The sequence below is a fragment of the Chroicocephalus ridibundus genome, chromosome 22 (genome assembly GCF_963924245.1).
Source record: "Chroicocephalus ridibundus chromosome 22, bChrRid1.1, whole genome shotgun sequence".
NCBI classification, from domain to species: domain Eukaryota; kingdom Metazoa; phylum Chordata; class Aves; order Charadriiformes; family Laridae; genus Chroicocephalus; species Chroicocephalus ridibundus.
Genome location: NC_086305.1, coordinates 874,214 through 1,011,842, shown reverse-complemented (window position 1 = coordinate 1,011,842; position 137,629 = coordinate 874,214).

Below are 137,629 nucleotides of genomic sequence, written 5' to 3'. Positions count from 1 at the left end.
TTTTGCGGTAGGGCCGCGCCTCTGGCGACAGCTCCCACACCCGAAGAGCCAGGAGGGAAAGCCGTGCCTCGTTGGAAAGCTCTTTGGCAGCCGCTCGCGTGGCCCCACAGCTCGTGGGGCTGCGGGCTTTGTGGCGGCCGTCAGCCTCGGTTCCACCGGCACCCACCAGGTGCAGCCGCGCCAGCCTGCGAAGCATTTTCCTGTAGGGCCGCGACTCTGGCGACAGCTCCCACGCCCGAAGAGCCAGGAGGGAAAGCCGTGCCTCGTTGGAAAGCTCTTTGGAAGCCTCTCGCGTGGCGAAACAGCCCGTGGGGCTGCGGGCTTTGCGGCGGCCGTCAGCCTCGGCACCACCAGCACCCACGTGGCACCGCCGCACCAGCCTGCGAAGCGTTTTCCGGTAGGGCCGCGGCTTTGGCGACAGCTCCCACGCCCGAAGAGCCAGGAGGGAAAGCCATGCCTCGTTGGAAAGCTCTTTGGCAGCCGCTCGCGTGGCCCCACAGCCCGTGGGGCTGCGGACCTTGCAGCGGCCGTCAGCCTCGGTGCCACCGGCGCCCACCAGGTGCAGCCGCGCCAGCCTGCGAAGCATTTTTTGGTAGGGCCGCGGCTCTGGCGACAGCTCCCACGCCCGAAGAGCCAGCTGGGAAAGCCGTGCCTCTTTAGAAAGCTCTTTGGCAGCCGCTCGCGTGGCCAAACAGCCCGTGGGGCTGCGGGCTTTGCGGCGGCCGTCAGCCTCGGCGCCACCGGCGCCCACGTGGCGCCGCCGCGCCAGCATGCAGAGCATTTTCCGGTAGGGCCGCGTCTCTGGCGACAGCTCCCACGCCCGAAGAGCCAGGAGGGAAAGCCGTGCCTCGTTGGAAAGCTCTTTGGCAGCCGCTCGCGTGGCCCCACAGCCCGTGGGGCTGCGGGCTTTGCGGCGGCCGTCAGCCTCGGTGCCACCGGCGCCCACCAGGTGCAGCCGCGCCAGCCTTCGAAGCATTTTCCGGTAGGGCCGCGGCTCTGGCGACACCTCCCACGCCCGAAGAGCCACGAGGGAAAGCCGTGCCTCGTTGGAAAGCTCTTTGGCAGCCGCTCGCGTGGCCCCACAGCCCGTGGGGCTGCGGGCTTTGCGGCGGCCGTCAGCCTCGGTGCCACCGGCGCCCACCAGATGCAGCCGCGCCAGCCTGCGAAACATTTTCCGGTAGGGCCGCGGCTCTGGCGACAGCTCCCACGCCCGAAGAGCCAGGAGGGAAAGCCATGCCTCGTTGGAAAGCTCTTTGGCAGCCGCTCGCGTGGCCCCACAGCCCGTGGGGCTGCGGGTTTGCAGCGGGCGTCAGCCTCGGCGCCACTAGCGCCCACGTGGTGCGACAGCGCCAGCATGCAGAGCATTTTCCGGTAGGGCCGCGGCTCTGGCGACAGCTCCCACACCTGAGGACATAAGAGGGAAAGCCGTGCCTCGTTGGAAAGCTCTTTGGCAGCTGCTCGCGTGGCCCCACAGCCCGTGGGGCTGCGAGCTTTGCGGTTTCCGTCAGCCTCGGCGACACCGGCGCCCACGTGGTACCGCCGCACCAGCCTGCGAAGCATTTTCCGGTAGGGCCGCGGCTCTGGCCACAGCTCCCACGCCCGAAGAGCCAGGAGGGAAAGCCGTGCCTCGTTGGAAAGCTCTTTGGCAGCCGCTCGCCTGGCCCCACAGCCCGTGGGGCTGCGGGCTTTCTGGCGGCCATCAGCCTCAGCGCCACCGGCGCCCACGTGTCGCCGCCGCGCCAGCCTGCGAAGCATTTTCCGGTAGGGCTGTGGCTCTGGCGACAGCTCCCACGCCTGAAGAGCCAGGAGGGAAAGCCGTGCCTCGTTGGAAAGCTCTTTGGCAGCCGCTCGCGTGGCCCCACAGCCCGTGGGGCTGCGGGCTTTGTGGCGGCCGTCAGCCTCCCCGCCACCGGCGCCAACAAGGTGCAGCCGCGCCAGCCTGCGAAGCATTTTCCGGTAGGGCCGCGGCTCTGGCGACAGCTCCCACGCCCGAAGAGCCAGGAGGGAAAGCCGTGCCTCGTTGGAAAGCTCTTTGGCAGCTGCTCGCGTGGCCCCACAGCCCGTGGGGCTGCGGGCTTTGCAGCTTCCGTCAGCCTCGGCGCGACCGGCGCCCACGTGGTACCGCTGCACCAGCCTGCGAAGCATTTTCCGGTAGGGCTGCGGCTCTGGCGACAGCTCCCACGCCCGAAGAGCCAGGAGGGAAAGCCATGCCTCGTTGGAAAGCTCTTTGGCAGCCCCTCGCCTGGCCCCACAGCCCGTGGGGCTGCGGGCTTTGTGGCGGCCGTCAGCCTCGGCGCCGCCGGCGCCCCCTTGGCGCCGCCGCACCAGCATGCAGAGCATTTTCCGGTAAGGCCGCGGCTCTGGCGAAAGCTCCCACGCCTGAAGAGCCAGGAGGGAAAGCCGTGCCTCGTTGGAAAGGTCTTTGGCAGCCGCTCGCATGCCCCATAGCACGTGGGGCTGCGGGCTTTGCGGCGGCCGTCAGCCTCGGCGCCACCGGCGACCACTTGGCGCCGCCGCGCCAGCATGCAGAGCATTTTCCGGTAGGGCAGCGACTCTGGCGACAGCTCCCACACCCGAAGAGCCAGGAGGGAAAGCCGTGCCTCGTTGGAAAGCTCTTTGGCAGCCGCTCGCATGGCCCAACAGCCCGTGGGGCTGCGGGCTTTGCGGCGGCCGTCAGCCTCGGCGCCACCGGCGCCCACGTGGCTCCGCCGCGCCAGCCTGCGAAGCATTTTCCGGTAGGGCCGCGGCTCTGGCGACAGCTCCCACGCCCGAAGAGCCAGGAGGGAAAGCCGTGCCTCGTTGGAAAGCTCTTTGGCAGCCGCTCGCGTGGCCCCACAGCCCGTGGGGCTGCGGGCTTTGCGGCGGCCGTCAGCCTCGGTGCCACCGGCGCCCACCAGGTGCAGCCGCGCCAGCCTGCGAAGCATTTTCCGGTAGGGCCGCGGCTCTGGCGACAGCTCCCACGCCCGAAGACCTAGGAGGGAAAGCCGTGCCTCGTTGGAAAGCTCTTTGGCAGCCGCTCGCCTGGCGAAACAGCCCGTGGGGCTGCGGTCTTTGCGGCGGCCGTCAACCGCGGCGCCACCGGCGCCCACATGGCGCCGCCGCACCAGCCCGCGAAGCATTTTCCGGTAGAGCCGCGGCTCTGGCCACAGTTCCCACGCCTGAAGAGCCAGGAGGGAAAGCCGTGCCTCGTTGGAAAGCTCTTTGGTAGCCGCTCGCGTGGCCCCACAGCCCGTGGGGCTGCGGGCTTTGCGGCGGCCGTCAGCCTCGGCGCCACCGGCGCCCACGTGGCGCCACCGCGCCAGCCTGCGAAGCATTTTCCGGTAGGGCCGCGGCTCTGGCCACAGCTCCCACGCCCGAAGAGCCAGGAGGGAAAGCCGTGCCTCGTTGGAAAGCTCTTTGGCAGCCGCTCGCGTGGCCCCACAGCCCGTGGGGCTGCGGGCTTTGCGGCGGCCGTCAGCCTCGGTGCCACCGGCGCCCACCTGGCGTCGCCGTGCCAGCCTGCGAAGCATTTTCCGGTAGGGCTGCGGCGCTGGCCACAGCTCCCACGCCCGAAGAGCCAGGAGGGAAAGCCGTGCCTCGTTGGAAAGCTCTTTGGCAGCCGCTCGCGTGGCCCCACAGCCCGTGGGGCTGCGGGCTTTGCGGCGGCCGTCAGCCTCGGTGCCACCGGCGCCCACCAGGTGCAGCCGCACCAGCCTGCGAAGCATTTTCCGGTAGGGCCGCGGCTCTGGCGACAGCTCCCACGCCCGAAGAGCCAGGAGGGAAAGCCGTGCCTCGTTGGAAAGCTCTTTGGCAGCCGCCGCCTGGCGAAACAGCCCGTGGGGCTGCGGGCTTTGTGGCGGCTGTCAACCTCCCCGCCACCGGCGCCCACCAGGTGCAGCCGCGCCAGCCTGCGAAGCATTTTGCGGTAGGGCCGCGCCTCTGGCGACAGCTCCCACACCCGAAGAGCCAGGAGGGAAAGCCGTGCCTCGTTGGAAAGCTCTTTGGCAGCCGCTCGCGTGGCCCCACAGCCCGTGGGGCTGCGGGCTTTGCGGCGGCCGTCAGCCTCGTCGCCACCGGCGCCTACGTGGTACTGCCGCACCAGCCTGCGAAGCATTTTCTGGTAGGGCCGCGCCTCTGGCGACAGCTCCCACACCCGAAGAGCCAGGAGGGAAAGCCGTGCCTCGTTGGAAAGCTCTTTGGCAGCCGCTCGCGTGGCCCCACAGCCCGTGGGGCTGCGGGCTTTGCGGCGGCCGTCAGCCTCGGTGCCACCGGCGCCCACCAGGTGCAGCCGCGCCAGCCTGCGAAGCATTTTCCGGTAGGGCCGCGGCTCTGGCGACAGCTCCCACGCCCGAAGAGCCAGGAGGGAAAGCCGTGCCTCGTTGGAAAGCTCTTTGGCAGCCCCTCGCGTGGCCCCACAGCCCGTGGGGCTGCGGGCTTTGTGGCGGCCGTCAGCCTCGGTGCCACCGGCGCCCACCAGGTGCAGCCGCGCCAGCCTTCGAAGCATTTTCCGGTAGGGCCACGGCTCTGGCGACAGCTCCCACGCCCGAAGAGCCACGAGGGAAAGCCGTGCCTCGTTGGAAAGCTCTTTGGCAGCCGCTCGCGTGGCCCCACAGCCCGTGGGGCTGCGGGCTTTGCGGCGGCCGTCAGCCTCGGCGCCACCGGCGCCCACGTGGTGCGACAGCGCCAGCATGCAGAGCATTTTCTGGTAGGGCCGCGGCTCTGGCGACAGCTCCCACACCTGAGGACATAAGAGGGAAAGCCGTGCCTCGTTGGAAAGCTCTTTGGCAGCCGCTCGCGTGGCCCCACAGCCCGTGGGGCTGCGGGCTTTGCGGCTGCCGTCAGCCTCGCCGCCACTGGCGCCCACGTGGCGCCGCCGCACCAGCCTGCGAAGCATTTTCCGGTAGGGCTGTGACTATGGCGACAGCTCCCACGCCCGAAGAGCAGGGAGGGAATGCCGTGCCTCGTTGGAAAGCTCTTTGGCAGCTGCTCGCGTGGCCCCACAGCCCGTGGGGCTGCGAGCTTTGCGGCTTCCGTCAGCCTCGGCGACACCGGCGCCCACGTGGTACCGCCGCACCAGCCTGCGAAGCATTTTCCGGTAGGGCCGCGGCTCTGGCCACAGCTCCCACGCCCGAAGAGCCAGGAGGGAAAGCCGTGCCTCGTTGGAAAGCTCTTTGGCAGCCCCTCGCCTGGCCCCACAGCCCGTGGGGCTGCGGGCTTTGTGGCGGCCGTCAGCCTCGGCGCCGCCGGCGCCCCCTTGGCGCTGCCGCACCAGCATGCAGAGCATTTTCCGGTAAGGCCGCGGCTCTGGCGAAAGCTCCCACGCCTGAAGAGCCAGGAGGGAAAGCCATGCCTCGTTGGAAAGGTCTTTGGCAGCCGCTCGCATGCCCCATAGCACGTGGGGCTGCGGGCTTTGCGGCGGCCGTCAGCCTCGGCGCCACCGGCGCCCACGTGGCTCCGCCGCGCCAGCCTGCGAAGCATTTTCCGGTAGGGCCGCGGCTCTGGCGACAGCTCCCACGCCCGAAGAGCCAGGAGGGAAAGCCGTGCCTCGTTGGAAAGCTCTTTGGCAGCCGCTCGCGTGGCCCCACAGCCCGTGGGGCTGCGGGCTTTGCGGCGGCCGTCAGCCTCGGTGCCACCGGCGCCCACCAGGTGCAGCCGCGCCAGCCTGCGAAGCATTTTCCGGTAGGGCCGCGGCTCTGGCGACAGCTCCCACGCCCGAAGACCTAGGAGGGAAAGCCGTGCCTCGTTGGAAAGCTCTTTGGCAGCCGCTCGCCTGGCGAAACAGCCCGTGGGGCTGCGGTCTTTGCGGCGGCCATCAACCGCGGCGGCACCGGCGCCCACATGGCGCCGCCGCACCAGCCTGCGAAGCATTTTCCGGTAGAGCCGCGGCTCTGGCCACAGCTCCCACGCCTGAAGAGCCAGGAGGGAAAGCCGTGCCTTGTTGGAAAGCTCTTTGGCAGCCGCTCGCGTGGCCCCACAGCCCGTGGGGCTGCGGGCTTTGCAGCGGCCGTCAGCCTCGGCGCCACCGGCGCCCACCTGGCGCCGCCGCGTCAGCCCGCGAAGCATTTTCCGGTAGAGCCGCGGCTCTGGCCACAGTTCCCACGCCTGAAGAGCCAGGAGGGAAAGCCGTGCCTTGTTGGAAAGCTCTTTGGCAGCCGCTCGCGTGGCCCCACAGCCCGTGGGGCTGCGGGCTTTGCGGCGGCCGTCAGCCTCGGCGCCACCGGCGCCCACGTGGCGCCACCGCGCCAGCCTGCGAAGCATTTTCCGGTAGGGCCGCGGCTCTGGCCACAGCTCCCACGCCCGAAGAGCCAGGAGGGAAAGCCGTGCCTCGTTGGAAAGCTCTTTGGCAGCCGCTCGCGTGGCCCCACAGCCCGTGGGGCTGCGGGCTTTGCGGCGGCCGTCAGCCTCGGTGCCACCAGCGCCCACCTGGCGTCGCCGTGCCAGCCTGCGAAGCATTTTCCGGTAGGGCTGCGGCGCTGCCCACAGCTCCCACGCCCGAAGAGCCAGGAGGGAAAGCCGTGCCTCGTTGGAAAGCTCTTTGGCAGCCGCTCGCGTGGCCCCACAGCCCGTGGGGCTGCGGGCTTTGCGGCGGCCGTCAGCCTCGGTGCCACCGGCGCCCACCAGGTGCAGCCGCGCCAGCCTGCGAAGCATTTTCCGGTAGGGCCGCGGCTCTGGCGACAGCTCCCACGCCCGAAGAGCCAGGAGGGAAAGCCGTGCCTCGTTGGAAAGCTCTTTGGCAGCCGCTCGCGTGGCCCCACAGCCCGTGGGGCTGCGGGCTTTGTGGCTTCCTTCAGCCTCGGCGCGACCGGCGCCGAGGTGGTACCGCTGCACCAGCCTGCGAAGCATTTTCCGGTAGGGCCGCGGCTCTGGCGACAGCTCCCACGCCCGAAGAGCCAGGAGGGAAAGCCATGCCTCGTTGGAAAGCTCTTTGGCAGCCCCTCGCCTGGCCCCACAGCCCGTGGGTCTGCGGGCTTTGTGGCGGCCGTCAGCCTCGGCGCCGCCGGCGCCCCCTTGGCGCCGCCGCACCAGCATGCAGAGCATTTTCCGGTAAGGCCGCTGCTCTGGCGAAAGCTCCTACGCCTGAAGAGCCAGGAGGGAAAGCCATGCCTCGTTGGAAAGGTCTTTGGCAGCCGCTCGCATGCCCCACAGCAGGTGGGGCTGCGGGCTTTGCGGCGGCCGTCAGCCTCGGCGCCACCGGCGACCACTTGGCGCCGCCGCGCCAGCATGCAGAGCATTTTCCGGTAGGGCCGCGACTCTGGCGACAGCTCCCACACCCGAAGAGCAGGGAGGGAAAGCCGTGACTCGTTGGAAAGCTCTTTGGCAGCCGCTCGCATGGCCCAACAGCCCGTGGGGCTGCGGGCTTTGCGGCGGCCGTCAGCCTCGGCGCCACCGGCGCCCACGTGGCTCCGCCGCGCCAGCCTGCGAAGCATTTTCCGGTAGGGCCGCGGCTCTGGCGACAGCTCCCACGCCCGAAGAGCCAGGAGGGAAAGCCGTGCCTCGTTGGAAAGCTCTTTGGCAACCGCTCGCGTGGCCCCACAGCCCGTGGGGCTGCGGGCTTTGCGGCGGCCGTCAGCCTCGGTGCCACCGGCACCCACCAGGTGCAGCCGCGCCAGCCTGCGAAGCATTTTCCGGTAGGGCCGCGGCTCTGGCGACAGCTCCCACGCCCGAACACCTAGGAGGGAAAGCCGTGCCTCGTTGGAAAGCTCTTTGGCAGCCGCTCGCCTGGCGAAACAGCCCGTGGGGCTGCGGTCTTTGCGGCGGCCGTCAACCGCGGCGCCACCGGCGCCCACATGGCGCCGCCGCACCAGCCTGCGAAGCATTTTCCGGTAGGGCCGCGGCTCTGGCCACAGTTCCCACGCCTGAAGAGCCAGGAGGGAAAGCCGTGCCTTGTTGGAAAGCTCTTTGGCAGCCGCTCGCGTGGCCCCACAGCCCGTGGGGCTGCGGGCTTTGCGGCGGCCGTCAGCCTCGGCGCCACCGGCGCCCACGTGGCGCCACCGCGCCAGCCTGCGAAGCATTTTCCGGTAGGGCCGCGGCTCTGGCCACAGCTCCCACGCCCGAAGAGCCAGGAGGGAAAGCCGTGCCTCGTTGGAAAGCTCTTTGGCAGCCGCTCGCGTGGCCCCACAGCCCGTGGGGCTGCGGGCTTTGCGGCGGCCGTCAGCCTCGGTGCCACCGGCGCCCACCTGGCGTCGCCGTGCCAGCCTGCGAAGCATTTTCCGGTAGGGCTGCGGCGCTGGCGACAGCTCCCACGCCCGAAGAGCCAGGAGGGAAAGCCGTGCCTCGTTGGAAAGCTCTTTGGCAGCCGCTCGCGTGGCCCCACAGCCCGTGGGGCTGCGGGCTTTGCGGCGGCCGTCAGCCTCGGTGCCACCGGCGCCCACCAGGTGCAGCCGCACCAGCCTGCGAAGCATTTTCCGGTAGGGCCGCGGCTCTGGCGACAGCTCCCACGCCCGAAGAGCCAGGAGGGAAAGCCGTGCCTCGTTGGAAAGCTCTTTGGCAGCCGCCGCCTGGCGAAACAGCCCGTGGGGCTGCGGGCTTTGTGGCGGCTGTCAACCTCCCCGCCACCGGCGCCCACCAGGTGCAGCCGCGCCAGCCTGCGAAGCATTTTGCGGTAGGGCCACGCCTCCGGCGACAGCTCCCACACCCGAAGAGCCATGAGGGAAAGCCGTGCCTCGTTGGAAAGCTCTTTGGCAGCCGCTCGCGTGGCCCCACAGCCCGTGGGGCTGCGGGCTTTGCGGCGGCCGTCAGCCTCGGCGCCACCGGCGCCTACGTGGTACTGCCGCACCAGCCTGCGAAGCATTTTCTGGTAGGGCCGCGTCTCTGGCGACAGCTCCCACACCCGAAGAGCCAGGAGGGAAAGCCGTGCCTCGTTGGAAAGCTCTTTGGCAGCCGCTCGCGTGGCCCCACAGCCCGTGGGGCTGCGGGCTTTGCGGCGGCCGTCAGCCTCGGTGCCACCGGCGCCCACCAGGTGCAGCCGCGCCAGCCTTCGAAGCATTTTCCGGTAGGGCCACGGCTCTGGCGACAGCTCCCACGCCCGAAGAGCCACGAGGGAAAGCCGTGCCTCGTTGGAAAGCTCTTTGGCAGCCGCTCGCGTGGCCCCACAGCCCGTGGGGCTGCGGGCTTTGCGGCTGCCGTCAGCCTCGCCGCCACTGGCGCCCACGTGGCGCCGCCGCACCAGCCTGCGAAGCATTTTCCGGTAGGGCTGTGACTATGGCGACAGCTCCCACGCCCGAAGAGCAGGGAGGGAATGCCGTGCCTCGTTGGAAAGCTCTTTGGCAGCTGCTCGCGTGGCCCCACAGCCCGTGGGGCTGCGAGCTTTGCGGCTTCCGTCAGCCTCGGCGACACCGGCGCCCACGTGGTACCGCCGCACCAGCCTGCGAAGCATTTTCCGGTAGGGCCGCGGCTCTGGCCACAGCTCCCACGCCCGAAGAGCCAGGAGGGAAAGCCGTGCCTCGTTGGAAAGCTCTTTGGCAGCCGCTCGCGTGGCCCCACAGCCCGTGGGGCTGCGGGCTTTGCGGCGGCCGTCAGCCTCGGTGCCGCCGGCGCCCACCAGGTGCAGCCGCACCAGCCTGCGAAGCATTTTCCGGTAGGGCCGCGGCTCTGGCGACAGCTCCCACGCCCGAAGAGCCAGGAGGGAAAGCCGTGCCTCGTTGGAAAGCTCTTTGGCAGCCGCCGCCTGGCGAAACAGCCCGTGGGGCTGCGGGCTTTGTGGCGGCTGTCAACCTCCCCGCCACCGGCGCCCACCAGGTGCAGCCGCGCCAGCCTGCGAAGCATTTTGCGGTAGGGCCGCGCCTCCGGCGACAGCTCCCACACCCGAAGAGCCATGAGGGAAAGCCGTGCCTCGTTGGAAAGCTCTTTGGCAGCCGCTCGCGTGGCCCCACAGCCCGTGGGGCTGCGGGCTTTGCGGCGGCCGTCAGCCTCGGCGCCACCGGCGCGTACGTGGTACTGCCGCACCAGCCTGCGAAGCATTTTCTGGTAGGGCCGCGCCTCTGGCGACAGCTCCCACACCCGAAGAGCCAGGAGGGAAAGCCGTGCCTCGTTGGAAAGCTCTTTGGCAGCCGCTCGCGTGGCCCCACAGCCCGTGGGGCTGCGGGCTTTGCGGCGGCTGTCAGCCTCGGTGCCACCGGCGCCCACCAGGTGCAGCCGCGCCAGCCTGCGAAGCATTTTCTGGTAGGGCCGCGGCTCTGGCGACAGCTCCCACGCCCGAAGAGCCAGGAGGGAAAGCCGTGCCTCGTTGGAAAGCTCTTTGGCAGCCCCTCGCGTGGCCCCACAGCCCGTGGGGCTGCGGGCTTTGCGGCGGCCGTCAGCCTCGGTGCCACCGGCGCCCACCAGGTGCAGCTGCGCCAGCCTTCGAAGCATTTTCCGGTAGGGCCACGGCTCTGGCGACACCTCCCACGCCCGAAGAGCCACGAGGGAAAGCCGTGCCTCGTTGGAAAGCTCTTTGGCAGCCGCTCGCGTGGCCCCACAGCCCGTGGGGCTGCGGGCTTTGCGGCGGCCGTCAGCCTCGGCGCCACCGGCGCCCACGTGGTGCGACAGCGCCAGCATGCAGAGCATTTTCTGGTAGGGCCGCGGCTCTGGCGACAGCTCCCACACCTGAGGACATAAGAGGGAAAGCCGTGCCTCGTTGGAAAGCTCTTTGGCAGCCGCTCGCGTGGCCCCACAGCCCGTGGGGCTGCGGGCTTTGCGGCTGCCGTCAGCCTCGCCGCCACTGGCGCCCACGTGGCGCCGCCGCACCAGCCTGCGAAGCATTTTCCGGTAGGGCTGTGACTATGGCGACAGCTCCCACGCCCGAAGAGCAGGGAGGGAATGCCGTGCCTCGTTGGAAAGCTCTTTGGCAGCTGCTCGCGTGGCCCCACAGCCCGTGGGGCTGCGAGCTTTGCGGCTTCCGTCAGCCTCGGCGACACCGGCGCCCACGTGGTACCGCCGCACCAGCCTGCGAAGCATTTTCCGGTAGGGCCGCGGCTCTGGCCACAGCTCCCACGCCCGAAGAGCCAGGAGGGAAAGCCGTGCCTCGTTGGAAAGCTCTTTGGCAGCCGCTCGCCTGGCCCCACAGCCCGTGGGGCTGCGGGCTTTCTGGCGGCCGTCAGCCTCAGCGCCACCGGCGCCCACGTGTCGCCGCCGCGCCAGTCTGCGAAGCATTTTCCGGTAGGGCTGTGGCTCTGGCGACAGCTCCCACGCCCGAAGAGCCAGGAGGGAAAGCCGTGCCTCGTTGGAAAGCTCTTTGGCAGCCGCTCGCGTGGCCCCACAGCCCGTGGGGCTGCGGGCTTTGTGGCGGCTGTCAACCTCCCCGCCACCGGCGCCCACCAGGTGCAGCCGCGCCAGCCTGCGAAGCATTTTGCGGTAGGGCCGCGCCTCTGGCGACAGCTCCCACACCCGAAGAGCCAGGAGGGAAAGCCGTGCCTCGTTGGAAAGCTCTTTGGCAGCCGCTCGCGTGGCCCCACAGCCCGTGGGGCTGCGGGCTTTGCGGCGGCCGTCAGCCTCGTCGCCACCGGCGCCTACGTGGTACTGCCGCACCAGCCTGCGAAGCATTTTCTGGTAGGGCCGCGCCTCTGGCGACAGCTCCCACACCCGAAGAGCCAGGAGGGAAAGCCGTGCCTCGTTGGAAAGCTCTTTGGCAGCCGCTCGCGTGGCCCCACAGCCCGTGGGGCTGCGGGCTTTGCGGCGGCCGTCAGCCTCGGTGCCACCGGCGCCCACCAGGTGCAGCCGCGCCAGCCTGCGAAGCATTTTCCGGTAGGGCCGCGGCTCTGGCGACAGCTCCCACGCCCGAAGAGCCAGGAGGGAAAGCCGTGCCTCGTTGGAAAGCTCTTTGGCAGCCCCTCGCGTGGCCCCACAGCCCGTGGGGCTGCGGGCTTTGTGGCGGCCGTCAGCCTCGGTGCCACCGGCGCCCACCAGGTGCAGCCGCGCCAGCCTTCGAAGCATTTTCCGGTAGGGCCACGGCTCTGGCGACAGCTCCCACGCCCGAAGAGCCAGGAGGGAAAGCCGTGCCTCGTTGGAAAGCTCTTTGGCAGCCGCTCGCGTGGCCCCACAGCCCGTGGGGCTGCGGGCTTTGCGGCGGCCGTCAGCCTCGGCGCCACCGGCGCCCACGTGGTGCGACAGCGCCAGCATGCAGAGCATTTTCTGGTAGGGCCGCGGCTCTGGCGACAGCTCCCACACCTGAGGACATAAGAGGGAAAGCCGTGCCTCGTTGGAAAGCTCTTTGGCAGCCGCTCGCGTGGCCCCACAGCCCGTGGGGCTGCGGGCTTTGCGGCTGCCGTCAGCCTCGCCGCCACTGGCGCCCACGTGGCGCCGCCGCACCAGCCTGCGAAGCATTTTCCGGTAGGGCTGTGACTATGGCGACAGCTCCCACGCCCGAAGAGCAGGGAGGGAATGCCGTGCCTCGTTGGAAAGCTCTTTGGCAGCTGCTCGCGTGGCCCCACAGCCCGTGGGGCTGCGAGCTTTGCGGCTTCCGTCAGCCTCGGCGACACCGGCGCCCACGTGGTACCGCCGCACCAGCCTGCGAAGCATTTTCCGGTAGGGCCGCGGCTCTGGCCACAGCTCCCACGCCCGAAGAGCCAGGAGGGAAAGCCGTGCCTCGTTGGAAAGCTCTTTGGCAGCCCCTCGCCTGGCCCCACAGCCCGTGGGGCTGCGGGCTTTGTGGCGGCCGTCAGCCTCGGCGCCGCCGGCGCCCCCTTGGCGCTGCCGCACCAGCATGCAGAGCATTTTCCGGTAAGGCCGCGGCTCTGGCGAAAGCTCCCACGCCTGAAGAGCCAGGAGGGAAAGCCATGCCTCGTTGGAAAGGTCTTTGGCAGCCGCTCGCATGCCCCATAGCACGTGGGGCTGCGGGCTTTGCGGCGGCCGTCAGCCTCGGCGCCACCGGCGCCCACGTGGCTCCGCCGCGCCAGCCTGCGAAGCATTTTCCGGTAGGGCCGCGGCTCTGGCGACAGCTCCCACGCCCGAAGAGCCAGGAGGGAAAGCCGTGCCTCGTTGGAAAGCTCTTTGGCAGCCGCTCGCGTGGCCCCACAGCCCGTGGGGCTGCGGGCTTTGCGGCGGCCGTCAGCCTCGGTGCCACCGGCGCCCACCAGGTGCAGCCGCGCCAGCCTGCGAAGCATTTTCCGGTAGGGCCGCGGCTCTGGCGACAGCTCCCACGCCCGAAGACCTAGGAGGGAAAGCCGTGCCTCGTTGGAAAGCTCTTTGGCAGCCGCTCGCCTGGCGAAACAGCCCGTGGGGCTGCGGTCTTTGCGGCGGCCATCAACCGCGGCGGCACCGGCGCCCACATGGCGCCGCCGCACCAGCCTGCGAAGCATTTTCCGGTAGAGCCGCGGCTCTGGCCACAGCTCCCACGCCTGAAGAGCCAGGAGGGAAAGCCGTGCCTTGTTGGAAAGCTCTTTGGCAGCCGCTCGCGTGGCCCCACAGCCCGTGGGGCTGCGGGCTTTGCAGCGGCCGTCAGCCTCGGCGCCACCGGCGCCCACCTGGCGCCGCCGCGTCAGCCCGCGAAGCATTTTCCGGTAGAGCCGCGGCTCTGGCCACAGTTCCCACGCCTGAAGAGCCAGGAGGGAAAGCCGTGCCTTGTTGGAAAGCTCTTTGGCAGCCGCTCGCGTGGCCCCACAGCCCGTGGGGCTGCGGGCTTTGCGGCGGCCGTCAGCCTCGGTGCCACCGGCGCCCACCAGGTGCAGCTGCGCCAGCCTTCGAAGCATTTTCCGGTAGGGCCACGGCTCTGGCGACACCTCCCACGCCCGAAGAGCCACGAGGGAAAGCCGTGCCTCGTTGGAAAGCTCTTTGGCAGCCGCTCGCGTGGCCCCACAGCCCGTGGGGCTGCGGGCTTTGCGGCGGCCGTCAGCCTCGGCGCCACCGGCGCCCACGTGGTGCGACAGCGCCAGCATGCAGAGCATTTTCTGGTAGGGCCGCGGCTCTGGCGACAGCTCCCACACCTGAGGACATAAGAGGGAAAGCCGTGCCTCGTTGGAAAGCTCTTTGGCAGCCGCTCGCGTGGCCCCACAGCCCGTGGGGCTGCGGGCTTTGCGGCTGCCGTCAGCCTCGCCGCCACTGGCGCCCACGTGGCGCCGCCGCACCAGCCTGCGAAGCATTTTCCGGTAGGGCTGTGACTATGGCGACAGCTCCCACGCCCGAAGAGCAGGGAGGGAATGCCGTGCCTCGTTGGAAAGCTCTTTGGCAGCTGCTCGCGTGGCCCCACAGCCCGTGGGGCTGCGAGCTTTGCGGCTTCCGTCAGCCTCGGCGACACCGGCGCCCACGTGGTACCGCCGCACCAGCCTGCGAAGCATTTTCCGGTAGGGCCGCGGCTCTGGCCACAGCTCCCACGCCCGAAGAGCCAGGAGGGAAAGCCGTGCCTCGTTGGAAAGCTCTTTGGCAGCCGCTCGCCTGGCCCCACAGCCCGTGGGGCTGCGGGCTTTCTGGCGGCCGTCAGCCTCAGCGCCACCGGCGCCCACGTGTCGCCGCCGCGCCAGTCTGCGAAGCATTTTCCGGTAGGGCTGTGGCTCTGGCGACAGCTCCCACGCCCGAAGAGCCAGGAGGGAAAGCCGTGCCTCGTTGGAAAGCTCTTTGGCAGCCGCTCGCGTGGCCCCACAGCCCGTGGGGCTGCGGGCTTTGTGGCGGCTGTCAACCTCCCCGCCACCGGCGCCCACCAGGTGCAGCCGCGCCAGCCTGCGAAGCATTTTGCGGTAGGGCCGCGCCTCTGGCGACAGCTCCCACACCCGAAGAGCCAGGAGGGAAAGCCGTGCCTCGTTGGAAAGCTCTTTGGCAGCCGCTCGCGTGGCCCCACAGCCCGTGGGGCTGCGGGCTTTGCGGCGGCCGTCAGCCTCGTCGCCACCGGCGCCTACGTGGTACTGCCGCACCAGCCTGCGAAGCATTTTCTGGTAGGGCCGCGCCTCTGGCGACAGCTCCCACACCCGAAGAGCCAGGAGGGAAAGCCGTGCCTCGTTGGAAAGCTCTTTGGCAGCCGCTCGCGTGGCCCCACAGCCCGTGGGGCTGCGGGCTTTGCGGCGGCCGTCAGCCTCGGTGCCACCGGCGCCCACCAGGTGCAGCCGCGCCAGCCTGCGAAGCATTTTCCGGTAGGGCCGCGGCTCTGGCGACAGCTCCCACGCCCGAAGAGCCAGGAGGGAAAGCCGTGCCTCGTTGGAAAGCTCTTTGGCAGCCCCTCGCGTGGCCCCACAGCCCGTGGGGCTGCGGGCTTTGTGGCGGCCGTCAGCCTCGGTGCCACCGGCGCCCACCAGGTGCAGCCGCGCCAGCCTTCGAAGCATTTTCCGGTAGGGCCACGGCTCTGGCGACAGCTCCCACGCCCGAAGAGCCACGAGGGAAAGCCGTGCCTCGTTGGAAAGCTCTTTGGCAGCCGCTCGCGTGGCCCCACAGCCCGTGGGGCTGCGGGCTTTGCGGCGGCCGTCAGCCTCGGCGCCACCGGCGCCCACGTGGTGCGACAGCGCCAGCATGCAGAGCATTTTCTGGTAGGGCCGCGGCTCTGGCGACAGCTCCCACACCTGAGGACATAAGAGGGAAAGCCGTGCCTCGTTGGAAAGCTCTTTGGCAGCCGCTCGCGTGGCCCCACAGCCCGTGGGGCTGCGGGCTTTGCGGCTGCCGTCAGCCTCGCCGCCACTGGCGCCCACGTGGCGCCGCCGCACCAGCCTGCGAAGCATTTTCCGGTAGGGCTGTGACTATGGCGACAGCTCCCACGCCCGAAGAGCAGGGAGGGAATGCCGTGCCTCGTTGGAAAGCTCTTTGGCAGCTGCTCGCGTGGCCCCACAGCCCGTGGGGCTGCGAGCTTTGCGGCTTCCGTCAGCCTCGGCGACACCGGCGCCCACGTGGTACCGCCGCACCAGCCTGCGAAGCATTTTCCGGTAGGGCCGCGGCTCTGGCCACAGCTCCCACGCCCGAAGAGCCAGGAGGGAAAGCCGTGCCTCGTTGGAAAGCTCTTTGGCAGCCCCTCGCCTGGCCCCACAGCCCGTGGGGCTGCGGGCTTTGTGGCGGCCGTCAGCCTCGGCGCCGCCGGCGCCCCCTTGGCGCTGCCGCACCAGCATGCAGAGCATTTTCCGGTAAGGCCGCGGCTCTGGCGAAAGCTCCCACGCCTGAAGAGCCAGGAGGGAAAGCCATGCCTCGTTGGAAAGGTCTTTGGCAGCCGCTCGCATGCCCCATAGCACGTGGGGCTGCGGGCTTTGCGGCGGCCGTCAGCCTCGGCGCCACCGGCGCCCACGTGGCTCCGCCGCGCCAGCCTGCGAAGCATTTTCCGGTAGGGCCGCGGCTCTGGCGACAGCTCCCACGCCCGAAGAGCCAGGAGGGAAAGCCGTGCCTCGTTGGAAAGCTCTTTGGCAGCCGCTCGCGTGGCCCCACAGCCCGTGGGGCTGCGGGCTTTGCGGCGGCCGTCAGCCTCGGTGCCACCGGCGCCCACCAGGTGCAGCCGCGCCAGCCTGCGAAGCATTTTCCGGTAGGGCCGCGGCTCTGGCGACAGCTCCCACGCCCGAAGACCTAGGAGGGAAAGCCGTGCCTCGTTGGAAAGCTCTTTGGCAGCCGCTCGCCTGGCGAAACAGCCCGTGGGGCTGCGGTCTTTGCGGCGGCCATCAACCGCGGCGGCACCGGCGCCCACATGGCGCCGCCGCACCAGCCTGCGAAGCATTTTCCGGTAGAGCCGCGGCTCTGGCCACAGCTCCCACGCCTGAAGAGCCAGGAGGGAAAGCCGTGCCTTGTTGGAAAGCTCTTTGGCAGCCGCTCGCGTGGCCCCACAGCCCGTGGGGCTGCGGGCTTTGCAGCGGCCGTCAGCCTCGGCGCCACCGGCGCCCACCTGGCGCCGCCGCGTCAGCCCGCGAAGCATTTTCCGGTAGAGCCGCGGCTCTGGCCACAGTTCCCACGCCTGAAGAGCCAGGAGGGAAAGCCGTGCCTTGTTGGAAAGCTCTTTGGCAGCCGCTCGCGTGGCCCCACAGCCCGTGGGGCTGCGGGCTTTGCGGCGGCCGTCAGCCTCGGCGCCACCGGCGCCCACGTGGCGCCACCGCGCCAGCCTGCGAAGCATTTTCCGGTAGGGCCGCGGCTCTGGCCACAGCTCCCACGCCCGAAGAGCCAGGAGGGAAAGCCGTGCCTCGTTGGAAAGCTCTTTGGCAGCCGCTCGCGTGGCCCCACAGCCCGTGGGGCTGCGGGCTTTGCGGCGGCCGTCAGCCTCGGTGCCACCAGCGCCCACCTGGCGTCGCCGTGCCAGCCTGCGAAGCATTTTCCGGTAGGGCTGCGGCGCTGCCCACAGCTCCCACGCCCGAAGAGCCAGGAGGGAAAGCCGTGCCTCGTTGGAAAGCTCTTTGGCAGCCGCTCGCGTGGCCCCACAGCCCGTGGGGCTGCGGGCTTTGCGGCGGCCGTCAGCCTCGGTGCCACCGGCGCCCACCGGGTGCAGCCGCGCCAGCCTGCGAAGCATTTTCCGGTAGGGCCGCGGCTCTGGCGACAGCTCCCACGCCCGAAGAGCCAGGAGGGAAAGCCGTGCCTCGTTGGAAAGCTCTTTGGCAGCCGCTCGCGTGGCCCCACAGCCCGTGGGGCTGCGGGCTTTGTGGCTTCCTTCAGCCTCGGCGCGACCGGCGCCGAGGTGGTACCGCTGCACCAGCCTGCGAAGCATTTTCCGGTAGGGCCGCGGCTCTGGCGACAGCTCCCACGCCCGAAGAGCCAGGAGGGAAAGCCATGCCTCGTTGGAAAGCTCTTTGGCAGCCCCTCGCCTGGCCCCACAGCCCGTGGGGCTGCGGGCTTTGTGGCGGCCGTCAGCCTCGGCGCCGCCGGCGCCCCCTTGGCGCCGCCGCACCAGCATGCAGAGCATTTTCCGGTAAGGCCGCTGCTCTGGCGAAAGCTCCTACGCCTGAAGAGCCAGGAGGGAAAGCCATGCCTCGTTGGAAAGGTCTTTGGCAGCCGCTCGCATGCCCCACAGCAGGTGGGGCTGCGGGCTTTGCGGCGGCCGTCAGCCTCGGCGCCACCGGCGACCACTTGGCGCCGCCGCGCCAGCATGCAGAGCATTTTCCGGTAGGGCCGCGACTCTGGCGACAGCTCCCACACCCGAAGAGCAGGGAGGGAAAGCCGTGACTCGTTGGAAAGCTCTTTGGCAGCCGCTCGCATGGCCCAACAGCCCGTGGGGCTGCGGGCTTTGCGGCGGCCGTCAGCCTCGGCGCCACCGGCGCCCACGTGGCTCCGCCGCGCCAGCCTGCGAAGCATTTTCCGGTAGGGCCGCGGCTCTGGCGACAGCTCCCACGCCCGAAGAGCCAGGAGGGAAAGCCGTGCCTCGTTGGAAAGCTCTTTGGCAACCGCTCGCGTGGCCCCACAGCCCGTGGGGCTGCGGGCTTTGCGGCGGCCGTCAGCCTCGGTGCCACCGGCACCCACCAGGTGCAGCCGCGCCAGCCTGCGAAGCATTTTCCGGTAGGGCCGCGGCTCTGGCGACAGCTCCCACGCCCGAACACCTAGGAGGGAAAGCCGTGCCTCGTTGGAAAGCTCTTTGGCAGCCGCTCGCCTGGCGAAACAGCCCGTGGGGCTGCGGTCTTTGCGGCGGCCGTCAACCGCGGCGCCACCGGCGCCCACATGGCGCCGCCGCACCAGCCTGCGAAGCATTTTCCGGTAGGGCCGCGGCTCTGGCCACAGTTCCCACGCCTGAAGAGCCAGGAGGGAAAGCCGTGCCTTGTTGGAAAGCTCTTTGGCAGCCGCTCGCGTGGCCCCACAGCCCGTGGGGCTGCGGGCTTTGCGGCGGCCGTCAGCCTCGGCGCCACCGGCGCCCACGTGGCGCCACCGCGCCAGCCTGCGAAGCATTTTCCGGTAGGGCCGCGGCTCTGGCCACAGCTCCCACGCCCGAAGAGCCAGGAGGGAAAGCCGTGCCTCGTTGGAAAGCTCTTTGGCAGCCGCTCGCGTGGCCCCACAGCCCGTGGGGCTGCGGGCTTTGCGGCGGCCGTCAGCCTCGGTGCCACCGGCGCCCACCTGGCGTCGCCGTGCCAGCCTGCGAAGCATTTTCCGGTAGGGCTGCGGCGCTGGCGACAGCTCCCACGCCCGAAGAGCCAGGAGGGAAAGCCGTGCCTCGTTGGAAAGCTCTTTGGCAGCCGCTCGCGTGGCCCCACAGCCCGTGGGGCTGCGGGCTTTGCGGCGGCCGTCAGCCTCGGTGCCACCGGCGCCCACCAGGTGCAGCCGCACCAGCCTGCGAAGCATTTTCCGGTAGGGCCGCGGCTCTGGCGACAGCTCCCACGCCCGAAGAGCCAGGAGGGAAAGCCGTGCCTCGTTGGAAAGCTCTTTGGCAGCCGCCGCCTGGCGAAACAGCCCGTGGGGCTGCGGGCTTTGTGGCGGCTGTCAACCTCCCCGCCACCGGCGCCCACCAGGTGCAGCCGCGCCAGCCTGCGAAGCATTTTGCGGTAGGGCCACGCCTCCGGCGACAGCTCCCACACCCGAAGAGCCATGAGGGAAAGCCGTGCCTCGTTGGAAAGCTCTTTGGCAGCCGCTCGCGTGGCCCCACAGCCCGTGGGGCTGCGGGCTTTGCGGCGGCCGTCAGCCTCGGCGCCACCGGCGCCTACGTGGTACTGCCGCACCAGCCTGCGAAGCATTTTCTGGTAGGGCCGCGTCTCTGGCGACAGCTCCCACACCCGAAGAGCCAGGAGGGAAAGCCGTGCCTCGTTGGAAAGCTCTTTGGCAGCCGCTCGCGTGGCCCCACAGCCCGTGGGGCTGCGGGCTTTGCGGCGGCCGTCAGCCTCGGTGCCACCGGCGCCCACCAGGTGCAGCCGCGCCAGCCTTCGAAGCATTTTCCGGTAGGGCCACGGCTCTGGCGACAGCTCCCACGCCCGAAGAGCCACGAGGGAAAGCCGTGCCTCGTTGGAAAGCTCTTTGGCAGCCGCTCGCGTGGCCCCACAGCCCGTGGGGCTGCGGGCTTTGCGGCTGCCGTCAGCCTCGCCGCCACTGGCGCCCACGTGGCGCCGCCGCACCAGCCTGCGAAGCATTTTCCGGTAGGGCCGCGGCTCTGGCCACAGCTCCCACGCCCGAAGAGCCAGGAGGGAAAGCCGTGCCTCGTTGGAAAGCTCTTTGGCAGCCGCTCGCGTGGCCCCACAGCCCGTGGGGCTGCGGGCTTTGCGGCGGCCGTCAGCCTCGGTGCCGCCGGCGCCCACCAGGTGCAGCCGCACCAGCCTGCGAAGCATTTTCCGGTAGGGCCGCGGCTCTGGCGACAGCTCCCACGCCCGAAGAGCCAGGAGGGAAAGCCGTGCCTCGTTGGAAAGCTCTTTGGCAGCCGCCGCCTGGCGAAACAGCCCGTGGGGCTGCGGGCTTTGTGGCGGCTGTCAACCTCCCCGCCACCGGCGCCCACCAGGTGCAGCCGCGCCAGCCTGCGAAGCATTTTGCGGTAGGGCCGCGCCTCCGGCGACAGCTCCCACACCCGAAGAGCCATGAGGGAAAGCCGTGCCTCGTTGGAAAGCTCTTTGGCAGCCGCTCGCGTGGCCCCACAGCCCGTGGGGCTGCGGGCTTTGCGGCGGCCGTCAGCCTCGGCGCCACCGGCGCCTACGTGGTACTGCCGCACCAGCCTGCGAAGCATTTTCTGGTAGGGCCGCGCCTCTGGCGACAGCTCCCACACCCGAAGAGCCAGGAGGGAAAGCCGTGCCTCGTTGGAAAGCTCTTTGGCAGCCGCTCGCGTGGCCCCACAGCCCGTGGGGCTGCGGGCTTTGCGGCGGCTGTCAGCCTCGGTGCCACCGGCGCCCACCAGGTGCAGCCGCGCCAGCCTGCGAAGCATTTTCTGGTAGGGCCGCGGCTCTGGCGACAGCTCCCACGCCCGAAGAGCCAGGAGGGAAAGCCGTGCCTCGTTGGAAAGCTCTTTGGCAGCCCCTCGCGTGGCCCCACAGCCCGTGGGGCTGCGGGCTTTGCGGCGGCCGTCAGCCTCGGTGCCACCGGCGCCCACCAGGTGCAGCTGCGCCAGCCTTCGAAGCATTTTCCGGTAGGGCCACGGCTCTGGCGACACCTCCCACGCCCGAAGAGCCACGAGGGAAAGCCGTGCCTCGTTGGAAAGCTCTTTGGCAGCCGCTCGCGTGGCCCCACAGCCCGTGGGGCTGCGGGCTTTGCGGCGGCCGTCAGCCTCGGCGCCACCGGCGCCCACGTGGTGCGACAGCGCCAGCATGCAGAGCATTTTCTGGTAGGGCCGCGGCTCTGGCGACAGCTCCCACACCTGAGGACATAAGAGGGAAAGCCGTGCCTCGTTGGAAAGCTCTTTGGCAGCCGCTCGCGTGGCCCCACAGCCCGTGGGGCTGCGGGCTTTGCGGCTGCCGTCAGCCTCGCCGCCACTGGCGCCCACGTGGCGCCGCCGCACCAGCCTGCGAAGCATTTTCCGGTAGGGCTGTGACTATGGCGACAGCTCCCACGCCCGAAGAGCAGGGAGGGAATGCCGTGCCTCGTTGGAAAGCTCTTTGGCAGCTGCTCGCGTGGCCCCACAGCCCGTGGGGCTGCGAGCTTTGCGGCTTCCGTCAGCCTCGGCGACACCGGCGCCCACGTGGTACCGCCGCACCAGCCTGCGAAGCATTTTCCGGTAGGGCCGCGGCTCTGGCCACAGCTCCCACGCCCGAAGAGCCAGGAGGGAAAGCCGTGCCTCGTTGGAAAGCTCTTTGGCAGCCGCTCGCCTGGCCCCACAGCCCGTGGGGCTGCGGGCTTTCTGGCGGCCGTCAGCCTCAGCGCCACCGGCGCCCACGTGTCGCCGCCGCGCCAGTCTGCGAAGCATTTTCCGGTAGGGCTGTGGCTCTGGCGACAGCTCCCACGCCCGAAGAGCCAGGAGGGAAAGCCGTGCCTCGTTGGAAAGCTCTTTGGCAGCCGCTCGCGTGGCCCCACAGCCCGTGGGGCTGCGGGCTTTGTGGCGGCCGTCAGCCTCCCCGACACCGGCGCCAACAAGGTGCAGCCGCGCCAGCCTGCGAAGCATTTTCCGGTAGCGCCGCGGCTCTGGCCACAGCTCCCACGCCCGAAGAGCCAGGAGGGAAAGCCGTGCCTCGTTGGAAAGCTCTTTGGCAGCTGCTCGCGTGGCCCCACAGCCCGTGGGGCTGCGGGCTTTGCGGCTTCCGTCAGCCTCGGCGCGACCGGCGCCCACGTGGTACCGCTGCACCAGCCTGCGAAGCATTTTCCGGTAGGGCTGCGGCTCTGGCGACAGCTCCCACGCCCGAAGAGCCAGGAGGGAAAGCCATGCCTCGTTGGAAAGCTCTTTGGCAGCCCCTCGCCTGGCCCCACAGCCCGTGGGGCTGCGGGCTTTGTGGCGGCCGTCAGCCTCGGCGCCGCCGGCGCCCCCTTGGCGCTGCCGCACCAGCATGCAGAGCATTTTCCGGTAAGGCCGCGGCTCTGGCGAAAGCTCCCACGCCTGAAGAGCCAGGAGTGAAAGCCATGCCTCGTTGGAAAGGTCTTTGGCAGCCGCTCGCATGCCCCATAGCACGTGGGGCTGCGGGCTTTGCGGCGGCCGTCAGCCTCGGCGCCACTGGTGCCCACGTGGCTCCGCCGCGCCAGCCTGCGAAGCATTTTCCGGTAGGGCCGCGGCTCTGGCGACAGCTCCCACGCCCGAAGAGCCAGGAGGGAAAGCCGTGCCTCGTTGGAAAGCTCTTTGGCAGCCGCTCGCGTGGCCCCACAGCCCGTGGGGCTGCGGGCTTTGTGGCTTCCGTCAGCCTCGGCGCGACCGGCGCCCACGTGGTACCGCTGCACCAGCCTGCGAAGCATTTTCCGGTAGGGCTGCGGCTCTGGCGACAGCTCCCACGCCCGAAGAGCCAGGAGGGAAAGCCATGCCTCGTTGGAAAGCTCTTTGGCAGCCCCTCGCCTGGCCCCACAGCCCGTGGGGCTGCGGGCTTTGTGGCGGCCGTCAGCCTCGGCGCCACCGGCGACCACTTGGCGCCGCCGCGCCAGCATGCAGAGCATTTTCCGGTAGGGCCGCGACTCTGGCGACAGCTCCCACACCCGAAGAGCAGGGAGGGAAAGCCGTGACTCGTTGGAAAGCTCTTTGGCAGCCGCTCGCATGGCCCAACAGCCCGTGGGGCTGCGGGCTTTGCGGCGGCCGTCAGCCTCGGCGCCACCGGCGCCCACGTGGCTCCGCCGCGCCAGCCTGCGAAGCATTTTCCGGTAGGGCCGCGGCTCTGGCGACAGCTCCCACGCCCGAAGAGCCAGGAGGGAAAGCCGTGCCTCGTTGGAAAGCTCTTTGGCAGCCGCTCGCGTGGCCCCACAGCCCGTGGGGCTGCGGGCTTTGTGGCGGCCGTCAGCCTCGGTGCCACCGGCGCCCACCAGGTGCAGCCGCGCCAGCCTGCGAAGCATTTTCCGGTAGGGCCGCGGCTCTGGCGACAGCTCCCACGCCCGAACACCTAGGAGGGAAAGCCGTGCCTCGTTGGAAAGCTCTTTGGCAGCCGCTCGCCTGGCGAAACAGCCCGTGGGGCTGCGGTCTTTGCGGCGGCCGTCAACCGCGGCGCCACCGGCGCCCACATGGCGCCGCCGCACCAGCCTGCGAAGCATTTTCCGGTAGGGCCGCGGCTCTGGCCACAGCTCCCACGCCCGAAGAGCCAGGAGGGAAAGTCGTGCCTCGTTGGAAAGCTCTTTGGCGGCCGCTCGCGTGGTCCCATAGCCCGGGGGGCTGCGGGCTTTGCGGCGGCCGTCAGCCTTGGCGCCACCGGCACCCACGTCGCGCTGCCGCGCCAGCCTTCGAAGTATTTTCCGGTAGAGCCGCGGCTCTGGCCACAGTTCCCACGCCTGAAGAGCCAGGAGGGAAAGCCGTGCCTTGTTGGAAAGCTCTTTGGCAGCCGCTCGCGTGGCCCCACAGCCCGTGGGGCTGCGGGCTTTCCGGCGGCCGTCAGCCTCGGCGCCACCGGCGCCCACCTGGCGCCGCCGCGTCAGCCTTCGAAGCATTTTCCGGTAGGGCCGCGGCTCTGGCCACAGTTCCCACGCCTGAAGAGCCAGGAGGGAAAGCCGTGCCTTGTTGGAAAGCTCTTTGGCAGCCGCTCGCGTGGCCCCACAGCCCGTGGGGCTGGGGGTTTGCGGCGGCCGTCAGCCTCGGCGCCACCGGCGCCCACGTGGCGCCACCGCGCCAGCCTGCGAAGCATTTTCCGGTAGGGCCGCGGCTCTGGCCACAGCTCCCACGCCCGAAGAGCCAGGAGGGAAAGCCGTGCCTCGTTGGAAAGCTCTTTGGCAGCCGCTCGCGTGGCCCCACAGCCCGTGGGGCTGCGGGCTTTGCGGCGGCCGTCAGCCTCGGCGCCACCGGCGCCTACGTGGTACTGCCGCACCAGCCTGCGAAGCATTTTCTGGTAGGGCCGCGCCTCTGGCGACAGCTCCCACACCCGAAGAGCCAGGAGGGAAAGCCGTGCCTCGTTGGAAAGCTCTTTGGCAGCCGCTCGCGTGGCCCCACAGCCCGTGGGGCTGCGGGCTTTGCGGCGGCCGTCAGCCTCGGTGCCACCGGCGCCCACCAGGTGCAGCCGCGCCAGCCTGCGAAGCATTTTCCGGTAGGGCCGCGGCTCTGGCGACAGCTCCCACGCCCGAAGAGCCAGGAGGGAAAGCCGTGCCTCGTTGGAAAGCTCTTTGGCAGCCCCTCGCGTGGCCCCACAGCCCGTGGGGCTGCGGGCTTTGCGGCGGCCGTCAGCCTCGGTGCCACCGGCGCCCACCAGGTGCAGCCGCGCCAGCCTTCGAAGCATTTTCCGGTAGGGCCACGGCTCTGGCGACACCTCCCACGCCCGAAGAGCCACGAGGGAAAGCCGTGCCTCGTTGGAAAGCTCTTTGGCAGCCGCTCGCGTGGCCCCACAGCCCGTGGGGCTGCGGGCTTTGCGGCGGCCGTCAGCCTCGGCGCCACCGGCGCCCACGTGGTGCGACAGCGCCAGCATGCAGAGCATTTTCTGGTAGGGCCGCGGCTCTGGCGACAGCTCCCACACCTGAGGACATAAGAGGGAAAGCCGTGCCTCGTTGGAAAGCTCTTTGGCAGCCGCTCGCGTGGCCCCACAGCCCGTGGGGCTGCGGGCTTTGCGGCTGCCGTCAGCCTCGCCGCCACTGGCGCCCACGTGGCGCCGCCGCACCAGCCTGCGAAGCATTTTCCGGTAGGGCTGTGACTATGGCGACAGCTCCCACGCCCGAAGAGCAGGGAGGGAATGCCGTGCCTCGTTGGAAAGCTCTTTGGCAGCTGCTCGCGTGGCCCCACAGCCCGTGGGGCTGCGAGCTTTGCGGCTTCCGTCAGCCTCGGCGACACCGGCGCCCACGTGGTACCGCCGCACCAGCCTGCGAAGCATTTTCCGGTAGGGCCGCGGCTCTGGCCACAGCTCCCACGCCCGAAGAGCCAGGAGGGAAAGCCGTGCCTCGTTGGAAAGCTCTTTGGCAGCCGCTCGCGTGGCCCCACAGCCCGTGGGGCTGCGGGCTTTGCGGCGGCCGTCAGCCTCGGTGCCGCCGGCGCCCACCAGGTGCAGCCGCACCAGCCTGCGAAGCATTTTCCGGTAGGGCCGCGGCTCTGGCGACAGCTCCCACGCCCGAAGAGCCAGGAGGGAAAGCCGTGCCTCGTTGGAAAGCTCTTTGGCAGCCGCCGCCTGGCGAAACAGCCCGTGGGGCTGCGGGCTTTGTGGCGGCTGTCAACCTCCCCGCCACCGGCGCCCACCAGTTGCAGCCGCGCCAGCCTGCGAAGCATTTTGCGGTAGGGCCGCGCCTCCGGCGACAGCTCCCACACCCGAAGAGCCATGAGGGAAAGCCGTGCCTCGTTGGAAAGCTCTTTGGCAGCCGCTCGCGTGGCCCCACAGCCCGTGGGGCTGCGGGCTTTGCGGCGGCCGTCAGCCTCGGCGCCACCGGCGCCTACGTGGTACTGCCGCACCAGCCTGCGAAGCATTTTCTGGTAGGGCCGCGCCTCTGGCGACAGCTCCCACACCCGAAGAGCCAGGAGGGAAAGCCGTGCCTCGTTGGAAAGCTCTTTGGCAGCCGCTCGCGTGGCCCCACAGCCCGTGGGGCTGCGGGCTTTGCGGCGGCCGTCAGCCTCGGTGCCACCGGCGCCCACCAGGTGCAGCCGCGCCAGCCTGCGAAGCATTTTCCGGTAGGGCCGCGGCTCTGGCGACAGCTCCCACGCCCGAAGAGCCAGGAGGGAAAGCCGTGCCTCGTTGGAAAGCTCTTTGGCAGCCCCTCGCGTGGCCCCACAGCCCGTGGGGCTGCGGGCTTTGCGGCGGCCGTCAGCCTCGGTGCCACCGGCGCCCACCAGGTGCAGCTGCGCCAGCCTTCGAAGCATTTTCCGGTAGGGCCACGGCTCTGGCGACACCTCCCACGCCCGAAGAGCCACGAGGGAAAGCCGTGCCTCGTTGGAAAGCTCTTTGGCAGCCGCTCGCGTGGCCCCACAGCCCGTGGGGCTGCGGGCTTTGCGGCGGCCGTCAGCCTCGGCGCCACCGGCGCCCACGTGGTGCGACAGCGCCAGCATGCAGAGCATTTTCTGGTAGGGCCGCGGCTCTGGCGACAGCTCCCACACCTGAGGACATAAGAGGGAAAGCCGTGCCTCGTTGGAAAGCTCTTTGGCAGCCGCTCGCGTGGCCCCACAGCCCGTGGGGCTGCGGGCTTTGCGGCTGCCGTCAGCCTCGCCGCCACTGGCGCCCACGTGGCGCCGCCGCACCAGCCTGCGAAGCATTTTCCGGTAGGGCTGTGACTATGGCGACAGCTCCCACGCCCGAAGAGCAGGGAGGGAATGCCGTGCCTCGTTGGAAAGCTCTTTGGCAGCTGCTCGCGTGGCCCCACAGCCCGTGGGGCTGCGAGCTTTGCGGCTTCCGTCAGCCTCGGCGACACCGGCGCCCACGTGTCGCCGCCGCGCCAGTCTGCGAAGCATTTTCCGGTAGGGCTGTGGCTCTGGCGACAGCTCCCACGCCCGAAGAGCCAGGAGGGAAAGCCGTGCCTCGTTGGAAAGCTCTTTGGCAGCCGCTCGCGTGGCCCCACAGCCCGTGGGGCTGCGGGCTTTGTGGCGGCCGTCAGCCTCCCCGACACCGGCGCCAACAAGGTGCAGCCGCGCCAGCCTGCGAAGCATTTTCCGGTAGGGCCGCGGCTCTGGCCACAGCTCCCACGCCCGAAGAGCCAGGAGGGAAAGCCGTGCCTCGTTGGAAAGCTCTTTGGCAGCTGCTCGCGTGGCCCCACAGCCCGTGGGGCTGCGGGCTTTGCGGCTTCCGTCAGCCTCGGCGCGACCGGCGCCCACGTGGTACCGCTGCACCAGCCTGCGAAGCATTTTCCGGTAGGGCTGCGGCTCTGGCGACAGCTCCCACGCCCGAAGAGCCAGGAGGGAAAGCCATGCCTCGTTGGAAAGCTCTTTGGCAGCCCCTCGCCTGGCCCCACAGCCCGTGGGGCTGCGGGCTTTGTGGCGGCCGTCAGCCTCGGCGCCGCCGGCGCCCCCTTGGCGCTGCCGCACCAGCATGCAGAGCATTTTCCGGTAAGGCTGCGGCTCTGGCGAAAGCTCCCACGCCTGAAGAGCCAGGAGTGAAAGCCATGCCTCGTTGGAAAGGTCTTTGGCAGCCGCTCGCATGCCCCATAGCACGTGGGGCTGCGGGCTTTGCGGCGGCCGTCAGCCTCGGCGCCACTGGTGCCCACGTGGCTCCGCCGCGCCAGCCTGCGAAGCATTTTCCGGTAGGGCCGCGGCTCTGGCGACAGCTCCCACGCCCGAAGAGCCAGGAGGGAAAGCCGTGCCTCGTTGGAAAGCTCTTTGGCAGCCGCTCGCGTGGCCCCACAGCCCGTGGGGCTGCGGGCTTTGCGGCGGCCGTCAGCCTCGGTGCCACCGGCGCCCACCAGGTGCAGCCGCGCCAGCCTGCGAAGCATTTTCCGGTAGGGCCGCGGCTCTGGCGACAGCTCCCACGCCCGAAGAGCCAGGAGGGAAAGCCGTGCCTCGTTGGAAAGCTCTTTGGCAGCCGCTCGCCTGGCGAAACAGCCCGTGGGGCTGCGGTCTTTGCGGCGGCCATCAACCGCGGCGCCACCGGCGCCCACATGGCGCCGCCGCACCAGCCTGCGAAGCATTTTCCGGTAGAGCCGCGGCTCTGGCCACAGTTCCCACGCCTGAAGAGCCAGGAGGGAAAGCCGTGCCTTGTTGGAAAGCTCTTTGGCAGCCGCTCGCGTGGCCCCACAGCCCGTGGGGCTGCGGGCTTTGCGGCGGCCGTCAGCCTCGGCGCCACCGGCGCCCACGTGGCGCCACCGCGCCAGCCTGCGAAGCATTTTCCGGTAGGGCCGCGGCTCTGGCCACAGCTCCCACGCCCGAAGAGCCAGGAGGGAAAGCCGTGCCTCGTTGGAAAGCTCTTTGGCAGCCGCTCGCGTGGCCCCACAGCCCGTGGGGCTGCGGGCTTTGTGGCGGCCGTCAGCCTCGGTGCCACCAGCGCCCACCTGGCGTCGCTGTGCCAGCCTGCGAAGCATTTTCCGGTAGGGCTGCGGCGCTGCCCACAGCTCCCACGCCCGAAGAGCCAGGAGGGAAAGCCGTGCCTCGTTGGAAAGCTCTTTGGCAGCCGCTCGCGTGGCCCCACAGCCCGTGGGGCTGCGGGCTTTGTGGTAGTCGTCAGCCTTCCCGCCACCGGCGCCCACCAGGTGCAGCCGCGCCAGCCTGCGAAGCATTTTCCGGTAGGGCCGCGGCTCTGGCGACAGCTCCCACGCCCGAAGAGCCAGGAGAGAAAGCCGTGCCTCGTTGGAAAGCTCTTTGGCAGCCGCTCGCCTGGCCCCACAGCCCGTGGGGCTGCGGGCTTTGTGGCGGCCGTCAGCCTCCCTGCCACCGGCGCCCACCAGGTGCAGCCGCGCCAGCCTGCGAAGCATTTTCCGGTAGGGCCGCGCCTCTGGCGACAGCTCCCACACCCGAAGAGCCAGGAGGGAAAGCCGTGCCTCGTTGGAAAGCTCTTTGGCAGCCGCTCGCGTGGCCCCACAGCCCGTGGGGCTGCGGGCTTTGCAGCGGCCGTCAGCCTCGGCGCCACCGGCGCCCACGTGGCGCCGCCGCGCCTGTCCGCAAAGCATTTTCCGATAGGGCCGCGGCTCTGGCGACAGCTCCCACGCCCGAAGAGCCAGGAGGGAAAGCCGTGCCTCCTTGGAAAGCAATTTGGCAGCCGCTCGCGTGGCCCCCCAGCCCGTGGGGCTGCGGGCTTTGCGGCGGCCGTCAGCCTCGGCGCCACCGGCGCCCACCTGGCGCCGCCGTGCCAGCCTGCGAAGCATTTTCCGGCAGGGCCGCGGCGCTGGCGACAGCTCCCACGCCCGAAGAGCCAGGAGGGAAAGCCGTGCCTCGTTGGAAAGCTCTTTGGCATCCTCTCGCGTGGCCCCACGGCCCGTGGGGCTGCGGGCTTTGTGGCGGCCGTCAGCCTCCCCGCCACCAGCGCCCACCAGGTGCAGCCGCGCCAGCCTGCGAAGCATTTTCCGGTAGGGCCGCGGCTCTGGCGACAGCTCCCAAGCCCGAAGAGCCAGGAGGGAAAGCCATGCCTCGTTGGAAAGCTCTTTGGCAGCCGCTCGCGTGGCCCCACAGCCCGTGGGGCTGCGGGCTTTGCGGCGGCCGTCAGCCTCGGCGCCACCGGCGCCCACGTTGCGCCGCCGCGCCAGCCTGCGAAGTATTTTCCGGTACGTTACTTCCGGGTGGTCACGTGGGGAGCGGCGTCTGCCGGCCACGTTTCCGTCGGGCGGGAGGATGGTAGGCGGCCCCCGCTCCCGGGACGGACCCCCCCCGGCTCCCGGGACGGTTCCCCCCCTCCCCGCGTCCCCCCCCCGCGTCCCTGGGCTCCCAGCCTGGTCCCGGCCCCACCCCCCCCGTCCTCCGGCTTGGACCCCCCCTGCGTCTTCCGGCTCGGACCCCCCCGCTCCCGGGACGGTTCCCCCCCCGCGTCCCGTCCCCGGGCTCCCAGGCCGGCCCCGGCCCCGGCCCCCCCTTGCCGCGTCCTCCGGCTCGGACCCCCCCTCCCTCCCCCCCTCGCGTCCCCCCCCATCGGGACGGTTCTCCCCCTGCATCCCCGGGCTCCCGGGCCGGCGTCCCCCCGCTCCCGGGCCCGCAGCCCCCCCGCTCCCTGTTCCTTTGCGAGGAGACGGGCCCCGGCCCTCCTCCCCAGCCGAGGCACTGCCGGCAGATGTCCTCCCCCCGTCCTGTTCCCGACAGCGGCGGCCGCCCCTGGCTGCGCTTGGTCGCCTCTCGATGCAGGTGCCAGGAGCATCCGGGTGGGGAAAGCAGCGTCTCCAGGAGCTCCTGCTGCAGGGGGGGCTCCCGCTGGGGCGAGTGGTCGGGGAACTGCTGCCCCTTAGAATCATAGAATCATAGAATCATAGAATCATAGGGTTGGAAGGGACCTCTGGAGATCATCTAGTCCAACCCCCCTGCCAGAGCAGGGTCACCTAGAGCAGGTTACACAGGAACACGTCCAGGTGGGTTTTGAATGTCTCCAGAGATGGAGACTCCACCACCTCTCTGGGCAGCCTGTTCCAGTGCTCTGCCACCCTCAGGGTAAAGAAGTTCCTCCTCATGTTTAGGTGGAACTTCCTATGTTCCAGTTTGTGCCCATTGCCTCTTGTCCTGTCCCCGGGCACCACTGAAAAGAGCCTCGCCCCATCGTCCTGACACCCACCCTTTAAGTATTTATAAGCATTGATAAGGTCACCCCTCAGACGTCTTTTTTCCAGACTGAAGAGACCCAAATCCCTCAGCCTTTCCTCATAAGAGAGGTGTTCCAGTCCCCTAATCATCCTCGTAGCCCTCCGCTGCACCCTTTCCAGCAGTTCCCTGTCCCTCTTGAACCGGGGAGCCCAGAACTGGACACAGTACTCCAGGTGCGGTCTCACCAAGGCAGAGTAGAGGGGGAGGATGACCTCCCTTGACCTGCTGGCCACGCTCCTCTTGATGCACCCCAGGATGCCATTGGCCTTCTTGGCCACAAGGGCACATTGCTGACTCATGGTCATCCTGTTGTCCACCAGGACTCCCAGGTCTCTTTCCACAGAGCTGCTCTCCAGCAGGTCAGCACCCAACCTGTACTGGTGCATGGGGTTGTTCCTCCCCAGGTGCAGCACCCTACACTTGCCCTTGTTGAACTTCATAAGGTTTCTCTCTGCCCAGATCTCCAACCTGTCCAGGTCTCTCTGTATGGCGGCACAGCCTTCCGGTGTGTCAGCCACCCCACCCAGCTTGGTGTCATCAGCAAACTTGCTGAGGGTGCACTCTATCCCCTCATCCAGGTCATTGATGAATATGTTGAACAGGACTGGACCCAGTACTGACCCCTGGGGAACACCACTCGTCACTGGTCTCCAACTAGACTCTGTGCCCCTAATCACAACCCTCTGAGCTCTATCTTTCAACCAGTTTTCTATCCACCCCACTGTCCATTCATCTAACCCACACTTCCTAAGCTTCCCTATGAGGATGCTGTGGGAGACCGTGTCAAACGCCTTGCTTAAGTCAAGGTAGACCACATCTACCGCCCTCCCCTCATCTATCCATCTAGTCATGCCATCGTAGAAGGCTATCAGGTTAGTCAGACATGATTTCCCCCTGGTGAATCCATGCTGAGTACTTCTGATAGCTTTCCTTTCCTCCACGCGCCTTGAGATGACACCCAGAACGAGCTGTTCCATCATCTTTCCAGGGATGGAGGTGAGGCTGACTGGCCTGTAGTTCCCCGGCTCCTCCTTCTTGCCTTTCTTGAAGACTGGAGTGACATTGGCTTTCCTCCAGTCCGCAGGCACCTCGCCTGTTCTCCAGGACTTTTCAAAGATGATGGAGAGCGGCCCAGCAATGACTTCCGCCAGCTCCCTCAGCACTCTCGGGTGCATCCCATCAGGGCCCATGGACTTGTGAATATCTAGATGATCTAATTGGTCCCTCACTCGCTCCTCCTCAACCCAAGGGAAGTCGTCTTCTTTCCCTGTTACTTTATTCAATGCCTGGGACTCCTGAGGGCTGGGCCGAGCAGAAAAGACCGAAGCAAAGAAGGCATTCAGTAACTCTGCCTTCTCCACATCCTCCGTCACCATGACTCCTGCCTCATTCAGCAGTGGGCCTACAACTTCCCTGGTCTTCCTTTTGCTTCCAATATACTTGTAGAAGCTCTTTTTGTTTTGCTTGATGTCCCTAGCCAGGTCTAATTCCAAGGCGGCCTTGGCTTTCCTTGTTTCATCCCTGCACGCTCTGGTGGCATTCTTGTAATCCTCCCAAGGGGTCAGTCCCTTCTTCCACTTATTATAAACTTCCTTCTTCCACTTGAGCTTTTTCTGAAGCTCCCTGCTCAACCATGCAGGTCTCCTGCGTCCCTTGGCCGATTTCTTTCTCTTAGGGATGCACCGATCCTGAGCTTGGAGGAAGTGGTCTTTGAATATCAACCAGCTTTCTTGAGCCCCTTTGCCTTTCAGAGCCCTAGCCCACGGGATCTCTCCAAGCAGTTTCTTAAAGAGGTCGAAGTTAGCCCTCCTGAAATCCAAGGTTGTAATTTTACTTCTTGTTGTTGTTTTGTGGATAGTACCCATGATCCTGAACTCAATCATTTCATGATCACTCTCTTCATGCCCCTTCTCTTTCTCTCCCGGAGGCCGCGGTTGTCCGCTCCTCCCCGGGGTTGTCGTGGGCTGCCTTTGCCACAGACTTGCCTGGGCTGTCTCCGTTCAGCCCCGTTCTCCCTCCTGGTGTGGGCGACCTGGGACTGGTGGACGTTTACTGGCTTTGAACAGGAGCTGCTGTGGGTGAAGCTTAAGATGCTTGAAAAACGTGAAACAGCCAGAGAACAACATCAAGGTGATTGAGCCAGAAGGTGCTTCCTGCGGCAGGGAAGAGACAGCCAAGCATTTCTGGGTGAGGAAGGGTCCCCTCTGAGTTGTCCTCAGCAGACCAGATTGCTGATATGTACCGCAGGGTCCGTACGCGTATCCAAAATCACGGTATGGCCATGGGGAAGGGTTGTGTGCGTGCAAGGCTGCACATCTGGGAAGCTTCATATCGCAAGAGCTGTAAGACACCGCTGTGTTCTCTTAGGTGGAGGATGGTCAAGTGACCAGCGCTGCAGAAGAGGAAGGGACAGAGAAAGAGAGAGGCACCTGAACTGGAAAATTCTGTGGGCAGCGCTGAAAGCAGGAGCTGCGGTGAGTCCCAGGCTTTGGGGCCGTGTCCCACTCGTCAGGAGCCTCCGTTGGCTGCAGTCTTCACAGACCTTCACGAAAGAGGGACGCTTTAGATTGCCACCTAGCTTTACGCCAGAAGTTTTTTTCCTGTCTTGGCAGAATTCCAGCTGCCAGCGTTTCTCCGTGGTCGCCCTTCCTTCTGCCGTGATGGTACAGGACAGACGGAAAGAATCCGGAGTGCTCTGCGAGTACGAGGTGCGTCTGCGATGCGCGTCTGCTTTTTTCCTGAGGTACTTGTAGTGTGGACTCTGAAGTTAACGGGAAGGATGTGCCAGCACTCCTCCTATAGTTTTTCTGTGAAATATTTTAACAAAATCCTTGTCGCTTCCCGCTGTCAGGAAAGAGGGGAGGGTAAGTGACTTCAGATTTGTAAATTCTCAGCGGCACGGACTAAGGTGAGATAAATCTCAAGGTCCATACAGAAACATTTATTAGCTTACCAAAATGGTTAGTATAGATCTTAACAAGCCCACGATAATTGGTTAGGTATATAAAAAATTATGGCAGGTGTTGGGGTGTACATTGTGTTAGTTAACACCAGGTGTAGGACAACTTATGGCAAGCGGTGCTTAAGGTCGTACTTAAGGTCATCACTTCACAGCTCTAACTGTTACTTAACAATTCCAAGAGAAAAGAGAAACTGAGGGACAGAGAGAGGAAAAGACAGAGAAAAAGACAGAGATAAAGAGATCGCGGGTCCTGGTTCCAGCGTCTTTTTCAGGGATTCTTCCCAGGCATAATCTTCTTCTTTCTTGGGAAGAATCTTCCCAGGCACTATCTATTTCTTTTGTTTCTTTTTTGTTCCCTCGGGGCACTTATTTTCCCCTTTTACGTTTGCTGAATCAGCACGGTCCGCCCTCCTTGCTGAGGACGGGCTCAGCTCAGGTTTCTCCCTTCTCCCCGGTGACGTGTGCCATGATTTGGGTGGAGAGACGAGTGCCATGGTCACACATGTTTAGCGTGATCTCTGTAATCTTCATTAGCACATGCAGGGCGTGCGCTTTCACGTGCGTTTCGCGGATAATGAAGCAAAGGTCACTCATGGGACACAACGGCCTCGAGAACTGAGAACGAGCGAGCTCACGGCACGAGTGGCAGAACCGACCTGTCTTCACAAGACAGTTCTCCCACACTTTCAGCCGCCAGAAGTGTGAGCCTCATCAGCTGTTTGAAGGCCAGGCCTGCGTTATTTATTTCCTTGCGAGTGTTTGAGGCGTTCCACTGAAGGCTTGGAGGGGCTCCTGCCCCTCGGCAGGGAATTTACAGTCCGTCCCTCACAATCCTAAAAACAAAATAAAGTCTGTCCTGGAGCACGTTACGCCTCTGCAAAGCTTACTTCCCTCCATTTATTTTTCTCTTCCTGAAAGCATATTCTTCTCTTTCTGGGTGCTCACTGTCAAACGATACTGTGAAAATAATTCTGTACTAGAAGAGGGAAGGAACTGTTTGTAAGAGTTCACATGTCCAGAAGAAGCAGGCTTTGCTTTCACGATAAAAACTTTATGCTTTCTCAGTCAATAAGTCTTTAAAATATTTCACAGCGGTACTCGAAAACCTCACTGAGATACTGGCATCTGTCCTAAAGGCGATTGAGGTCAAAGAGGAGACATGGACAAAACGGGACAAACGGGCATCGCCTCTCTGTGTTCTCCAGGCTTTGCCGTGAAGCAGCAGCAGCGTTTAACTCGTGACGGCGAATCCTGTGGTTTTGGTTGTGGTTTTGGTGAGTTACGGCTTCAACAATGTCCTTTTTCTGTAACCTCGGGAGGAAGTTCATTTCCTTCCGCAGGCCCAAGTGCCGCGCGTCTCCCCCCAGTTGCTGGCATCGCCGGCCTTTGGGTTCTCGGTTGGAACAGTCGAGATACCATAAAAACGCGTTCCTCTGCGCCTTCAGCACAGCCAAAAGCATTCGCGAATCTGCCGGTCCTTTTTGGTAGCCCTACGGATCGCGGCGCCGGCGATTTGATTCCCCGCCCCCAAAAGTAAAACCATTTGGAGGAGTTTTTTCTCTCACTGATTTTTCTATGTTAAATGAAGCTAAAAAAAAAAAAGTGAGAGTTGTATAATCGACAAACTGACTTGCGTAGTTTAAACTGCAGCCGCCTAAACGGCTGTAGTGTACAATTTATGAGGTGTACCTGGGCAGTTAGGTATTTGTTCGAAATGTTTAAAAGGAGAGACAACTGAATGTTACGCGGTTTTCCCCCCGTTTTTTTGGCAGAGTGCTCTGAAGTACTTTACTTCTGTCTGGCTTTCAGTGCCGCCTTTTCCCGGCAGCCAGTAGTGTCTCTCTCGGGCAGCGCCGCTGCCCCGATGTCCCTCCTCCTCCTCGTGTAGCACACAAAAAACCCCCCGTGGTCAAATCATAGCTGTGTATTTTGGAGACGGATAGTTTAATAGTATCCGTTCACAGCTGTGCAAGTTAAATTAGCGCCGAAGGAAAGCCAAGTACTTTCACAGGGTAAGTATTTTCACTGGGTGGATGTAAACTTCATGCACACCTTCTCAGTGAAAGGGAAAGGGCCAGGTGTTTCCCAGCACCAGCCGGAGGGTTCGCCCTTATGCTAAGAACGTGTTCAAAATGGCACTGATTAGTCTTAATCCTGACTTTTAAGAGTTCAAATGGCGCTGGCTTTTGAAGGCTGTGCTGTATTTCGAGCTGAGCTGTTTCCCCAGCTCCTGTCCCGTCCCTCCGTCTGACGGAATTCCTCTGCTCTCTTCTGTGCTGTTTTTTTGGGATGCTGAGCTATAATTGGGGATTTTTGTTTTCCAGGTGCCTCGTCGTAGGCGTCTCGTGCTGCTCGAGAGATGCCCCAGCCCAGGTTTGCAGCCGGTGGCGGAGCCCCCCTGAGGAGAAGGGGCCAGCCCTGGGTCTGGGCGTTTTAAGCCTTTTTTTGGGGTGAATAGAAGGGTGTCTGTGTGTGTGTGTCTTGGGGGGTGATGGTGTCATTTGGGGCACCCCGATGTCACTGGGGCAGCGATGATGCAGCAGAGGAGCAGGTGAGTGGGAGATGGGGGGGGGTTACGTGGAGTTGCCCCCCGAAAAGAAGTGGGTCGCGGCCCCAGAATGTCTGAAAATTCTTGGGATGCATTAAAAAATGTGAAAACCTGTAACTATGGGCAGGATGCATTGAAATAGGGAATGAGAAATATACATATATATAAATTATGTATGTAAAAGTTCAAAATAAAAACCTCTGTCTCTAAGGATTCTGTGATTCTGTGTTATATGAAAGATCCTAGAATATAAAAATACTTAGATGCGTTTATAAAAAGATATTAGTGTCAAACTAGGTGTGTAGGCAGACAGCCTAAATAGATATTCGGTATCAAAAGCGTTAACGTAGGAAATGGGCAAAGTAAATTCCCTAAACGTACAGATGTGTGTCAATACCGGAGCGGGTGCTGCCGCCTGGCGGCTGAAGGCGCGTCCTGCAGGTGGGGGGCGGCGCATGCGCAGTGCCCGCGCCTCCCGGACCCCCTCGGCCCCCGCCGCCGGCGCCGCGTGGGTTCCGCAGCTCGTGCGCAGGCGCGGCTTCGCGGAGGCCCGTCCGGCCGCAGTCTCAAGAGAGCGGCGGCCGGAGGGCGAACCAGGACCGCCGGGACTCTGGCGAGCTCCGCGCCACCTGGAGCGGCATCGGTGCCGCCCGCCCGGCCTCCAGAGCGGCCATCGGCCCCTCCGCATCGGCTCTTACGCGTTACCGCGGCCCCGTCAGTGCCCGGCAGTTTTCCGGGTTTCCATCTACGTGACCCCGCGGTCCTCCAGGACCCCGGAAGTGCCCCCTCAGTCCTCCGACGCGCGTCTCCGTGGCACTTCGGTCCTCCACGACCCCAGAAGTGCCCCCTCAGTCCTCCGACGCGCGTCTCCGTAGCACTTCGGTCCTCCACGACCCCGGAAGTGCCCCCTCAGTCCTCCGACGCGCGTCTCCGTGGCACTTCGGTCCTCCAGGACCCCGGAAGTGCCCCCTCAGTCCTCCGATGCGCGTCTCTATGGCACTTTAGTCCTCCAGGAGCCCGTAAATGCTCATAAGTCTTCTGGAAATCATATGCTTCCAACACCCTTCCAAAACGATAAAACACGATTATCAGTTAACCACAAAAATATCTGAAGATCGCAAAAATAATGCAACCCCTGCAGAGCTCTCTTCTCCACAGCAACAACTGGACAGAAATCACACAAAAGCGGTAAGAGAATCACCAGAGGTTAGTCCCAAATGGAAATAAAAAGGGGAGGCGCTTCGCCTGCTGGGAACTTAAGGCAGGAGAAGCGAAGCTGCTGCTCCCGCTGCCACCCGCCTTCACGTCTTCTGGGGGTTGGCCCCGCCCCTTTCCCAGGGGATTGTGGGAAGGGCGGTGGGCGGGGCCTGAGGGCGGTGGGCGGGGCCCGGGGTACCTGAGCCCCAGCCCGGGCTCAGGAGCTCATTCTGCTGCTGGGCCCCGTGGGGTGGGTGCTCTGCTGGTCCCTCGCTTTGCTGCAGCTTTGGGACAGGCTCAGCTGTTTGGGCAGGCGTGTTTCGGCATTTAGGGAGGCAGAGGTGAGAAGGCTGAGCTGAGACCTTCGGGAGCAGTAAACATCCAGCTGCCTGTATGGTAGAAAGTTGACTGGTATGCTCCTTTTTTTTTCGGGTCATAACTTTGTGATGAGTGTTTAAGGGGTGCCCAGATGGTTTAATAGTATGCTTTTCTTTGTTCTAGGAGCACTGCATTTTCCTAGAATTTCTGACTTTATTGAAGATAGAACTGTGGGTTTTTCACCAGTTTTGCAGTATGCTGTGTAAATTGCTGATATTGTTTCTCTTAATTGGGTTGATGATGAGATTATCTTATGGGGGTTAGGGTGAGCGTTTTGTATGCATCTGCATATATGGCACTAGCATTTCTCAAGAAAGCAGCAGGGATGTAAGGCATAGCGTCGTTCAGGGTATGGCATGGCTCATCACCTTTCCCCGTTGCCCATGGAGTGCCACGGTGTCCCTAGAGTTTTTGCAGCGGGCAGCAGGCCCCTCATAGATTGTGTCAGGACATTATTTGTTTTGTGGGTCTGATGCAGAGCCCAGAGTCTGTGGGAAGACAGAAGATAGGAGGTGCCTGCCAAACGCAGGGCACAGCTCAGAAGAGCTGCTCCTGAGAAGCAGCCGGCGTAGGGGGTTCAGGGTTGCAAATACAGGATGGGAGCTGTCAGGAAGAAGTGAGGCTCCTTCCCTGACGGTTGAGGAGAAGAGAAGGGGTTTCTAAAGTTTTGGCGCTGGGGGCTGGCTAGGAAAAGGAGGTGGGTTCATCAGTCTCTGTCATATCGGTTTTGCATTTGGATTTGGGTGTCGACAGGGTCTGGTCTGTTCTAGTCTCTTGCATTTGAGGTGAGCTGGACAGTGTGGAGGAGGAGCACGGGACTGATGATTTTGCAGAAATGCAATGGTAATTTTGTGTTTGTTGGTATCTTAGGTGCCATAAATAATTGTTGCTGCAGCCTCCGACTGGAATCGACGTGAAGCAGGTGAGTGGATTGCCATGGCACCTCTGAGGATGAGGGTGTTGTGGAAGAGGTTGGCATCTACTGTCATGGTGGTCACTGCTGGAGCTGTGATTTCTTTTTGTTTTGCTGATGAAGAGGAACATGGTGACTGCAGGAACACATCAGTTAGCTGTTTGTTGTGGTTTTTTTTGTCAAGGATGAATTCAGACCACTGGCCCTCTGAAAGCGAAGTAGAGGGACAGGTGCTGGAGGGGGGCCAAGGTTGACAGTTTCAGGGAGGAGTTTTAAAGTCAGGCTAGAGCAGAGGGCTATGCGGGAGCAGTCTCCTCTGAGTAGGTAAAGGGAGTGGGTTACTTTTCAGCACAAAGCTAGTGTGTGCTGGGCAGGGCAGTTCTGGCCTGTGTCTTTGGTTGTGTAGTTTGTGTGCTCTGTCTTCTGTGTCTTGGACTTTCCTTAAGTTTTGGTGTCCTTATTTCTCTTTGCACTCAAGGAGCACAGCATGTGCCTCGGGCACCACCTGTAGGGTCTCAAATGCCTGTGCTAATTGGCAGAGTGCCCAATGGGCACTTCTTTTCTTGCATAACAATTTTAAAGTGCAGATAGGACTTGCCTCTCAGGAGTTTCTGAATGGTCCTCTTCTGCAGCGTCGTTCCCGGCTGCCTGAGCAGCTCTCTTCTCTGAGCCCTAGCAGTTCTAGCCACCTGCTGTTACGCACTGGGATTTCTTCCCTGCATCCTTACGTTCTCGGGTCTTGAAGCCATGCTTCCTGCACATACGTCATCTCCGTTTTGACAGGAACTTCTTGGAATGGTCCGTTACATTTGACTCTTTTATGGCTTGGCTGTAGAGCCTGGTCGTGTCAGCGCTGCAGCCCTGTCGCTCTTCTTGCCCGACAGCGTCTCTTGTCTGAAAGTCGCTCTTCTTGTGGAGAGTTTTCTCTCATCTTGGAGTCACGTTGTCTCTAGTGCTGTGTGGTGTTGGGCTGCACGTGGGTGTGTTTGGCTTGGAGCTGCGCTGCCTGGGGCTGTAGAGTCAGGGGTAGGGGGAACAGCAGTAAGAGTATATGGTTAATACATTGATCTAATGAGACTGTTGAGGCCAAGGTGGTACAGTCAACTCCCATCAAGTTAGCCATCAGCAGGTGGTGTGGGCAGCTCTTTAATTAAGGGTTTTTTTGGGATGAGCAGAGCTATGTGGGAGGGGCTGTTCAGCAGTAGTGAAGCAGACTGCATCTCAAAGATGTTAAAGCTGCTTTGTGTGGGGTGTGATGTTTGTGTAGTTTGTTTTTTTTTTTTTAATGTCAGGCTGTAATTGTACTCCAGATGGTATTTCTAAGTCAAAAGAAGACCTTTTCCGGGGGGGTGTGGGTTGTCACACTGGGTCCCCCCCAAAAGAGGCAGTTCACAACCTAAAAATGCCTGAAAATTCATGGGGGGAATGTGTGTTTAAAAATGGAATAAAACCTGTCTATATGGGCATGAGGCATTGAAATAAAGAAGAATTTCTCATTTTTATACCTATTGTAAAATATGAGTTTATGTATATAAGTTTGTTTTTGTTCTAGCTACTTAGATGTTAATTAGGGTGCTTTATGCAGGTTCAGGAAATACATGACTTGTAATTCCATGCTTTTTTGTTGCTTTCTGTATTTTGGGACTCAAGTAGTGCTGTTGAGTAACAAGTCAAAATGAGATTATCAATATGACTTTAAATTGCTAGCAATTTACAATAAATAACTTATTTCACAGAGGAAAATGTTTTTGAGAAAGTTTTCTCATAGAATCTGATTCTGTTTTGTTATTCACTCCCATCCAAAAAGGGGTTCTGGCAGAAGTTCGTTAGTACACACACGGTCTTGCTAGAAATAAGGAATGACCCCATAGTAATAGATTGCGTTTGGGTTTGTATTTTTTTTTTGAAGGACACTCAGGTACATAAATTTTAATAATAATGTTATCATTGCATTGAATAAGCTACTTTTCTATAGAGATAAGTCTGATGTTTATTTTTTTTCTATTTACATTCCATAAAAAAATAACTTAATTGCTCACCTGGACATGTCATTGATGCAATAGGTGTAGCTGCAAGGGAGGAGCAGATAATGCTTTTTCTATCAAGGGTCACTCTTCACTACTTTGTAAATAGTAAACTTAAAGCGAATAACAACACCTGCTGCACCTTCAGGTGCTTTTATGCTTCTGGGGGTTGGCCCCACCCTTTACCCAGGGGATTGTGGGAAAGGTGGTGGGTGGGGCCTGAGGGCCTCAGGTGGGGCCCGGGGTATATGAGCCACAGCTTCAGGGCAGGACCTTGTTCTGCTGCTGGTCTTTTCCAGGGTCAGAGCTCTGGAGCTTCTTAAGTGTTGTTTTGGAGCTTGTGCAGCTGTTTGGGAAGGCTTGTTTTAGCGTTTAAACTAGCATAGGTAAGACATCAGAGGTAAGACTTCTCAATGTAAGGGTGGTTGCCATAGAAAGTGGAGTTGTATGTTATCTTTTTTTTTTCCCCCCCATATCTTTAGTTTTGTAGGGAGCATTTGGTTTGTTTAAATGGCTTAATAGTATGTATCTTTTTTTTTTTTTGCTTATGGCAGGTGGCGTGTTTTACTATAATTTCTGACTTCATTGAAGATAAAATCTTGTGTTTTTTTCCAATTTTGATGTACACTATGTTAGTTGGTGTTTTTATTAGTCTTAATTGTGTGTGTTATGAGATACTGGAGTAGGATTTAGGGTGAGTGTTTTGTACGTATCTATATATTGAGTTTGTTTGTTTTGAGGAAGCAGCAGGGATGGCTCATCATTTTCCCCCAGAGCATGCAGGGTATCACGGTGGCCCTAAAGCTCTTGCGGGAGGCTACCAGTAGGTTCTGTAACTGTTTTCCCGGCTTTCCAGGTCTGTAGCAGAGCCCGGAGTCTCTATGAAGGCGGAAGACAGGAGGTGCCTGCCAAACACAGGGCAGGGCTCAGAACAGCAGGTCCTGAGGAGCAGTTGGAAAATAAGGGGCAGGAGTTGTGGGGAAGCAGTGGGCCTCCTTCCCTGATGGTTCAGGAGGGGGATGGCTAGGAAAGAGAGGCGGGTTCCTGTGTCTTTCTCAAACCAGTTTTGTAATTGGTTTTGGTTGTCGATGGTATCTAGTCTGCTCTAGGCTCTCGCATTTGAGGCAAGACAGATAGTATTGAGGAGGAGCACAGGACTGGTGGTTTGGCAGAAGCGCAGTGCAAATGCTGTGTTTCTTGGTATCTTAGGTGCCGTGAATAACTGTCGCTACAGCATCCGACTCTAGAATCTGTGTGGAGCAGGCAATCAGACTGCATCAGCATTCAGGAGGCTTGAGGGGTTTTGTGGAGGAGGTCATCATCTCCTCTCAGGATGCTTATTGCTGGTGTTGTGGCTGCTTTTGTGATGACTTTCTCTTTTCCTTTTCCTTTTGCAGAGGAAGAGTAAGCCGGTGACTGCAGGAACGTATCGGATGTTTGTGTTTTGTGGACTACGTCGAGGATGGAATCAGATGCTAGCCCTCCAAAAGCTAAGTTGAGAGACCAGCACTGGAGAGGGGTGGAGGCTGACAATTGTGTAATGGGGTCTTTGACGTTAGTGTAGGGGGGAGGGCTGTTCTGGGGCACAGTCTCCTTTGGGCAGGTAAACAATGTAGCTTACTGTCCAGTGTGATGTTAGCGCATCCTAGGCAGGGCAGTTGCAGCCTGTGTGTGTTGTCGTGTCGTTCGTGTGGTCTGTGTTTTGCATCCTAGACCCTTTTTTTGGGTCTTGAGATCATCTTTAAGCTCCAGGAGCACGGAATGTGCATTGGGTGCCATCCTTATGGTGTCGAACACCTGCACCCGTGGGCGTAGCACCAACCGTCTGCCTCTCTTCTTGCATTAGCATCTTAAAGCGTGCATCGGTCTTGCATCTTGGAACTTTCTGGATGGCCCGCGTCAGCGACTGGGGCTTCTTCCCTGTGTCGTTAAGTTCTTAGGTCTTGAAGCTAGGCTTCCTGTGTGTCCATCTTGTCAGGCTCAACAGTCCCTTCTCAGGAACTGTGAAGTTCTACACTTTGTTTCAGGGGGTTCTGTGGAGCCTCTTCACATTGTCTCCATCACAGTCCTGCAGGCTGTCTTGCCCGACGATGACTTTGGTCCCGGTGTCATCCTTCTTGCTGAGAGTTTTCTCTCATCCTTGAGGCGCGTCGTTTGTTGTGTTCTGTGTAGCGTCAGTCTGTGTGTGTTTGGCTTGGGGCTGCCCTGCCTGGGTGCGTAGCGTCCAGGGTAGGCAGAATCACGACAGCAGTCTGTACTGAATATGAGGATCTGTCTAGACCCAGGCAAAGGTTGCTCAGTCGTCTCGAATTGATTAGCTTTCGAGAGGCTGTGTGGACGGGTGTTTCATTAGTGGGCGCTGGCATAAGCGGAGACAAGTTGGAGAGGGTGTTCATGGCTAGTGAAGGGGACAGTATCTCAAAGATGGTAAACCTGCATTGTGTGGGGTGTAATGTTTGCAGGCGTCTCTTCTTTGGATGACAGGCTGTAGTTGGACTTATGTGAACAGGGTTCCTAAGTAGAAACAAGACCTTTGGAATTAAGCTACTGCTCTGCATTAGGGTAATGTTTGATGTTGGTGTGTTGCTTTTTTTTCAGATGCAGAGAGATGAGGTGGCCAGGGATACACAGGGGAGCTGATGGGGGTGCAGGACAAAGGTGGCTGAGCCCGAGGTCTTAAAGGGAAGATGTGACCGGCGGCTCCATGAATACATTTGGCCACTTCTTCTTTTTTTCATGTGAATGTGAGGTTACGTAGCCATGTGTGGAAGTGCTGGTCTGAGGTACAACAGAACTGGTGTTGTTTGCAGTCACTTTACTTTTCAGGTAAGTCTCTTCCAATGAAGTGAACTCTCTGAAAATAATGACGTATTTTTCAGGTAGTATCTGCCTTCAGAGCACCAAGAACTTATATTTACACTTAATGCGAAGGGATGCCGTGCAGAGAGGCTCTTGCTTATACTTATTCCTACAACAGCACAGCCCAGCTAACTTTTATATATGCCCTGTTGGAGGGTTGGAAGCAGAAAAGCGTAGAGGGGTTGTACCCATAGTGAAGAGTAGACGGGACCGGTGACCTGAATCTGACTGATAGGGTATTCCATCCCATCCTCATCACGCTCAGTATAAAAGCGGAGGGATCAAAGGGGTCGGTACCTGTTGTCTGGCCTCTGAAGACTCCTCTGTCTGTTCATTGTCCTTTGACCTCGATCCGTGCATTTATGCAACCAGGTCCGGAGTCTGGTTCCGGTCTGTCACGGAGTCTGGTTCCGGTCTGTCACGGAGTCTGGTTCCGGTCTGTCACGGAGTCTGGTTCCGGACTTTGCCAGTGAAGCAGCGGTCATCCTGGGAGCTCTGTACCGGGTTGTGTATGTCCTGTATATATTTAATTGTTTTCTTGTTACTGTTGTCTTTTCTTGGTATTATTTTGCTGTTAAGATTTCATTACAGTTCAGTTTATCTTTCAGTCCCTAAGTCTCTCTCTCTTGTTCTTTTCTGCCTCAGGAGAGAAGTTAAAAGGGAGCATGTGTCACTTGTTTTACTGCATGGCCTAAGGCACAACAGCAATGATGACAGACAGGGCCCCGGAGCAGACTCGGCCGAGGAGAGCGGCGGCCCCAAGCCTTGGTTCTTTCTCAGCCACTGCATTACGGGCGGCACACAAGCCTCTGCTTGCACTCTGTCTGTCGGTCCGATCCAGAACACAGTTCTGGCAGAAGTCGGATAATATGCGTCGTCTTGCTAGAAATGCTGTATGACTCGTTGTGGGGTTTCTTTTACAAGGAAACTAAAGCACATTGAGTCTTGATAAAAATATTGTTATTGTGCTTCATGATCTTCTGGCCTATTTAGGTTAGGATGATGTCTTTCTCTTTATGTCTACGCCCTGCAGAAGTTTAATTAAGTTTACTTACCTACCGGGCCCTGTTGCTGACACAGTTGATGTAGTTGTAATAAAAGAGCACATATTGTCCGTTCCTCTAAGGGTCGCTTTCTCCGTTTTGGTGTTTTGCATGCTGTACTTCTCAGGCCTGTGAGGAAAGGAGCAGCTTTTCCTCTGGCAGGCTCTATGCCTTGTGGAGGTCAGCCAGGCCCTTTCCCAGGTGCTGGTGGGAAGGGCGTTGGGCGGGGCCCGGGGTATATAACCCACAGCCTCTGCTGGGGCAGCTCATTCTGCTACCAGGTGTCTCCAGGGTCAGAGCTCTGCCTGTCCTTCAGTCGATTGCAGCTTTGGAGGCGGCTCAGCTCCTTGGGTGGAGATGTTATCCCATTTAGAGAATAGCAGGTAAGAAGCTGGAGGTGGCAAGACCTTCAGGACCAGGTGAGGTTTGGCAGCGTGTATAGTAGAGAGCGGCCTCATGTGCCGGTTCTCTTCCTTGTGGTTTTTCAGGTGAGTCGCGTGGTAATGAGTCTTAGGGGGCGGTGAGATAGTTTAAGGGTATGGTTTTCTCTCTTCCAGGCATGGCGCATTTTCCTGGAATCCCTGACTGTATTGAAGACGGAACTTTCTTGTTTGTGGTTTTTTTTTTTTTTCCCCACTAGCTTTGCTGTATCCCAGATAAGATGCCAATAGAATTTGTCTCAATCGGGCAGATGATGAGATTACTTTGCAGGGACTGGGTGAGCACCTTGTCTGCAGCTGTAGATGGAGTTTCCACATTTCTCAGGAAAGCAGCAGGGCCATAAAGCATAACGTATTTCAGGATGTGGGGTGCCTTGTCACCTTCCCCCACCGTGCTCAGGGTTTTGCCGTGTCCCTGGAGCCTTTGCGGCTTGTGGCAGGCCCCTGGTATAGGTCAGATCAGGGCTTCACTGACTCTGTGGGTCTGCAGCAGAGCCCAGAGTCCGTGGGAAGACAGAAGATAGGAGGTGGTGGTGGGACGCAGGGAGAGGCTGGGAAGAGTGGCTCTCAAGAAGTGTCCAATGCCGGGTGTTCGGGCTGGCAAATAAAGGGTGGGATCTATGGGGAAGAAGTGGGGCTCCTTCCCTGGCAGCTCAGGGAGAAGAGAAGGGGTTTCTAAAGTTTTGGCACTGGGGGAGGGCTAGAAAAGGTAGCCGGGTTCATGAGTCCTTCTTGGACAGGTTTTGCAGATGGGTTCGGGTGTCGTCGGAGCCTGGTGTGCTCTAGGCTCTCGCATTTGAGGCGAGCCAGATAGTATCGAGGAGGAGCACGGGACTGGTGGTTTGGCAGTAGCGCAGTGGTAATGCTGTGTTTCTTGGTATCTTAGGTGCCGTGAATAACTGTTGCCGCAGCGTCAGACTCTGGAATTGGCGCTGAGCGGGCGAGCAGAATGCCTCGGTGTTCATGAGGCTGAGGGTGTTGTGGAAGAGGTTGGCATCTCCTCTCAGGATGCTTATTGCTGGTGCTGTGACTGCTTTTGGGATAACTTTTTTTTTCTTTTCCTTTTGCAGAGGAAGAGGAGGAAGCTGGTGACCACAGGAACGTACTGGATGGCTGTTTTCTGTGGACTGCCTCAAGGATGGATTCGGACCCCTGGCCCTCCAAAAGCTAAGTTGAGAGACTGGCGCTCGAGAGGGGACGAGGTTGAGAATTGCAAAAAGGTGTCTTTGAAGTTGGCGTAGGGGAGAGGTTTGTCCTGGAGGGCAGTCTCCTTTAGGCACGTAAGGGATGCGGCTTACTGTTCGGCATTCCCGGGCAGGGTGGTTCCAGCCTGTGTGTGTTGTTGTCTTTCGTGTGGTCCGTGTTCTGTGTCTTAGACCTTTCTCGGGTCTCGAGGTCGTCTTTAAGCTCCAGGAGCACGGCATGGCGCCTCAGGCGCCATCCCTAGGGTCTCGAACACCTGCACCCATGGGCATAGCACCATTCGGCTGCTGGTCGTCTTGCGTTAGAAGCTTAAAGCTTGCATTGGTCTTGCGTCTTGGAAGTTTCCGGATGGCCCGCGTCTACAACTGGGACTTCTTCCCTATGTCATTATGTTCTTAGGTCTTGAAGCCAGGCTTCCCCCGCATACATCTTATCAGTCTTGACAGTCCCTTCTTATCACAGATGATGATGTCCTACACTCTGTTTCAGGGGCTTCCATAGAGCCTCTTCACATCACCACCACGGTCTCCAGGTCGTCTTGCCCGACGGTGACTTCCGTCTGGGTGTCATCCTTCTTGCTGAGAGTTTTCTCTCATCCTTGAGATGCGTTGTTTTTAGCGTTTTGTGTAGTGTTGGTCTGTGCTTGTGTGTGTGTCTGGCTCGGAGCCCCCCTGCCCGGGTGTGTAGAGTCCAGGGCAGGCAGAATAGTGACGAGAGTCTACAGTTAATATGTGGATCTGTGGAGACCGAGGCAAAGGTTGGGTAGTCATCTGGAATTAATTTGCTCTCAGTAGGTTGGGTGCGTGGGTGTTTTATTAGTGGGTGTTGGCATAAGCAGAGCCAAGTCAGAGAGGCTGTTCACAGTCAGTGAAGGACACAGTATCTCAAAGATGTTCAGGCTGCTTTGTGTGGGGTGTAATGTTTGTGGGCTTTTTCTGTGGTTTTTTTTTTTTGATGGCAGGCTGTAGTTGGATCTAATTGAACAGTGTTCCGAAGTAGAAACAAGACCTTTGGAATTAAGCTATCGCTCTGCATCGGGGTAATGTTGGATTTTTTTTTTCTCTTTTTAGATGCCGAGAGATGAGATGTGCAGGGTGACGTAGGGGAGCCGAGAGGAGCGCTGTACGGAGGTGGCTCGGCATGTGGCATTAGAGGGAAGATGTGACTGGCGCCTCTATGAATACAATTGGGTACTTTTTTTTTCATGTGAATGAAGACAGAAGATAGGAGTTGATGGTGTGGCGGTTTGGCAGAAGCGCAGTGGTAATGTTGTGTTTCTTGGTCTCTTAGGTGCTGTGAATAACTATCATTGCAGCCTCGGACTCCGGAATCGGCGCAGAGCGGGCAAGCAGAACGCCACGGCATTCGGGAGGCTGAGCGTGTCGTCGAAGAGGTTGGCATCTCCTCTCAGGATGCTTATTGCTGGTGCTGTGGCGGCCTCTGGGATTATGTTTTATTTTCCTTTTGCAGAGGAAGAGGAGGAACCTGGTGACTGCGGAAATGTATCGGATGGCTGGTTTTTGCGGACCGCATCGAAGAAGGATTCAGATGCCTGGCCCTCCAAAAGCTAAGTTGACAGTCAGGCGCCGGAGAGGGGCCGAGGTGGACAATTGCAAAATGGGGTCTTTGACGTTAGCGTAGTGGCGAGGGCTGTCCCGGGGCACAGTCATATTTAGGAAGGTAAAGGATGTTGCTTACTGCTCAGTGTGACGCTAGCGTGTCCCGGGCAGGGCAGTTCCAGCCCGTGCGTGTTGTCATGTCGTTCATGTGGTCTGTGTTGTGTATCTTCGCCCCTTCTTGGGTCTCGAGGTCATCTTTGAGCTCCAGGAGCACGACGTGGGGCCCTGGGCGTCATCCTTAGGGTCTCGAATGCTTGGGCCTGTGGGCGTAGCACCATTCATCTGATGCTCTTCTTGCGTTAGCATCTTAAAGCGTGCATCAATCTTGCCTCTCGGAAGTTTCTGGACGGCCCACTTCCACGTCTGGGAGTTCTTCCCTGCGTCGTTACGTTCTTAGGTCTTGAAGCCAGACTTCCTGCACGTCCATCTTAGTGGGCTCAACAGTCCATTCTTATTACGTACCATCACGTTCTACAGTTTGCTTCAGGGGGTTCCGTAGAGCGTCTTCATGTTGACATCATCACGATCCCACAGATTTTCTTGCACGACGGTGACTTTGGTCCCCGTGTCATCTTTCTTGCTGAGAGTTTTCTCTCATCTTTGAGGCGTGTCGTTCGTAGCGTTCCGTGTAGTGTCTGTCCGTAACCGTGAGTGTTTGGCTCGGGGCTGCCCTGCCTGGGCACGTAGTGTCCAGGGTGGGCGGAATCCTGTGGAGAGTCTATATGTAGTACATGAATCCCAGTAGATCGGGGCAAAGGTGTTAGAGTTATCTCAGGGTAGCCATTGGGAGGCTGTGTAGACACCTCTTCTGTTTTGTTTGGGAAGAGCAGAGGCATGTTGGGAAGGCAATACAGCAGCAGTGAAGAAGAGTTCATGTGGAAGAGGGTACAGCTGGTTTTGGTGCGGATTTTTTTTTTTGTAATTTTCTTTGTGTACGGTTGTATTTGGACCTTAGATGGTATTTGTAAAAAGGTGCAAGACTTTTTGTTGTTATGACTCTATTGCTCTGCCTCAGGGTGATTTCTCTGATGTCGTTCTTGCAGATGCAACAGGACAAGCTTGGCGGGGCAGCGTAGGAGAGGAGAGCAATGTAAGAAGGTGAGTCAGCACGTGGTATTAGAGAGAAGATGTGGCTCTGAGTACTGTATGTATTGGTTCTTTCCAATTTGAAGTTTTGAAGCAATGAATGACATGGGATGTGGGGATGGGGATGAGTCAGTCACTTCAGCCCACCCGCCGCTGCTGACCTTATCACATCTGCCTCAGAGGGAGCAACTTTCAAGTTTTAAAGCAACCCATGTCTGTTGGGTTTTATGGGTGGTTTGCGAGCCTTCAGGTTGCATGCCTCGGGGGAGGATGGGCGGGCAAGGTGAGGGAGTGGGAGATGGGGAATTTGGTAGGGTTTTGGGCAGTATCTCGGCGTGTGTTTCTTCGGTTGGTGTGACATGCAGGGTCAGAGGGGCGATGCTGCACGCCCACTGAGTAGTCCCAGCAAGTGAGGCGGTTGTGGACACGTTGGCGTCTAATAGCCCAGTGCTACATTGCGGCTCAGGGGAGTGTTTGTCTTTGGTTTTGCAGGCGCCGCAGGCATCCGGAGCCGGACGAGCGTTGGAGGTGAGCTGGGTAGCAGAGAGGTAGCGCATGGGGGTGGTGGTTTCCCGTAAGCTCAACAGTAATATTGTGTGTCTTAGGTGTTTTAGGTGCCAGAACCAGAGTGTGCCACAAAGTCCAAACCCGGAATCCATGCGGAGCAGGTGAGCAGAAGGGTATGGCGCGTGTGATGCGGGGGATATTGCAGTACAACTTAGTGTTGATGGACGTGATGGTGCCTGATGGCACCATTTTGTGCAAATCGGGATTACGTTGCTCAGTAACTTCCTTGACTGCCATTTGAGATGGTCTTGTGTCGTACGCTTAAGAATTTGGTTCCGTACTATGTTCTTGTATATTTGAAATAGTATTGCCCCGCCTCACTCAGTATCGGTTTCGCATCGTGTTGCCCCGTCACGCTCTTGATTGCTCTGTGATCTATTCTGGCATCGTACCACACCGTGTTGCGTGGTTTTTTTTTTTTTAATCGGTTGTTCTTTGACTGTGTAATGCCTTGTACCGCCCTCTATTGCGTTATGTCTCGTGTTATATTGCCCCGTCGTAGCCTTGACTGCCTTCTGATCTGTTCGGGCCTCGTACCACGCTGTATTGCGGGTTTTTTAATCGGTTGTTCTTCATCTGGCTTCCTAATGCCTTGTACCGCCCTGTATTGTGTAACATCTTGCATTATATTGCCCCGTCATAGTCTCGACTGCCTTCTGATCCACTCTGGCATCGCACCGCACTGTATTGTGTGGTTTTTAATCGGTTCTTCTTTATTTGACTGTGTAATGCCTTGTACTGCTGTGTATTGTGTTACTTCTCATGTTATAGTGTGCTGTCGTTGTCTTGACTGCCTTCTGATCTTTTCTGGTATTACAGTTGAACGTATGCTGGGTTTCTTAATCGGTTGTTCTTCGTTTGGCTGCATGTTGCCTTGTTACCACCTGGTATGGTGTTGTGTCTTGCATTGTATTGCCCTGTCACTGTCTCGACGGTCATTTTACACGTTCCGTCCTAGGACCGCGCTGTATTGTGAATTCTTTCATGGGTTGTTGTTTCCTTGACTGTGTCGCCTGGTAGGGCCCCGTATCGCGTTACGTCTTGCCTTGTATTGCTCTGTCATTGTGGTGACCGACATCTGATATATTCTACCGTTGTATGGCACCGTACCGTCAATTCTTTCATTGTCTGCTCTGCATTTGATTGTATGTTGCCTTGTACTGCCCTGTGTAAGGTTAGATCTTGCATGGTGTTGCCCTGTCGTTGTCTTGCCAGTTATTTTAGAGTCTCTGGCACAGTATTGTGCAATTTTTAACCGGTTGTTCTGTATTTGACCGCTGTTGCGATGTCACCCCCCTTTTTCCTCCAGGCTGCTGCTCGAGCTATAACGACCAGCAGAAGTCGCTACGAGTGGCACTTGAACTTTGTGGGGTGGCTGGCACCAGAGTCAAGACACTGTGAGTCAGTTAGCTTGCTATAGACCTAGCGGACAGACCAAGAGCCCTTTGAGCTTTCTTGCAAGGCAGCGGCCTGTTTGCCAGCATTTCCCGGGGACGCTCACTTAAGGTTCTGCTCCTCTAGGTTGAGAGAAGCCTTGCCGCAACAGATTCTGGGTAAGTGACTAACAGCATGCCAGACTTTGCCATCTTAGCTGAGCGATACAAAGGGTTTGATCACGCAGATATGATCCTTTAGAGGTGAACCGTTGCCCAAGTCCGGGGCGAGGATGGGATCCAGCCGCACCTAGACTCCTCTCGGAGAAGGAGTTTAGAAAGCAAGGGGGTCCTTTCCGAGCCTCGTGACTCAACAGGAGGGTCTCCCAGACAGCGTGTCAGACCCTGGCCCCGAGGCAGGAAATGACCCGGGGTGCGTGGCCGTGCAATCTGGTAAAGTGCCATCACGTGCGCTGCTACCTTTAGTGAATCACTGTTATGTTTGTTAATGTTTCTCTACCTCTCTCTTAGGAGTGAATTTTATCATTGCGCCCGCCACAACTGCATATGGCCTGTGTTACATCTTGCATTGCATTGCCCTGTCGTCTTGACGGTCACGTTAGAGAATCTGTCCTAGGTCTGGACTGTAGTGTGATGTCTCTCATGGGTTCTGATGTGGCTGTGTATTGCCTTGTCCGGCCCCGTGTGGTGTTACGTCTTCCATTGTATTGCTCTGTTGTTGTCTTGATTGTCATCTGCTCTATTCTGCCGTTGTAGGCCACCATATTGTCACTTCCTTCATCAGCTGTTTTTTATGAGCCATGTAAAGGGTTGACGGCACAGACATAATCCTTTAGAGGTGAACCGTTGCCCAAGTCCGGGGCTAGGAATTGGATCCAGCCGCACCTAGACTCCTCTCGGAGAAGGAGTTTAGAAAGCAAGGGGGTCCTCTCCGAGCTAGGAATTGGATCCAGCCGCACCTAGACTCCTCTCTGAGAAGGAGTTTAGAAAGCAAGGGGGTCCTTTCCGAGCCTCGTGACTCAACGGGAGGGTCTCCCTGACAGCTCGTCTGACCCTGGCCCCTAGGCAGGAAATAATCCAGGGTCCGTGGCCACGGAACCTGATAAAGCGCCGTCATGCGCACTGCTGCCTTTGGAGAATCACTGTGTTGATGTTTCTGAATGTTTCTCTACTTTTCTCTTAGGAGTGAAGTGAATGGCTCCACCTGCCACAACTGCATATTGCCTTGTCCGGCCCCGTGTTGGGTTACGTCTTGCCTTGTATTGCCCTATCGTTGTCATGATTGCCACCTGACCCATGGTGTCATAGTAGTGCACTGCATTGTGAATTTTTTGACTGTCTGTTATTTATTTGACTGAGTATTGGCTGGCAGTGGCCTGTATTGTGTTATCTTGCACCGTATTGCCCTGTATTTGCCGTGACTGCCCTCTGAGACTTCCTGAGATCGTAGGGCGTTCTGTTGTGGGTTTTGTAATTGGCTGTTCTTTGTGTGACTGTGTATTGCTTTGTGCTGCCCTGTATTGTGTTACGGCTCGTGTTGCATTACTCTGTCATTGTTTTGACTGTGTTTTGGGACAGTGTCATAGTGCTGCACTGGATTATGGGTATTTTAACTGTTCTTGACTTGGCTGCGCGTTGCCTTTTACTGCTCTGTATGATGTTAGGTCTTGCACTGTATTGGTCTGTCATTGTCTTGGCTGTTACTTTGGACTGTCTGGGATTGTACTTATTTATTGTGAAAGTTCCATTGGTTGTTCCTTATTGGACTGCTGGGGTGGTGTGGGCGCCCCTTCGTTTTGGCGCCCCAATCATCCATGGAGTTGTTCTGAGTGGTACTTGAAGTTGGGGGATGGTTGGCAACACAGTGGGGACCTAGATATTTTGTTCCTGTGCTGATGTGACTATAAGTCAATTAGCTTACCCCATAAATAGTGGACAGCCCAAGAGCCTTTTGACTTCTGCATGGCAGGGGCCTCCGTGCCAGGATCTCCCCTTGAGCAGGGACGCTCAATTAAGGTTCTGCTCCTCGAGATAGAGATGCCTTGCCGCAACAGATTCTCAGTAAGTGACTAATAGCATACAAAACTTTGTAGCCTTAGCTCAGTGATATAAAGGGTCGATGGCGCAGATACAATCCTTTAGAGGTGAACCATTGCCCAAGTCCGGGGCTAGGAATTGGATCCAGCCGCACCTAGACTCCTCTCTGAGAAGGAGTTTAGAAAGCAAGGGGGTCCTTTCCGAGCCTCGTGACTTAACGGGAGGGTCTCCCTGACAGCTCGTCTGACCCTGGCCCCTAGGCAGTAAATAATCCGGGGTGCGTGGCCATATGGAATCTGGTAAAGCGCCGTCACATGCGCTGCTGCCTTTGGAGAATCACTGTGTTGATGTTTCTGAATGTTTCACCGCTTCTCTCTTAGAAGCGAAGCTAGCCGCTCGGCCTGCCACAACTGCGTATTGCCTTGCCCGGCCCCGTATGGCGTCACGTTTGGCATTGTATTGTCCTCTATTTGCCCGGACTGCCATCTGATCTGTTCCGGCATTGTACTGGTGTGTATTGTGGGTTTTTTAATCGGTTTTGCGTTATTTGAATGCGTATTGCCCTGTCTAGTGTTGTATCTTGCATTGTACTGCCCCGTCATTCCGTTCACTGTCACTTTAGATGTTCTGGGATTGCAGCGATCCGTATTGTGCAGGTTTTATTCGCTAGTCTGTGTTTGACCGTGTATTGCCTTGTTACCACCTTGTATTGTGTTGCGGCTTGCATTGTATCGCCATGTTATTGTTCTGAGTGCCATCTGATACATTTTGGTGTTGTACAGCCCTGCGTTATGTCTTCCATTGTATAGCTCTGTCACTGCCTCGACTGCTGTCTCACACGTTTTGGCATTGCATCGCACGGTATTGCGGGATACTTAATCAGTTATTTATTTGACCGTGTATTTCACTGTACTGCCCTGTATTGCGTTATTTCTTGCCTTGTATTGCTCTGTCATTGTCTTGACTGGCATCTCCATTTATTTTTGTTTTCTCCCACACTGTATTGCGGTTCTTCTAATTGGTTGGTATTTAGTTGACTGCGTCTTCAGTTCTACTCTGTCGTGTAATGTTGCATCTTGGATCGTGTCGCCCTATAGTTGTCTTGACTGCCACCTGAGACCGTGTGGGATCGTACTGCACCGTATTGTGGCGTTTTGATGGGTTGTTTCCTATATTATTCTGTATTGTGTTGTAGCAACCTGTATTGTGTTACGTTGTGCGTTGTGTTGCCATGAAATAGTCTTAACTGTCCTTTTACACTCTCTGGGGTTGTACCGCACCGAACTGAGGGTGTTTTTGATCGGCTGTTCTATATTTGACTACGTATTGCTTTGTACTGCCCTGTATTTTCCTAAGTCTTGCGTCGTATTGCCCTCTCACCGTGCTGCGAGCCATCTGATGTATTCTGGCGTTGACAGGCACTGTATTGAGGGCTTCTTAGGCTGTTGTACTCTATTTGACCGTGCATCAATTTTGTGATCGGTCATTCCCTATTTGACTGTGTATTGGCCTTGTACTGCCCTGTGTAAAGTTACGTCTTGCATTGTATTGCCCTGTCATAGTATTGCCTGTCATAGTCTGTCATAGCACCAGGATGTGCCCTTGAGCGGGGACGCTTGCTTCAGGTTCTGCTCCTCAAGGCTGAGAGATCCCTTGTCGCAACAGAGTCTCGGTAAGTGACTAATACCACGCTAAACCTCGTAGCCTTAGCTCAGTGATATAAAGGGTTGATGGCGCGGATACAGTCCTTTAGAGGTGAACTGTTGCCCAAGTCCAGGGCTAGGAATTGGATCCAGCCGCACTTAGACTGCTCTTCAAGAAGGAGTTTAGAAAGCAAGGGGGTTGTGGCTCAACGGGAGGGTCTCCCTAACAGCTCGTCTGACCCTGGCCCCTGTGCAATAAATTATCTGGGGTACGTGGCCACGGAACCTGGTAAAGGGACGTTACGTTCACTGCTGCCTTTGTCGAAACACTGTGTTGATGTTTCTAAATGTTTCTCTACTTCTCTCAGGACTGAAGTGAATCGCTCCACCTGCCACAACTGCATATTGCCTTGTCCAGCCCCGTATTGGGTTACCTCTCGCCTTGTATTGCCCTGTCCTTCTTTTGGTTGCCATCTGACCCGTGTGAATTCACTGCACTGTGAATTTTTTGACTGTCTGTTATTTATTTGACTGAGTATTGCCTTGTACTGCCTTGTGTACTGCGATGTAGTGCTTGGTCTTGCCCTGTAATTGCCTTGACTGCCATCCGCGATGTTTTGAGATCGTACGGCAGCGTAGTGCGGGTTTTCTGGTCAGCTGTTCTTTATTTGACTGTGTACTGCCTTGCGCTGCCCTGCACGGTGTTCTGTCTCGCGTTGTCATTGTCTCGACCGACATGTGTGATTGTTTGCCATTGTTTGCCAGTGTGGTTTGGGTATTGTAGTTTACTGTTCTTCATTTGACTGCGTATTGCCTTGTACTGACCTGTATAACGTTATGTCTTGCACTGCGTTGCCCTGGCATTGTCTTGACCGACATCTGAGACTGTCTGGCATTGTACTGTACTGTATTGGGAGTCTTGTAATTTGCTCTAATTTATTTGTCTGCGAATCGGGTTGTACTGCCCTGTATACTGTAACGTGTGGCATTGTACCGCCTGTCACTGGCTTAACGGTGGCTTTAGAGATTCTATCGTAAGACTGCACTCCGTTGCGAACTTCTCTACTGGTGATTCTGTGACGGCGTATTGCCTGGCACGGCCCAGTACTGGGTTACGCTTGACGTTGTATCGCTCTGTCATTGTCTTCAATGAGACGTGACAATTGCTAACATACGATGGCACTGTATTGCCCATTTTTCCAGTGGCTATGCTTAATTTGAGCATGTATTGATGTGTAGCGCTCTGTATAATGTTAAGTCGTACACTCTCTTGACTTAATAATAGAAATGCTAGAGGCTGGCGTGGTGCCAAGTGGGAAAGGGTGGCTGTGAGACTCTGAAGGCAGTAGGAAAGCCCGCAGCCCGAGGTGGTGCCGCCGCGCCAGCCTGCGAAGCATTTTCCGGTAGGGCCGCGGCTCTGGCGACAGCTCCCAAGCACGAAGAGCCAGGAGGGAAAGCCGTGCCTCGTTGGAAAGCTCTTTGGCAGCCGCTCGCGTGGCCCCACAGCCCGTGGGGCTGCGGGCTTTGCGGCGGCCGTCAGCCTCGGCGCCACCGGCGCCCACGTGGCGCCGCCGCGCCAGCCTGCGAAGCCTTTTCCGGTAGGGCCGCGGCTCAAGCCACAGCTCCCACGCCCGAAGAGCCAGGAAGGAAAGCCGTGCCTCGTTGGAAAGCTCTTTGGTAGCCGCTCACCTGTCAAAACAGTCCGTGGGGCTGCGGGCTTTGCGGCGGCTGTCAGCCTCGGTGCCACCGGCGCCCATTAGGTGCAGCCGCGCCAGCCTGCGAAGCATTTTCAGATAGAGCCGCGACTCTGGCGACAGCTCCCACGCCCGAAGAGCAGGGAGGGAATGCTGTGCCTCGTTGGAAAGCTCTTTGGCAGCCGCTCGCGTGGCCCCACAGCCCGTGGGGCTGCGGGCTTTACGGCGGCCGTCAGCCTCCCCGCCACCGGCGCCCACGTGGCGCCGCCGCGCCAGCCTGTGAAGCATTTTCCAGTAGGGCCGCGGCTCTGGCGACAGCTCCCAAGCTCAAAGAGCCAGGAGGGAAAGCCATGCCTCGTTGGAAAGCTCTTTGGCAGCCGCTCGCATGGCCCCACAGCCCGTGGGGCTGCGGGCTTTGTGGCGGCCATCAGCCTCCCCGCCACCGGCGCCCACCAGGTGCAGGCGCGCCAGCCTGCGAAGCATTTTCCGGTAGGGCCGCGGCTCTGGCGACAGCTCCCATGCCCGAAGAGCCAGGAGGGAAAGCCGTGCCTCGTTGGAAAGCTCTTTGGCAGCCGCTCGCGTGGCCCCACAGCGCGTGGGGCTGCGGGCTTTGTGGCGGCCATCAGCCTCCCCGCCACCGGCGCCCACCAGGTGCAGGCGCGCCAGCCTGCGAAGCATTTTCCGGTAGGGCCGCGGCTCTGTCCACAGCTCCCACGCCCGAAGAGCCAGGAGGGAAAGCCGTGCCTCGTTGGAAAGCTCTTTGGCAGCCTCTCGTGTGGCCCCACAGCGCGTGGGGCTGCGGGCTTTGCGGTGGCCGTCAGCCTCCCCGCCACCGGCGCCCACCAGGTGCAGCCGCGCCAGCCTGCGAAGCATTTTCCGTTAGGGCCGCGACTCTGGCGACAGCTCCCACGCCCGAAGAGCAGGGAGGGAATGCCGTGCCTCGTTGGAAAGCTCTTTGGCAGCCGCTCGCGTGGCCCCACAGCCCGTGGGGCTGCGGGCTTTGTGGCGGCCGTCAGCCTCCCCGCCACCAGCGCCCACATGGCGCCGCCGCGCCAGCCTGCGAAGCATTTTCCGGTAGGGCCGTGACTCTGGCGACAGCTCCCAAGCCCGAAGAGCCAGGAGGGAAAGCCGTGCCTCGTTGGAAAGCTCTTTGGCAGCCGCTCGGGTGGCCCCACAGCCCGTGGGGCTGCGGGCTTTGCGGCGGCCGTCAGTCTCGGCGGCACCGGCGCCCACCTGGCGCTGCCGCACCAGCCTGCGAAGCATTTTCCGGTAGGGCTGCGGCTCTGACGACAGCTCCCACGCCCGAAGAGCCAGGAGGGAAAGCCATGCCTCGTTGGAAAGCTCTTTGGCAGCCGCTCGCATGGCCCCACAGCCCGTGGGGCTGCGGGCTTTGTGGCGGCCGTCAGCCTCGGCGCCACCGGCGCCCACGTGGCACCGCCGCACCAGCCTGCAAAGCATTTTCCGGTAGGGCCGCGTCTCTAGCGACAGCTCCCAAGCACAAAGAGCATGGAGGGAAAGCGGTGCCTCGTTGGAAAGCTCTTTGGCAGCCGCTCACCTGGCAAAACAGCGCGTGGGGCTGCGGGCTTTGCGGCGGCCGTCAGCCTCGGTGCCACCGGCGCCCATTAGGTGCAGCCGCGCCAGCCTGCGAAGCATTTTCAGATAGAGCCGCGACTCTGGCGACAGCTCCCACGCCCGAAGAGCAGGGAGGGAATGCTGTGCCTCGTTGGAAAGCTCTTTGGCAGCCGCTTGCGTGGCCCCACAGCCCGTGGGGCTGCGGGCTTTGCGGCGGCCGTCAGCCTCGCCGTCACCGGCGCCCACGTGGCGCCGCCGCGCCAGCCTGTGAAGCATTTTCCGGTAGGGCCGCGGCTCTGGCGACAGCTCCCAAGCACAAAGAGCCAGGAGGGAAAGCCATGCTTCGTTGGAAAGCTCTTTGGCAGCCGCTCGGGTGGCAACACAGCCCGTGGGGCTGCGGGCTTTGTGGCGGCCATCAGCCTCCCCGCCACCGGCGCCCACCAGGTGCAGGCGCGCCAGCCTGCGAAGCATTTTCCGGTAGGGCTGCGGCTCTGGCGACAGCTCCCACGCCCGAAGAGCCAGGAGGGAAAGCCGTGCCTCGTTGGAAAGCTCTTTGGCAGCCGCTTGCGTGGCCCCACAGCCCGTGGGGCTGCGGGCTTTGTGGCGGCCATCAGCCTCCCCGCCACCGGCGCCCACCAGGTGCAGGCGCGCCAGCCTGCGAAGCATTTTCCGGTAGGGCTGCGGCTCTGGCCACAGCTCCCACGCCCGAAGAGCCAGGAGGGAAAGCCGTGCCTCGTTGGAAAGCTCTTTGGCAGCCTCTCGTGTGGCCCCACAGCGCGTGGGGCTGCGGGCTTTGCGGCGGCCGTCAGCCTCCCCACCACCGGCGCCCACCAGGTGCAGCCGCGCCAGCCTGCGAAGCATTTTCCGGTAGGGCCGCGACTCTGGCGACAGCTCCCACGCCCGAAGAGCAGGGAGGGAATGCCGTGCCTCCTTGGAAAGCTCTTTGGCAGCCGCTCGCGTGGCCCCACAGCCCGTGGGGCTGCGGGCTTTGTGGCGGCCGTCAGCCTCCCCGCCACCAGCGCCCACATGGCGCCGCCGCGCCAGCCTGCGAAGCATTTTCCGGTAGGGCCGTGACTCTGGCGACAGCTCCCAAGCCCGAAGAGCGAGGAGGGAAAGCGGTGCCTCGTTGGAAAGCTCTTTGGCAGCCGCTCACCTGGCAAAACAGCGCGTGGGGCTGCGGGCTTTGCGGCGGCCGTCAGCCTCGGTGCCACCGGCGCCCATTAGGTGCAGCCGCGCCAGCCTGCGAAGCATTTTCAGATAGAGCCGCGACTCTGGCGACAGCTCCCACGCCCGAAGAGCAGGGAGGGAATGCTGTGCCTCGTTGGAAAGCTCTTTGGCAGCCGCTCGCGTGGCCCCACAGCCCGTGGGGCTGCGGGCTTTGCGGCGGCCGTCAGCCTCGCCGTCACCGGCGCCCACGTGGCGCCGCCGCGCCAGCCTGTGAAGCATTTTCCGGTAGGGCCGCGGCTCTGGCGACAGCTCCAACGCCCGAAGTGCCAGAAGGGAAAGCCATGCCTCGTTTGAAAGCTCTTTGGCAGCCGCTCGCGTGGCCCCACAACCCATGGGGCTGCAGGCTTTTTGGCAGCCGTCAGCCTTGGCGACACCGGCGCCCACGTGGCGCCGCCGCGTCAGCTTGCGAAGCATTTTCCGGTAGGGCCGCGGCTCTGGCGACAGCTCCCACGCCCGAAGACCTAGGAGGGAAAGCCGTGCCTCGTTGGAAAGCTCTTTGGCAGCCGCTCACCTGTCACAACAGCCCGTGGGGCTGCGGGCTTTGCGGCGGTCGTCAGCCTCGGTGCCACCGGCGCCCACCAGGTGCAGCCGTGCCAGCCTGCGAAGCATTTTCCGGTAGGGCCGCGGCTCTGGCGACAGCTCCCACGCCCAAAGAGCATGGAGGGAATGCCGTGCCTCGTTGGAAAGCTCTTTGGCAGCCGCTCGCGTGGCCCCACAGCCCGTGGGGCTGCGGGCTTTGTGGCGGCCGTCAGCCATCCCGCCACCAGCGCCCACCAGGTGCAGCCGCGCCAGCCTGCGAAGCATTTTCTGGTAGGGCCGCGGCTCTGGCGACAGCTCCCACGCCTGAAGAGCCAGGAGGGAAAGCCGTGCCTCGTTGGAAAGCTCTTTGGCCTCCACTCGCGTGGCCCCACAGCCCGTGGGGCTGCGGGCTTTGTGGCGGCCGTCAGCCTCCCCGCCACCGGCGCCCACCAGGTGCAGGCGCGCCAGCCTGCGAAGCATTTTCCGGTAGTGCCGCGACTCTGGCGACAGCTCCCAAGCACAAAGAGCCAGGAGTGAAAGCCGTGCCTTGTTTGAAAGCTCTTTGGCAGCCGCTCGCATGGCCCCACAGCCCGTGGGGCTGCGGGCTTTGTGGCGGCCATCAGCCTCCCCGCCACCGGCGCCCACCAGGTGCAGGCGCGCCAGCCTGCGAAGCATTTTCCGGTAGGGCCGCGGCTCTGGCGACAGCTCCCATGCCCGAAGAGCCAGGAGGGAAAGCCGTGCCTCGTTGGAAAGCTCTTTGGCAGCCGCTCGCGTGGCCCCACAGCGCGTGGGGCTGCGGGCTTTGTGGCGGCCATCAGCCTCCCCGCCACCGGCGCCCACCAGGTGCAGGCGCGCCAGCCTGCGAAGCATTTTCCGGTAGGGCCGCGGCTCTGTCCACAGCTCCCACGCCCGAAGAGCCAGGAGGGAAAGCCGTGCCTCGTTGGAAAGCTCTTTGGCAGCCTCTCGTGTGGCCCCACAGCGCGTGGGGCTGCGGGCTTTGCGGTGGCCGTCAGCCTCCCCGCCACCGGCGCCCACCAGGTGCAGCCGCGCCAGCCTGCGAAGCATTTTCCGTTAGGGCCGCGACTCTGGCGACAGCTCCCACGCCCGAAGAGCAGGGAGGGAATGCCGTGCCTCGTTGGAAAGCTCTTTGGCAGCCGCTCGCGTGGCCCCACAACCCGTGGGGCTGCGGGCTTTGTGGCGGCCGTCAGCCTCCCCGCCACCAGCGCCCACATGGCGCCGCCGCGCCAGCCTGCGAAGCATTTTCCGGTAGGGCCGTGACTCTGGCGACAGCTCCCAAGCCCGAAGAGCCAGGAGGGAAAGCCGTGCCTCGTTGGAAAGCTCTTTGGCAGCCGCTCGGGTGGCCCCACAGCCCGTGGGGCTGCGGGCTTTGCGGCGGCCGTCAGTCTCGGCGGCACCGGCGCCCACCTGGCGCTGCCGCACCAGCCTGCGAAGCATTTTCCGGTAGGGCTGCGGCTCTGACGACAGCTCCCACGCCCGAAGAGCCAGGAGGGAAAGCCATGCCTCGTTGGAAAGCTCTTTGGCAGCCGCTCGCATGGCCCCACAGCCCGTGGGGCTGCGGGCTTTGTGGCGGCCGTCAGCCTCGGCGCCACCGGCGCCCACGTGGCACCGCCGCACCAGCCTGCAAAGCATTTTCCGGTAGGGCCGCGTCTCTAGCGACAGCTCCCAAGCACAAAGAGCATGGAGGGAAAGCGGTGCCTCGTTGGAAAGCTCTTTGGCAGCCGCTCACCTGGCAAAACAGCGCGTGGGGCTGCGGGCTTTGCGGCGGCCGTCAGCCTCGGTGCCACCGGCGCCCATTAGGTGCAGCCGCGCCAGCCTGCGAAGCATTTTCAGATAGAGCCGCGACTCTGGCGACAGCTCCCACGCCCGAAGAGCAGGGAGGGAATGCTGTGCCTCGTTGGAAAGCTCTTTGGCAGCCGCTTGCGTGGCCCCACAGCCCGTGGGGCTGCGGGCTTTGCGGCGGCCGTCAGCCTCGCCGTCACCGGCGCCCACGTGGCGCCGCCGCGCCAGCCTGTGAAGCATTTTCCGGTAGGGCCGCGGCTCTGGCGACAGCTCCCAAGCACAAAGAGCCAGGAGGGAAAGCCATGCTTCGTTGGAAAGCTCTTTGGCAGCCGCTCGGGTGGCAACACAGCCCGTGGGGCTGCGGGCTTTGTGGCGGCCATCAGCCTCCCCGCCACCGGCGCCCACCAGGTGCAGGCGCGCCAGCCTGCGAAGCATTTTCCGGTAGGGCTGCGGCTCTGGGACAGCTCCCACGCCCGAAGAGCCAGGAGGGAAAGCCGTGCCTCGTTGGAAAGCTCTTTGGCAGCCGCTTGCGTGGCCCCACAGCCCGTGGGGCTGCGGGCTTTGTGGCGGCCATCAGCCTCCCCGCCACCGGCGCCCACCAGGTGCAGGCGCGCCAGCCTGCGAAGCATTTTCCGGTAGGGCTGCGGCTCTGGCCACAGCTCCCACGCCCGAAGAGCCAGGAGGGAAAGCCGTGCCTCGTTGGAAAGCTCTTTGGCAGCCTCTCGTGTGGCCCCACAGCGCGTGGGGCTGCGGGCTTTGCGGCGGCCGTCAGCCTCCCCACCACCGGCGCCCACCAGGTGCAGCCGCGCCAGCCTGCGAAGCATTTTCCGGTAGGGCCGCGACTCTGGCGACAGCTCCCACGCCCGAAGAGCAGGGAGGGAATGCCGTGCCTCCTTGGAAAGCTCTTTGGCAGCCGCTCGCGTGGCCCCACAGCCCGTGGGGCTGCGGGCTTTGTGGCGGCCGTCAGCCTCCCCGCCACCAGCGCCCACATGGCGCCGCCGCGCCAGCCTGCGAAGCATTTTCCGGTAGGGCCGTGACTCTGGCGACAGCTCCCAAGCCCGAAGAGCGAGGAGGGAAAGCGGTGCCTCGTTGGAAAGCTCTTTGGCAGCCGCTCACCTGGCAAAACAGCGCGTGGGGCTGCGGGCTTTGCGGCGGCCGTCAGCCTCGGTGCCACCGGCGCCCATTAGGTGCAGCCGCGCCAGCCTGCGAAGCATTTTCAGATAGAGCCGCGACTCTGGCGACAGCTCCCACGCCCGAAGAGCAGGGAGGGAATGCTGTGCCTCGTTGGAAAGCTCTTTGGCAGCCGCTCGCGTGGCCCCACAGCCCGTGGGGCTGCGGGCTTTGCGGCGGCCGTCAGCCTCGCCGTCACCGGCGCCCACGTGGCGCCGCCGCGCCAGCCTGTGAAGCATTTTCCGGTAGGGCCGCGGCTCTGGCGACAGCTCCAACGCCCGAAGTGCCAGAAGGGAAAGCCATGCCTCGTTTGAAAGCTCTTTGGCAGCCGCTCGCGTGGCCCCACAACCCATGGGGCTGCAGGCTTTTTGGCAGCCGTCAGCCTTGGCGACACCGGCGCCCACGTGGCGCCGCCGCGCCAGCTTGCGAAGCATTTTCCGGTAGGGCCGCGGCTCTGGCGACAGCTCCCACGCCCGAAGACCTAGGAGGGAAAGCCGTGCCTCGTTGGAAAGCTCTTTGGCAGCCGCTCACCTGTCACAACAGCCCGTGGGGCTGCGGGCTTTGCGGCGGTCGTCAGCCTCGGTGCCACCGGCGCCCACCAGGTGCAGCCGTGCCAGCCTGCGAAGCATTTTCCGGTAGGGCCGCGGCTCTGGCGACAGCTCCCACGCCCAAAGAGCATGGAGGGAATGCCGTGCCTCGTTGGAAAGCTCTTTGGCAGCCGCTCGCGTGGCCCCACAGCCCGTGGGGCTGCGGGCTTTGTGGCGGCCGTCAGCCATCCCGCCACCAGCGCCCACCAGGTGCAGCCGCGCCAGCCTGCGAAGCATTTTCTGGTAGGGCCGCGGCTCTGGCGACAGCTCCCACGCCTGAAGAGCCAGGAGGGAAAGCCGTGCCTCGTTGGAAAGCTCTTTGGCCTCCACTCGCGTGGCCCCACAGCCCGTGGGGCTGCGGGCTTTGTGGCGGCCGTCAGCCTCCCCGCCACCGGCGCCCACCAGGTGCAGGCGCGCCAGCCTGCGAAGCATTTTCCGGTAGTGCCGCGACTCTGGCGACAGCTCCCAAGCACAAAGAGCCAGGAGTGAAAGCCGTGCCTTGTTTGAAAGCTCTTTGGCAGCCGCTCGCATGGCCCCACAGCCCGTGGGGCTGCGGGCTTTGTGGCGGCCATCAGCCTCCCCGCCACCGGCGCCCACCAGGTGCAGGCGCGCCAGCCTGCGAAGCATTTTCCGGTAGGGCCGCGGCTCTGGCGACAGCTCCCATGCCCGAAGAGCCAGGAGGGAAAGCCGTGCCTCGTTGGAAAGCTCTTTGGCAGCCGCTCGCGTGGCCCCACAGCGCGTGGGGCTGCGGGCTTTGTGGCGGCCATCAGCCTCCCCGCCACCGGCGCCCACCAGGTGCAGGCGCGCCAGCCTGCGAAGCATTTTCCGGTAGGGCCGCGGCTCTGTCCACAGCTCCCACGCCCGAAGAGCCAGGAGGGAAAGCCGTGCCTCGTTGGAAAGCTCTTTGGCAGCCTCTCGTGTGGCCCCACAGCGCGTGGGGCTGCGGGCTTTGCGGTGGCCGTCAGCCTCCCCGCCACCGGCGCCCACCAGGTGCAGCCGCGCCAGCCTGCGAAGCATTTTCCGTTAGGGCCGCGACTCTGGCGACAGCTCCCACGCCCGAAGAGCAGGGAGGGAATGCCGTGCCTCGTTGGAAAGCTCTTTGGCAGCCGCTCGCGTGGCCCCACAACCCGTGGGGCTGCGGGCTTTGTGGCGGCCGTCAGCCTCCCCGCCACCAGCGCCCACATGGCGCCGCCGCGCCAGCCTGCGAAGCATTTTCCGGTAGGGCCGTGACTCTGGCGACAGCTCCCAAGCCCGAAGAGCCAGGAGGGAAAGCCGTGCCTCGTTGGAAAGCTCTTTGGCAGCCGCTCGGGTGGCCCCACAGCCCGTGGGGCTGCGGGCTTTGCGGCGGCCGTCAGTCTCGGCGGCACCGGCGCCCACCTGGCGCTGCCGCACCAGCCTGCGAAGCATTTTCCGGTAGGGCTGCGGCTCTGACGACAGCTCCCACGCCCGAAGAGCCAGGAGGGAAAGCCATGCCTCGTTGGAAAGCTCTTTGGCAGCCGCTCGCATGGCCCCACAGCCCGTGGGGCTGCGGGCTTTGTGGCGGCCGTCAGCCTCGGCGCCACCGGCGCCCACGTGGCACCGCCGCACCAGCCTGCAAAGCATTTTCCGGTAGGGCCGCGTCTCTAGCGACAGCTCCCAAGCACAAAGAGCATGGAGGGAAAGCGGTGCCTCGTTGGAAAGCTCTTTGGCAGCCGCTCACCTGGCAAAACAGCGCGTGGGGCTGCGGGCTTTGCGGCGGCCGTCAGCCTCGGTGCCACCGGCGCCCATTAGGTGCAGCCGCGCCAGCCTGCGAAGCATTTTCAGATAGAGCCGCGACTCTGGCGACAGCTCCCACGCCCGAAGAGCAGGGAGGGAATGCTGTGCCTCGTTGGAAAGCTCTTTGGCAGCCGCTTGCGTGGCCCCACAGCCCGTGGGGCTGCGGGCTTTGCGGCGGCCGTCAGCCTCGCCGTCACCGGCGCCCACGTGGCGCCGCCGCGCCAGCCTGTGAAGCATTTTCCGGTAGGGCCGCGGCTCTGGCGACAGCTCCCAAGCACAAAGAGCCAGGAGGGAAAGCCATGCTTCGTTGGAAAGCTCTTTGGCAGCCGCTCGGGTGGCAACACAGCCCGTGGGGCTGCGGGCTTTGTGGCGGCCATCAGCCTCCCCGCCACCGGCGCCCACCAGGTGCAGGCGCGCCAGCCTGCGAAGCATTTTCCGGTAGGGCTGCGGCTCTGGGACAGCTCCCACGCCCGAAGAGCCAGGAGGGAAAGCCGTGCCTCGTTGGAAAGCTCTTTGGCAGCCGCTTGCGTGGCCCCACAGCCCGTGGGGCTGCGGGCTTTGTGGCGGCCATCAGCCTCCCCGCCACCGGCGCCCACCAGGTGCAGGCGCGCCAGCCTGCGAAGCATTTTCCGGTAGGGCTGCGGCTCTGGCCACAGCTCCCACGCCCGAAGAGCCAGGAGGGAAAGCCGTGCCTCGTTGGAAAGCTCTTTGGCAGCCTCTCGTGTGGCCCCACAGCGCGTGGGGCTGCGGGCTTTGCGGCGGCCGTCAGCCTCCCCACCACCGGCGCCCACCAGGTGCAGCCGCGCCAGCCTGCGAAGCATTTTCCGGTAGGGCCGCGACTCTGGCGACAGCTCCCACGCCCGAAGAGCAGGGAGGGAATGCCGTGCCTCCTTGGAAAGCTCTTTGGCAGCCGCTCGCGTGGCCCCACAGCCCGTGGGGCTGCGGGCTTTGTGGCGGCCGTCAGCCTCCCCGCCACCAGCGCCCACATGGCGCCGCCGCGCCAGCCTGCGAAGCATTTTCCGGTAGGGCCGTGACTCTGGCGACAGCTCCCAAGCCCGAAGAGCGAGGAGGGAAAGCGGTGCCTCGTTGGAAAGCTCTTTGGCAGCCGCTCACCTGGCAAAACAGCGCGTGGGGCTGCGGGCTTTGCGGCGGCCGTCAGCCTCGGTGCCACCGGCGCCCATTAGGTGCAGCCGCGCCAGCCTGCGAAGCATTTTCAGATAGAGCCGCGACTCTGGCGACAGCTCCCACGCCCGAAGAGCAGGGAGGGAATGCTGTGCCTCGTTGGAAAGCTCTTTGGCAGCCGCTCGCGTGGCCCCACAGCCCGTGGGGCTGCGGGCTTTGCGGCGGCCGTCAGCCTCGCCGTCACCGGCGCCCACGTGGCGCCGCCGCGCCAGCCTGTGAAGCATTTTCCGGTAGGGCCGCGGCTCTGGCGACAGCTCCAACGCCCGAAGTGCCAGAAGGGAAAGCCATGCCTCGTTTGAAAGCTCTTTGGCAGCCGCTCGCGTGGCCCCACAACCCATGGGGCTGCAGGCTTTTTGGCAGCCGTCAGCCTTGGCGACACCGGCGCCCACGTGGCGCCGCCGCGCCAGCTTGCGAAGCATTTTCCGGTAGGGCCGCGGCTCTGGCGACAGCTCCCACGCCCGAAGACCTAGGAGGGAAAGCCGTGCCTCGTTGGAAAGCTCTTTGGCAGCCGCTCACCTGTCACAACAGCCCGTGGGGCTGCGGGCTTTGCGGCGGTCGTCAGCCTCGGTGCCACCGGCGCCCACCAGGTGCAGCCGTGCCAGCCTGCGAAGCATTTTCCGGTAGGGCCGCGGCTCTGGCGACAGCTCCCACGCCCAAAGAGCATGGAGGGAATGCCGTGCCTCGTTGGAAAGCTCTTTGGCAGCCGCTCGCGTGGCCCCACAGCCCGTGGGGCTGCGGGCTTTGTGGCGGCCGTCAGCCATCCCGCCACCAGCGCCCACCAGGTGCAGCCGCGCCAGCCTGCGAAGCATTTTCTGGTAGGGCCGCGGCTCTGGCGACAGCTCCCACGCCTGAAGAGCCAGGAGGGAAAGCCGTGCCTCGTTGGAAAGCTCTTTGGCCTCCACTCGCGTGGCCCCACAGCCCGTGGGGCTGCGGGCTTTGTGGCGGCCGTCAGCCTCCCCGCCACCGGCGCCCACCAGGTGCAGGCGCGCCAGCCTGCGAAGCATTTTCCGGTAGTGCCGCGACTCTGGCGACAGCTCCCAAGCACAAAGAGCCAGGAGTGAAAGCCGTGCCTTGTTTGAAAGCTCTTTGGCAGCCGCTCGCGTGGCCCCACAGCCCGTGGGGCTGCGGGCTTTGCGGCGGCCGTCAGCCTCGGCGCCACCGGCGCCCACGTGGCGCCGCCGCGCCAGCCTGTGAAGCATTTTCCGGTAGGGCCGCGGCTCTGGCCACAGCTCCCACGCCCAAAGAGCCAGGAGGGAAAGCCGTACCTCGTTGGAAAGCTCTTTGGCAGCCGCTCACCTGGCAAAACAGCCCGTGGGGCTGCGGGCTTTGCGGCGGCCGTCAGCCTCTGCGCCACCGGAGCCCACGTGGCGCCGCCGCACCAGCCTGCGAAGCGTTTTCCGGTAGGGCCGCGGCTCTGGCGACAGCTCCCACGCCTGAAGGGCAGGGAGGGAAAGCCATGCCTCGTTGGAAAGCTCTTTGGCAGCCTCTCGCGTGGCCCCACAGCCCGTGGGGCTGCGGGGTTTTTGGCAGCCGTCAGCCTTGGCGACACCGGCGCCCACGTGGCGCCGCCGCACCAGCTTGCGAAGCATTTTCCAGTTGGGCGGCGGCTCTGGCGACAGCTCCCACGCCCGAAGAGCGAGGAGGGAAAGCCGTGCCTCGTTGGAAAGCTCTTTGGCAGCCGCTCACCTGGCAAAACAGCGCGTGGGGCTGCGGGCTTTGCCGCGGCCGTCAGCCTCGGTGCCACCGGCGCCCACGTGGCGCCGTCGCGCCAGCCTGCGAAGCCTTTTCCGGTAGGGCCGCGGCTCAAGCCACAGCTCCCACGCCCGATGAGCCAGGAAGGAAAGCCGTGCCTCGTTGGAAAGCTCTTTGGCAGCCGCTCACCTGTCACAACAGCCCGTGGGGCTGCGGGCTTTGCGGCGGCAGTCAGCCTCGGTGCCACCGGCGCCCACCAGGTGCAGCCGTGCCAGCCTGCGAAGCATTTTCCGGTACGGCCGCGGCTCTGGCGACAGCTCCCACGCCCAAAGAGCATGGAGGGAATGCCGTGCCTCGTTGGAAAGCTCTTTGACAGCCGCTCGCGTGGCCCCACAGCCCGTGGGGCTGCGGGCTTTGTGGCGGCCGTCAGCCATCCCGCCACCAGCGCCCACCAGGTGCAGCCGCGCCAGCCTGCGAAGCATTTTCTGGTAGGGCCGCGGCTCTGGCGACAGCTCCCACGCCTGAAGAGCCAGGAGGGAAAGCCGTGCCTCGTTGGAAAGCTCTTTGGCCTCCACTCGCGTGGCCCCACAGCCCGTGGGGCTGCGGGCTTTGTGGCGGCCGTCAGCCTCCCCGCCACCGGCGCCCAACAGGTGCAGGCACGCCAGCCTACGAAGCATTTTCCGGTAGGGCCGCGGCTCTGGCGACAGCTCCCACGCCCGAAGAGCCAGGAGGGAATGCCGTGCCTCGTTGGAAAGCTCTTTGGCAGCTGCTCGCGTGGCCCCACAGCCCGTGGGGCTGCGGGCTTTGCGGCGGCCGTCAGCCTCGGCGCCACCGGCGCCCACGTGGCACCGCCGCACCAGCCTGCAAAGCATTTTCCGGTAGGGCCGCGGCTCTGGCGACAGCTCCCACACCCGAAGAGCCAGGAGAGAAAGCCGTGCCTCGTTGGAAAGCTCTTTGGCAGCTGCTCGCGTGGCCCCACAGCCCGTGGGGCTGCGGGCTTTGCGGCGGCCGTCAGCCTCGGCGCCACCGGCGCCCACGTGGCGCAGCCGCACCAGCCTGCGAAGCATTTTCTGGTAGGGTTGCGGCTCTGGCAACAGCTCCAACGCCCGAAGTGCCAGAAGGGAAAGCCATGCCTCGTTTGAAAGCTCTTTGGCAGCCGCTCGCGTGGCCCCACAACCCATGGGGCTGTGGGCTTTTTGGCAGCCGTCAGCCTTGGCGACACCGGCGCCCACGTGGCGCCACTGCACCAGCCTGCGAAGCATTTTCCGGTAGGGCCGCGGCTCTCGCCACAGCTCCCACGCCCGAAGAGCGAGGAGGGAAAGCGGTGCCTCGTTGGAAAGCTCTTTGGCAGCCGCTCACCTGGCAAAACAGCGCGTGGGGCTGCGGGCTTTGCGGCGGCCGTCAGCCTCGGTGCCACCGGCGCCCATTAGGTGCAGCCGCGCCAGCCTGCGAAGCATTTTCAGATAGAGCCGCGACTCTGGCGACAGCTCCCACGCCCGAAGAGCAGGGAGGGAATGCTGTGCCTCGTTGGAAAGCTCTTTGGCAGCCGCTTGCGTGGCCCCACAGCCCGTGGGGCTGCGGGCTTTGCGGCGGCCGTCAGCCTCGCCGTCAGCGGCGCCCACGTGGCGCCGCCGCGCCAGCCTGTGAAGCATTTTCCGGTAGGGCCGCGGCTCTGGCGACAGCTCCCAAGCACAAAGAGCCAGGAGGGAAAGCCATGCTTCGTTGGAAAGCTCTTTGGCAGCCGCTCGGGTGGCAACACAGCCCGTGGGGCTGCGGGCTTTGTGGCGGCCATCAGCCTCCCCGCCACCGGCGCCCACCAGGTGCAGGCGCGCCAGCCTGCGAAGCATTTTCCGGTAGGGCTGCGGCTCTGGCGACAGCTCCCACGCCCGAAGAGCCAGGAGGGAAAGCCGTGCCTCGTTGGAAAGCTCTTTGGCAGCCGCTTGTGTGGCCCCACAGCCCGTGGGGCTGCGGGCTTTGTGGCGGCGATCAGCCTCCCCGCCACCGGCGCCCACCAGGTGCAGGCGCGCCAGCCTGCGAAGCATTTTCCGGTAGGGCTGCGGCTCTGGCCACAGCTCCCACGCCCGAAGAGCCAGGAGGGAAAGCGGTGCCTCATTGGAAAGCTCTTTGGCAGCCGCTCACCTGTCAAAACAGCCCGTGGGGCTGCGGGCTTTGCGGCGGCCGTCAGCCTCGGTGCCACCGGCGCCCACCAGGTGCAGCCGTGCCAGCCTGCGAAGCATTTTCCGGTAGGGCCGCGGCTCTGGCGACAGCTCCCACGCCCAAAGAGCATGGAGGGAATGCCGTGCCTCGTTGGAAAGCTCTTTGGCAGCCGCTCGCGTGGCCCCACAGCCCGTGGGGCTGCGGGCTTTGTGGCGGCCGTCAGCCTTCCCGCCACCAGCGCCCACCAGGTGCAGCCGCGCCAGCCTGCGAAGCATTTTCTGGTAGGGCCGCGGCTCTGGTGACAGCTCCCACGCCCGAAGAGCCAGGAGGGAAAGCCGTGCCTCGTTGGAAAGCTCTTTGGCAGCCGCCCGCGTGGCCCCACGGCCCGTGGGGCTGCGGGCTTTGCGGCGGCCGTCAGCCTCCCCGCCACCGGCGCCCAACAGGTGCAGGCGCGCCAGCCTGCGAAGTATTTTCCGGTAGGGCCGTGGCTCTGGCGACAGCTCCCAAGCCCGAAGAGCCAGGAGGGAAAGCCATGCCTCGTTGGAAAGCTATTTGGCAGCCGCTCGCGTGGCCCCACAGCCCGTGGGGCTGCGGGCTTTGTGGCGGCCGTCAGCCTCCCCGCCACCGGCGCCCACCAGGTGCAGCCGTGCCAGCCTGCGAAGTATTTTCCGGTAGGGCCGCGGCTCTGGCCACAGCTCCCAAGCACAAAGAGCCAGGAGGGAAAGCCGTGCCTCGTTGGAAAGCTCTTTGGCAACCGCTCGCGTGGCCCCACAGCCCGTGGGGATTTGGGCTTTGTGGCGGCCGTCAGCCTCCCCGCCACCGGCGCCCACGTGGCGCCGCCGCACCAGCCTGCGAAGCATTTTCCGGTAGGGCCGCGGCTGTGGCCACAGCTCCCACGCCCGAAGAGCAAGGAGTTAAAGCCATGCCTCGTTGGAAAGCTCTTTGGCAGCCGCTCGCGTGGCCCCACAGCCCGTGGGGCTGCGGGCTTTGCGGCGGCCGTCAGCCTCGCCGTCACCGGCGCCCACGTGGCGCCGCCGCGCCAGCCTGGGAAGCATTTTCTGGTAGGGCCGCGGCTCTGGCCACAGCTCCCACGCCCGAAGAGCCAGGAGGGAAAGCCGTGCCTCGTTGGAAAGCTCTTTGGCAGCCGCTCACCTGGCAAAACAGCGCGTGGGGCTGCGGGCTTTGCGGCGGCCGTCAGCCTCGGTGCCACCGGCGCCCATTAGGTGCAGCCGCGCCAGCCTGCGAAGCATTTTCCGGTAGGGCCGCGGCTCTGTCCACAGCTCCCACGCCCGAAGAGCCAGGAGGGAAAGCCGTGCCTCGTTGGAAAGCTCTTTGGCAGCCTCTCGTGTGGCCCAACAGCGCGTGGGGCTGCGGGCTTTGCGGCGGCCGTCAGCCTCCCCACCACCGGCGCCCACCAGGTGCAGCCGCGCCAGCCTGCGAAGCATTTTCTGGTAGGGCCGCGACTCTGGCGACAGCTCCCACGCCCGAAGAGCAGGGAGGGAATGCCGTGCCTCGTTGGAAAGCTCTTTGGCAGCCGCTCGCGTGGCCCCACAGCCCGTGGGGCTGCGGCCTTTGTGGCGGCCGTCAGCCTCCCCGCCACCAGCGCCCACGTGGCGTCGCCGCACCAGCCTGCGAAGCATTTTCCGGTAGGGCTGCAGCTCTGACGACAGCTCCCAAGCACGAACAGCCAGGAGGGAAAGCCATGCCTCGTTGGAAAGCTCTTTGGCAGCCGCTCGCGTGGCCCCACAGCCCGTGGGGCTGCGGGCTTTGCGGCGGCCGTCAGCCTCGGCGCCACCGGCGCCCACGTGGCACCGCCGCACCAGCCTGCGAAGCATTTTCCGGTAGGGCCGTGACTCTGGCGACAGCTCCCATGCCCGAAGAGCCAGGAGGGAAAGCCGTGCCTCGTTGGAAAGCTCTTTGGCAGCTGCTCGCGTGGCCCCACAGCCCGTGGGGCTGCGGGCTTTGCGGCGGCCGTCAGCCTCGGCGCCACCGGCGCCCACGTGGTGCAGCCGCACCAGCCTGCGAAGCATTTTCCGGTAGGGCCGCGGCTCTGGCAACAGCTCCAACGACCGAAGTGCCAGAAGGGAAAACCATGCCTCGTTTGAAAGCTCTTTGGCAGCCGCTCGCGTGGCCCCACAGCCCGTGGGGCTGCGGGCTTTGCGGCGGCCGTCAGCCTCGGCGCCACCGGCGCCCACGTGGCGCCGCCGCGCCAGCCTGCGAAGCCTTTTCCGGTAGGGCCGCGGCTCTGGCGACAGCTCCCACGCCCGAAGACCTAGGAGGGAAAGCCGTGCCTCGTTGGAAAGCTCTTTGGCAGCCGCTCACCCGTCACAACAGCCCGTGGGGCTGCGGGCTTTGCGGCGGCCGTCAGCCTCGGTGCCACCGGCGCCCACCAGGTGCAGCCGTGCCAGCCTGCGAAGCATTTTCCGGTAGGGCCGCGGCTCTGGCGACAGCTCCCACGCCCAAAGAGCATGGAGGGAATGCCGTGCCTCGTTGGAAAGCTCTTTGGCAGCTGCTCGCGTGGCCCCACAGCCCGTGGGGCTGCGGGCTTTGTGGCGGCCGTCAGCCATCCCGCCACCAGCGCCCACCAGGTGCAGCCGCGCCAGCCTGCGAAGCATTTTCTGGTAGGGCCGCGGCTCTGGCGACAGCTCCCACGCCTGAAGAGCCAGGAGGGAAAGCCGTGCCTCGTTGGAAAGCTCTTTGGCCTCCACTCGCGTGGCCCCACAGCCCGTGGGGCTGCGGGCTTTGTGGCGGCCGTCAGCCTCCCCGCCACCGGCGCCCACCAGGTGCAGCCGCGCCAGCCTGCGAAGCATTTTCCGGTAGTGCCGCGACTCTGGCGACAGCTCCCAAGCACAAAGAGCCAGGAGTGAAAGCCGTGCCTTGTTTGAAAGCTCTTTGGCAGCCGCTCGCGTGGCCCCACAGCCCGTGGGGCTGCGGGCTTTGCGGCGGCCGTCAGCCTCGGCGCCAGCGGCGCCCACGTGGCGCCGCCGCGCCAGCCTGTGAAGCATTTTCCGGTAGGGCCGCGGCTCTGGCCACAGCTCCCACGCCCAAAGAGCCAGGAGGGAAAGCCGTACCTCGTTGGAAAGCTTTTTGGCAGCCGCTCACCTGGCAAAACAGCCCGTGGGGCTGCGGGCTTTGCGGCGGCCGTCAGCCTCTGCGCCACCGGCGCCCACGTGGCGCCGCCGCACCAGCCTGCGAAGCGTTTTCCGGTAGGGCCGCGGCTCTGGCGACAGCTCCCACGCCTGAAGGGCAGGGAGGGAAAGCCATGCCTCGTTGGAAAGCTCTTTGGCAGCCGCTCGCGTGGCCCCACAGCCCGTGGGGCTGCGGGCTTTTTGGCAGCCATCAGCCTTGGCGACACCGGCGCCTACGTGGCGCCGCTGCACCAGCTTGCGAAGCATTTTCCAGTTGGGCGGCGGCTCTGGCGACAGCTCCCACGCCCGAAGAGCGAGGAGGGAAAGCCGTGCCTCGTTGGAAAGCTCTTTGGCAGCCGCTCACCTGGCAAAACAGCGCGTGGGGCTGCGGGCTTTGCCGCGGCCGTCAGCCTCGGTGCCACCGGCGCCCACGTGGCGCCGTCGCGCCAGCCTGCGAAGCCTTTTCCGGTAGGGCCGCGGCTCAAGCCACAGCTCCCACGCCCGATGAGCCAGGAAGGAAAGGCGTGCCTCGTTGGAAAGCTCTTTGGCAGCCGCTCACCTGTCACAACAGCCCGTGGGGCTGCGGGCTTTGCGGCGGCAGTCAGCCTCGGTGCCACCGGCGCCCACCAGGTGCAGCCGTGCCAGCCTGCGAAGCATTTTCCGGTAGGGCCGCGGCTCTGGCGACAGCTCCCACGCCCAAAGAGCATGGAGGGAATGCCGTGCCTCGTTGGAAAGCTCTTTGGCAGCTGCTCGCGTGGCCCCACAGCCCGTGGGGCTGCGGGCTTTGCGGCGGCCGTCAGCCTCCCCACCACCGGCGCCCACCAGGTGCAGCCGCGCCAGCCTGCGAAGCATTTTCCGGTAGGGCCGCGACTCTGGCGACAACTCCCGCGCCCGAAGAGCAGGGAGGGAATGCCGTGCCTCGTTGGAAAGCTCTTTGGCAGCCGCTCGCGTGGCCCCACAGCCCGTGGGGCTGCGGGCTTTGTGGCGGCCGTCAGCCTCCCCGCCACCAGCGCCCACATGGCGCCGCCGCGCCAGCCTGCGAAGCATTTCCCGGTAGGGCCGTGACTCTGGCGACAGCTCCCAAGCCCGAAGAGCCAGGAGGGAAAGCCATGCCTCGTTGGAAAGCTCTTTGGCAGCCTCTCGGGTGGCCCCACAGCCCGTGGGGCTGCGGGCTTTGCGGCGGCCGTCAGCCTCGGCGGCACCGGCGCCCACGTGGCGCCGCCGCACCAGCCTGCAAAGCATTTTCCGGTAGGGCTGCGGCTCTGACGACAGCTCCCAAGCACGAACAGCCAGGAGGGAAAGCCATGCCTCGTTGGAAAGCTCTTTGGCAGCCGCTCGCGTGGCCCCACAGCCCGTGCGGCTGCGGGCTTTGCGGCGGCCGTCAGCCTTGGTGCCACCGGCGTCCACCAGGTGCAGCTGTGCCAGCCTGCGAAGCATTTTCGAGTACGGCCGCGGCTCTGGCGACAGCTCCCACACCCAAAGAGCCAGGAGGGAAAGCCGTGCCTCGTTGGAAAGCTCTTTGGCAGCCGCTCACCTGGCAAAACAGCCCGTGGGGCTGCGGGCTTTGCGGCGGACGTCAGCCTCGGCGCCACCGGCGCCCACGTGGCGCCGCCGCACCAGCCTGCGAAGCGTTTTCCGTAGGGCCGTGGCTCTGGCGACAGCTACCACGCCTGAAGGGCAGAGAGGGAAAGCCATGCCTCGTTGGAAAGCTCTTTGGCAGCCGCTCGCGTGGCCCCACAGCCCGTGGGGCTGCGGGCTTTGTGGCGGCCGTCAGCCTCCCCGCCACCGGCGCCCACCAGGTGCAGCCGCGCCAGCCTGCGAAGCATTTTCCGGTAGGGTCGCGGCTCTGGCGACAGCTCCCAAGCACAAAGAGCCAGGAGGGAAAGCCGTGCCTCGTTTGAAAGCTCTTTGGCAGCCGCTCGCGTGGCCCCACAGCCCGTGGGGCTGCGGGCTTTGTGGCGGCCATCAGCCTCCCCGCCACCGGCGCCCACCAGGTGCAGGCGCGCCAGCCTGCGAAGCATTTTCCGGTAGGGCCGCGGCTCTGGCGACAGCTCCCAAGCCCGAAGAGCCAGGAGGGAAAGCCGTGCCTCGTTGGAAAGCTCTTTGGCAGCCGCTCGCGTGGCCCCACAGCCCGTGGGGCTGCGGGCTTTGTGGCGGCCGTCAGCCTCCCCGCCACCAGCGCCCACATGGCGCCGCCGCGCCAGCCTGCGAAGCATTTTCCGGTAGGGCCGTGACTCTGGCGACAGCTCCCAAGCCCGAAGAGCCAGGAGGGAAAGCCATGCCTCGTTGGAAAGCTCTTTGGCAGCCGCTCGGGTGGCCCCACAGCCCGTGGGGCTGCGGGCTTTGCGGCGGCCGTCAGCCTCGGCGGCACTGGCGCCCACGTGGCGCCGCCGCACCAGCCTGCGAAGCATTTTCCGGTAGGGCCGCGGCTCTGGCCACAGCTCCCACGCCCGAAGAGCGAGGAGGGAAAGCGGTGCCTCGTTGGAAAGCTCTTTGGCAGCCGCTCACCTGGCAAAACAGCGCGTGGGGCTGCGGGCTTTGCGGCGGCCGTCAGCCTCCCCACCACCGGCGCCCACCAGGTGCAGCCGCGCCAGCCTGCGAAGCATTTTCCGGTAGGGCCGCGACTCTGGCGACAACTCCCACGCCCGAAGAGCAGGGAGGGAATGCCGTGCCTCGTTGGAAAGCTCTTTGGCAGCCGCTCGCGTGGCCCCACAGCCCGTGGGGCTGCGGGCTTTGTGGCGGCCGTCAGCCTCCCCGCCACCAGCGCCCACATGGCGCCGCCGCGCCAGCCTGCGAAGCATTTTCCGGTAGGGCCGCGAGTCTGGCGACAGCTCCCACGCCCGAAGAGCAGGGAGGGAATGCTGTGCCTCGTTGGAAAGCTCTTTGGCAGCCGCTTGCGTGGCCCCACAGCCCGTGGGGCTGCGGGCTTTGCGGCGGCCGTCAGCCTTGGCGGCACCGGCGCCCACGTGGCGCCGCCGCACCAGCCTGCGAAGCATTTTCCGGTAGGGCTGCGGCTCTGACGACAGCTCCCAAGCACGAACAGCCAGGAGGGAAAGCCATGCCTCGTTGGAAAGCTCTTTGGCAGCCGCTCGCGTGGCCCCACAGCCCGTGGGGCTGCGGGCTTTGCGGCGGCCGTCAGCCTCGGCGCCACCGGCGCCCACGTGGCGCCGCCGCACCAGCCTGCGAAGCATTTTCCGGTAGGGCCGCGGCTCTGGCAAAAGCTCCAACGCCCGACGTGCCAGAAGGGAAAACCATGCCTCGTTTGAAAGCTCTTTGGCAGCCGCTCGCGTGGCCCCACAACGCATGGGGCTGCGGGCTTTTTGGCAGCCGTCAGCCTTGGCGACACCGGCGCCCACGTGGCGCCGCCGCGCCAGCTTGCGAAGCATTTTCCAGTTGGGCCGCGGCTCTGGCGACAGCTCCCACGCCCGAAGACCTAGGAGGGAAAGCCGTGCCTCGTTGGAAAGCTCTTTGGCAGCCGCTCACCTGTCAAAACAGCCCGTGGGTCTGCGGGCTTTGCGCCGGCCGTCAGCCTCGGTGCCACCGGCGCCCACCAGGTGCAGCCGTGCCAGCCTGCGAAGCATTTTCCGGTAGGGCTGCGGCTCTGACGACAGCTCCCAAGCACGAACAGCCAGGAGGGAAAGCCGTGCCTCGTTGGAAAGCTCTTTGGCAGCCGCTCGCGTGGCCCCACGGCCCGTGGGGCTGCGGGCTTTGCGGCGGCCGTCAGCCTCCCCGCCACCGGCGCCCAACAGGTGCAGGCGCGCCAGCCTGCGAAGCATTTTCCGGTAGGGCCGTGGCTCTGGCGACAGCTCCCAAGCCCGAAGAGCCAGGAGGGAAAGCCATGCCTCGTTGGAAAGCTATTTGGCAGCCGCTCGCGTGGCCCCACAGCCCGTGGGGCTGCGGGCTTTGTGGCGGCCGTCAGCCTCCCCGCCACCGGCGCCCACCAGGTGCAGCCGTGCCAGCCTGCGAAGCATTTTCCGGTAGGGCCGCGGCTCTGGCCACAGCTCCCAAGCACAAAGAGCGAGGAGGGAAAGCCGTGCCTCGTTGGAAAGCTCTTTGGCAGCCGCTCACCTGGCAAAACAGCGCGTGGGGCTGCGGGCTTTGCGGCGGCCGTCAGCCTCGGTGCCACCGGCGCCCATTAGGTGCAGCCGCGCCAGCCTGCGAAGCATTATCAGATAGAGCCGCGACTCTGGCGACAGCTCCCACGCCCGAAGAGCAGGGAGGGAATGCTGTGCCTCGTTGGAAAGCTCTTTGGCAGCCGCTTGCGTGGCCCCACAGCCCGTGGGGCTGCGGGATTTGCGGCGGCCGTCAGCCTCGCCGTCACCGGCGCCCACGTGGCGCCGCCGCGCCAGCCTGTGAAGCATTTTCCGGTAGGGCCGCGGCTCTGGCGACAGCTCCCAAGCACAAAGAGCCAGGAGGGAAAGCCATGCTTCGTTGGAAAGCTCTTTGGCAGCCGCTCGCATGGCCCTACATCCCGTGGGGCTGCGGGCTTTGTGGCGGCCATCAGCCTCCCCGCCACCGGCGCCCACCAGGTGCAGGCGCGCCAGCCTGCGAAGCATTTTCCGGTAGGGCTGCGGCTCTGGCCACAGCTCCCACGCCCGAAGAGCCAGGAGGGAAAGCCGTGCCTCGTTGGAAAGCTCTTTGGCAGCCGCTCGCGTGGCCCCACAGCCCGTGGGGCTGCGGGCTTTGTGGCGGCCATCAGCCTCCCCGCCACCGGCGCCCACCAGGTGCAGGCGCGCCAGCCTGCGAAGCATTTTCCGGTAGGGCCGCGGCTCTGTCCACAGCTCCCACGCCCGAAGAGCCAGGAGGGAAAGCCGTGCCTCGTTGGAAAGCTCTTTGGCAGCCGCTCGCGTGGCCCCACAGCCCGTGGGGCTGCGGGCTTTGTGGCGGCCATCAGACTCCCCGCCACCGGCGCCCACCAGGTGCAGGCGCGCCAGCCTGCGAAGCATTTTCCGGTAGGGCCGCGGCTCTGGCGACAGCTCCCAAGCCCGAAGAGCCAGGAGGGAAAGCCATGCCTCGTTGGAAAGCTCTTTGGCAGCCGCTCGCGTGGCCCCACAGCCCGTGGGGCTGCGGGCTTTGTGGCGGCCGTCAGCCTCCCCGCCACCAGCGCCCACATGGCGCCGCCGCGCCAGCCTGCGAAGCATTTTCCGGTAGGGCCGTGACTCTGGCGACAGCTCCCAAGCCCGAAGAGCCAGGAGGGAAAGCCGTGCCTCGTTGGAAAGCTCTTTGGCAGCCGCTCGGGTGGCCCCACAGCCCGTGGGGCTGCGGGCTTTGCGGCGGCCGTCAGCCTCGGCGGCACTGGCGCCCACGTGGCGCCGCCGCACCAGCCTGCGAAGCATTTTCCGGTAGGGCCGCGGCTCTGGCCACAGCTCCCACGCCCGAAGAGCGAGGAGGGAAAGCGGTGCCTCGTTGGAAAGCTCTTTGGCAGCCGCTCACCTGGCAAAACAGCGCGTGGGGCTGCGGGCTTTGCGGCGGCCGTCAGCCTCGGTGCCACCGGCACTCACGTGGCGCCACCGCACCAGCCTGCGAAGCATTTTCCGGTAGGGCCGCGACTCTGGCGACAACTCCCACGCCCGAAGAGCAGGGAGGGAATGCCGTGCCTCGTTGGAAAGCTCTTTGGCAGCCGCTCGCGTGGCCCCACAGCCCGTGGGGCTGCGGGCTTTGTGGCGGCCGTCAGCCTCCCCGCCACCAGCGCCCACATGGCGCCGCCGCGCCAGCCTGCGAAGCATTTTCCGGTAGGGCCGTGACTCTGGCGACATCTCCCAAGCCCGAAGAGCCAGGAGGGAAAGCCATGTCTCGTTGGAAAGCTCTTTGGCAGCCGCTCGGGTGGCCCCACAGCCCGTGGGGCTGCGGGCTTTGCGGCGGCCGTCAGCCTCGGCGGCACCGGCGCCCACGTGGCGCCGCCGCACCAGCCTGCGAAGCATTTTCCGGTAGGGCTGCGGCTCTGACGACAGCTCCCATGCCCGAAGAGCCAGGAGGGAAAGCCATGCCTCGTTGGAAAGCTCTTTGGCAGCCGCTCGCGTGGCCCCACAGCCCGTGGGGCTGCGGGCTTTGCGGCGGCCGTCAGCCTCGGCGCCACCGGCGCCCACGTGGCGCAGCCACACCAGCCTGCGAAGCATTTTCCGGTAGGGCCGCGGCTCTGGCAACAGCTCCAACGCCCGACGTGCCAGAAGGGAAAACCATGCCTCGTTTGAAAGCTCTTTGGCAGCCGCTCGCGTGGCCCCACAACGCATGGGGCTGCGGGCTTTTTGGCAGCCGTCAGCCTTGGCGACACTGGCGCCCACGTGGCGCTGCCGCGCCAGCTTGCGAAGCATTTTCCAGTTGGGCCGCGGCTCTGGCGACAGCTCCCACGCCCGAAGACCTAGGAGGGAAAGCCGTGCCTCGTTGGAAAGCTCTTTGGCAGCCGCTCACCTGTCAAAACAGCCCGTGGGACTGCGGGCTTTGCGCCGGCCGTCAGCCTCGGTGCCACCGGCGCCCACCAGGTGCAGCCGTGCCAGCCTGCGAAGCATTTTCTGGCAGGGCCGCGGCTCTGGCGACAGCTCCCACGCCCGAAGAGCCAGGAGGGAAAGCCGTGCCTCGTTGGAAAGCTCTTTGACATCCTCTCGCGTGGCCCCACGGCCCGTGGGGCTGCGGGCTTTGCGGCGGCCGTCAGCCTCCCCGCCACCGGCGCACAACAGGTGCAGGCGCGCCAGCCTGCGAAGCATTTTCCGGTAGGGCCGCGACTCTGGCGACAGCTCCCACGCCCGAAGAGCCAGGAGGGAATGCCGTGCCTCGTTGGAAAGCTCTTTGGCAGCTGCTCGCGTGGCCCCACAGCCCGTGGGGCTGCGGGCTTTGTCGCGGCCGTCAGCCTCCCCGCCACCAGCGCCTACGTGGCACCGCCGCGCCAGCCTGTGAAGCATTTTCCGGTAGGGCCGCGGCTCTGGCGACAGCTCCCAAGCCCGAAGAGCCAGGAGGGAAAGCCATGCCTCGTTGGAAAGCTCTTTGGCAGTCGCTCGCGTGGCCCCACAGCCCGTGGGGCTGAGGGCTTTGTGGCGGCCATCAGCCTCCCCGCCACCGGCGCCCACCAGGTGCAGCCGTGCCAGCCTGCGAAGCATTTTCCAGTAGGGCCGCGGCTCTGGCCACAGCTCCGAAGCACAAAGAGCCAGGAGGGAAAGCCGTGCCTCGTTGGAAAGCTCTTTGGCAACCGCTCGCGTGGCCCCACAGCCCGTGGGGCTGCGGGCTTTGCGGCGGCCGTCAGCCTCGCCGTCACCGGCGCCCACGTGGCGCCGCCGCGCCAGCCTGTGAAGCATTTTCCGGTAGGGCCGCGGCTCTGGCGACAGCTCCCACGCCCGAAGAGCGAGGAGGAAAGCGGTGCCTCGTTGGAAAGCTCTTTGGCAGCCGCTCACCTGGCAAAACAGCGCGTGGGGCTGCGGGCTTTGCGGCGGCCGTCAGCCTCGGTGCCACCGGCGCCCATTAGGTGCAGCCGCGCCAGCCTGCGAAGCATTATCAGATAGAGCCGCGACTCTGGCGACAGCTCCCACGCCCGAAGAGCAGGGAGGGAATGCTGTGCCTCGTTGGAAAGCTCTTTGGCAGCCGCTTGCGTGGCCCCACAGCCCGTGGGGCTGCGGGATTTGCGGCGGCCGTCAGCCTCGCCGTCACCGGCGCCCACGTGGCGCCGCCGCGCCAGCCTGTGAAGCATTTTCCGGTAGGGCCGCGGCTCTGGCGACAGCTCCCAAGCACAAAGAGCCAGGAGGGAAAGCCATGCTTCGTTGGAAAGCTCTTTGGCAGCCGCTCGCATGGCCCCACATCCCGTGGGGCTGCGGGCTTTGTGGCGGCCATCAGCCTCCCCGCCACCGGCGCCCACCAGGTGCAGGCGCGCCAGCCTGCGAAGCATTTTCCGGTAGGGCTGCGGCTCTGGCCACAGCTCCCACGCCCGAAGAGCCAGGAGGGAAAGCCGTGCCTCGTTGGAAAGCTCTTTGGCAGCCGCTCGCGTGGCCCCACAGCCCGTGGGGCTGCGGGCTTTGTGGCGGCCATCAGCCTCCCCGCCACCGGCGCCCACCAGGTGCAGGCGCGCCAGCCTGCGAAGCATTTTCCGGTAGGGCTGCGGCTCTGGCCACAGCTCCCACGCCCGAAGAGCCAGGAGGGAAAGCCGTGCCTCGTTGGAAAGCTCTTTGGCAGCCTCTCGTGTGGCCCCACAGCGCGTGGGGCTGCGGGCTTTGCGGCGGCCGTCAGCCTCCCCACCACCGGCGCCCACCAGGTGCAGCCGCGCCAGCCTGCGAAGCATTTTCCGGTAGGGCCGCGACTCTGGCGACAGCTCCCACGCCTGAAGAGCCAGGAGGGAATGCCGTGCCTCGTTGGAAAGCTCTTTGGCAGCTGCTCGCGTGGCCCCACAGCCCGTGGGGCTGCGGGCTTTGTGGCGGCCGTCAGCCTCCCCGCCACCAGCGCCCACGTGGCACCGCCGCGCCAGCCTGCGAAGCATTTTCCGGTAGGGCCGCGGCTCTGGCGACAGCTCCCAAGCCCGAAGAGCTAGGAGGGAAAGCCATGTCTCGTTGGAAAGCTCTTTGGCAGTCGCTCGCGTGGCCCCACAGCCCGTGGGGCTGAGGGCTTTGTGGCGGCCATCAGCCTCCCCGCCACCGGCGCCCACCAGGTGCAGGCGCGCCAGCCTGCGAAGCATTTTCCGGTAGCGCCGTGACTCTGGCGACAGCTCCCACGCCCAAAGAGCACGGAGCGAATGCCGTGCCTCGTTGGAAAGCTCTTTGGCAGCCCCTCGCGTGGCCCCACAGCCCGTGGGGCTGCGGGCTTTGCGGCGGCCGTCAGCCTCGGCGGCACCGGCGCCCACGTGGCGCCGCCGCACCAGCCTGCAAAGCATTTTCCGGTAGGGCTGCGGCTCTGACGACAGCTCCCAAGCACGAACAGCCAGGAGGGAAAGCCATGCCTCGTTGGAAAGCTCTTTGGCTGCCGCTCGCGTGGCCCCACAGCCCATGGGGCTGCGGGCTTTGCGGCGGCCGTCAGCCTCGGCGCCACCGGCGCCCACGTGGCACTGCCGCACCAGCCTGCAAAGCATTTTCCGGTAGGGCCGCGGCTCTGGCGACAGCTCCCATGCCCGAAGAGCCAGGAGGGAAAGCCGTGCCTCGTTGGAAAGCTCTTTGGCAGCTGCTCGCGTGGCCCCACAGCCCGTGGGGCTGCGGGCTTTGCGGCGGCCGTCAGCCTCGGCGCCACCGGCGCCCACGTGGCGCCGCCGCACCAGCCTGCGAAGCATTTTCCGGTAGGGCCGCGGCTCTGGCAACAGCTCCAACGCCCGAAGAGCGAGGAGGGAAATCGGTGCCTGGTTGGAAAGCTCTTTGGCAGCCGCTCACCTGGCAAAACAGCGCGTGGGGCTGCGGGCTTTGCGGCGGCCGTCAGCCTCGGTGCCACCGGCGCCCACCAGGTGCAGCCGCGCCAGCCTGCGAAGCATTTTCCGATAGAGCCGCAACTCTGGCGACAGCTCCCACGCCCGAAGAGCAGGGAGGGAATGCCGTGCCTCGTTGGAAAGCTCTTTGGCAGCCGCTTGCGTGGCCCCACAGCCCGTGGGGCTGCGGGCTTTGCGGCGGCCGTCAGCCTCCCCGCCACCGGCGCCCACCAGGTGCAGGCGCGCCAGCCTGCGAAGCATTTTCCGGTAGGGCCGCGGCTCTGGCGACAGCTCCCACGCCCGAAGAGCCAGGAGGGAATGCCGTGCCTCGTTGGAAAGCTCTTTGGCAGCTGCTCGCGTGGCCCCACAGCCCGTGGGGCTGCGGGCTTTGTGGCGGCCGTCAGCCTCCCCGCCACCAGCGCCCACCAGGTGCAGCCGCGCCAGCCTGCGAAGCATTTTCCGGTAGGGCCGCGGCTCTGGCGACAGCTCCCACGCCCGAAGAGCCAGGAGGGAAAGCCATGCCTCGTTGGAAAGCTCTTTGGCAGCCGCTCACGTGGCCCCACAGCCCGTGGGGCTGCGGCCTTTGTGGCGGCCGTCAGCCTCCCCGCCACCAGCGCCCACATGGCGCCGCCGCGCCAGCCTGCGAAGCATTTTCCGGTAGGGCCGTGACTCTGGCGACAGCTCCCAAGCCCGAAGAGCCAGGAGGGAAAGCCATGCCTCGTTGGAAAGCTCTTTGGCAGCTGCTCGCGTGGCCCCACAGCCCGTGGGGCTGCGGGCTTTGCGGCGGCCGTCAGCCTCGGCGGCACCGGCGCCCACGTGGCGCCGCCGCACCAGCCTGCAAAGCATTTTCCGGTAGGGCTGCGGCTCTGACGACAGCTCCCAAGCCCGAAGAGCCAGGAGGGAAAGCCGTGCCTCGTTGGAAAGCTCTTTGGCAGCCGCTCGGGTGGCCCCACAGCCCGTGGGGCTGCGGGCTTTGCGGCGGCCGTCAGCCTCGGCGCCACCGGCGCCCACGTTGCGCCGCTGCGCCAGCCTGCGAAGTATTTTCCGGTACGTTACTTCTGGGTGGTCACGTGGGGAGCGGCGTCTGCCGGCCACGTTTCCGTCGGGCGGGAGGATGGTAGGCGGCCCCCGCTCCCGGGACGGACCCCCCCCGGCTCCCGGGACGGTTCCCCCCCTCCCCGCGTCCCCCCCCCGCGTCCCTGGGCTCCCAGCCCGGTCCCGGCCCCACCCCCCCCGTCCTCCGGCTTGGACCCCCCCTGCGTCTCCCGGCTCGGACCCCCCCGCTCCCGGGACGGTTCCCCCCCCGCGTCCCGTCCCCGGGCTCCCAGGCCGGCCCCGGCCCCGGCCCCCCCTTGCCGCGTCCTCCGGCTCGGACCCCCCCTCCCTCCCCCCCTCGCGTCCCCCCCCATCGGGACGGTTCTCCCCCTGCATCCCCGGGCTCCCGGGCCGGCGTCCCCCCGCTCCCGGGCCCGCAGCCCCCCCGCTCCCTGTTCCTTTGCGAGGAGACGGGCCCCGGCCCTCCTCCCCAGCCGAGGCACTGCCGGCAGATGTCCTCCCCCCGTCCTGTTCCCGACAGCGGCGGCCGCCCCTGGCTGCGCTTGGTCGCCTCTCGATGCAGGTGCCAGGAGCATCCGGGTGGGGAAAGCAGCGTCTCCAGGAGCTCCGGCTGCAGGGGGGGCTCCCGCTGGGGCGAGTGGTCGGGGAACTGCTGCCCCTTCTCTTTCTCTCCCGGAGGCCGCGGTTGTCCGCTCCTCCCCGGGGTTGTCGTGGGCTGCCTTTGCCACAGACTTGCCTGGGCTGTCTCCGTTCAGCCCCGTTCTCCCTCCTGGTGTGGGCGACCTGGGACTGGTGGACGTTTACTGGCTTTGAACAGGAGCTGCTGTGGGTGAAGCTTAAGATGCTTGAAAAACGTGAAACAGCCAGAGAACAACATCAAGGTGATTGAGCCAGAAGGTGCTTCCTGCGGCAGGGAAGAGACAGCCAAGCATTTCTGGGTGAGGAAGGGTCCCCTCTGAGTTGTCCTCAGCAGACCAGATTGCTGATATGTACCGCAGGGTCCGTACGCGTATCCAAAATCACGGTATGGCCATGGGGAAGGGTTGTGTGCGTGCAAGGCTGCACATCTGGGAAGCTTCATATCGCAAGAGCTGTAAGACACCGCTGTGTTCTCTTAGGTGGAGGATGGTCAAGTGACCAGCGCTGCAGAAGAGGAAGGGACAGAGAAAGAGAGAGGCACCTGAACTGGAAAATTCTGTGGGCAGCGCTGAAAGCAGGAGCTGCGGTGAGTCCCAGGCTTTGGGGCCGTGTCCCACTCGTCAGGAGCCTCCGTTGGCTGCAGTCTTCACAGACCTTCACGAAAGAGGGACGCTTTAGATTGCCACCTAGCTTTACGCCAGAAGTTTTTTTCCTGTCTTGGCAGAATTCCAGCTGCCAGCGTTTCTCCGTGGTCGCCCTTCCTTCTGCCGTGATGGTACAGGACAGACGGAAAGAATCCGGAGTGCTCTGCGAGTACGAGGTGCGTCTGCGATGCGCGTCTGCTTTTTTCCTGAGGTACTTGTAGTGTGGACTCTGAAGTTAACGGGAAGGATGTGCCAGCACTCCTCCTATAGTTTTTCTGTGAAATATTTTAACAAAATCCTTGTCGCTTCCCGCTGTCAGGAAAGAGGGGAGGGTAAGTGACTTCAGATTTGTAAATTCTCAGCGGCACGGACTAAGGTGAGATAAATCTCAAGGTCCATACAGAAACATTTATTAGCTTACCAAAATGGTTAGTATAGATCTTAACAAGCCCACGATAATTGGTTAGGTATATAAAAAATTATGGCAGGTGTTGGGGTGTACATTGTGTTAGTTAACACCAGGTGTAGGACAACTTATGGCAAGCGGTGCTTAAGGTCGTACTTAAGGTCATCTTAAGGTCATCACTTCACAGCTCTAACTGTTACTTAACAATTCCAAGAGAAAAGAGAAACTGAGGGACAGAGAGAGGAAAAGACAGAGAAAAAGACAGAGATAAAGAGATCGCGGGTCCTGGTTCCAGCGTCTTTTTCAGGGATTCTTCCCAGGCATAATCTTCTTCTTTCTTGGGAAGAATCTTCCCAGGCACTATCTATTTCTTTTGTTTCTTTTTTGTTCCCTCGGGGCACTTATTTTCCCCTTTTACGTTTGCTGAATCAGCACGGTCCGCCCTCCTTGCTGAGGACGGGCTCAGCTCAGGTTTCTCCCTTCTCCCCGGTGACGTGTGCCATGATTTGGGTGGAGAGACGAGTGCCATGGTCACACATGTTTAGCGTGATCTCTGTAATCTTCATTAGCACATGCAGGGCGTGCGCTTTCACGTGCGTTTCGCGGATAATGAAGCAAAGGTCACTCATGGGACACAACGGCCTCGAGAACTGAGAACGAGCGAGCTCACGGCACGAGTGGCAGAACCGACCTGTCTTCACAAGACAGTTCTCCCACACTTTCAGCCGCCAGAAGTGTGAGCCTCATCAGCTGTTTGAAGGCCAGGCCTGCGTTATTTATTTCCTTGCGAGTGTTTGAGGCGTTCCACTGAAGGCTTGGAGGGGCTCCTGCCCCTCGGCAGGGAATTTACAGTCCGTCCCTCACAATCCTAAAAACAAAATAAAGTCTGTCCTGGAGCACGTTACGCCTCTGCAAAGCTTACTTCCCTCCATTTATTTTTCTCTTCCTGAAAGCATATTCTTCTCTTTCTGGGTGCTCACTGTCAAACGATACTGTGAAAATAATTCTGTACTAGAAGAGGGAAGGAACTGTTTGTAAGAGTTCACATGTCCAGAAGAAGCAGGCTTTGCTTTCACGATAAAAACTTTATGCTTTCTCAGTCAATAAGTCTTTAAAATATTTCACAGCGGTACTCGAAAACCTCACTGAGATACTGGCATCTGTCCTAAAGGCGATTGAGGTCAAAGAGGAGACATGGACAAAACGGGACAAACGGGCATCGCCTCTCTGTGTTCTCCAGGCTTTGCCGTGAAGCATCAGCAGCGTTTAACTCGTGACGGCGAATCCTGTGGTTTTGGTTGTGGTTTTGGTGAGTTACGGCTTCAACAATGTCCTTTTTCTGTAACCTCGGGAGGAAGTTCATTTCCTTCCGCAGGCCCAAGTGCCGCGCGTCTCCCCCCAGTTGCTGGCATCGCCGGCCTTTGGGTTCTCGGTTGGAACAGTCGAGATACCATAAAAACGCGTTCCTCTGCGCCTTCAGCACAGCCAAAAGCATTCGCGAATCTGCCGGTCCTTTTTGGTAGCCCTACGGATCGCGGCGCCGGCGATTTGATTCCCCGCCCCCAAAAGTAAAACCATTTGGAGGAGTTTTTTCTCTCACTGATTTTTCTATGTTAAATGAAGCTAAAAAAAAAAAAGTGAGAGTTGTATAATCGACAAACTGACTTGCGTAGTTTAAACTGCAGCCGCCTAAACGGCTGTAGTGTACAATTTATGAGGTGTACCTGGGCAGTTAGGTATTTGTTCGAAATGTTTAAAAGGAGAGACAACTGAATGTTACGCGGTTTTCCCCCCGTTTTTTTGGCAGAGTGCTCTGAAGTACTTCTGTCTGGCTTTCAGTGCCGCCTTTTCCCGGCAGCCAGTAGTGTCTCTCTCGGGCAGCGCCGCTGCCCCGATGTCCCTCCTCCTCCTCGTGTAGCACACAAAAAACCCCCCGTGGTCAAATCATAGCTGTGTATTTTGGAGACGGATAGTTTAATAGTATCCGTTCACAGCTGTGCAAGTTAAATTAGCGCCGAAGGAAAGCCAAGTACTTTCACAGGGTAAGTATTTTCACTGGGTGGATGTAAACTTCATGCACACCTTCTCAGTGAAAGGGAAAGGGCCAGGTGTTTCCCAGCACCAGCCGGAGGGTTCGCCCTTATGCTAAGAACGTGTTCAAAATGGCACTGATTAGTCTTAATCCTGACTTTTAAGAGTTCAAATGGCGCTGGCTTTTGAAGGCTGTGCTGTATTTCGAGCTGAGCTGTTTCCCCAGCTCCTGTCCCGTCCCTCCGTCTGACGGAATTCCTCTGCTCTCTTCTGTGCTGTTTTTTTGGGATGCTGAGCTATAATTGGGGATTTTTGTTTTCCAGGTGCCTCGTCGTAGGCGTCTCGTGCTGCTCGAGAGATGCCCCAGCCCAGGTTTGCAGCCGGTGGCGGAGCCCCCCTGAGGAGAAGGGGCCAGCCCTGGGTCTGGGCGTTTTAAGCCTTTTTTTGGGGTGAATAGAAGGGTGTCTGTGTGTGTGTGTCTTGGGGGGTGATGGTGTCATTTGGGGCACCCCGATGTCACTGGGGCAGCGATGATGCAGCAGAGGAGCAGGTGAGTGGGAGATGGGGGGGGGGGTTACGTGGAGTTGCCCCCCCAAAAGAAGTGGGTCGCGGCCCCAGAATGTCTGAAAATTCTTGGGATGCATTAAAAAATGTGAAAACCTGTAACTATGGGCAGGATGCATTGAAATAGGGAATGAGAAACATACATATATATAAATTATGTATGTAAAAGTTCAAAATAAAAACCTCTGTCTCTAAGGATTCTGTGATTCTGTGTTATATGAAAGATCCTAGAATATAAAAATACTTAGATGCGTTTATAAAAAGATATTAGTGTCAAACTAGGTGTGTAGGCAGACAGCCTAAATAGATATTCGGTATCAAAAGCGTTAACGTAGGAAACGGGCAACGTAAATTCCCTAAACGTACAGATGTGTGTCAATACCGGAGCGGGTGCTGCCGCCTGGCGGCTGAAGGCGCGTCCTGCAGGTGGGGGGCGGCGCATGCGCAGTGCCCGCGCCTCCCGGACCCCCTCGGCCCCCGCCGCCGGCGCCGCGTGGGTTCCGCAGCTCGTGCGCAGGCGCGGCTTCGCGGAGGCCCGTCCGGCCGCAGTCTCAAGAGAGCGGCGGCCGGAGGGCGAACCAGGACCGCCGGGACTCTGGCGAGCTCCGCGCCACCTGGAGCGGCATCGGTGCCGCCCGCCCGGCCTCCAGAGCGGCCATCGGCCCCTCCGCATCGGCCCTTACGTGTTACCGCGGCCCCGTCAGTGCCCGGCAGTTTTCCGGGTTTCCATCTACAGGACCCCGGAAGTGCCCCCTCAGTCCTCCGACGCGCGTCTCCGTGGCACTTCGGTCCTCCACGACCCCGGAAGTGCCCCCTCAGTCCTCCGACGCGCGTCTCCGTGGCACTTCGGTCCTCCACGACCCCGGAAGTGCCCCCTCAGTCCTCCGACGCGCGTCTCCGTGGCACTTTAGTCCTCCAGGAGCCCGTAAATGCTCATAAGTCTTCTGGAAATCATATGCTTCCAACACCCTTCCAAAACGATAAAACACGATTATCAGTTAACCACAAAAATATCTGAAGATCGCAAAAATAATGCAACCCCTGCAGAGCTCTCTTCTCCACAGCAACAACTGGACAGAAATCACACAAAAGCGGTAAGAGAATCACCAGAGGTTAGTCCCAAATGGAAATAAAAAGGGGAGGTGCTTCGCCTGCTGGGAACTTAAGGCAGGAGAAGCGAAGCTGCTGCTCCCGCTGCCACCCGCCTTCACGTCTTCTGGGGGTTGGCCCCGCCCCTTTCCCAGGGGATTGTGGGAAGGGCGGTGGGCGGGGCCTGAGGGCGGTGGGCGGGGCCCGGGGTACCTGAGCCCCAGCCCGGGCTCAGGAGCTCATTCTGCTGCTGGGCCCCGTGGGGTGGGTGCTCTGCTGGTCCCTCGCTTTGCTGCAGCTTTGGGACAGGCTCAGCTGTTTGGGCAGGCGTGTTTCGGCATTTAGGGAGGCAGAGGTGAGAAGGCTGAGCTGAGACCTTCGGGAGCAGTAAACATCCAGCTGCCTGTATGGTAGAAAGTTGACTGGTATGCTCCTTTTTTTTTCGGGTCATAACTTTGTGATGAGTGTTTAAGGGGTGCCCAGATGGTTTAATAGTGTGCTTTTCTTTGTTCTAGGAGCACTGCATTTTCCTAGAATTTCTGACTTTATTGAAGATAGAACCGTGGGTTTTTCACCAGTTTTGCAGTATGCTGTGTAAATTGCTGATATTGTTTCTCTTAATTGGGTTGATGATGAGATTATCTTATGGGGGTTAGGGTGAGCGTTTTGTATGCATCTGCATATATGGCACTAGCATTTCTCAAGAAAGCAGCAGGGATGTAAGGCATAGCGTCGTTCAGGGTATGGCATGGCTCATCACCTTTCCCCGTTGCCCATGGAGTGCCACGGTGTCCCTAGAGTTTTTGCAGCGGGCAGCAGGCCCCTCATAGATTGTGTCAGGACATTATTTGTTTTGTGGGTCTGATGCAGAGCCCAGAGTCTGTGGGAAGACAGAAGATAGGAGGTGCCTGCCAAACGCAGGGCACAGCTCAGAAGAGCTGCTCCTGAGAAGCAGCCGGTGTAGGGGGTTCAGGGTTGCAAATACAGGATGGGAGCTGTCAGGAAGAAGTGAGGCTCCTTCCCTGACGGTTGAGGAGAAGAGAAGGGGTTTCTAAAGTTTTGGCGCTGGGGGCTGGCTAGGAAAAGGAGGTGGGTTCATCAGTCTCTGTCATATCGGTTTTGCATTTGGATTTGGGTGTCGACAGGGTCTGGTCTGTTCTAGTCTCTTGCATTTGAGGTGAGCTGGACAGTGTGGAGGAGGAGCACGGGACTGATGATTTTGCAGAAATGCAATGGTAATTTTGTGTTTGTTGGTATCTTAGGTGCCATAAATAACTGTTGCTGCAGCCTCCGACTGGAATCGACGTGAAGCAGGTGAGTGGATTGCCATGGCACCTCTGAGGATGAGGGTGTTGTGGAAGAGGTTGGCATCTACTGTCATGGTGGTCACTGCTGGAGCTGTGATTTCTTTTTGTTTTGCTGATGAAGAGGAACATGGTGACTGCAGGAACACATCAGTTAGCTGTTTGTTGTGTTTTTTTTTGTCAAGGATGAATTCAGACCACTGGCCCTCTGAAAGCGAAGTAGAGGGACAGGTGCTGGAGGGGGGGCAAGGTTGACAGTTTCAGGGAGGAGTTTTAAAGTCAGGCTAGAGCAGAGGGCTATGCGGGAGCAGTCTCCTCTGAGTAGGTAAAGGGAGTGGGTTACTTTTCAGCACAAAGCTAGTGTGTGCTGGGCAGGGCAGTTCTGGCCTGTGTCTTTGGTTGTGTAGTTTGTGTGCTCTGTCTTCTGTGTCTTGGACTTTCCTTAAGTTTTGGTGTCCTTATTTCTCTTTGCACTCAAGGAGCACAGCATGTGCCTCGGGCACCACCTGTAGGGTCTCAAATGCCTGTGCTAATTGGCAGAGTGCCCAATGGGCACTTCTTTTCTTGCATAACAATTTTAAAGTGCAGATAGGACTTGCCTCTCAGGAGTTTCTGAATGGTCCTCTTCTGCAGCGTCGTTCCCGGCTGCCTGAGCAGCTCTCTTTCTGAGCCCTAGCAGTTCTAGCCACCTGCTGTTACGCACTGGGATTTCTTCCCTGCATCCTTACGTTCTCGGGTCTTGAAGCCATGCTTCCTGCACATACGTCATCTCCGTTTTGACAGGAACTTCTTGGAATGGTCCGTTACATTTGACTCTTTTATGGCTTGGCTGTAGAGCCTGGTCGTGTCAGCGCTGCAGCCCTGTCGCTCTTCTTGCCCGACAGCGTCTCTTGTCTGAAAGTCGCTCTTCTTGTGGAGAGTTTTCTCTCATCTTGGAGTCACGTTGTCTCTAGTGCTGTGTGGTGTTGGGCCGCACGTGGGTGTGTTTGGCTTGGAGCTGCGCTGCCTGGGGCTGTAGAGTCAGGGGTAGGGGGAACAGCAGTAAGAGTATATGGTTAATACATTGATCTAATGAGACTGTTGAGGCCAAGGTGGTACAGTCAACTCCCATCAAGTTAGCCATCAGCAGGTGGTGTGGGCAGCTCTTTAATTAAGGGTTTTTTTGGGATGAGCAGAGCTATGTGGGAGGGGCTGTTCAGCAGTAGTGAAGCAGACTGCATCTCAAAGATGTTAAAGCTGCTTTGTGTGGGGTGTGATGCTTGTGTAGTTTGGTTTTTTTTTTTTAATGTCAGGCTGTAATTGTACTCCAGATGGTATTTCTAAGTCAAAAGAAGACCTTTTCCGGGGGGGTGTGGGTTGTCACACTGGGTCCCCCCCAAAAGAGGCAGTTCACAACCTAAAAATGCCTGAAAATTCATGGGGGGAATGTGTGTTTAAAAATGGAATAAAACCTGTCTATATGGGCATGAGGCATTGAAATAAAGAAGAATTTCTCATTTTTATACCTATTGTAAAATATGAGTTTATGTATATAAGTTTGTTTTTGTTCTAGCTACTTAGATGTTAATTAGGGTGCTTTATGCAGGTTCAGGAAATACATGACTTGTAATTCCATGCTTTTTTGTTGCTTTCTGTATTTTGGGACTCAAGTAGTGCTGTTGAGTAACAAGTCAAAATGAGATTATCAATATGACTTTAAATTGCTAGCAATTTACAATAAATAACTTATTTCACAGAGGAAAATGTTTTTGAGAAAGTTTTCTCATAGAATCTGATTCTGTTTTGTTATTCACTCCCATCCAAAAAGGGGTTCTGGCAGAAGTTCGTTAGTACACACACGGTCTTGCTAGAAATAAGGAATGATCCCATAGTAATAGATTGCGTTTGGGTTTGTATTTTTTTTTTGAAGGACACTCAGGTACATAAATTTTAATAATAATGTTATCATTGCATTGAATAAGCTACTTTTCTATAGAGATAAGTCTGATGTTTATTTTTTTTCTATTTACATTCCATAAAAAAATAACTTAATTGCTCACCTGGACATGTCATTGATGCAATAGGTGTAGCTGCAAGGGAGGAGCAGATAATGCTTTTTCTATCAAGGGTCACTCTTCACTACTTTGTAAATAGTAAACTTAAAGCGAATAACAACACCTGCTGCACCTTCAGGTGCTTTTATGCTTCTGGGGGTTGGCCCCACCCTTTACCCAGGGGATTGTGGGAAAGGTGGTGGGTGGGGCCTGAGGGCCTCAGGTGGGGCCCGGGGTATATGAGCCACAGCTTCAGGGCAGGACCTTGTTCTGCTGCTGGTCTTTTCCAGGGTCAGAGCTCTGGAGCTTCTTAAGTGTTGTTTTGGAGCTTGTGCAGCTGTTTGGGAAGGCTTGTTTTAGCGTTTAAACTAGTATAGGTAAGACATCAGAGGTAAGACTTCTCAATGTAAGGGTGGTTGCCATAGAAAGTGGAGTTGTATGTTATCTTTTCCCCCCCCCCCCCCATATCTTTAGTTTTGTAGGGAGCATTTGGTTTGTTTAAATGGCTCAATAGTATGTATCTTTTTTTTTTTTGCTTATGGCAGGTGGCGTGTTTTACTATAATTTCTGACTTCATTGAAGATAAAATCTTGTGTTTTTTTCCAATTTTGATGTACACTATGTTAGTTGGTGTTTTTATTAGTCTTAATTGTGTGTGTTATGAGATACTGGAGTAGGATTTAGGGTGAGTGTTTTGTACGTATCTATATATTGAGTTTGTTTGTTTTGAGGAAGCAGCAGGGATGGCTCATCATTTTCCCCCAGAGCATGCAGGGTATCACGGTGGCCCTAAAGCTCTTGCGGGAGGCTACCAGTAGGTTCTGTAACTGTTTTCCCGGCTTTCCAGGTCTGTAGCAGAGCCCGGAGTCTCTATGAAGGCGGAAGACAGGAGGTGCCTGCCAAACACAGGGCAGGGCTCAGAACAGCAGGTCCTAAGGAGCAGTTGGAAAATAAGGGGCAGGAGTTGTGGGGAAGCAGTGGGCCTCCTTCCCTGATGGTTCAGGAGGGGGATGGCTAGGAAAGGGAGGCGGGTTCATGTGTCTTTCTCAAACCAGTTTTGTAATTGGTTTTGGTTGTTGATGGTATCTAGTCTGCTCTAGGCTCTCGCATTTGAGGCAAGACAGATAGTATTGAGGAGGAGCACAGGACTGGTGGTTTGGCAGAAGCGCAGTGCAAATGCTGTGTTTCTTGGTATCTTAGGTGCCGTGAATAACTGTCGCTACAGCATCCGACTCTAGAATCTGTGTGGAGCAGGCAATCAGACTGCATCAGCATTCAGGAGGCTTGAGGGGTTTTGTGGAGGAGGTCATCATCTCCTCTCAGGATGCTTATTGCTGGTGTTGTGGCTGCTTTTGTGATGACTTTCTCTTTTCCTTTTCCTTTTGCAGAGGAAGAGTAAGCCGGTGACTGCAGGAACGTATCGGATGTTTGTGTTTTGTGGACTATGTCGAGGATGGAATCAGATGCTAGCCCTCCAAAAGCTAAGTTGAGAGACCAGCACTGGAGAGGGGTGGAGGCTGACAATTGTGTAATGGGGTCTTTGACGTTAGTGTAGGGGGGAGGGCTGTTCTGGGGCACAGTCTCCTTTGGGCAGGTAAACAATGTAGCTTACTGTCCAGTGTGATGTTAGCGCATCCTAGGCAGGGCAGTTGCAGCCTGTGTGTGTTGTCGTGTCGTTCGTGTGGTCTGTGTTTTGCATCCTAGACCCTTTTTTTGGGTCTTGAGATCATCTTTAAGCTCCAGGAGCACGGAATGTGCATTGGGTGCCATCCTTATGGTGTCGAACACCTGCACCCGTGGGTGTAGCACCAACCGTCTGCCTCTCTTCTTGCATTAGCATCTTAAAGCGTGCATCGGTCTTGCATCTTGGAACTTTCTGGATGGCCCGCGTCAGCGACTGGGGCTTCTTCCCTGTGTCGTTAAGTTCTTAGGTCTTGAAGCTAGGCTTCCTGTGTGTCCATCTTGTCAGGCTCAACAGTCCCTTCTCAGGAACTGTGAAGTTCTACACTTTGTTTCAGGGGGTTCTGTGGAGCCTCTTCACATTGTCTCCATCACAGTCCTGCAGGCTGTCTTGCCCGACGATGACTTTGGTCCCGGTGTCATCCTTCTTGCTGAGAGTTTTCTCTCATCCTTGAGGCGCGTCGTTTGTTGTGTTCTGTGTAGCGTCAGTCTGTGTGTGTTTGGCTTGGGGCTGCCCTGCCTGGGTGTGTAGCGTCCAGGGTAGGCAGAATCACGACAGCAGTCTGTACTGAATATGAGGATCTGTCTAGACCCAGGCAAAGGTTGCTCAGTCGTCTCGAATTGATTAGCTTTCGAGAGGCTGTGTGGACGGGTGTTTCATTAGTGGGCGCTGGCATAAGTGGAGACAAGTTGGAGAGGGTGTTCATGGCTAGTGAAGGGGACAGTATCTCAAAGATGGTAAACCTGCATTGTGTGGGGTGTAATGTTTGCAGGCGTCTCTTCTTTGGATGACAGGCTGTAGTTGGACTTATGTGAACAGGGTTCCTAAGTAGAAACAAGACCTTTGGAATTAAGCTACTGCTCTGCATTAGGGTAATGTTTGATGTTGGTGTGTTGCTTTTTTTTCAGATGCAGAGAGATGAGGTGGCCAGGGATACACAGGGGAGCTGATGGGGGTGCAGGACAAAGGTGGCTGAGCCCGAGGTCTTAAAGGGAAGATGTGACCGGCGGCTCCATGAATACATTTGGCCACTTCTTCTTTTTTTCATGTGAATGTGAGGTTACGTAGCCATGTGTGGAAGTGCTGGTCTGAGGTACAACAGAACTGGTGTTGTTTGCAGTCACTTTACTTTTCAGGTAAGTCTCTTCCAATGAAGTGAACTCTCTGAAAATAATGACGTATTTTTCAGGTAGTATCTGCCTTCAGAGCACCAAGAACTTATATTTACACTTAATGCGAAGGGATGCCGTGCAGAGAGGCTCTTGCTTATACTTATTCCTACAACAGCACAGCCCAGCTAACTTTTATATATGCCCTGTTGGAGGGTTGGAAGCAGAAAAGCGTAGAGGGGTTGTACCCATAGTGAAGAGTAGACGGGACCGGTGACCCGAATCGGACTGATAGGGTATTCCATCCCATCCTCATCACGCTCAGTATAAAAGCGGAGGGATCAAAGGGGTCGGTACCTGTTGTCTGGCCTCTGAAGACTCCTCTGTCTGTTCATTGTCCTTTGACCTCGATCCGTGCATTTATGCAACCAGGTCCGGAGTCTGGTTCCGGTCTGTCACGGAGTCTGGTTCCGGTCTGTCACGGAGTCTGGTTCCGGACTTTGCCAGTGAAGCAGCGGTCATCCTGGGAGCTCTGTATCGGGTTGTGTATGTCCTGTATATATTTAATTGTTTTCTTGTTACTGTTGTCTTTTCTTGGTATTATTTTGCTGTTAAGATTTCATTACAGTTCAGTTTATCTTTCAGTCCCTAAGTCTCTCTCTCTTGTTCTTTTCTGCCTCAGGAGAGAAGTTAAAAGGGAGCATGTGTCACTTGTTTTACTGCATGGCCTAAGGCACAACAGCAATGATGACAGACAGGGCACCGGAGCAGACTCGGCCGAGGAGAGCGGCGGCCCCAAGCCTTGGTTCTTTCTCAGCCACTGCATTACAGGCGGCACACAAGCCTCTGCTTGCACTCTGTCTGTCGGTCCGATCCAGAACACAGTTCTGGCAGAAGTCGGATAATATGCGTCGTCTTGCTAGAAATGCTGTATGACTCGTTGTGGGGTTTCTTTTACAAGGAAACTAAAGCACATTGAGTCTTGATAAAAATATTGTTATTGTGCTTCATGATCTTCTGGCCTATTTAGGTTAGGATGATGTCTTTCTCTTTATGTCTACGCCCTGCAGAAGTTTAATTAAGTTTACTTACCTACCGGGCCCTGTTGCTGACACAGTTGATGTAGTTGTAATAAAAGAGCACATATTGTCCGTTCCTCTAAGGGTCGCTTTCTCCGTTTTGGTGTTTTGCATGCTGTACTTCTCAGGCCTGTGAGGAAAGGAGCAGCTTTTCCTCTGGCAGGCTCTATGCCTTGTGGAGGTCAGCCAGGCCCTTTCCCAGGTGCTGGTGGGAAGGGCGTTGGGCGGGGCCCGGGGTATATAACCCACAGCCTCTGCTGGGGCAGCTCATTCTGCTACCAGGTGTCTCCAGGGTCAGAGCTCTGCCTGTCCTTCAGTTGATTGCAGCTTTGGAGGCGGCTCAGCTCCTTGGGTGGAGATGTTATCCCATTTAGAGAATAGCAGGTAAGAAGCTGGAGGTGGCAAGACCTTCAGGACCAGGTGAGGTTTGGCAGCGTGTATAGTAGAGAGCGGCCTCATGTGCCGGTTCTCTTCCTTGTGGTTTTTCAGGTGAGTCGCGTGGTAATGAGTCTTAGGGGGCGGTGAGATAGTTTAAGGGTATGGTTTTCTCTCTTCCAGGCATGGCGCATTTTCCTGGAATCCCTGACTGTATTGAAGACGGAACTTTCTTGTTTGTGGTTTTTTTTTTTTCCCCACTAGCTTTGCTGTATCCCAGATAAGATGCCAATAGAATTTGTCTCAATCGGGCAGATGATGAGATTACTTTGCAGGGACTGGGTGAGCACCTTGTCTGCAGCTGTAGATGGAGTTTCCACATTTCTCAGGAAAGCAGCAGGGCCATAAAGCATAACGTATTTCAGGATGTGGGGTGCCTTGTCACCTTCCCCCACCGTGCTCAGGGTTTTGCCGTGTCCCTGGAGCCTTTGCGGCTTGTGGCAGGCCCCTGGTATAGGTCAGATCAGGGCTTCACTGACTCTGTGGGTCTGCAGCAGAACCCAGAGTCCGTGGGAAGACAGAAGATAGGAGGTGGTGGTGGGACGCAGGGAGAGGCTGGGAAGAGTGGCTCTCAAGAAGTGTCCAATGCCGGGTGTTCGGGCTGGCAAATAAAGGGTGGGATCTATGGGGAAGAAGTGGGGCTCCTTCCCTGGCAGCTCAGGGAGAAGAGAAGGGGTTCCTAAAGTTTTGGCACTGGGGGAGGGCTAGAAAAGGTAGCCGGGTTCATGAGTCCTTCTTGGACAAGTTTTGCAGATGGGTTCGGGTGTCGTCGGAGCCTGGTGTGCTCTAGGCTCTCGCATTTGAGGCGAGCCAGATAGTATCGAGGAGGAGCACGGGACTGGTGGTTTGGCAGTAGCGCAGTGGTAATGCTGTGTTTCTTGGTATCTTAGGTGCCGTGAATAACTGTTGCCGCAGCGTCAGACTCTGGAATTGGCGCTGAGCGGGCGAGCAGAATGCCTCGGTGTTCATGAGGCTGAGGGTGTTGTGGAAGAGGTTGGCATCTCCTCTCAGGATGCTTATTGCTGGTGCTGTGACTGCTTTTGGGATAACTTTTTTTTTTCTTTTCCTTTTGCAGAGGAAGAGGAGGAAGCTGGTGACCACAGGAACGTACTGGATGGCTGTTTTCTGTGGACTGCCTCAAGGATGGATTCGGACCCCTGGCCCTCCAAAAGCTAAGTTGAGAGACTGGCGCTCGAGAGGGGACGAGGTTGAGAATTGCAAAAAGGTGTCTTTGAAGTTGGCGTAGGGGAGAGGTTTGTCCTGGAGGGCAGTCTCCTTTAGGCACGTAAGGGATGCGGCTTACTGTTCGGCATTCCCGGGCAGGGTGGTTCCAGCCTGTGTGTGTTGTTGTCTTTCGTGTGGTCCGTGTTCTGTGTCTTAGACCTTTCTCGGGTCTCGAGGTCGTCTTTAAGCTCCAGGAGCACGGCATGGCGCCTCAGGCGCCATCCCTAGGGTCTCGAACACCTGCACCCATGGGCATAGCACCATTCGGCTGCTGGTCGTCTTGCGTTAGAAGCTTAAAGCTTGCATTGGTCTTGCGTCTTGGAAGTTTCCGGATGGCCCGCGTCTACAACTGGGACTTCTTCCCTATGTCATTATGTTCTTAGGTCTTGAAGCCAGGCTTCCCCCGCATACATCTTATCAGTCTTGACAGTCCCTTCTTATCACAGATGATGATGTCCTACACTCTGTTTCAGGGGCTTCCATAGAGCCTCTTCACATCACCACCACGGTCTCCAGGTCGTCTTGCCCGACGGTGACTTCCGTCTGGGTGTCATCCTTCTTGCTGAGAGTTTTCTCTCATCCTTGAGATGCGTTGTTTTTAGCGTTTTGTGTAGTGTTGGTCTGTGCTTGTGTGTGTGTCTGGCTCGGAGCCCCCCTGCCCGGGTGTGTAGAGTCCAGGGCAGGCAGAATAGTGACGAGAGTCTACAGTTAATATGTGGATCTGTGGAGACCGAGGCAAAGGTTGGGTAGTCATCTGGAATTAATTTGCTCTCAGTAGGTTGGGTGCGTGGGTGTTTTATTAGTGGGTGTTGGCATAAGCAGAGCCAAGTCAGAGAGGCTGTTCACAGTCAGTGAAGGACACAGTATCTCAAAGATGTTCAGGCTGCTTTGTGTGGGGTGTAATGTTTGTGGGCTTTTTCTGTGGTTTTTTTTTTTGATGGCAGGCTGTAGTTGGATCTAATTGAACAGTGTTCCGAAGTAGAAACAAGACCTTTGGAATTAAGCTATCGCTCTGCATCGGGGTAATGTTGGATTTTTTTTTTCTCTTTTTAGATGCCGAGAGATGAGATGTGCAGGGTGACGTAGGGGAGCCGAGAGGAGCGCTGTACGGAGGTGGCTCGGCATGTGGCATTAGAGGGAAGATGTGACTGGCGCCTCTATGAATACAATTGGGTACTTTTTTTTTCATGTGAATGAAGACAGAAGATAGGAGTTGATGGTGTGGCGGTTTGGCAGAAGCGCAGTGGTAATGTTGTGTTTCTTGGTCTCTTAGGTGCTGTGAATAACTATCATTGCAGCCTCGGACTCCGGAATCGGCGCAGAGCGGGCAAGCAGAACGCCACGGCATTCGGGAGGCTGAGCGTGTCGTCGAAGAGGTTGGCATCTCCTCTCAGGATGCTTATTGCTGGTGCTGTGGCGGCCTCTGGGATTATGTTTTATTTTCCTTTTGCAGAGGAAGAGGAGGAACCTGGTGACTGCGGAAATGTATCGGATGGCTGGTTTTTGCGGACCGCATCGAAGAAGGATTCAGATGCCTGGCCCTCCAAAAGCTAAGTTGACAGTCAGGCGCCGGAGAGGGGCCGAGGTGGACAATTGCAAAATGGGGTCTTTGACATTAGCGTAGTGGCGAGGGCTGTCCCGGGGCACAGTCATATTTAGGAAGGTAAAGGATGTTGCTTACTGCTCAGTGTGACGCTAGCGTGTCCCGGGCAGGGCAGTTCCAGCCCGTGCGTGTTGTCATGTCGTTCATGTGGTCTGTGTTGTGTATCTTCGCCCCTTCTTGGGTCTCGAGGTCATCTTTGAGCTCCAGGAGCACGACGTGGGGCCCTGGGCGTCATCCTTAGGGTCTCGAATGCTTGGGCCTGTGGGCGTAGCACCATTCATCTGATGCTCTTCTTGCGTTAGCATCTTAAAGCGTGCATCAATCTTGCCTCTCGGAAGTTTCTGGACGGCCCACTTCCACGTCTGGGAGTTCTTCCCTGCGTCGTTACGTTCTTAGGTCTTGAAGCCAGACTTCCTGCACGTCCATCTTAGCGGGCTCAACAGTCCATTCTTATTACGTACCATCACGTTCTACAGTTTGCTTCAGGGGGTTCCGTAGAGCGTCTTCATGTTGACATCATCACGATCCCACAGATTTTCTTGCACGACGGTGACTTTGGTCCCCGTGTCATCTTTCTTGCTGAGAGTTTTCTCTCATCTTTGAGGCGTGTCGTTCGTAGCGTTCCGTGTAGTGTCTGTCCGTAACCGTGAGTGTTTGGCTCGGGGCTGCCCTGCCTGGGCACGTAGTGTCCAGGGTGGGCGGAATCCTGTGGAGAGTCTATATGTAGTACATGAATCCCAGTAGATCGGGGCAAAGGTGTTAGAGTTATCTCAGGGTAGCCATTGGGAGGCTGTGTAGACACCTCTTCTGTTTTGTTTGGGAAGAGCAGAGGCATGTTGGGAAGGCAATACAGCAGCAGTGAAGAAGAGTTCATGTGGAAGAGGGTACAGCTGGTTTTGGTGCGGATTTTTTTTTTTGTAATTTTCTTTGTGTACGGTTGTATTTGGACCTTAGATGGTATTTGTAAAAAGGTGCAAGACTTTTTGTTGTTATGACTCTATTGGTCTGCCTCAGGGTGATTTCTCTGATGTCGTTCTTGCAGATGCAACAGGACAAGCTTGGCGGGGCAGCGTAGGAGAGGAGAGCAATGTAAGAAGGTGAGTCAGCACGTGGTATTAGAGAGAAGATGTGGCTCTGAGTACTGTATGTATTGGTTCTTTCCAATTTGAAGTTTTGAAGCAATGAATGACATGGGATGTGGGGATGGGGATGAGTCAGTCACTTCAGCCCACCCGCCGCTGCTGACCTTATCACATCTGCCTCAGAGGGAGCAACTTTCAAGTTTTAAAGCAACCCATGTCTGTTGGGTTTTATGGGTGGTTTGCGAGCCTTCAGGTTGCATGCCTCGGGGGAGGATGGGCGGGCAAGGTGAGGGAGTGGGAGATGGGGAATTTGGTAGGGTTTTGGGCAGTATCTCGGCGTGTGTTTCTTCGGTTGGTGTGACATGCAGGGTCAGAGGGGCGATGCTGCACGCCCACTGAGTAGTCCCAGCAAGTGAGGCGGTTGTGGACACGTTGGCGTCTAATAGCCCAGTGCTACATTGCGGCTCAGGGGAGTGTTTGTCTTTGGTTTTGCAGGCGCCGCAGGCATCCGGAGCCGGACGAGCGTTGGAGGTGAGCTGGGTAGCAGAGAGGTAGCGCATGGGGGTGGTGGTTTCCCGTAAGCTCAACAGTAATATTGTGTGTCTTAGGTGTTTTAGGTGCCAGAACCAGAGTGTGCCACAAAGTCCAAACCCGGAATCCATGCGGAGCAGGTGAGCAGAAGGGTACGGCGCGTGTGATGCGGGGGATATTGCAGTACAACTTAGTGTTGATGGACGTGATGGTGCCTGATGGCACCATTTTGTGCAAATCGGGATTACGTTGCTCAGTAACTTCCTTGACTGCCATTTGAGATGGTCTTGTGTCGTACGCTTAAGAATTTGGTTCCGTACTATGTTCTTGTATATTTGAAATAGTATTGCTCCGCCTCACTCAGTATCGGTTTCGCATCGTGTTGCCCCGTCACGCTCTTGATTGCTCTGTGATCTATTCTGGCATCGTACCACACCGTGTTGCGTGGTTTGTTTTTTTTTTTTTTAATCGGTTGTTCTTTGACTGTGTAATGCCTTGTACCGCCCTCTATTGCGTTATGTCTCGTGTTATATTGCCCCGTCGTAGCCTTGACTGCCTTCTGATCTGTTCGGGCCTCGTACCACGCTGTATTGCGGGTTTTTTAATCGGTTGTTCTTCATCTGGCTTTCTAATGCCTTGTACCGCCCTGTATTGTGTAACATCTTGCATTATATTGCCCCGTCATAGTCTCGACTGCCTTCTGATCCACTCTGGCATCGCACCGCACTGTATTGTGTGGTTTTTAATCGGTTCTTCTTTATTTGACTGTGTAATGCCTTGTACTGCTGTGTATTGTGTTACTTCTCATGTTATAGTGTGCTGTCGTTGTCTTGACTGCCTTCTGATCTTTTCTGGTATTACAGTTGAACGTATGCTGGGTTTCTTAATCGGTTGTTCTTCGTTTGGCTGCATGTTGCCTTGTTACCACCTGGTATGGTGTTGTGTCTTGCATTGTATTGCCCTGTCACTGTCTCGACGGTCATTTTACACGTTCCGTCCTAGGACCGCGCTGTATTGTGAATTCTTTCATGGGTTGTTGTTTCCTTGACTGTGTCGCCTGGTAGGGCCCCGTATCGCGTTACGTCTTGCCTTGTATTGCTCTGTCATTGTGGTGGCCGACATCTGATATATTCTACCGTTGTATGGCACCGTACCGTCAATTCTTTCATTGTCTGCTCTGCATTTGATTGTATGTTGCCTTGTACTGCCCTGTGTAAGGTTAGATCTTGCATGGGGTTGCCCTGTCGTTGTCTTGCCAGTTATTTTAGAGTCTCTGGCACAGTATTGTGCAATTTTTAACCGGTTGTTCTGTATTTGACCGCTGTTGCGATGTCACCCCCCTTTTTCCTCCAGGCTGCTGCTCGAGCTATAACGGCCAGCAGAAGTCGCTACGAGTGGCACTTGAACTTTGTGGGGTGGCTGGCACCAGAGTCAAGACACTGTGAGTCAGTTAGCTTGCTATAGACCTAGCGGACAGACCAAGAGCCCTTTGAGCTTTCTTGCAAGGCAGCGGCCTGTTTGCCAGCATTTCCCGGGGACGCTCACTTAAGGTTCTGCTCCTCTAGGTTGAGAGAAGCCTTGCCGCAACAGATTCTGGGTAAGTGACTAACAGCATGCCAGACTTTGCCATCTTAGCTGAGCGATACAAAGGGTTTGATCACGCAGATATGATCCTTTAGAGGTGAACCGTTGCCCAAGTCCGGGGCGAGGATGGGATCCAGCCGCACCTAGACTCCTCTCGGAGAAGGAGTTTAGAAAGCAAGGGGGTCCTTTCCGAGCCTCGTGACTCAACAGGAGGGTCTCCCAGACAGCGTGTCGGACCCTGGCCCCGAGGCAGGAAATGACCCGGGGTGCGTGGCCGTGCAATCTGGTAAAGTGCCATCACGTGCGCTGCTACCTTTAGTGAATCACTGTTATGTTTGTTAATGTTTCTCTACCTCTCTCTTAGGAGTGAATTTTATCATTGCGCCCGCCACAACTGCATATGGCCTGTGTTACATCTTGCATTGCATTGCACTGTCGTCTTGACGGTCACGTTAGAGAATCTGTCCTAGGTCTGGACTGTAGTGTGATGTCTCTCATGGGTTCTGATGTGGCTGTGTATTGCCTTGTCCGGCCCCGTGTGGTGTTACGTCTTCCATTGTATTGCTCTGTTGTTGTCTTGATTGTCATCTGCTCTATTCTGCCGTTGTAGGCCACCATATTGTCACTTCCTTCATCAGCTGTTTTTTTATGAGCCATGTAAAGGGTTGACGGCACAGACATAATCCTTTAGAGGTGAACCGTTGCCCAAGTCCGGGGCTAGGAATTGGATCCAGCCGCACCTAGACTCCTCTCGGAGAAGGAGTTTAGAAAGCAAGGGGGTCCTCTCCGAGCTAGGAATTGGATCCAGCCGCACCTAGACTCCTCTCGGAGAAGGAGTTTAGAAAGCAAGGGGGTCCTTTCCGAGCCTCGTGACTCAACGGGAGGGTCTCCCTGACAGCTCGTCTGACCCTGGCCCCTAGGCAGGAAATAATCCGGGGTGCGTGGCCACGGAACCTGATAAAGCGCCGTCATGCGCACTGCTGCCTTTGGAGAATCACTGTGTTGATGTTTCTGAATGTTTCTCTACTTTTCTCTTAGGAGTGAAGTGAATGGCTCCACCTGCCACAACTGCATATTGCCTTGTCCGGCCCCGTGTTGGGTTACGTCTTGCCTTGTATTGCCCTATCGTTGTCATGATTGCCACCTGACCCATGGTGTCATAGTAGTGCACTGCATTGTGAATTTTTTGCCTGTCTGTTATTTATTTGACTGAGTATTGGCTGGCAGTGGCCTGTATTGTGTTATCTTGCACCGTATTGCCCTGTATTTGCCGTGACTGCCCTCTGAGACTTCCTGAGATCGTAGGGCGTTCTGTTGTGGGTTTTGTAATTGGCTGTTCTTTGTGTGACTGTGTATTGCTTTGTGCTGCCCTGTATTGTGTTACGGCTCGTGTTGCATTACTCTGTCATTGTTTTGACTGTGTTTTGGGACAGTGTCATAGTGCTGCACTGGATTATGGGTATTTTAACTGTTCTTGACTTGGCTGCGCGTTGCCTTTTACTGCTCTGTATGATGTTAGGTCTTGCACTGTATTGGTCTGTCATTGTCTTGGCTGTTACTTTGGACTGTCTGGGATTGTACTTATTTATTGTGAAAGTTCCCTTGGTTGTTCCTTATTTGACTGCTGGGGTGGTGTGGGCGCCCCTTCGTTTTGGCGCCCCAATCATCCATGGAGTTGTTCTGAGTGGTACTTGAAGTTGGGGGATGGTTGGCAACACAGTGGGGACCTAGATATTTTGTTCCTGTGCTGATGTGACTATAAGTCAATTAGCTTACCCCATAAATAGTGGACAGCCCAAGAGCCTTTTGACTTCTGCATGGCAGGGGCCTCCGTGCCAGGATCTCCCCTTGAGCAGGGACGCTCAATTAAGGTTCTGCTCCTCGAGATAGAGATGCCTTGCCGCAACAGATTCTCAGTAAGTGACTAATAGCATACAAAACCTTGTAGCCTTAGCTCAGTGATATAAAGGGTCGATGGCGCAGATACAATCCTTTAGAGGTGAACCGTTGCCCAAGTCCGGGGCTAGGAATTGGATCCAGCCGCACCTAGACTCCTCTCCGAGAAGGAGTTTAGAAAGCAAGGGGGTCCTTTCCGAGCTAGGAATTGGATCCAGCCGCACCTAGACTCCTCTCTGAGAAGGAGTTTAGAAAGCAAGGGGGTCCTTTCCGAGCCTCGTGACTTAACGGGAGGGTCTCCCTGACAGCTCGTCTGACCCTGGCCCCTAGGCAGTAAATAATCCGGGGTGCGTGGCCATATGGAATCTGGTAAAGCGCCGTCACATGCGCTGCTGCCTTTGGAGAATCACTGTGTTGATGTTTCTGAATGTTTCACCGCTTCTCTCTTAGAAGCGAAGCTAGCCGCTCGGCCTGCCACAACTGCGTATTGCCTTGCCCGGCCCCGTATGGCGTCACGTTTGGCATTGTATTGTCCTCTATTTGCCCGGACTGCCATCTGATCTGTTCCGGCATTGTACTGGTGTGTATTGTGGGTTTTTTAATCGGTTTTGCGTTATTTGAATGCGTATTGCCCTGTCTAGTGTTGTATCTTGCATTGTACTGCCCCGTCATTCCGTTCACTGTCACTTTAGATGTTCTGGGATTGCAGCGATCCGTATTGTGCAGGTTTTATTCGTTAGTCTGTGTTTGACCGTGTATTGCCTTGTTACCACCTTGTATTGTGTTGCGGCTTGCATTGTATCGCCATGTTATTGTTCTGAGTGCCATCTGATACATTTTGGTGTTGTACAGCCCTGCGTTATGTCTTCCATTGTATAGCTCTGTCACTGCCTCGACTGCTGTCTCACACGTTTTGGCATTGCATCGCACGGTATTGCGGGATACTTAATCAGTTATTTATTTGACCGTGTATTTCACTGTACTGCCCTGTATTGCGTTATTTCTTGCCTTGTATTGCTCTGTCATTGTCTTGACTGGCATCTCCATTTATTTTTGTTTTCTCCCACACTGTATTGCGGTTCTTCTAATTGGTTGGTATTTAGTTGACTGCGTCTTCAGTTCTACTCTGTCGTGTAATGTTGCATCTTGGATCGTGTCGCCCTATAGTTGTCTTGACTGCCACCCGAGACCGTGTGGGATCGTACTGCACCGTATTGTGGCGTTTTGATGGGTTGTTTCCTATATTATTCTGTATTGTGTTGTAGCAACCTGTATTGTGTTACGTTGTGCGTTGTGTTGCCATGAAATAGTCTTAACTGTCCTTTTACACTCTCTGGGGTTGTACCGCACCGAACTGAGGGTGTTTTTGATCGGCTGTTCTATATTTGACTACGTATTGCTTTGTACTGCCCTGTATTTTCCTAAGTCTTGCGTCGTATTGCCCTCTCACCGTGCTGCGAGCCATCTGATGTATTCTGGCGTTGACAGGCGCTGTATTGAGGGCTTCTTAGGCTGTTGTACTCTATTTGACCGTGCATCAATTTTGTGATCGGTCATTCCCTATTTGACTGTGTATTGGCCTTGTACTGCCCTGTGTAAAGTTACGTCTTGCATTGTATTGCCCTGTCATAGTATTGCCTGTCATAGTCTGTCATAGCACCAGGATGTGCCCTTGAGCGGGGACGCTTGCTTCAGGTTCTGCTCCTCAAGGCTGAGAGATCCCTTGCCGCAACAGAGTCTCGGTAAGTGACTAATACCACGCTAAACCTCGTAGCCTTAGCTCAGTGATATAAAGGGTTGATGGCGCGGATACAGTCCTTTAGAGGTGAACTGTTGCCCAAGTCCAGGGCTAGGAATTGGATCCAGCCGCACTTAGACTGCTCTTCAAGAAGGAGTTTAGAAAGCAAGGGGGTTGTGGCTCAACGGGAGGGTCTCCCTAACAGCTCGTCTGACCCTGGCCCCTGTGCAATAAATTATCTGGGGTACGTGGCCACGGAACCTGGTAAAGGGATGTTACGTTCACTGCTGCCTTTGTCGAAACACTGTGTTGATGTTTCTAAATGTTTCTCTACTTCTCTCAGGACTGAAGTGAATCGCTCCACCTGCCACAACTGCATATTGCCTTGTCCAGCCCCGTATTGGGTTACCTCTCGCCTTGTATTGCCCTGTCCTTCTTTTGGTTGCCATCTGACCCGTGTGAATTCACTGCACTGTGAATTTTTTGACTGTCTGTTATTTATTTGACTGAGTATTGCCTTGTACTGCCTTGTGTACTGCGATGTAGTGCTCGGTCTTGCCCTGTAATTGCCTTGACTGCCATCCGCGATGTTTTGAGATCGTACGGCAGCGTAGTGCGGGTTTTCTGGTCAGCTGTTCTTTATTTGACTGTGTACTGCCTTGCGCTGCCCTGCACGGTGTTCTGTCTCGCGTTGTCATTGTCTCGACCGACATGTGTGATTGTTTGCCATTGTTTGCCAGTGTGGTTTGGGTATTGTAGTTTACTGTTCTTCATTTGACTGCGTATTGCCTTGTACTGACCTGTATAACGTTATGTCTTGCACTGCGTTGCCCTGGCATTGTCTTGACCGACATCTGAGACTGTCTGGCATTGTACTGTACTGTATTGGGAGTCTTGTAATTTGCTCTAATTTATTTGTCTGCAAATCGGGTTGTACTGCCCTGTATACTGTAACGTGTGGCATTGTACCGCCTGTCACTGGCTTAACGATGGCTTTAGAGATTCTATCGTAAGACTGCACTCCGTTGCGAACTTCTCTACTGGTGATTCTGTGACGGCGTATTGCCTGGCACGGCCCAGTACTGGGTTACGCTTGACGTTGTATCGCTCTGTCATTGTCTTCAATGAGACGTGACACTTGCTAACATACGATGGCACTGTATTGCCAATTTTTCCAGTGGCTATGCTTAATTTGAGCATGTATTGATGTGTAGCGCTCTGTATAATGTTAAGTCGTACACTCTCTTGACTTAATAATAGAAATGCTAGAGGCTGGCGTGGTGCCAAGTGGGAAAGGGTGGCTGTGAGACTCTGAAGGCAGTAGGAAAGCCCGCAGCCCGAGGTGGTGCCGCCGCACCAGCCTGCGAAGCATTTCCCAGTAGAGCCGCGGCTCTGGCCACAGCTCCCACGCCCGAAGAGCCAGGAGGGAAAGCCGTGCCTCGTTGGAAAGCTCTTCGGCAGCCGCTCGCGTTTCCCTACAGCCCGTGGGGCTGCGGGCTTTGCGGCGGCCGTCAGCCTCGGCGCCACCGGCGCCCACGTGGCGCCGCCACGCCAGCCTGCGAAGCATTTTCCGGTAGGGCCGCGGCTCTGGCGACAGCTCCCACGCCTGAATGGCAGGGAGGGAAAGCCATGCCTCTTTGGAAAGCTCTTTGGCAGCCGCTCGTGTTTCCCTACAGCCCGTGGGGCTGTGGGGTTTGCGGCGGCCGTCAGCCTCCCCGCCACCGGCGCCCACCAGGTGCAGCCGCGCCAGCCTGCGAAGCATTTCCCTGTAGAACCGCGGCTCTGGCGACAGCTCCCACGCCCGAAGAGCCAGGAGGGAAAGCCATGCCTCGTTGGAAAGCTCTTTGGCAGCCGCTCGCGTGGCCCCACAGCCCGTGGGGCTGCGGGCTTTGCGGCGGACGTCAGCCTCGGCGCCACCGGCGCCCACGTGGCGCCGCCACGCCAGCCTGCGAAGCATTTTCCGGTAGGGCCGCGGCTCTGGCGACAGCTCCCACGCCTGAATGGCAGGGAGGGAAAGCCATGCCTCGTTGGAAAGCTCTTTGGCAGCCGCTCGCGTCGCCCCACAGCCCGTGGGGCTGTGGGGTTTGCGGCGGCCGTCAGCCTCCCCGCCACCGGCGCCCACCAGTTGCAGCCGCGCCAGCCTGCGAAGCATTTCCCTGTAGAACCGCGGCTCTGGCGACAGCTCCCACGCCCGAAGAGCCAGGAGGGAAAGCCATGCCTCGTTGGAAAGCTCTTTGGCAGCCGCTCGCGTGGCCCCACAGCCCGTGGGGCTGCGGGCTTTGCGGCGGACGTCAGCCTCGGCGCCACCGGCGCCCACGTGGCGCCGCCGCGCCAGCCTGCGAAGCATTTTCCGGTAGGGCCGCGGCTCTGGCGACAGCTCCCACGCCTGAATGGGAGGGAGGGAAAGCCATGCCTCGTTGGAAAGCTCTTTGGCAGCCGCTCGTGTTTCCCTACAGCCCGTGGGGCTGTGGGGTTTGCGGCGGCCGTCAGCCTCCCCGCCACCGGCGCCCACCAGGTGCAGCCGCGCCAGCCTGCGAAGCATTTCCCTGTAGAACCGCGGCTCTGGCGACAGCTCCCACGCCCAAAGAACCAGGAGGGAAAGCCATGCCTCGTTGGAAAGCCCTTTGATAGCCGCTCACCTGGCAAAACAGCCCGTGGGGCTGCGGGCTTTGCGGCGGCCGTCAGCCTCGGCGCCACCGGCGCCCACGTGGCGCCGCCGCGCCAGACTGCGAAGCATTTTCCGGTAGGGCCGTGTCTCTGGCCACAGCTCCCACGCCCGAAGACCTAGGAGGGAAAGCCGTGCCTCGTTGGAAAGCTCTTTGGTAGCCGCTGGCGTGGCCCCACAGCCCGTGGGGCTGCGGGCTTTGCGGCGGCCGTCAGCCTCGACGCCACCGGCGCTTACGTGGCGCTGCTGCACAAGCCTGCGAAACATTTTCCGGTAGGGCCGCGGCTCTGGCGACAGCTCCCAGTCACGAAGAGTAAGGAGGGAAAGCCGTGCCTCGTTGGAAAGCTCTTTGGCAGCCGCTCGCGTGGCCCCACAGGCCGTGGGGCTGCGGGCTTTGCGGCGTCCGTCAGCCTCCCTGCAACCGGCGCCCACCAGGTGCAGCCGAGACAGCCTGCGAAGCATTTTCCGGTAGGGCCGCGGCTCTGGCGACAGCTCCCACGCCCAAAGAACCAGGAGGGAAAGCCATGCCTCGTTGGAAAGCTCTTTGGCAGCCGCTCACCTGGCAAAACAGCCCGTGGGGCTGCGGGCTTTGCGACGGCCGTCAGCCTCGGCGCCACCGGCACCCACGTGGCGCCGCCGCGCCAGCCTGCGAAGCATTTTCCGGTAGGGCCGTGGCTCTGGCGACAGCTCCCAATCACGAAGAGCCAGGAGGGAAACCCATGCCTCGTTGGAAAGCTCTTTGGCAGCCGCTCGCATGACCCCACAGCCCGTGGGGCTGCGGGCTTTGCGGCGGCCGTCAGCCTCCCCGCCACCGGCGCCCACCAGGTGCAGCCGCGCCAGCCTGCGAAGCATTTTCCTGTAGGGCCGCGGCTCTGGCCACAGCTCCCACGCCCGAAGAGCCAGGAGGGAAAGCCGTGCCTCGTTGGAAAGCTCTTTGGCAGCCGCTCGCGTGGCCCCACAGCCCGTGGGGCTGCGGGCTTTGCGGCGGCCGTCAGCCTCGGCGCCACCGGCACCCACGTGGCGCCGCCGCACCAGCCTGCGAAGCATTTTCCGGTAGGGCCGCGGCTCTGGCGACAGCTCCCAATCACGAAGAGCCAGGAGGGAAAGCCATGCCTCGTTGGAAAGCTCTTTGGCAGCCGCTCGCATGACCCCACAGCCCGTGGGGCTGCGGGCTTTGCGGCGGCCGTCAGCCTCCCTGCAACCGGAGCCCATCAGGTGCAGCCGCGCCAGCCTGCGAAGCATTTTCCGGTAGGGCCGCGGCTCTGGCGACACCTCCCATGCCCGAAGAGCCAGGAGGGAAAGCCGTGCCTCTTTGGAAATCTCTTTGGCAGCCGCTCACCTGGCAAAACAGCCCGTGGGGCTGCGGGCTTTGCGGCGGCCGTCAGCCTCCCTGCAACCGGCGCCCATCAGGTGCAGCCGCGCCAGCCTGCGAAGCATTTTCCGGTAGGGCCGTGGCTCTGGCGACAGCTCCCAAGCACGAAGAGACAGGAGGGAAAGCCGTGCCTCGTTGGAAAGCTCTTTGGCAGCCTCTGGCGTGGCCCCACAGCCCGTGGGGCTGCGGGCTTTGCGGCGGCCGTCAGCCTCGGCGCCACCGGCGCCCACCTGGCGCCGCCGCACCAGTCTGCGAAGCATTTTCCGGTAGGGCTGCGGCTCTGGCGACAGCTCCCACGCCCAAAGAGCCAGGAGGGAAAGCCGTGCCTCGTTGGAAAGCTCTTTGGCAGCCGCTCACCTGGCAAAACAGCCCGTGGGGCTGCGGGCTTTGCGGCGGCCGTCAGCCTCGGCGCCACCGGCGCACACGTGGCTCGGCCGCACCAGCCTGCGAAGCATTTTCCGGTAGGGCCGCGGCTATGGCGACAGCTCCCACGCCCGAAGAGCCAGGAGGGAAAGCCGTGCCTCGTTGGAAAGCTCTTTGGCAGCCTCTCGCGTGGCCCCACAGCCCGTGGGGCTGCGGGCTTTGTGGCGGCCGTCAGCCTCCCCGCCACCAGCGCCCACCAGGTGCAGCCCCGCCAGCCTGCGAAGCATTTTCCGGTAGGGCCGCGGCTCTGGCTACAGCTCCCACGCCCGAAGAGCCAGGAGGGAATGCCGTGCCTCGGTGGAAAGCTCTTTGACAGCCTCTCGCGTGGCCCCACAGACCATGGGGCTACGGGCCTTGCGGCGGCCGTCAGCCTCGCTGCCACCGGCGCCCACATGGTGCCGCCGCACCAGTCTGTGAAGCATTTTCCGGTAGGGTCACGACTCTGGCGAGAGCTCCCACGCCCGAAGATCAGGGAAGGAATGCCGTGCCTCGTTGTAAAGCTCTTTGGCAGCCGCTCGCGTGGCCCCACAGCCCGTGGGGCTGCGGGCTTTGCGGCGGCCGTCAGCCTCGGCGCCACCGGCGCCCACGTGGCACCGCCGCGCCAGCTTGCGAAGTATTTTCCGGTAGGGCCGCGGCTCTGGCGACAGTTCCCACGCCTGAAGGGCAGGGAAGGAAAGCCATGCCTCTTTGGAAAGCTCTTTGGCAGCCTCTCGCGTGGCCCTACAGCCCGTGGGGCTGCGGGCTTTGCGGCGGCCGTCAGCCTCGCCGTCACCGGCGCCCACCAGGTGCAGCCCCGCCAGCCTGCGAAGCATTTTCCGGTAGGGCCGCGGCTCTGGCGACAGCTCCCACGCCCAAAGAGCCAGGAGGGAAAGCCGTGCCTCGTTGGAAAGCTCTTTGGCAGCCGCTCACCTGGCAAAACAGCCCGTGGGGCTGCGGGTTTTGCGGCAGACGTCAGCCTCGCCGCCACCGGCGCCCACGTGGCGCCGCCGCACCAGCCTGCGAAGCATTTTCCGGTAGGGCCGCGGCTCTGGCGACAGCTCCCACGCCTGAAGGTCAGGGAGGGAAAGCCATGCCTCTTTGGAAAGCTCTTTGGCAGCCGCTCGCGTGGCCCCACAGCCCGTGGGGCTGTGGGCTTTGCGGCGGCCGTCAGCCTCGGCGCCGGCGGCGCCCACATAGCGCCGCCGCGCCAGCCTGCGAAGCATTTTCCGGTAGGGCCGCGGCTCTGGCGACAGTTCCCACGCCCAAACAGCCAGGAACGAAAGCCGTGCCTCGTTGGAAAGCTCTTTGGCAGCCGCTCACCTGGCAAAACAGCCCGTGGGGCTGCGGGCTTTGCGGCGGCCGTCAGACTCGGTGCCACCGGCGCCCACGTGGCGCCGCCGCACCAGCCTGCGAAGCGTTTTCCGGTAGGGCCGCGGCTCTGGCGACAGCACCCACCCCTGAAGGGCAGAGAGGGAAAGCCATGCTTCGTTGGAAAGCTCTTTGGCAGCCGCTCGCGTGGCCCCACAGCCCGTGGGGCTGCGGGCTTTGCGGCGGCCGTCAGCCTCGGCGCCACCGGCGCCCACGTGGCGCCGCCGCACCAGCCTGCGAAGCATTTTCCGGTAGGGCCGCGGTTCTGGCCACAGCTCCCACACCCGAAGAGCCAGGAGGGAAAGCCGTGCCTCGTTGGAAAGCTATTTGGCAGCCGCTCGCGTGGCCCCACAGCCCGTGGGGCTGCGGGCTTTGCGGCGGCCGTGAGCCTCCCCGCCACCGGCGCCCACCAGGTGCAGCCGCGACAGCCTGCGAAGCATTTTCCGGTAGGGCCGTGACTCTGGCGACAGCTCCCAAGCACGAACAGCCAGGAGGGAAAGCCATGCCTCGTTGGACAGCTCTTTGGCAGCCGCTCGCGTGGCCCCACAGCCCGTGGGGCTGCGGGCTTTGCGGCGGCCGTCAGCCTCGGCGCCACCGGCGCCCACGTGGCGCCGCCGCGCCAGCCTGCGAAGCATTTTCCGGTAGGACCGCGACTCTGGCGACAGCTCCCATGCCCGAAGACCCAGGAGGGAAAGCCGTGCCTCGTTGGAAAGCTCTTTGGCAGCCGCTCGCGTGGCCCCACAGCCCGTGGGGCTGCGGGCTTTGTGGCGGCCGTCAGCCTCCCCGCCACCGGCGCCCACCAGGTGCAGGCGCGCCAGCCTGCGAAGCATTTTCCGGTAGGGCCGTGACTCTGGCGACAGCTCCCACGCCCAAAGAGCACGGAGGGAATGCCGTGCCTCGTTGGAAAGCTATTTGGCAGCCGCTCGCGTGGCCCCACAGCCCGTGGGGCTGCGGGCTTTGTGGCGGCCGTCAGCCTTGGTGCCACCGGCGCCCACCAGGTGCAGCCGCGCCAGCCTGCGAAGCATTTTCCGGTAGGGCCGCGGCTCTGGGGACAGCTCCCAAGCACAAAGAGCCAGCAGGGAAAGCCGTGCCTCGTTGGAAACCTCTTTAGCAGCCGCTCACCTGGCAAAACAGCCCGTGGGGCTGCGGGCTTTGCGGCGGACGTCAGCCTCGGCGCCACCGGCGCCCACGTGGCACCGCCGCGCCAGCCTGCGAAGTATTTTCCGGTAGGGCCGCGGCTCTGGCGACAGTTCCCACGCCTGAAGGGCAGGGAAGGAAAGCCATGCCTCTTTGGAAAGCTCTTTGGCAGCCTCTCGCGTGGCCCCACAGCCCGTGGGGCTGCGGGCTTTGCGGCGGCCGTCAGCCTCGGTGCCACCGGCGCCCACCAGGTGCAGCCCCGCCAGCCTGCGAAGCATTTTCTGGTAGGGCCGCGGCTCTGGCCACAGCTCCCACGCCCAAAGAGCCAGGAGGGAAAGCCGTGCCTCGTTGGAAAGCTCTTTGGCAGCCGCTCACCTGGCAAAACAGCCCGTGGGGCTGCGGGCTTTGCGGCAGACATCAGCCTCGCCGCCACCGGCGCCCACGTGGCGCCGCCGCACCAGCCTGCGAAGCATTTTCCGGTAGGGCCGCGGCTCTGGCCACAGCTCCCACGCCTGAAGGTCAGGGAGGGAAAGCCGTGCCTCTTTGGAAAGCTCTTTGGCAGCCGCTCGCGTGGCCCCACAGCCCGTGGGGCTGCGGGCTTTGCGGCGGCCGTCAGACTCGGCGCCACCGGCGCCCACGTGGCGCCGCCGCGCCAGCCTGCGAAGCATTTTCCGGTAGGGCCGCGGCTCTGGCGACAGCTCCCACGCCTGAAGGTCAGGGAGGGAAAGCCATGCCTCGTTGGAAAGCTCTTTGGCAGCCGCTCGCGTGGCCCCACAGCCCGTGGGGCTGCGGGCGTTGTGGCGGCCGTCAGCCTCGGCGCCAGCGGTGCCCAACAGGTGCAGGCGCGCCAGCCTGCGAAGCGTTTTCCGGTAGGGCCGCGGCTCTGGCGACAGCTCCCACGCCCGAAGAGCCAGGAGGGAAAGCCATGCCTCTTTGGAAAGCTCTTTGGCAGCCGCTCGCGTGGCCCCACAGCCCGTGGGGCTGCGGGCTTTGTGGCGGCCATCAGCCTCCCCGCCACCGGTGCCCACCAGGTGCAGGCGCGCCAGCCTGCGAAGCATTTTCCGGTAGGGCCGCGACTCTGGCGACAGCTCCCACGCCCGAAGAGCCAGGAGGGAAAGCCGTGCCTCGTAGGAAAGCTCTTTGGCAGCCGCTCGCGTGGCCCCACAGCCCGTGGGGCTGCGGGCTTTGCGGCGGCCGTCAGCCTCGCCGCCACCGGCGCCCACGTGGCGCAGCCGCGCCAGCCTGCAAAGCATTTTCCGGTAGGGCCGCGGCTCTGGCCACAGCTCCCAAGCACGAAGAGCCAGGAGGGAAAGCCATGCCTCGTTGGAAAGCTCTTTGGCAGCCGCTCGCGTGGCCCCACAGCCCGTGGGGCTGTGGGCTTTGCGGCGGCCGTCAGCCTCGCCGTCACCGGCGCCCACCAGGTGCAGCCGCGCCAGCCTGCGAAGCATTTTCCGGTAGGGCCGCGGCTCTGGCGACAGCTCCCACGCCCGAAGAGCCAGGAGGGAAAGCCGTGCCTCGTTGGAAAGCTCTTTGGCAGCCGCTCGCGTGGCCCCACAGCACGTGGGGCTGCGGGCTTTGCGGCGGACGTCAGCCTCGGCGCCACCGGCGCCCACGTGGCACCGCCGCGCCAGCCTGCGAAGTATTTTCCGGTAGGGACGCGGCTCTGGCGACAGTTCCCACGCCTGAAGGGCAGGGAAGGAAAGCCATGCCTCTTTGGAAAGCTCTTTGGCAGCCTCTCGCGTGGCCCCACAGCCCGTGGGGCTGCGGGCTTTGCGGCGGCCGTCAGCCTCGCCGTCACCGGCGCCCACCACGTGCAGCCCCGCCAGCCTGCGAAGCATTTTCCGGTAGGGCCGCGGCTCTGTCCACAGCTCCCACGCCCAAAGAGCCAGGAGGGAAAGCCGTGCCTCGTTGGAAAGCTCTTTGGCAGCCGCTCACCTGGCAAAACAGCCCGTGGGGCTGCGGGTTTTGCGGCAGACGTCAGCCTCGCCGCCACCGGCGCCCACGTGGCGCCGCCGCACCAGCCTGCGAAGCGTTTTCCGGTAGGGCCGCGGCTCTGGCGACAGCACCCACCCCTGAAGGGCAGAGAGGGAAAGCCATGCTTCGTTGGAAAGCTCTTTGGCAGCCGCTCGCGTGGCCCCACAGCCCGTGGGGCTGCGGGCTTTGCGGCGGCCGTCAGCCTCCCCGCCACCGGCGCCCACGTGGCTCGGCCGCACCAGCCTGCGAAGCATTTTCCGGTAGGGCCGCGGCTCTGGCGACAGCTCCCACGCCTGAAGAGCCAGGAGGGAAAGCCATGCCTCGTTGGAAAGCTCTTTGGCAGCCGCTCGCGTGGCCCCACAGCCCGTGGGGTTGCGGGCTTTGCGGCGGCCGTCAGCCTTGGCGCCACCGGCGCCCACATGGCGCCGCCACGCCAGCCTGCAAAGCGTTTTCCGGTAGGGCTGCGGCTCTGACGACAGCTCCCAAGCCCGAAGAGCCAGGAGTGAAAGCCGTGCCTCGTCGGAAAGCTCTTTGGCAGCCGCTCGCGTGGCCCCACAGCCCGTGGGGCTGCGGGCTTTACGGCGGCCGTCAGCCTCGGCGCCACTGGCGCCCACGTGGCGCCACCGCCCCAGCCTGCGAAGCATTTTCCGGTAGGGCCGCGGCTCTGGCGACAGCTCCCACGCCCGAAGAGCCAGGAGGGAAAGCCGTGCCTCGTTGGAAAGCTCTTTGACAGCCTCTCGCGTGGCCCCACAGACCATGGGGCTACGGGCCTTGCGGCGGCCGTCAGCCTCGGCGCCACCGGCGCCCACGTGGCAGCGCCGTACCAGCCTGCGAAGCATTTTTTGGTAGGGCCGCGGCTCTGGTGACAGCTCCCACGCCCGAAGAGCCAGGAGGGAAAGCCGTGCCTCGTTGGAAAGCTCTTTGGCAGCCTCTCGCGTGGCCCCACAGCCCGTGGGGCTGTGGGCTTTGCGGCGGCCGTCAGCCTCGGCGCCACCGGCGCCCACGTGGCACCGCCGCGCCAGCCTGCAAAGTATTTTCCGGTAGGGCCGCGGCTCTGGCGACAGCTCCCACGCCTGAAGAGCAGGGAAGGAAAGCCATGCCTCTTTGGAAAGCTCTTTGGCAGCCTCTCGCGTGGCCCCACAGCCCGTGAGGCTGCGGGCTTTGCGGCGGCCGTCAGCCTCGGTGCCACCGGCGCCCACGGGGTGCAGCCCCGCCAGCCTGCGAAGCATTTTCCGGTAGGGCCGCGGCTCTGGCCACAGCTCCCACGCCCGAAGAGCCAGGAGGGAAAGCCGTGCCTCGTTGGAAAGCTCTTTGGCAGCTGCTCACCTGGCAAAACAGCGCGTGGGGCTGCGGGCTTTGCGGCGGCCGTCAGCCTCGTTGCCACCGGTGCCCACCAGGTGCAGCCGCGCCAGCCTGCGAAGCATTTTCCGGTAGGACCGCGGCTCTGGCGACAGCTCCCAAGCACAAAGAGCCAGCAGGGAAAGCCGTGCCTCGTTGGAAAGCTCTTTGGCAGCCGCTCGCGTGGCCCCACAGCCCGTGGGGCTGCGGGCTTTGCGGCGGCCGTCAGCCTCCCCGCCACCGGCGCACACGTGGCGCCGCCGCGCCAGCCTGCGAAGCATTTTCCGGTAGGGCCGCGGCTCTGGCCACAGCTCCCACACCCGAAGAGCCAGGAGGGAAAGCCGTGCCTCGTTGGAAAGCTCTTTGGCAGCCGCTCGCGTGGCCCCACAGCCCGTGGGGCTGCGGGCTTTGCGGCGGCCGTCAGCCTCGGCGCCACCGGTGCCCACATGGCGCCGCCGTGCCAGCCTGCGAAGCATTTTCCGGTAGGGCCGCGGCTCTGGCCACAGTTCCCACGCCCGAAGAGCCAGGAGGGAAAGCTGTGCCTCGTTGGAAAGCTCTTTGGCAGCCGCTCGCATGGCCCCACAGCCCGTGGGGCTGCGGGCTTTGCGGCGGCCGTCAGCCTCGGCGCCACCGGCGCCCACGTGGCGCCGCCGCACCAGCCTGCGAAGCATTTTCCGGTAGGGCCGCGGTTCTGGCCACAGCTCCCACACCCGAAGAGCCAGGAGGGAAAGCCGTGCCTCGTTGGAAAGCTCTTTGGCAGCCGCTAGCGTGGCCCCACAGCCCGTGGGGTTGCGGGCTTTGCGGCGGCCGTCAGCCTCGGCGCCACCGGCGCCCACATGGCGCCGCCGCCCCAGCCTGCGAAGCATTTTCCGGTAGGGCTGCGGCTCTGGCCACAGCTCCCACACCCGAAGAGCCAGGAGGGAAAGCTGTGCCTCGTTGGAAAGCTCTTTGGCAGCCGCTCGCGTGGCCCCACAGACCGTGGGGCTGCGGGCTTTGCGGCGGCCGTCAGCCTCGGCGCCTCCGGCACCCACGTCGCGCCGCCGCGCCAGCCTGCGAAGCATTTTCCGGTAAGGCCGCGGCTCTGGCCACAGCTCCCACGCCCGAAGAGCCAGGAGGGAAAGCCGTGCCTCGTTGGAAAGCTCTTTGGCAGCCGCTCGCGTGGCCCCACAGCCCGTGGGGCTGCGGGGTTTGCGGCGGCCGTCAGCCTCGGCGCCACCGGCGCCCACATGGCGCCGCCGCGCCAGCCTGCGAAGCATTTTCTGGTAGGGCCGCGGCTCTGGTCACAGGTCCCACGCCCGAAGAGCCAGGAGGGATAGCCGTGCCTCGTTGGAAAGCTCTTTGGCAGCCGCTCGCGTGGCCCCACAGCCCGTGGGGCTGCGGGCTTTGCGCTGGCCGTCAGCCTCGGCGCCACCGGCACCCATGTGGCGCCACCGCACCAGCCTGCGAAGCATTTTCCGGTAGGGCCGCGGCTCTGGCCACAGCTCCCACGCCCGAAGAGCCAGGAGGGAAAGCCGTGCCTCGTTGGAAAGCTCTTTGGCAGCCGCTCGCGTGGCCCCACAGCCCGTGGGGCTGCGGGCTTTGCGGCGGCCGTCAGCCTCGGTGCCACCGGCGCCCACCAGGTGCAGCCTCGCCAGCCTGCGAAGCATTTTCCGATAGGGCCGCGGCTCTGGCTACAGCTCCCACGCCTGAAGAGCAGGGAGGGAAAGCCGTGCCTCGTTGGAAAGCTCTTTGGCAGCCGCTCGCGTGGCCCCACAGCCCGTGGGGCTGCGGGCTTTGTGGCGGCCATCAGCCTCCCTGCCACCGGCGCCCACCAGGTGCAGCCTCGCCAGCCTGCGAAGCATTTTCCGGTAGTGCCGCAGCTCTGGCGACAGTTCCCACGCCTGAAGAGCCAGGAGGGAAAGCCGTGCCTCGTTGGAAAGCTCTTTGGCAGCCGCTCGCGTGGCCCCACAGCCCGTGGGGCTGCGGGCTTTGGGGCGGCCGTCAGACTCGGCGCCACCGGCGCCCACGTGGCGCCGCCGCACCAGCCTGCGAAGCATTTTCCGGTAGGGCCGCGGCTCTGGCGACAGCTCCCACTCCCGAAGAGCCAGGAGGGAAAGCCGTGCCTCGTTGGAAAGCTCTTTGGCAGCCGCTCGCGTGGCCCCACAGCCCGTGGGGCTGCGGGCTTTGCGGCGGCCGTCAGCCTCCCCGCCACCGGCGCCCACCAGGTGCAGCTGCGACAGCCTGCGAAGCATTTTCCGGTAGGGCCGTGACCCTGGCGACAGCTCCCACGTCAGAAGAGTCAGGAGGGAAAGCCGTGCCTCGTTGGAAAGCTCTTTGGCAGCCGCTCGCGTGGCCCCACAGCCCGTGGGGCTGCGGGCTTTGCGGTGGCCATCAGCCTAGGCGCCACCGGCGCCTACGTGGCGCCGCCGCGCCAGCCTGTAAAGCATTTTCCGGTAGTGCTGCGGCTCTGACGACAGCTCCCACGCCCGAAGAGCCAGGAGGGAAAGCCGTGCCTCGTTGGAAAGCTCTTTGGCAGCCGCTCGCGTGGCCCCACAGCCCGTGGGGCTGCGGGCTTTGCGGCGGCCGTCAGCCTCGGTGCCACCGGCGCCCACCAGGTGCAGCCGCGCCAGCCTGCGAAGCATTTTCCGGTAGGGCCGCGACTCTGGCGACAGCTCCCACGCCCGAAGAGCCAGGAGGGAAAGCCGTGCCTCGTTGGAAAGCTCTTTGGCAGCCGCTCGCGTGGCCCCACAGCCCGTGGGGCTGCGGGCTTTGTGGCGGCTGTCAGCCACCCAGCCACCGGCGCCCACCAGGTGCAGGGGCGACAACCTGCGAAGCATTTTCCGGTAGGGCCGCGGCTATGGCGACAGCTCCCAAGCACAAAGAGCCAGCAGGGAAAGCCGTGCCTCGTTGGAAAGCTCTTTGGCAGCCGCTCGCGTGGCCCCACAGCCCATGGGGCTGCGGGCTTTGCGGCGACCGTCAGCCTTGGCGCCACCGGCACCAACGTCGCGCCGCCGCGCCAGACTGCGAAGCATTTTCCGGTAGGGCTGCGGTTCTGGCCACAGCTCCCACACCCGAAGAGCCAGGAGGGAAAGCCGTGCCTCGTTGGAAAGCTCTTTGGCAGCCGCTCGCGTGGCCCCACAGCCCGTGGGGCTGCGGGCTTTGCGGCGGCCGTCAGCCTCGGCGCCACCGGCACCCACGTGGTGCCGCCGCGCCAGCCTGCGAAGCATTTTCCGGTAGGGCCGTGGCTCTGGCCACAGTTCCCACGCCCGAAGAGCCAGGAGGGAAAGCCGTGCCTCCTTGGAAAGCTCTTTGGCAGCCGCTCACGTGGCCCCACGGCCCGTGGGGCTGCGGGCTTGGCGGCGGCCGTCAGCCTTAGCGCCACCGGCGCCCACCTGGCGCCGCTGCGCTAGCCCGCGAAGCATTTTCCGGTAGGGCCGCGGCTCTGGCCGCAGCTCCCACGCCCGAAGAGCCAGGAGGGAAAGCCGTGCCCCCTTGGAAAGCTCTTTGGCAGCCGCTCGCGTGGCCCCACAGCCCGTGGGGCTGCAGGCTTTGCGGCGGCCATCAGCCTCGGCGCCACCGGCGCCCACGTCGCGCCGCCGCGCCAGCCTGCGAAGTATTTTCCGGTACGTTACTTCTGGGTGGTCACGTGGGGAGCGGCGTCTGCCGGCCGCGTTTCCGTCGGGCGGGAGGATGGTAGGCGGCCCCCGCTTCCGGGACGGACCCCCCCCCGCTCCCGGGACGGTTCCCCCCCTCCCCGCGTCCCCCCCCCGCGTCCCCGGGCTCCCAGCCCGGCCCCGGCCCCACCCCCGCCGTCCTCCGGCTCGGACCCCCCCGCTCCCGGGACGGTTCCCCCCCCGCGTCCCGTCCTCGGGCTCCCAGGCTGGCCCCGGCCCCGGCCCCCCGCCCCGCGTCCTCAGGCTCGGACCCCCCCTCCCTCCCCCCCTCTCGTCCCCCCCCATCGGGACGGTTCTCCCCCCGCGTCCCCGGGCTCCCGGGCCGGCCCCCCCCTGCTCCCGGGCCGGCGTCCCCCCCGCTCCCTGTTCCTTTGCGAGGAGACGGGCCCCGGCCCTCCTCCCCAGCCGAGGCACTGCCGGCAGATGTCCTCCCCCCGTCCTGTTCCCGACAGCGGCGGCCGCCCCTGGCTGCGCTTGGTCGCCTCTCGATGCAGGTGCCAGGAGCATCCGGGTGGGGAAAGCAGCGTCTCCAGGAGCTCCTGCTGCAGGGGGGGCTCCCGCTGGGGCGAGTGGTCGGGGAACTGCTGCCCCTTCTCTTTCTCTCCCGGAGGCCGCGGTTGTCCGCTCCTCCCCGGGGTTGTCGTGGGCTGCCTTTGCCACAGACTTGCCTGGGCTGTCTCCGTTCAGCCCCGTTCTCCCTCCTGGTGTGGGCGACCTGGGACTGGTGGACGTTTACTGGCTTTGAACAGGAGCTGCTGTGGGTGAAGCTTAAGATGCTTGAAAAACGTGAAACAGCCAGAGAACAACATCAAGGTGATTGAGCCAGAAGGTGCTTCCTGCGGCAGGGAAGAGACAGCCAAGCATTTCTGGGTGAGGAAGGGTCCCCTCTGAGTTGTTCTCAGCAGACCAGATTGCTGATATGTACCGCAGGGTCCGTACGCGTATCCAAAATCACGGTATGGCCATGGGGAAGGGTTGTGTGCGTGCAAGGCTGCACATCTGGGAAGCTTCATATCGCAAGAGCTGTAAGACACCGCTGTGTTCTCTTAGGTGGAGGATGGTCAAGTGACCAGCGCTGCAGAAGAGGAAGGGACAGAGAAAGAGAGAGGCACCTGAACTGGAAAATTCTGTGGGCAGCGCTGAAAGCAGGAGCTGCGGTGAGTCCCAGGCTTTGGGGCCGTGTCCCACTCGTCAGGAGCCTCCGTTGGCTGCAGTCTTCACAGACCTTCACGAAAGAAGGACGCTTTAGATTGCCACCTAGCTTTACGCCAGAAGTTTTTTTCCTGTCTTGGCAGAATTCCAGCTGCCAGCGTTTCTCCGTGGTCGCCCTTCCTTCTGCCGTGATGGTACAGGACAGACGGAAAGAATCCGGAGTGCTCTGCGAGTACGAGGTGCGTCTGCGATGCGCGTCTGCTTTTTTCCTGAGGTACTTGTAGTGTGGACTCTGAAGTTAACGGGAAGGATGTGCCAGCACTCCTCCTATAGTTTTTCTGTGAAATATTTTAACAAAATCCTTGTCGCTTCCCGCTGTCAGGAAAGAGGGGAGGGTAAGTGACTTCAGATTTGTAAATTCTCAGCGGCACGGACTAAGGTGAGATAAATCTCAAGGTCCATACAGAAACATTTATTAGCTTACCAAAATGGTTAGTATAGATCTTAACAAGCCCACGATAATTGGTTAGGTATATAAAAAATTATGGCAGGTGTTGGGGTGTACATTGTGTTAGTTAACACCAGGTGTAGGACAACTTATGGCAAGCGGTGCTTAAGGTCGTACTTAAGGTCATCTTAAGGTCATCACTTCACAGCTCTAACTGTTACTTAACAATTCCAAGAGAAAAGAGAAACTGAGGGACAGAGAGAGGAAAAGACAGAGAAAAAGACAGAGATAAAGAGATCGCGGGTCCTGGTTCCAGCGTCTTTTTCAGGGATTCTTCCCAGGCATAATCTTCTTCTTTCTTGGGAAGAATCTTCCCAGGCACTATCTATTTCTTTTGTTTCTTTTTTGTTCCCTCGGGGCACTTATTTTCCCCTTTTACGTTTGCTGAATCAGCACGGTCCGCCCTCCTTGCTGAGGACGGGCTCAGCTCAGGTTTCTCCCTTCTCCCCGGTGACGTGTGCCATGATTTGGGTGGAGAGACGAGTGCCATGGTCACACATGTTTAGCGTGATCTCTGTAATCTTCATTAGCACATGCAGGGCGTGCGCTTTCACGTGCGTTTCGCGGATAATGAAGCAAAGGTCACTCATGGGACACAACGGCCTCGAGAACTGAGAACGAGCGAGCTCACGGCACGAGTGGCAGAACCGACCTGTCTTCACAAGACAGTTCTCCCACACTTTCAGCCGCCAGAAGTGTGAGCCTCATCAGCTGTTTGAAGGCCAGGCCTGCGTTATTTATTTCCTTGCGAGTGTTTGAGGCGTTCCACTGAAGGCTTGGAGGGGCTCCTGCCCCTCGGCAGGGAATTTACAGTCCGTCCCTCACAATCCTAAAAACAAAATAAAGTCTGTCCTGGAGCACGTTACGCCTCTGCAAAGCTTACTTCCCTCCATTTATTTTTCTCTTCCTGAAAGCATATTCTTCTCTTTCTGGGTGCTCACTGTCAAACGATACTGTGAAAATAATTCTGTACTAGAAGAGGGAAGGAACTGTTTCTAAGAGTTCACATGTCCAGAAGAAGCAGGCTTTGCTTTCACGATGAAAACTTTATGCTTTCTCAGTCAATAAGTCTTTAAAATATTTCACAGCGGTACTCGAAAACCTCACTGAGATACTGGCATCTGTCCTAAAGGCGATTGAGGTCAAAGAGGAGACATGGACAAAACGGGACAAACGGGCATCGCCTCTCTGTGTTCTCCAGGCTTTGCCGTGAAGCATCAGCAGCGTTTAACTCGTGACGGCGAATCCTGTGGTTTTGGTTGTGGTTTTGGTGAGTTACGGCTTCAACAATGTCCTTTTTCTGTAACCTCGGGAGGAAGTTCATTTCCTTCCGCAGGCCCAAGTGCCGCGCGTCTCCCCCCAGTTGCTGGCATCGCCGGCCTTTGGGTTCTCGGTTGGAACAGTCGAGATACCATAAAAACGCGTTCCTCTGCGCCTTCAGCACAGCCAAAAGCATTCGCGAATCTGCCGGTCCTTTTTGGTAGCCCTACGGATCGCGGCGCCGGCGATTTGATTCCCCGCCCCCAAAAGTAAAACCATTTGGAGGAGTTTTTTCTCTCACTGATTTTTCTATGTTAAATGAAGCTAAAAAAAAAAAAGTGAGAGTTGTATAATCGACAAACTGACTTGCGTAGTTTAAACTGCAGCCGCCTAAACGGCTGTAGTGTACAATTTATGAGGTGTACCTGGGCAGTTAGGTATTTGTTCGAAATGTTTAAAAGGAGAGACAACTGAATGTTACGCGGTTTTCCCCCCGTTTTTTTGGCAGAGTGCTCTGAAGTACTTCTGTCTGGCTTTCAGTGCCGCCTTTTCCCGGCAGCCAGTAGTGTCTCTCTCGGGCAGCGCCGCTGCCCCGATGTCCCTCCTCCTCCTCGTGTAGCACACAAAAAACCCCCCGTGGTCAAATCATAGCTGTGTATTTTGGAGACGGATAGTTTAATAGTATCCGTTCACAGCTGTGCAAGTTAAATTAGCGCCGAAGGAAAGCCAAGTACTTTCACAGGGTAAGTATTTTCACTGGGTGGATGTAAACTTCATGCACACCTTCTCAGTGAAAGGGAAAGGGCCAGGTGTTTCCCAGCACCAGCCGGAGGGTTCGCCCTTATGCTAAGAACGTGTTCAAAATGGCACTGATTAGTCTTAATCCTGACTTTTAAGAGTTCAAATGGCGCTGGCTTTTGAAGGCTGTGCTGTATTTCGAGCTGAGCTGTTTCCCCAGCTCCTGTCCCGTCCCTCCGTCTGACGGAATTCCTCTGCTCTCTTCTGTGCTGTTTTTTTGGGATGCTGAGCTATAATTGGGGATTTTTGTTTTCCAGGTGCCTCGTCGTAGGCGTCTCGTGCTGCTCGAGAGATGCCCCAGCCCAGGTTTGCAGCCGGTGGCGGAGCCCCCCTGAGGAGAAGGGGCCAGCCCTGGGTCTGGGCGTTTTAAGCCTTTTTTGGGGGTGAATAGAAGGGTGTCTGTGTGTGTGTGTCTTGGGGGGTGATGGTGTCATTTGGGGCACCCCGATGTCACTGGGGCAGCGATGATGCAGCAGAGGAGCAGGTGAGTGGGAGATGGGGGGGGGTTACGTGGAGTTGCCCCCCCAAAAGAAGTGGGTCGCGGCCCCAGAATGTCTGAAAATTCTTGGGATGCATTAAAAAATGTGAAAACCTGTAACTATGGGCAGGATGCATTGAAATAGGGAATGAGAAATATACATATATATAAATTATGTATGTAAAAGTTCAAAATAAAAACCTCTGTCTCTAAGGATTCTGTGATTCTGTGTTATATGAAAGATCCTAGAATATAAAAATACTTAGATGCGTTTATAAAAAGATATTAGTGTCAAACTAGGTGTGTAGGCAGACAGCCTAAATAGATATTCGGTATCAAAAGCGTTAACGTAGGAAATGGGCAACGTAAATTCCCTAAACGTACAGATGTGTGTCAATACCGGAGCGGGTGCTGCCGCCTGGCGGCTGAAGGCGCGTCCTGCAGGTGGGGGGCGGCGCATGCGCAGTGCCCGCGCCTCCCGGCCCCCCTCGGCCCCCGCCGCCGGCGCCGCGTGGGTTCCGCAGCTCGTGCGCAGGCGCGGCTTCGCGGAGGCCCGTCCGGCCGCAGTCTCAAGAGAGCGGCGGCCGGAGGGCGAACCAGGACTGCCGGGACTCTGGCGAGCTCCGCGCCACCTGGAGCGGCATCGGTGCCGCCCGCCCGGCCTCCAGAGCGGCCATCAGCTCTTACGCGTTACCGCGGCCCCGTCAGTGCCCGGCAGTTTTCCGGGTTTCCATCTACGTGACCCCGCGGTCCTCCAGGACCGCGGAAGTGCCCCCTCAGTCCTCCGACGCGCGTCTCCGTGGCACTTCGGTCCTCCACGACCCCGGAAGTGCCCCCTCAGTCCTCCGACGCGCGACTCCGTGACCCCGCGGTCCTCCAGGACCCCGGAAGTGCCCCCTCAGTCCTCCGACGCGCGTCTCCGTGGCACTTTAGTCCTCCAGGAGCCCGTAAATGCTCATAAGTCTTCTGGAAATCATATGCTTCCAACACCCTTCCAAAACGATAAAACACGATTATCAGTTAACCACAAAAATATCTGAAGATCGCAAAAATAATGCAACCCCTGCAGAGCTCTCTTCTCCACAGCAACAACTGGACAGAAATCACACAAAAGCGGTAAGAGAATCACCAGAGGTTAGTCCCAAATGGAAATAAAAAGGGGAGGTGCTTCGCCTGCTGGGAACTTAAGGCAGGAGAAGCGAAGCTGCTGCTCCCGCTGCCACCCGCCTTCACGTCTTCTGGGGGTTGGCCCCGCCCCTTTCCCAGGGGATTGTGGGAAGGGCGGTGGGCGGGGCCTGAGGGCGGTGGGCGGGGCCCGGGGTACCTGAGCCCCAGCCCGGGCTCAGGAGCTCATTCTGCTGCTGGGCCCTGTGGGGTGGGTGCTCTGCTGGTCCCTCGCTTTGCTGCAGCTTTGGGACAGGCTCAGCTGTTTGGGCAGGCGTGTTTCGGCATTTAGGGAGGCAGAGGTGAGAAGGCTGAGCTGAGACCTTCGGGAGCAGTAAACATCCAGCTGCCTGTATGGTAGAAAGTTGACTGGTATGCTCCTTTTTTTTTCGGGTCATAACTTTGTGATGAGTGTTTAAGGGGTGCCCAGATGGTTTAATAGTGTGCTTTTCTTTGTTCTAGGAGCACTGCATTTTCCTAGAATTTCTGACTTTATTGAAGATAGAACCGTGGGTTTTTCACCAGTTTTGCAGTATGCTGTGTAAATTGCTGATATTGTTTCTCTTAATTGGGTTGATGATGAGATTATCTTATGGGGGTTAGGGTGAGCGTTTTGTATGCATCTGCATATATGGCACTAGCATTTCTCAAGAAAGCAGCAGGGATGTAAGGCATAGCGTCGTTCAGGGTATGGCATGGCTCATCACCTTTCCCCGTTGCCCATGGAGTGCCACGGTGTACCTAGAGTTTTTGCAGCGGGCAGCAGGCCCCTCATAGATTGTGTCAGGACATTATTTGTTTTGTGGGTCTGATGCAGAGCCCAGAGTCTGTGGGAAGACAGAAGATAGGAGGTGCCTGCCAAACGCAGGGCACAGCTCAGAAGAGCTGCTCCTGAGAAGCAGCCGGTGTAGGGGGTTCAGGGTTGCAAATACAGGATGGGAGCTGTCAGGAAGAAGTGAGGCTCCTTCCCTGACGGTTGAGGAGAAGAGAAGGGGTTTCTAAAGTTTTGGCGCTGGGGGCTGGCTAGGAAAAGGAGGTGGGTTCATCAGTCTCTGTCATATCGGTTTTGCATTTGAGACCAGACAGGGTCTGGTCTGTTCTAGTCTCTTGCATTTGAGGTGAGCTGGACAGTGTGGAGGAGGAGCACGGGACTGATGATTTTGCAGAAATGCAATGGTAATTTTGTGTTTGTTGGTATCTTAGGTGCCATAAATAATTGTTGCTGCAGCCTCCGACTGGAATCGACGTGAAGCAGGTGAGTGGATTGCCATGGCACCTCTGAGGATGAGGGTGTTGTGGAAGAGGTTGGCATCTACTGTCATGGTGGTCACTGCTGGAGCTGTGATTTCTTTTTGTTTTGCTGATGAAGAGGAACATGGTGACTGCAGGAACACATCAGTTAGCTGTTTGTTGTGGTTTTTTTTTGTCAAGGATGAATTCAGACCACTGGCCCTCTGAAAGCGAAGTAGAGGGACAGGTGCTGGAGGGGGGCCAAGGTTGACAGTTTCAGGGAGGAGTTTTAAAGTCAGGCTAGAGCAGAGGGCTATGCGGGAGCAGTCTCCTCTGAGTAGGTAAAGGGAGTGGGTTACTTTTCAGCACAAAGCTAGTGTGTGCTGGGCAGGGCAGTTCTGGCCTGTGTCTTTGGTTGTGTAGTTTGTGTGCTCTGTCTTCTGTGTCTTGGACTTTCCTTAAGTTTTGGTGTCCTTATTTCTCTTTGCACTCAAGGAGCACAGCATGTGCCTCGGGCACCACCTGTAGGGTCTCAAATGCCTGTGCTAATTGGCAGAGTGCCCAATGGGCACTTCTTTTCTTGCATAACAACTTTAAAGTGCAGATAGGACTTGCCTCTCAGGAGTTTCTGAATGGTCCTCTTCTGCAGCGTCGTTCCCGGCTGCCTGAGCAGCTCTCTTCTCTGAGCCCTAGCAGTTCTAGCCACCTGCTGTTACGCACTGGGATTTCTTCCCTGCATCCTTACGTTCTCGGGTCTTGAAGCCATGCTTCCTGCACATACGTCATCTCCGTTTTGACAGGAACTTCTTGGAATGGTCCGTTACATTTGACTCTTTTATGGCTTGGCTGTAGAGCCTGGTCGTGTCAGCGCTGCAGCCCTGTCGCTCTTCTTGCCCGACAGCGTCTCTTGTCTGAAAGTCGCTCTTCTTGTGGAGAGTTTTCTCTCATCTTGGAGTCACGTTGTCTCTAGTGCTGTGTGGTGTTGGGCTGCACGTGGGTGTGTTTGGCTTGGAGCTGCGCTGCCTGGGGCTGTAGAGTCAGGGGTAGGGGGAACAGCAGTAAGAGTATATGGTTAATACATTGATCTAATGAGACTGTTGAGGCCAAGGTGGTACAGTCAACTCCCATCAAGTTAGCCATCAGCAGGTGGTGTGGGCAGCTCTTTAATTAAGGGTTTTTTTGGGATGAGCAGAGCTATGTGGGAGGGGCTGTTCAGCAGTAGTGAAGCAGACTGCATCTCAAAGATGTTAAAGCTGCTTTGTGTGGGGTGTGATGTTTGTGTAGTTTGGTTTTTTTTTTTTAATGTCAGGCTGTAATTGTACTCCAGATGGTATTTCTAAGTCAAAAGAAGACCTTTTCCGGGGGGGGTGTGGGTTGTCACACTGGGTCCCCCCCAAAAGAGGCAGTTCACAACCTAAAAATGCCTGAAAATTCATGGGGGGAATGTGTGTTTAAAAATGGAATAAAACCTGTCTATATGGGCATGAGGCATTGAAATAAAGAAGAATTTCTCATTTTTATACCTATTGTAAAATATGAGTTTATGTATATAAGTTTGTTTTTGTTCTAGCTACTTAGATGTTAATTAGGGTGCTTTATGCAGGTTCAGGAAATACATGACTTGTAATTCCATGCTTTTTTGTTGCTTTCTGTATTTTGGGACTCAAGTAGTGCTGTTGAGTAACAAGTCAAAATGAGATTATCAATATGACTTTAAATTGCTAGCAATTTACAATAAATAACTTATTTCACAGAGGAAAATGTTTTTGAGAAAGTTTTCTCATAGAATCTGATTCTGTTTTGTTATTCACTCCCATCCAAAAAGGGGTTCTGGCAGAAGTTCGTTAGTACACACACGGTCTTGCTAGAAATAAGGAATGATCCCATAGTAATAGATTGCGTTTGGGTTTGTATTTTTTTTTTGAAGGACACTCAGGTACATAAATTTTAATAATAATGTTATCATTGCATTGAATAAGCTACTTTTCTATAGAGATAAGTCTGATGTTTATTTTTTTTCTATTTACATTCCATAAAAAAATAACTTAATTGCTCACCTGGACATGTCATTGATGCAATAGGTGTAGCTGCAAGGGAGGAGCAGATAAGGCTTTTTCTATCAAGGGTCACTCTTCACTACTTTGTAAATAGTAAACTTAAAGCGAATAACAACACCTGCTGCACCTTCAGGTGCTTTTATGCTTCTGGGGGTTGGCCCCACCCTTTACCCAGGGGATTGTGGGAAAGGTGGTGGGTGGGGCCTGAGGGCCTCAGGTGGGGCCCGGGGTATATGAGCCACAGCTTCAGGGCAGGACCTTGTTCTGCTGCTGGTCTTTTCCAGGGTCAGAGCTCTGGAGCTTCTTAAGTGTTGTTTTGGAGCTTGTGCAGCTGTTTGGGAAGGCTTGTTTTAGCGTTTAAACTAGCATAGGTAAGACATCAGAGGTAAGACTTCTCAATGTAAGGGTGGTTGCCATAGAAAGTGGAGTTGTATGTTATCTTTTTTTTTTTTTTCCCCCATATCTTTAGTTTTGTAGGGAGCATTTGTTTGGTTTGGTTGTTGATGGTATCTAGTCTGCTCTAGGCTCTCACATTTGAGGCAAGACAGATAGTATTGAGGAGGAGCACAGGACTGGTGGTTTGGCAGAAGCGCAGTGCAAATGCTGTGTTTCTTGGTATCTTAGGTGCCGTGAATAACTGTCGCTACAGCATCCGACTCTAGAATCTGTGTGGAGCAGGCAATCAGACTGCATCAGCATTCAGGAGGCTTGAGGGGTTTTGTGGAGGAGGTCATCATCTCCTCTCAGGATGCTTATTGCTGGTGTTGTGGCTGCTTTTGTGATGACTTTCTCTTTTCCTTTTCCTTTTGCAGAGGAAGAGTAAGCCGGTGACTGCAGGAACGTATCGGATGTTTGTGTTTTGTGGACTATGTCGAGGATGGAATCAGATGCTAGCCCTCCAAAAGCTAAGTTGAGAGACCAGCACTGGAGAGGGGTGGAGGCTGACAATTGTGTAATGGGGTCTTTGACGTTAGTGTAGGGGGGAGGGCTGTTCTGGGGCACAGTCTCCTTTGGGCAGGTAAACAATGTAGCTTACTGTCCAGTGTGATGTTAGCGCATCCTAGGCAGGGCAGTTGCAGCCTGTGTGTGTTGTCGTGTCGTTCGTGTGGTCTGTGTTTTGCATCCTAGACCCTTTTTTTGGGTCTTGAGATCATCTTTAAGCTCCAGGAGCACGGAATGTGCATTGGGTGCCATCCTTATGGTGTCGAACACCTGCACCCGTGGGCGTAGCACCAACCGTCTGCCTCTCTTCTTGCATTAGCATCTTAAAGCGTGCATCGGTCTTGCATCTTGGAACTTTCTGGATGGCCCGCGTCAGCGACTGGGGCTTCTTCCCTGTGTCGTTAAGTTCTTAGGTCTTGAAGCTAGGCTTCCTGTGTGTCCATCTTGTCAGGCTCAACAGTCCCTTCTCAGGAACTGTGAAGTTCTACACTTTGTTTCAGGGGGTTCTGTGGAGCCTCTTCACATTGTCTCCATCACAGTCCTGCAGGCTGTCTTGCCCGACGATGACTTTGGTCCCGGTGTCATCCTTCTTGCTGAGAGTTTTCTCTCATCCTTGAGGCGCGTCGTTTGTTGTGTTCTGTGTAGCGTCAGTCTGTGTGTGTTTGGCTTGGGGCTGCCCTGCCTGGGTGTGTAGCGTCCAGGGTAGGCAGAATCACGACAGCAGTCTGTACTGAATATGAGGATCTGTCTAGACCCAGGCAAAGGTTGCTCAGTCGTCTCGAATTGATTAGCTTTCGAGAGGCTGTGTGGACGGGTGTTTCATTAGTGGGCGCTGGCATAAGCGGAGACAAGTTGGAGAGGGTGTTCATGGCTAGTGAAGGGGACAGTATCTCAAAGATGGTAAACCTGCATTGTGTGGGGTGTAATGTTTGCAGGCGTCTCTTCTTTGGATGACAGGCTGTAGTTGGACTTATGTGAACAGGGTTCCTAAGTAGAAACAAGACCTTTGGAATTAAGCTACTGCTCTGCATTAGGGTAATGTTTGATGTTGGTGTGTTGCTTTTTTTTTCGGATGCAGAGAGATGAGGTGGCCAGGGATACACAGGGGAGCTGATGGGGGTGCAGGACAAAGGTGGCTGAGCCCGAGGTCTTAAAGGGAAGATGTGACCGGCGGCTCCATGAATACATTTGGCCACTTCTTCTTTTTTTCATGTGAATGTGAGGTTACGTAGCCATGTGTGGAAGTGCTGGTCTGAGGTACAACAGAACTGGTGTTGTTTGCAGTCACTTTACTTTTCAGGTAAGTCTCTTCCAATGAAGTGAACTCTCTGAAAATAATGACGTATTTTTCAGGTAGTATCTGCCTTCAGAGCACCAAGAACTTATATTTACACTTAATGCGAAGGGATGCCGTGCAGAGAGGCTCTTGCTTATACTTATTCCTACAACAGCACAGCCCAGCTAACTTTTATATATGCCCTGTTGGAGGGTTGGAAGCAGAAAAGCGTAGAGGGGTTGTACCCATAGTGAAGAGTAGACGGGACCGGTGACCCGAATCGGACTGATAGGGTATTCCATCCCATCCTCATCACGCTCAGTATAAAAGCGGAGGGATCAAAGGGGTCGGTACCTGTTGTCTGGCCTCTGAAGACTCCTCTGTCTGTTCATTGTCCTTTGACCTCGATCCGTGCATTTATGCAACCAGGTCCGGAGTCTGGTTCCGGTCTGTCACGGAGTCTGGTTCCGGTCTGTCACGGAGTCTGGTTCCGGACTTTGCCAGTGAAGCAGCGGTCATCCTGGGAGCTCTGTACCGGGTTGTGTATGTCCTGTATATATTTAATTGTTTTCTTGTTACTGTTGTCTTTTCTTGGTATTATTTTGCTGTTAAGATTTCATTACAGTTCAGTTTATCTTTCAGTCCCTAAGTCTCTCTCTCTTGTTCTTTTCTGCCTCAGGAGAGAAGTTAAAAGGGAGCATGTGTCACTTGTTTTACTGCATGGCCTAAGGCACAACAGCAATGATGACAGACAGGGCCCCGGAGCAGACTCGGCCGAGGAGAGCGGCGGCCCCAAGCCTTGGTTCTTTCTCAGCCACTGCATTACAGGCGGCACACAAGCCTCTGCTTGCACTCTGTCTGTCGGTCCGATCCAGAACACAGTTCTGGCAGAAGTCGGATAATATGCGTCGTCTTGCTAGAAATGCTGTATGACTCGTTGTGGGGTTTCTTTTACAAGGAAACTAAAGCACATTGAGTCTTGATAAAAATATTGTTATTGTGCTTCATGATCTTCTGGCCTATTTAGGTTAGGATGATGTCTTTCTCTTTATGTCTACGCCCTGCAGAAGTTTAATTAAGTTTACTTACCTACCGGGCCCTGTTGCTGACACAGTTGATGTAGTTGTAATAAAAGAGCACATATTGTCCGTTCCTCTAAGGGTCGCTTTCTCCGTTTTGGTGTTTTGCATGCTGTACTTCTCAGGCCTGTGAGGAAAGGAGCAGCTTTTCCTCTGGCAGGCTCTATGCCTTGTGGAGGTCAGCCAGGCCCTTTCCCAGGTGCTGGTGGGAAGGGCGTTGGGCGGGGCCCGGGGTATATAACCCACAGCCTCTGCTGGGGCAGCTCATTCTGCTACCAGGTGTCTCCAGGGTCAGAGCTCTGCCTGTCCTTCAGTCGATTGCAGCTTTGGAGGCGGCTCAGCTCCTTGGGTGGAGATGTTATCCCATTTAGAGAATAGCAGGTAAGAAGCTGGAGGTGGCAAGACCTTCAGGACCAGGTGAGGTTTGGCAGCGTGTATAGTAGAGAGCGGCCTCATGTGCCGGTTCTCTTCCTTGTGGTTTTTCAGGTGAGTCGCGTGGTAATGAGTCTTAGGGGGCGGTGAGATAGTTTAAGGGTATGGTTTTCTCTCTTCCAGGCATGGCGCATTTTCCTGGAATCCCTGACTGTATTGAAGACGGAACTTTCTTGTTTGTGTTTTTTTTTTTTTCCCCACTAGCTTTGCTGTATCCCAGATAAGATGCCAATAGAATTTGTCTCAATCGGGCAGATGATGAGATTACTTTGCAGGGACTGGGTGAGCACCTTGTCTGCAGCTGTAGATGGAGTTTCCACATTTCTCAGGAAAGCAGCAGGGCCATAAAGCATAACGTATTTCAGGATGTGGGGTGCCTTGTCACCTTCCCCCACCGTGCTCAGGGTTTTGCCGTGTCCCTGGAGCCTTTGCGGCTTGTGGCAGGCCCCTGGTATAGGTCAGATCAGGGCTTCACTGACTCTGTGGGTCTGCAGCAGAGCCCAGAGTCCGTGGGAAGACAGAAGATAGGAGGTGGTGGTGGGACGCAGGGAGAGGCTGGGAAGAGTGGCTCTTGAGAAGTGTCCAATGCCGGGTGTTCGGGCTGGCAAATAAAGGGTGGGATCTATGGGGAAGAAGTGGGGCTCCTTCCCTGGCAGCTCAGGGAGAAGAGAAGGGGTTTCTAAAGTTTTGGCACTGGGGGAGGGCTAGAAAAGGTAGCCGGGTTCATGAGTCCTTCTTGGACAGGTTTTGCAGATGGGTTCGGGTGTCGTCGGAGACTGGTGTGCTCTAGGCTCTCGCATTTGAGGCGAGCCAGATAGTATCGAGGAGGAGCACGGGACTGGTGGTTTGGCAGTAGCGCAGTGGTAATGCTGTGTTTCTTGGTATCTTAGGTGCCGTGAATAACTGTTGCCGCAGCGTCAGACTCTGGAATTGGCGCTGAGCGGGCGAGCAGAATGCCTCGGTGTTCATGAGGCTGAGGGTGTTGTGGAAGAGGTTGGCATCTCCTCTCAGGATGCTTATTGCTGGTGCTGTGACTGCTTTTGGGATAACTTTTTTTTTTCTTTTCCTTTTGCAGAGGAAGAGGAGGAAGCTGGTGACCACAGGAACGTACTGGATGGCTGTTTTGTGTGGACTGCCTCAAGGATGGATTCGGACCCCTGGCCCTCCAAAAGCTAAGTTGAGAGACTGGCGCTCGAGAGGGGACGAGGTTGAGAATTGCAAAAAGGTGTCTTTGAAGTTGGCGTAGGGGAGAGGTTTGTCCTGGAGGGCAGTCTCCTTTAGGCACGTAAGGGATGCGGCTTACTGTTCGGCATTCCCGGGCAGGGTGGTTCCAGCCTGTGTGTGTTGTTGTCTTTCGTGTGGTCCGTGTTCTGTGTCTTAGACCTTTCTCGGGTCTCGAGGTCGTCTTTAAGCTCCAGGAGCACGGCATGGCGCCTCAGGCGCCATCCCTAGGGTCTCGAACACCTGCACCCATGGGCATAGCACCATTCGGCTGCTGGTCGTCTTGCGTTAGAAGCTTAAAGCTTGCATTGGTCTTGCGTCTTGGAAGTTTCCGGATGGCCCGCGTCTACAACTGGGACTTCTTCCCTATGTCATTATGTTCTTAGGTCTTGAAGCCAGGCTTCCCCCGCATACATCTTATCAGTCTTGACAGTCCCTTCTTATCACAGATGATGATGTCCTACACTCTGTTTCAGGGGCTTCCATAGAGCCTCTTCACATCACCACCACGGTCTCCAGGTCGTCTTGCCCGACGGTGACTTCCGTCTGGGTGTCATCCTTCTTGCTGAGAGTTTTCTCTCATCCTTGAGATGCGTTGTTTTTAGCGTTTTGTGTAGTGTTGGTCTGTGCTTGTGTGTGTGTCTGGCTCGGAGCCCCCCTGCCCGGGTGTGTAGAGTCCAGGGCAGGCAGAATAGTGACGAGAGTCTACAGTTAATATGTGGATCTGTGGAGACCGAGGCAAAGGTTGGGTAGTCATCTGGAATTAATTTGCTCTCAGTAGGTTGGGTGCGTGGGTGTTTTATTAGTGGGTGTTGGCATAAGCAGAGCCAAGTCAGAGAGGCTGTTCACAGTCAGTGAAGGACACAGTATCTCAAAGATGTTCAGGCTGCTTTGTGTGGGGTGTAATGTTTGTGGGCTTTTTCTGTGGTTTTTTTTTTTGATGGCAGGCTGTAGTTGGATCTAATTGAACAGTGTTCCGAAGTAGAAACAAGACCTTTGGAATTAAGCTATCGCTCTGCATCGGGGTAATGTTGGATTTTTTTTTTCTCTTTTTAGATGCCGAGAGATGAGATGTGCAGGGTGACGTAGGGGAGCCGAGAGGAGCGCTGTACGGAGGTGGCTCGGCATGTGGCATTAGAGGGAAGATGTGACTGGCGCCTCTATGAATACAATTGGGTACTTTTTTTTTCATGTGAATGAAGACAGAAGATAGGAGTTGATGGTGTGGCGGTTTGGCAGAAGCGCAGTGGTAATGTTGTGTTTCTTGGTCTCTTAGGTGCTGTGAATAACTATCATTGCAGCCTCGGACTCAGGAATCGGCGCAGAGCGGGCAAGCAGAACGCCACGGCATTCGGGAGGCTGAGCGTGTCGTCGAAGAGGTTGGCATCTCCTCTCAGGATGCTTATTGCTGGTGCTGTGGCGGCCTCTGGGATTATGTTTTATTTTCCTTTTGCAGAGGAAGAGGAGGAACCTGGTGACTGCGGAAATGTATCGGATGGCTGGTTTTTGCGGACCGCATCGAAGAAGGATTCAGATGCCTGGCCCTCCAAAAGCTAAGTTGACAGTCAGGCGCCGGAGAGGGGCCGAGGTGGACAATTGCAAAATGGGGTCTTTGACGTTAGCGTAGTGGCGAGGGCTGTCCCGGGGCACAGTCATATTTAGGAAGGTAAAGGATGTTGCTTACTGCTCAGTGTGACGCTAGCGTGTCCCGGGCAGGGCAGTTCCAGCCCGTGCGTGTTGTCATGTCGTTCATGTGGTCTGTGTTGTGTATCTTCGCCCCTTCTTGGGTCTCGAGGTCATCTTTGAGCTCCAGGAGCACGACGTGGGGCCCTGGGCGTCATCCTTAGGGTCTCGAATGCTTGGGCCTGTGGGCGTAGCACCATTCATCTGATGCTCTTCTTGCGTTAGCATCTTAAAGCGTGCATCAATCTTGCCTCTCGGAAGTTTCTGGACGGCCCACTTCCACGTCTGGGAGTTCTTCCCTGCGTCGTTACGTTCTTAGGTCTTGAAGCCAGACTTCCTGCACGTCCATCTTAGCGGGCTCAACAGTCCATTCTTATTACGTACCATCACGTTCTACAGTTTGCTTCAGGGGGTTCCGTAGAGCGTCTTCATGTTGACATCATCACGATCCCACAGATTTTCTTGCACGACGGTGACTTTGGTCCCCGTGTCATCTTTCTTGCTGAGAGTTTTCTCTCATCTTTGAGGCGTGTCGTTCGTAGCGTTCCGTGTAGTGTCTGTCCGTAACCGTGAGTGTTTGGCTCGGGGCTGCCCTGCCTGGGCACGTAGTGTCCAGGGTGGGCGGAATCCTGTGGAGAGTCTATATGTAGTACATGAATCCCAGTAGATCGGGGCAAAGGTGTTAGAGTTATCTCAGGGTAGCCATTGGGAGGCTGTGTAGACACCTCTTCTGTTTTGTTTGGGAAGAGCAGAGGCATGTTGGGAAGGCAATACAGCAGCAGTGAAGAAGAGTTCATGTGGAAGAGGGTACAGCTGGTTTTGGTGCGGATTTTTTTTTTTGTAATTTTCTTTGTGTACGGTTGTATTTGGACCTTAGATGGTATTTGTAAAAAGGTGCAAGACTTTTTGTTGTTATGACTCTATTGGTCTGCCTCAGGGTGATTTCTCTGATGTCGTTCTTGCAGATGCAACAGGACAAGCTTGGCGGGGCAGCGTAGGAGAGGAGAGCAATGTAAGAAGGTGAGTCAGCACGTGGTATTAGAGAGAAGATGTGGCTCTGAGTACTGTATGTATTGGTTCTTTCCAATTTGAAGTTTTGAAGCAATGAATGACATGGGATGTGGGGATGGGGATGAGTCAGTCACTTCAGCCCACCCGCCGCTGCTGACCTTATCACATCTGCCTCAGAGGGAGCAACTTTCAAGTTTTAAAGCAACCCATGTCTGTTGGGTTTTATGGGTGGTTTGCGAGCCTTCAGGTTGCATGCCTCGGGGGAGGATGGGCGGGCAAGGTGAGGGAGTGGGAGATGGGGAATTTGGTAGGGTTTTGGGCAGTATCTCGGCGTGTGTTTCTTCGGTTGGTGTGACATGCAGGGTCAGAGGGGCGATGCTGCACGCCCACTGAGTAGTCCCAGCAAGTGAGGCGGTTGTGGACACGTTGGCGTCTAATAGCCCAGTGCTACATTGCGGCTCAGGGGAGTGTTTGTCTTTGGTTTTGCAGGCGCCGCAGGCATCCGGAGCCGGACGAGCGTTGGAGGTGAGCTGGGTAGCAGAGAGGTAGCGCATGGGGGTGGTGGTTTCCCGTAAGCTCAACAGTAATATTGTGTGTCTTAGGTGTTTTAGGTGCCAGAACCAGAGTGTGCCACAAAGTCCAAACCCGGAATCCATGCGGAGCAGGTGAGCAGAAGGGTACGGCGCGTGTGATGCGGGGGATATTGCAGTACAACTTAGTGTTGATGGACGTGATGGTGCCTGATGGCACCATTTTGTGCAAATCGGGATTACGTTGCTCAGTAACTTCCTTGACTGCCATTTGAGATGGTCTTGTGTCGTACGCTTAAGAATTTGGTTCCGTACTATGTTCTTGTATATTTGAAATAGTATTGCTCCGCCTCACTCAGTATCGGTTTCGCATCGTGTTGCCCCGTCACGCTCTTGATTGCTCTGTGATCTATTCTGGCATCGTACCACACCGTGTTGCGTGTTTTTTTTTTTTTTAATCGGTTGTTCTTTGACTGTGTAATGCCTTGTACCGCCCTCTATTGCGTTATGTCTCGTGTTATATTGCCCCGTCGTAGCCTTGACTGCCTTCTGATCTGTTCGGGCCTCGTACCACGCTGTATTGCGGGTTTTTTAATCGGTTGTTCTTCATCTGGCTTCCTAATGCCTTGTACCGCCCTGTATTGTGTAACATCTTGCATTATATTGCCCCGTCATAGTCTCGACTGCCTTCTGATCCACTCTGGCATCGCACCGCACTGTATTGTGTGGTTTTTAATCGGTTCTTCTTTATTTGACTGTGTAATGCCTTGTACTGCTGTGTATTGTGTTACTTCTCATGTTATAGTGTGCTGTCGTTGTCTTGACTGCCTTCTGATCTTTTCTGGTATTACAGTTGAACGTATGCTGGGTTTCTTAATCGGTTGTTCTTCGTTTGGCTGCATGTTGCCTTGTTACCACCTGGTATGGTGTTGTGTCTTGCATTGTATTGCCCTG